Below are 144,179 nucleotides of genomic sequence, written 5' to 3' on the forward strand. Positions count from 1 at the left end.
AAAGAGACATAACAAAGCAATAAATGTATGAGAAGATTTTAACCTCAGTAGTCCTCAAGGAAATGCAAATTGAAGCCACAATGAGATACTGGTACACATTCACTAGAATGGCTAAAATGTTTTCAAGATTAACCACACCAAGAGTTGACAAGGATGAGAAACAATAGGAACTCTCATATAGTGCAGCTGAGAGTGTAAGTTGTACAACCACTTTGGAAACCAGTTTGGTATCATTACCTAGAACTGAACACGTATGTACCCTATGATGGATTGTGGTAGAGAAACAGAGAAGCCACTCCGATTCCCCTTCAAGGAAGGACATTCTGCACAGGTATGGCGAATGCATCAACAGATAGCCTCCAGCTGCCAGCTCCTTGAGGGTCGGCCTTAGCCGCAGAGAGATGCCTTACTCAAAGTCATGCTCTTCCTAAGGTGAATGAGTAAGGCAAGAGAGTAACTGAGTGAGGTTTGAAGCAGAACACACAGATGGGCACTACTTATTCCCAAGTTCCACACCAAGTCAGCTCAAGCTTTGTCAGACTTGTATCTCAGTTCATCTTCTTCCTCTGCTCAATCCTGCTTCCTTCACCTTTCTTCCACAAGTGTTAGTCCCTAATAAACATCTTGCACTCAATACTCCATCTCAGCTTTTGTTTCTGGAGAGCCCAAATTGCAACACCTTGACCTAGTAATTCCACCAGGATAATATATCCTAGAAAATAATCATATGTGCACCAAAACCCATATACAAGAGTGGCCATAGTAGGTTTTATTTATAATAGCCAAATGCTTGAAACCATTTCAATGTCCATCAACAGGAGAATGAATGAATTGTGATGTATTCATACAATGAAATATTATGCATCAAAGAAAATGACAGTTATATACAGCTACATGAGTGACATAATATTGAGTGAAATGAGCAAGATACAAAAGAGTGAATACTGTATGAGGTCATTCATAGAAAGTTGAAAAATAGGCAAAGGCATTTATGGCTGCATCTGTAATTGGCAAAACTATAAAGAAAAGCAACAAAATGGGTAACACAGAAGTCAAGATAGTGGTTATGTACAGGAATGATCTTCAAAAATTTTAACAGCTGTTATGACACAAACCTTGGCTAATCCAAATAGACAGAAGCTTTTATACCTCATCAGAGTATGCGAGCTCAGTACCAGCCCTGGTTTAGTTCTGGGTGGATGAAGAAGAGGTGGTCGAGAGAAAGGCGTCTGGTTTGGGGGTGTCTTCCAAACTGCTAACAACGTTTGCTTTCTTTTCTTTTTTCTTATTTAAGGTTTTATTTTTAAATAATCTCTACACCCAACATGGGACTCAAACTCATGACCCCGAGGTCAAGAGCCACATGCTCTATCAACTGAGCCAGCCACGCTCCGGAACGGTGTTTGATTTCTTGACCTGGATAGAAGTTACGTGGGCACTCACTTTATAATCATTTGTTAAACTGTACATATATATTTTATGTTCATTAAAAGAAGGAAAAATAGGGGCACCTGGGTGGCTCAGTCATTAAGTGTCTGCCTTTGGCTCAAGTCATGATCCCGGAGTCCTGGGATTGAGCCCCACATCGGGCTCCCTACTCAGTGGGGGACCTGCTTCTCTCTCTCTCCCTCTGCCTCTCCCCTAGCTTGTGCTCTCTGTCTCACCCTCTCTCTCAAATAAAAAAAATAAAAATCTTTTTAAAAATTTTTAAAAAGAAGGGAAATAAGCATACTATGGAAAATTGTAAAAAAAATGTTTTGTAAACATTTACTTAAAAAAGTATAACTGTAAAGTGCTGCAGAGGTGGCGGGGAAGTGAAGATAAGAATGATCAGAGCTCATCCTGTGCTTATTTGTTCTGTAACAATATGATACAAGGTAGACCTTGAGAGGTTCTATAAGAGATACACAGAGACGGTTGTTCAGGAGAGGGAGAATTCTTTTCCAGCTGAAGACTGAGAGAAGAAAAGCTTCAGAGGACCATCTGAGGTGAGCATTGAAGAATAGAGAGGATTTCAGCAGGTATAGTTGCAGGGAAAGTTATCATTAATAAGATGGAAGTAGTAGCATGTGATCAAGAAATTAAATAGTCAAATATTTAAAGCAGTATTTCACAACTTGTTTTGATGCTTAGCATTCTTAGGAAAATTCCAAATCGTGCATTATTTTCTGCAAGGGATGATTATATGTTCCACAGATACCTATCAAATAGCTGCGGTGCTAGGTGCGTAGCCATAGCAAGACAGACAAGGTTCTGGAGCTTACACGGCCTATATCTGGACTTACGTCTAAGTTACCATTCTTCCTGAGAGCAGAGAATAATCTAGCCTTGTCCACATGAACTCAGTCAATTCAATGGTTTGTGTGTGTGTGTGTGTGCGTGTGTGTGTGTGATATTTCATGTTAAACTCAGATTTCAGAGTTATCTCTTTCCTTCTTCATGCCCCTCATGTTGATTTGGAACTGTAGAGTTTCTGCAAGACTGAAATAGCAGTGATGGGGAGGAGGTGTCTACTTCTTGGGTTCTTAATATATTCTGCGCCAGCCTTCCTTAGGTTATACAGTCACCCTCTCCTCTGTCCCTACTGCCATTCATTAAGTGGGGGGGCAAGTCCCCAGCAAGCCTCTAATGACATAGTCCCTACTGTGTCCCTAATGGCTACCCAATGCTGCTTCCCCTCATCATGACCACAAGATCCCATCTTCTGGGTTTTTTTTAAGGTTTTATTTATTTATTTGTCAGAGAGAAAGAGAGAGCACAAGGTAAGGGAGGAGTAGAGGGAGAAACCGACTCCACTGAGCAAGGAGTCCAACCTGGACTCAATCCGAGGACCCTGGGATCATGACTGGAGCTGAAGGCAGATGCTTAACCCACTGAGACACCCAGGTGTCCCAAGATCCTATCTTCTAAGTTCCCTTTTCTACTTGCCTTCTTCTTCTCAGTTCTGAGGCTCTTATCTACTAGGATAGAGGGATGGGTTCAATAACCTACAAAGCAAGAATATGTTCTGCCCTTCTTTCATGACAACTGTGTTGGAGGCCAGCCTCATGTGGGACATGAGGGACCAGCCTCATGTGCCACTGCTTGCCTTGAGAAGGGTCACAGGATTGAGGATAGAAGGGAGCTTAGGTAATCTTCATAGATCATCCCACTAGATCTATCACAGTGTAGATTAAATGTCACAAATAGACAAAAACTCAGTTGAATTTAGCCATAACTCTACTTTCCCTTTTAGGGTTTTTGAAGTATGTACTAGAGAAATCTTTACGTGCCATGTAAGAATTTTGATCAGATAAATGCAGCTTATGGGTCTGATGGGTATCACCTTGAGAACTTGTAGAATTTTTATCATTTTTATGGTCTGTATTTCAACATCAGCATCTCTTTGATTTTTTATGGATATATATTTAACAGCTTATGACCATTAAAAAAATTGAACACTCCATAAAGGCCAAGACCAAGATAACATGTTAGCAGTATTCAGCTGAATGATCAGTGGAATACCTGAATCACAAGCATATCCGTCTGATTGCTACTAACTGCTGCATGTGTTCAGTTCTTAAGGAAAATGCTGGGTAGAAAATAAGGCTTGTAAACAGTGATCTTGGGAAGTAACTGGAAAGATATGTTCAGGGCAGAATCCTTGGAGCCTTAAATGCCAGGCTAACTCCATATTCTTTCGGTTCAGCATCTCCAATTTCTGAGGGGAGAAGGAAAGTAGGACTGGGTGCGCAATGCCAGAGCTGACTATGGGATTCTTGAAGCAGAAAAGAGAGTCTAACCGTAGAGAATGAAATAGAGGTGGAAGTCAAAGGAAATGAAGAAACCACCTAGGATAGGAATTAAGTAGCAAGTACCAAATTCTATAAGGAACAAAAAGTATAAATGGAAATATGTAAAAAAAAAAAGAACTCTTCTTTATGCTGCTTTTTATGGAAAGCAGTATCTGTATTGGATTTGTGTATATGAAAAGTGAGTCTTTTCAACTAGTGGTGACTTAAAAATCTGTGAGTCATTTATACCTCTGCCCAGCCTGCCTTTCAGCCTCTGGCTGCTGACTCACCGATGCGAAATCTTCCCGGGCCTCATCTGTGTTAGGCAGGCCTGTTTCTGCCTTCACAGGCCCTAAGCTTTCTCACTTGTGAAGGCTTCAGCCAGCCTCATATTAAACATATTAAAATGCATCCACATTCTGCATTAAATATTTATATTTTTGTTATAAATTTTTGAAAGGGCTTTTGTAATTTTGTTCTTGAAATTATTTGTCTGTGCATAACTAATTTAATTTATGATGGCTGTGATTTCTCCATAATCATTATGCATATTTGGACATTCTTGGGAAGTGAGAAGATCCAACCTAAAAGTTGTTTTCAAAGACTGAATTTTTTAATAAATAGAAAATTGAATAATTAATGAACTTGATATGTTATGTTTTGTAGCCTTTAATTAAATGATTATTTTTGAGTTTTCCCATTTTCTTTTAGTATTTTATACTCTCCTTAAGATCTCACTTTTTAATTTGTCTCTAAAAAGCCTTTAAGTTCTAAGCTCTTAGTTATAGTTGTCTAATAAAAAAATAAGCACTGCACACTGACGTGTGTGTGTGTGTGTGTTGTGTATTTGTGGTGGTGGTGGTGAAGGTGGTGAGACTCGTGTTTTCTTGAAGCTAGAATTTCGTTTATTTGAATTTTATTAAATGACCATTCAACTCTTTGCACTGCATGTTTCTTGTATGTAAATACAAGTATAGGGTATAAGACCTTTAGTTAGGCAAATGGTCATCTGATGATGATAGGTGAGAACAATCAGAGGTATACATTAAGGAATTTACTATAGAATTGAGAAAACTTGAGTTAGTAGGTACTGTAGATGAAGGTGAGCAAGTTCATCAATAAACCTGAAGCTTTAAACTGGGGTGACAAGTTAAACAGTGGTACCATTAACAACTGTAGCTAAGTCAGAAGGTGGTTGTGGATAAAATAATGATTTTAGCCAACTTACAAAAATTATTTAACACCTACATAAGCTCTTAAGTAAGCATAGTCCCTGAAGTGAGACTTCAAATATACAATAATTTGCTGCTGGGTCAGACCTAGGCATGATTACATTGGTCAAGCTTGCCTTCCTTCTGTCTGCTGACCCTAGGCTGAGGGGGTATATATTTTTACCTCATTTTGACTTCAGGATCAGCTACTCCAACATATCACAACTACCACTTCAGACTCCCTCACTTCATGACTTCTGCTTTGCCTGCTATACTAATTCTCAAGCTTAGTACACCTTTTCAGTATATTTTTTCTACTCTTGCTTTTGATCTGCCAAGTATTGACAAAGAAAATTACAGACCTTTGCTGATTTGGACAACCACGGAAATTCAGGTGCCTCCAACTGGGCTTGCTCTGTTGCTCTAAAACCCCTTATTTTAAAAAAAGAGATTTTATTTATTCATCTGAGAGACAGAGAGAGCGAAAGAGAGAGAGCGGCGCATGCGTGCATGACTGGGGAAGGAGCAGGGAGGGAAAAAAAAGCAGACTCCCCACTAGGTGGGTAGCTGAACTTTGGGCTTGATCTCAGGACCCCAAGATCATAACCTGAGCCAAAATCAGACACTTAACCAACTGAGCCACCCAGGCGCTCCTCTAAAACCCCTTAATTTTTCTGGATTCATTGTCATTCTCCAACGGTGCCTGTTCCCTTTTTCTCCACCTTGTTCAAGTTCCCAACCCCTCTCTCTCAACTTCAGTTTCATTAACTTAAATGTGATAATTCAGGTAGAGCAGTTACCATAAAGCCTGACACACAGAGGGTTCTCAGTGAAAACTTATTGTTAGTACTGTTAATACTGAATGAACAGCATATTGTGTTTGGTTAAAAAGTTCTGACTTTGGGGGCGCCTGGGTGGCTCAGTGGGTTGAGCCGCTGCCTTCATCTCAGGGTCCTGGGATCGAGTCCCGCATCGGGCTCTCTGCTCAGCAGGGAGCCTGCTTCCCTCTCTCTCTGCCTGCCTCTCCGTCTACTTGTGATTTCTCTCTGTCAAATAAATAAACGAAATCTTTTTAAAAAATGCAAACTATAAAAAAAAAGTTCTGACTTTGGAGTCAGACAAACATTAAGTTTGAATGTTAAATTTGACATTTACTAGTTAATGGGCAAGTTACTAAACTTCTCCAAGTCTCAGCTTTCTCACCTTTAAAATGGAAACAGTAATATTAGTATTTTATAAGGATTTAGTGAGGATTAAATGAAAGTGTGTATGTAAATCTATGCAGAATGTGTCTGTCACAAAACTATTGAACATCAGCCACCAGGATTTTTACTGGTATTAGTATTATAACACTCACTTACTACTTTTTTTTGGAGAAAGTCATCTCCCCTGTCAGGGACCGCAGTTTTTAGTGTCCTCATCTCAATATATTTCCGGTTTTTTCACAACCTCTTATTCTTTACAACAAATATTTGAGTACCCCACTATGTATCGGGCACTGTTGTAGATGCTGAGGATACTGTAGGTTTGGAGGAAGAAATATCTCTCTTCTTCCCTAAAGTTGATTCCTCCATCTGTACCTTGGATTCTCGTCTTTCCCAATCACCAGGAAAATTTTCTTTTTTTTTTTAAGATTTTATTTATTTCTTTGAGAGAGAGAGAGAGAGATTGAGCATGATATGAGGGCGGAGCTGAGGGAGAGGGAGAAGCAGGCTCCCCACTGTGCAGGGAGCGGGAAGCAAGACTGGATCCCAGGACGGAGAGATCATGACCTGAGCTGAAGGCAGATGCTTAACTGTCTGAGCCACCCAGGTGCCCTTGGAGGAATTTTCTTAGAAATTTTCTGTTTCCATTTTCTAATATCTTAAATGTATCCCTCTTTCCTAGCCCCTTCCCCTTTGCTTTAAAATGGCTTCAGGTTTTGCCAAGAATTTCTGACTCTGGGGTGCCTGGGTGGCTCAGTAGGTTAAAGCCTCTGCCTTCGGCTCAGGTCATGATCCCAGGGTCGTGGGATCGAGCCCAGTCCTGGAATTGAGCCCCGCGTCGTCGGGCTCTCTCTCTCTCTCTCTCTCTCTCTGCCTGCATCTCTGCCCACTTGTGATAAATAAATAAAATCTTTAAAAAAATAAAAGAATTTCTGACTCTTCTAATTAATTGAATTAAAATTGTATTTCACTCCTTTTTATTTTCAAGCCTCTTCAGTACACGGAATCTTGTTTCCATTCCTCACAATATAGTCCCTTCTCAATTCCCAATCGTCTTGTTCCCATCTTCACTACTTACTGAAGCCACTTACGTGGTGGTCTCCAGTGACTTCCTTGACACATCTAAAAAGTCTCTCCATCCTCATTTTTCCATGCAGCATTTGACACTGCTAACCTTCCCCTACATATTATTTCTTTGTTTTTCATTTTCATTGATTGCTAACAATTTCAAAAACAGGAATGTGCATAATATAATATAACCAATTTATGTACCTTCTACCCGGTTCTATTGAATCTTGCAACATTAACTTTCAGAATGGGTTTAAAGAAGTAAGTATTATAGATATAGTTGATATTCCCTGTACGCCTCTCCCCAGTCTCAATCCACTTGAATTTGGTGATGATTATGCCCTATCATGTTTTATATACTATTACTATTATATCTATGTAACCATAAGCAGCAGATAATATTTTCTAAATATTCTTTTTTTTAAGATTTTATTTATTTATTTGACAGAGAGAGATCACAAGTAGACAGAGGGGCAGGCAGAGAGAGAAGGAAGCAGGCTCCCTGCTGAGCAGAGAGCCCGATGTGGGACTTGATCCCAGGACCCTGAGATCATGACCCGAGCCGAAGGCAGCAGCTTAACCCACTGAGCCACCCAGGTGCCCCAGTATTTTCAGACTTTATATCAGTAGACTACTGCACATGTTCTGCTCTTTTTACTCAACATTATATTTTAAGATTTAATTCTGTTAATACATAGTTCAGATTATTTGAATTTCAAAATAGTATTTAACTGTATTCATGGTGATTTATTTGTCCATTCACCTGTTGATGGACATTTAATTTGCTTCCCTTTTTTTTTGAGAGAACATATAATGCTATAATGAGCATTCTCTTTAAAAACTTTATTTATGGGGGCGCCTGGGTGGCTCAGTGGGTTAAAGCCTCTGCCTTCGGCTCAGGTCATGATCCCAGGGCTGTGGGATTAAGCCCCACATCAGGCTCTCTGCTCAGCGGGGAGCCTGTTTTCTCCTCTCTCTCTGCCTCTCTGCCTACTTGTGATCTTTGTCTGTCAAATAGATGAATAAAACCTTTTTTAAAAAAAAAACTTTATTTATGTATTTATTTGAGAGAGAGAGAGTGCATGAGCACACATGCCTGCAAGTGGTGGGGGGAGGGAGAGAGGGAGAGAATCCCAAGTAGACTCTGCATTGAGCATGGAGCTTGATGTGGGGCTTGATCCCATATATGACCCTGAGATCCTGAGCCTGCGATCAGGATATAGCTGAAACCAAGAGCCTTTGCCCAACCGACTGAACCACGCAGGCACCCCTTCAATGAGCATTCTTTTTCATGTCTTCTTGTGCATAAAGATTAGAGTTTTGCCCGAGTCTATACCTGGAAATTGAATTTCTGGGTTGAATTGTATTACATATTCAACTTTATTAGGCCATGTCAAATTTCTCTTCCAGCAGTTCTACCAGCTTATGGTAGAACTTAAGGAGTTCTACCAACTTCTTCTAGCAATGGATCAGAGAGTTTCATCTGTTCTATATCCTCAACAACACTTGGTGATATCTGAATTTTTAAAGTTTGCCATACCAATGTTGTGAAAAACTACCTCATTGTTTTAGTTTTCAATTTCTCTGAATAGTAATGAAGCGAAACATCCTTTAATGTCTTTTTAAGAAATTTTTATTTAAGTAAACTCTACACCCACCATGGGGCTCATGGGGTTTAAACTCATGACCCTGAGATCAAGAGTCAACCTGCTCTTCTGACTGAGCCAGCCAGGCACCCCCGTCCTTTCATGTCTTTTTTGGCTATTTGGGTTTCTTTGAATATGAATTGCTTATTCATGTATTTTATCAATTTTCTTTCTTTTTCTCACTGATTTATAGGAGTCTTATACATTCTGAACACTAATTCATTCATTAATTTAATCAAAATTTCTCTAGTATATACTTTGTTCCAAGAATGGTTATATGTTCTGGGATTGTAGCTATGAACTAAACAGACAAAATTTCTGCCCTCATGGAACTTACATTCTTGTGGGGGAAGGAAGGTAAATAATAGACAACACCAATAAATAAAATAGATAAAATAATGGATAGTGATACATTTTTTTAAGATTTTATTATTTATTTATTTGACAGAGAGATCACAAGTAGGCAGAGAGGCAGGCAGAGAGAGAGGGAAGCAGACTCCCCGCTGGGCAGAGAGCCCGATGCGGGGCTCGATCCCAGGACCCTGAGATCATGACCCGAACCGAAGGCAGAGGCTTTAACCCACTGAGCCACCCAGGCGCCCAGATAGTGATACATTTTATGGGAAAAAATGAACATGGAGGATGAATGAAGAGGCATGTTTTTGTGAAAGTGGTTAAGAAGATTGTTGAATGGCAATTTTAAATAAAGTTGTCTAGGAATTCCTTACTGAGAAAGCAACATTTGAGCAAAGACCCGACGGAGGTGAAAGTGCAGGTAAACAGCAAGTGCAAAGGCCCTGGAGCAGGGGTGTGCCTAGAAAGTGTTCTAGGAATAACAAGGAGCAGTGTGATTGGGCAGAGTGAGTTGCAAAGAGTGGTGGGAGACAATTCTGTAAGGTGATGACAGGTAGAAATATAGAGCCTCATATTTTGTCCTTTGTCAGTTAAGTGTATCAAAAATATCTTCTCCCAGTCTTTGGCTTGTCTTTTAACTTGTTTATGTTGTCTTGAAGTACAGGCATTTTGAAAGTTAATGTAGTTAAATGCATCTATCAAGTCCTTTATTGTTTGTGCTGTTTGGTATCTTACGTAGTCATTCTTATTCCTTATTCGAAGCTCATAAAGATATCCTCCTATTTTCTTCTGAAAGTTGTGAAGTTTTGCTTTTTCACATTTGGATCTTGAATCCACTTGGAATTGAATTTCTCCTCTATGGTATGAGGTAGGGATCTAGTTTGATAATTTTCTATATGGATGATCAAGAGTGCCAGAACCATTTAGTGAATAATCCATTCTTTTTCCACTGATTCGAAATGCCACAATACGTTGCATATCAACTTTCCATATTTGTGTGTGGATCTGTTTGGGGCTCTGAATTCTGTTCTATGGGTCTGACCAGCTCTACATCGCATGCTCTTAATTACTACAGTTTTAAAACCAGTCTTGCTATCCACTCCACTATAGAGTCTTTTTCTTTTTAAAGATTTGTATTTATTCATTTGACAGACACAGCGAGAGAGGGAACACAAGCAGAGGGAGTGGGAGAGGAAGAAGCAGGCTTTCTGCTGAGTAGGAAGCCTGATGCAGGATTGAATCTCAGGACCCCAGGGATCTTGACCTGATCTGAAGGCAGATGCTTAATGACTGAGCCACCTAGGCTCCCCTGTAGATTCTTGAGCAAGTAAAAAATGCAAGTGAAACATTATTCCGGGAAGAATGTTCTTATGATTATCAACAGAGTAAAACGGTCAAAGGAGAGATCACAAAGGGGTACCAGTAAAATGATGGGGGTGCAAGTGGAGAGAAAACAAGGAATCTGAAAGTAATTCCAAAGAAAATATTAATAATGTTTGTTTGTTGAACAATTCGATACAGAGAAATTAGGAGTAAGGAGGAAAGCACATGGCTTAGAAATTTCAAGCCTGAGTGACTGTGTAAAATGATGAATTAGTTTTGTGGTCCAGTATTGCGTTAACCAGTGGGATATGTTGGCACGGGGTCTGGACCAACGAAGTGTATTTGGTCTTTGCCTGCTTAGAGATTACCTGGAGGGGGCGCAAAGGAAGAATAAAGGTCTGAGCTTTGGGGATCTTTCTAAAGATTTAGGTGGTGGAAGGAAGAGAGGGAATGGGAAAACATTTGAGGTAGGATAACCACCAAGTGCGTTATAACTGTAATAACGATTTTTTTTTTTTACTGAATGATGTAGGTCCTATCGGTCCATCACACTTGCGTTCTCTCATAGGTATAGCGGTGCTTTGTTTCTATGGCAACCTTTGATGCCCACAGAACAATTCTTGTGTCACCGGCATCATTTAAAACGCAGTCCTCCCTGGACGTGGTAGAGACGCCCCCGGTCCGTCGGGTCTCTTGCTGCAGTTCCGCTGGTTGGCCGCAGGGGGCGAAATCTGCGGCGGCCTGGAAAACTGGCGGGGGCGCGAGACGCCGCTCTCTCTCGGGTCAGGCTCTCGGCTCTCGGCTCGGCTCCCTGCTCCTGGCTCCCGGTTCCCGGTTCCCGGTTCCCGGTTCCCGGTTCCCGGCTCCCGGTTCCCGGCTCTCGTCTCCCGTCTCCCGGGTTCCGGCTCCCGGCTCCGGGTTCCCTGTTCCCTGCGCAGTGCTGTTCCTCAAACGACGCGCAGCCGAGGACTGTGGGTGAGGACGCGGGAGGCAGTGTCGTCTGATCCGCCCGCAGTCCGCAGCCCCACTGAGCCTGGAGGCCGCCGGGATGGAGCCGCGGCTCCCGATTGGAGCCCAGCCCCTTGCTGTATCCGCTTGAGGGAAGGGGGAGGGAAGGCCGGGCAGGGCGGGTGGGGGGTCGGAGGAACTGCGGAATGCGGTGGAGAGGTTGGGGTGCGGTCGGGCCGGGGCCGAGCCGACCGGGGGAAGGGGGCCGGCGCGGGAGGCGATGCCTTGGGCAGTGGGGAGGACGGGCGGAGGGATGGGAGCCTCTAACCCGCACCGCGCCACCCCTGCCTGGCCGCGCATTTAGAGGAGACCCTTGACTACTGCCTGCATACTATCGAGGGTATGGAGATGAAGGGTACTCTGCGGGAGCCCCGCGCCCTGACGCTAGCCCGGAGGAACGGGCAATATGAGTAAGTAACCACCTGATTCCCACGGAGAAGGGGAGCCTGCCATTACCTCCTAACCCCAAACCGCGACAAGCCACCCACTCTCCTCCCGCTGAGGCTGCGTGGGCAACAGGTTCAGGCCCAGGTGTGAAGTGCAAGTACTGTAGGCATGGGGTTTTGTCCCCAACTTCCAAGCCGCCAGATCGCTCCTAGCAGTGTGGTTCAGTGGAAGGACTCAACAGGCGGGCGCTGAAGCAGGAAGCCTGGGTTTTTAGTTCCTGCCTCTGCAACTGACATGTGTTGTGTAACCTTGGGCAAGTCAATAATGTTTTCTGGGCTTTGGTGTCCTCAACAGTTAAATAAAAACATTAACTGCCTTTACCTTATGGACTTTGAAGTTGTAACTGGAAGAATAATAAATGCTGAAATAGTTTGCAAAAAGTAAAAGTGTTATGGAAAGGCATGTTAGCCTTACAGAAGTGCCTTTTCTTAATCCCATTCAACTGGTTCCTCCAGTCTGCCCACCCCCTGTTCCACTTGCTTCAAGGCATAATCATAAATTCAGTAATGGTTTAGTGTACACCAGTAACTGCCTCACTTACTGACTTGACTGATAGAAAAAGTAATGAAATGTGTAGAAATATAAACATTTGGCAGTTTGTCAGTGTGTGTTAACCTTCCATTCTGCCTTGCATTTAGAAGCTCAGTAAACACTGTTGAATAAAAGATTATTTTGATAAGCTGTCACTATAGTTGCTGATCTCACTCCTTTCCACTAGTGCCACATCTTAAAAGTATCCATGGTGACCAGTACATATCATGGGCCCTATCCCTGTGTGCCCAAGCCACCTTCCTTGGTTGTTCATTGATTTCTTGACATCAGAATTTAAAAATCAATGATCACTCAAATCTTGTCTTCTCCTAACATTGAATTAGGCCTAAAACCAGTTTTTCTCAATCTCTGCTTTTAGATTGCTCAGACCTGTGTCTGGTGCTGTATAATTTACACAGAGGATATTCCCACTAACCTAGCCTTCTCTTTTCTGAGTCTCTTGGTGCCACTCTAACTGGACATTAGTTGGGCTTATGAAGTAGCTTTTCCCTAGATCCTGTTTGGTCAGCTCTGTTGGTGTGGTAAATTCATGTTGTCTTTCCCAGATTTCAGCAAACCCTGGAAGACCAGTTTCTTTTTTTTTTTAAAGATTTTATTTATTTATTTGACAGAGAGAAATCACAAGTAGTCGGAGAGGCAGGCAGAGAGAGAGAGAGAGGGAAGCAGGCTCCCTGCTGAGCAGAGAGCCTGATGCGCCCCTGGAAGACCAGTTTCATAGTAAATTCAATAGAAAAGTGAATTGAAGGGCGCCTGGGTGGTTCAGTGGGTTAAGCCACTGCCTTCGGCTCGGGTCATGATCTCAGGGTCCTGGGATCAAGTCCCGCATCGGGCTCTCTGCTCAGCAGGGAGCCTGCTTCCCTTCCTCTCTCTCTGCCTACTTGTGATCTCTCTCTGTCAAATAAATAAATAAAAATCTTAAAAAAAAAGTGAATTGAAGAATGGAATACCACTGCCACTTCCAAAGGCTAGAATGGGTGAAAAGATGTGACCCTTGGGTAAATCAGTAAATTTTTTGTACTTCTGTTTACTCTTCTGTAAAAACACAATTAGGAGGATAAATAAAAGAGCTACACTGTTGAAATGGCCACAGATAGGATGTGGTTCCTTGATTTGATAGGTTTAGAGCTCTAGTTAGCTAATACTGAAGTGACCAGCTGGCTTTGAGATAATTCCTCGTTTCATCTGGCCTCCTGTACTAGAAGAACGTTTAAACTTGGAGTGGGGGACACCTGGGTGGCTCTGTTGGTTAAGTGTCTGCCTTTGGCTCAGGTCATGATCCCAGGGTCTTGGGATTGAGTCCCATATTGAACTCCTTGCTCAGCGGGAAGCCTGCTTCTCCCTCTGCCTCTGCTGCTCCCCCTGCTTTGTGCGCTCTCTCTCTCTCTCTCTCTGACAAATAAATAAGTAAAATCTAAAAAAACAAAAAACAAATGGAGTGGCAGCTCTCCTGACTATTTGTGTCCTCTCCACAAAGAAATCAAAGTCTTCTGTTCCATTTCTGTTTAAGGTACAAGGGTATAGCAACAACTAAGACTTTATGGCTTGGTATATGCTGGGTACTCTTCTAAGTACTTTCCATGAATTAGTTCATTTAACCATCATGTGAGGTTTACTGTGAAATTATAATTAGTCTCATCATCATCCCCCATTTCTAGATAAAGAATCTGAGGCACAGAGAGATTAAGTCACTTGTTCACAGGAAGTACCATACCTGAGATGTGAACCTGTGTAGAATTTCAGAGTTAACGCTGTTTGAGAAGTTTCTTTTGGAATCGTTTGTTGGTACCTAATACTGTCATATAATCTATAATCCTCAGATTCTTGTCTCATGGGTACCTTCTCTGACTTGCATTCTTCCAAGTAATTTTCTTACTTTTGGGCTTTTTATCTTAGAACTTGAAGCCTATTATAACCTTTAGTTCTGTGGTTCCTGCTGTCAACCATTGGAGAAATTTAGTGGAGAGAGTAAAATTATAATAAAAATAAGAGGTTTTTTTTGAAATAGGGACTCAAACACTATTCATTTTTTTTTTCAAGGAAAATGGATTATGATGCAATGTGTTGTTTCATCTTTAACCTTCCTTGAACTAATCAAAGTATTTCTTAGTAATGTCGAGTTCATATTCACAATCTGTTACTTTTCTGTTTGGACAACTACCAAATTCTAATTTCCATTCTTTTTGCCGTATACCTATTACTTTTCATCTTCCTGTTCTGAAAGTAATGATTACATTTAAGAAGAATTTTTTTAAAGATTTTTATTTATTTATTTGACAGAGATCACAGGTAGGCAGAGAGGCAGGCAGAGAGAGAGAGGAGGAAACAGGCTCCCCGCGGAGCTGAGAGTCCGATGTGGGGCTCGATCCCAGGACCCTGGGATCATGACCTGAGCCGAAGGCAGAGGCTTTAACCCACTGAGCCACCCAGGCACCCGTAAGAAGAATTTTTTATACTTCTTTTTAGCCCTATTGCTACAGTTTATTTAGTGACTAACACATAGTAGATATTGGGGAATTGACTTAAATTCCAAGTTTATCTTTGTTTTGTGATGGATTTTGAGGAGGTTGCACTTTTTTTTTAAAAGATTTTACTTATTTATTTGACAGAGAGAGATCACAAGTAGGCAGAGAGGCAGGCAGAGAGAGAAGGAAGCAGGCTCCCTACTGAGCAGAGAGCCCGATGCAGGACTCGATCCCAGGACCCTGAGATCATGACCTGAGCCGGAGGCAGCGGCTTAACCCACTGAGCCACCCAGGCGCCCTAGGAGGTTGTACTTTTTAAATTGAGATATATTTGACATTATATGTTTCAGGTGTACAACACAATGATTCAGTATTTGTATATATTGTGAAATAGTCATAATCTAGCTAATATCCATTACCACACAGTGACAGATTTTTTTCTTATAAGAATTTTTAAGATCTACTCTCCTAGTATCTTTCTTTTTTTTTTAAATATTTTATTCATTTATTTGACAGACAGAGATCACAAGTAGGCAGAGAGGCAGGCAGAGAGAGAGGAGGAAGCAGGCTCCTGCTGAGCAGAGAGCCCGATGCGGGGCTCGATCCCAGGACCCTGGGATCATGACCTGAGCTGAAGGCAGAGGCTTTAACCCACTGAGCCACTCAGCCGCCCCATCTAGTATCTTTCAAATATACAATACAGTGTTATTGGCAGTAGTCAACATGCTATATATTACATACCCATGACTTTTTATTTTATAACTGGTAATCCATACCTTTTGACCCCCCTTGATCCATTTTACCCATACTGTACCCCTGACAACCACTGATCTGTTCTCTGTATCTGTGATTTCAGGGTTTTGTTTTGTTTTAAGATTCTACATATAAGTGCGATCATATGGTATTTGTCTTTCTCTGACTTACTTCATTTACAATAATTCCCTCAAGGTCCATTCATGTTGTTTGTTTCATGATGGCTTTTTTTTTTTTTGGAGATTTTTATTTATTCATTTATTTTTGAGAGAGAGAGAGAGAAAATGAGCCAGGAGAGGGGCAGAGGGAGCAGCAGATTCCCAGCTGAGCAGGGAGCCCAGTGCAGGACTCTATCCAGGGCCCTAGGATCATGACCTGAGTCAAAGGCAAACGCTTAACCAGCTGAGCCACCAGGTGCATCTTCATAATGGCTTTCACAGTACAATCCAGTCAAAGTTTTACTGCCAATGTCAAACACTCTATTTCTTTTTTTTTATTTTTATTTATTTATTTTTTAAAGATTTTATTTATTTGACAGACAGAGATCACAAGTAGGCAGAGAGGCAGGCAGAGAGAGAGAGAGAGAAGGAAGCAGGCTCCCTGCTGAGCAGAGAGCCCGATGCGGGACTCCATCCCAGGACCCTGAGATCACGACCTGAGCTGAAGGCAGCGGCTCAACCCACTGAGCCACCCAGGCGCCCCAATTTCTTTTTTTTTTTTTAAAGATATTTATTTATTTATTTATTTGACAGAGATCACAAGTAGGCAGAGAAGCAGGCAGAGAGAGAGGAGAGAAGCAGGCTTTCTGCTGAGCAGAGAGCCCGAGCCTGTGTCTTGATCCCAGGACCCTGAAATCATTACCTGAGCCGAAGGCAGAGGCTTTAACCCACTGAGCCACCCAGGCGCCCCTCAGTCTATTTCTCATCTTCATTTCTTTGAGATTATATTGGTTTGTGTTCATTTTCCCAAAAGTCAGCTCTTCTTCCTTCACTCTTGCGTTGTCAGTTTTTATCTAGTTTCTGATCTTCATTTGGCTTTACAGAACTTTCTGCTCAACTTACGAACTCTGCAGGCTGAAAGGAATCTGCCCAAGGGCACCTGGGTGGTGGCTTAGTTGGTTAAGCATCCAACTTTTGATTTTGGCTCAGGTCCTGATCTCATGGATTCTTAGATTGAGCCCCATGTCCAGCTCTGCGCTCAGTGGGGAGTCTGCTTGAGAGTCTCTCTCTCCCTCTCCCCCTGCCCCTCCCCACACTCATGCACACATGTTCTCTCTCTAAAACAAATAAATAGTTTTTTTAAAAAGGAGCATGCTCCATATTCCTCTAATCACCTTAAAATATGAACCTTTGCAAATTAGGTAAGCAGAATCAGAGCAGAAACATAGCATTAATATTTTTATTTCCACTTAGTTCTCTCTAGGCAATTCTTTTCCTCATGTTATCTCCTTTAAAGTTAACACATTTGACATAAAAATTCATAAAGCCAAAACAAGTCCTCCGAAAAGACAACAAACTAGAAATAAAACCCCTTAAAACAATGACATTTTTTAATGTCAGAGGCTGAACAAGTTATGCTTAGAAATTTATCTGTTTATACTTTAGTTAAACTGGTTCATTTATTCACCCAGTATTGAGCATCTATATTAGGCAGGAAGCAAAACTGAGTATGATAAGGTCTTTGTTTTCAAGGAGCTCAAATCAGTGAGGGAAATAAATATAACTGCAGTGGAGGGCGTTTGTGCTTTAACAAAGAGGTAAACAAAGAGGGGTAAACAGGATTAGGGTACCGGTTCTGCTTCGGACAGGAGAAGCTGCTAAGAGGAGGTGATATTTGAGCTAGGTTTCAGGAAGAAGAGTGTTTCTGGCAAAAAGTACCATCTGAGGACTGCTTGATTTGGGGGAAGCTAGGAGATATTCAGAATGGTTGCTTACAAATAGGTCATCCCTTGATTCTGGGCCACTAAGAATAAGTAGTAAATGAAAATTAATATTTCAGGAATACATAGAAATACATTTAGAAGTCTTTCATTTCATACTGGGGGCCCAAATTCAGTCCTGTTTACCTAGAAACACCAGCCTGAAGTTGGAAGCCAGAGTGAAAGCACAAGGAATGTAAAAGCCCTGGTTGTGAGATCTGCTACCCTGTTGGTCATGGGTTGTTTTAACTGATCCAGCTGGCTGGACACCTCTTCGTACTTCTCCATGAACCTATTTACTTGTTTGAAGAGACAGAACCATTGTTTGGAAAAAGCCATGAGAATATAATCTGAAGGCTAATCTATGAAATTTCTAATTCATTTATTCAACAAACTTGAGTGCTAAGTTCTAGGCACTATGCTAGGTACTAGAAATACCATGGTGAAAAGACAACCATAGTCTGCCTTCATGGAGTTCACACTTAGCTACTCTTTACTCTGCTATGCATACTCTAAATGTGTATGCACTATAATTCTTGTTTTTAAGATCATAAGCTGTGTTTAGGACATAGTCTATTATATATTCTTTATGGCAAAGGACAGTGTGGTATTCAGATATTGATCATCACTAATATCCTCTTAGATCTAGAGCAATTTCTAGCTGTCATGATGCTCAGATCCAGGGAATGAGATACAGTAAGTCTAATAAATATGGACTAGATTTGTGTAACTAGATTTGTTAAATGTTTGAATTTTTCAGTATTTATTCCTTGATGCACTCTTCTGTTTCCTAGGTTAATAATCCAGTTGCGCGAGAAGGAACAGCATGTTCAAGATATCATTCCTATAAATAGCCACTTCAGATGTGTTCAAGGTACTGGCTTTAATTGCCTAGCTAGTTTTACAGTGTTTTTCCCTGGTCATTATTGCATCGTGTAATACCATACATATTTAAATTTGTCACTGCACATAAATGAAATGTATTACTCTTTGCATAAAATGATAACATTAATAAGCTACTATTGAGAAGATGCTTTGTGCGTGCTGAAGGATTGTACTGAAATGCAATCACCTGCTTCCCTCGTTGGGAGTTAGAGGTGTATGTAGTCTGTTACCTATGATGGTAGTCTTTTATGCTTATGGACTTATGTTTGGATCTAAATGACATTCTTGGTTTTAACAAACACACTGCTCATTGTAAAGTATCAAGGTCACTTGGATTCACACACATTCAGCACTTTCTCCCCACACTATTCGAAATTAAAATATTTGGCAACAAGCCTTACCAGATTTTAATATCTTACACTCAATTGTGCTGATTCTCAGACCTTGACATTGGTGAATCATAAGAAAATTGACTCCCAAGGAGGAAATATTTGGCTTCTTGCCTGCAAATTTGGGGACAAAGAACAGAAAATCTGTTGTTTCATCTGCTATAATGAGACTCAAAATTTGGGAGATTTGTGTGGGAGCTGTTGCTTCTGTTATCTCACATTGCTCTAGAAGGGAAATTGATTACTAGAGAACAAATGCATTATGTTTCCAGTGGGTTCTTTGGTGTCATCAGAAAGAAGCATTCTGTATCAACTGTAGCTTTTTGAAAAACTTGAATCTTATCTTGCATAGATTTTTTTCCTTAAGTTTCATAGAATCTTATTTTTATCACAGAAGTAATGCATATACTGTAGAAAGTTTGAAAAGACAGAAAAAGTGTAAAGCAAATAAGTACATTCCTATCTTTCAGAGATAAACACCTAACATTTCCTTTTCTTCTACACATGTAACTTTTAGGGTGGGCAGAACTCATACTATATGCAGTTTTTTGTGTGTTCTTTATGCCGTCATATTCTGATTGCTTTTCCATGCTATTAATAGGTATAGATATGCCATTTTATGAATAGCCCATAATGTAGTTATTCCCATGTTTGACATTTGGGGTTTTTTTTTGCTAGTTTAAATAGTAATGTGATGAATATCTCTGTACATAAACCTCCTTGTATATCTCTTATTAGGATTTATTACTGTAAATAGAAATACTAAATGGGTCTGACTTTTTAAGAAAATATATATTAAGAATTAAAAATACCTGCAATGAATTGTATCCACATTGTATAGAAGAATGAAATCATAGCCATTTAGCTTGCACTGTGTGAGAGGGACATATTGAACAAGACATCTGCATGCCATAGTAAGTTGCTATGGTCATTTCACTTTTCAGGGTGTATACCATTTATTACATGCCTAGCCCTTTAAGGAGGTGAAAAGCCATGACCTCAGTAAGTTTTAGCATCCTATTAACTCTGTACCTTTTTGTACTATTTCTACAACCTCTTTTTACATTATTTCTCTTAGTATTCTTTTTAATAGGAAATGGTCGATTGTTAGATTGTAATCTAAGAAAATATGTGTGTACACACATCGTAGTTCCCCCGTAACGAAAGGAACAGTTACTTCCTTGTTTTTACACCCTTTCTGTTTCCCAACCTGTTGCATCTATTTTGATAAGTCTATAAATTCTTGGTTTTTATTTATTTTTTTTAAGCTTTTTAAAATTTATTTGAGAGAGAGAGGGAGAGAGAGAGTGAGAGAGCCACAAGCAGGGGGAGGGGCAGAAGGAGAGGGAGAAGCAGGCTTCGCACTGAGCAGGGATCTCGATGCTGGGCTCGATCCCAGGACCCCAGGACCATGGCTAAGCCAAAGGCAGATACCCAACCAGCTGAGCCATCCAGGCACCCCAATACTTGGTTTTAAATAATTAAAGTTACTGAAGAACAGTGAGAAATTTATAGTACTTATGTCTTGATACACTATTGTCCCTTGCTAGTCTCATGCTAATGAGAATATTGAGGCTATTTTTTAATATCAGACAACTACTTATAGTAGCTACTGTAATAGCTGAATAATGGGACCAAATATACAATCCAGGCTTGTGAGGGATCTAGAAAAGGCTGAGACTACTCCATCTGGCCAAGGTAGATCCAGGCTAATCCTAAGGAGTCAGTACCCAGAGTTCAGCTAGCCAGGAGGGTCTTACAAGTGCTGTTGGCCAGATCCAGGGGAGTCAGAGAAGAGATGGGTTGCATCTAGACACTGGAAGGAAGGAAGGAAGTCCAGGAGAGCCAGCTGGGAGAAAATAGAACTGAACTTGGAGACTGTGCTTTGCCCTGTTTTATACTTCCTTGTTGGGTGTGATAGGCCAGACCCCATGTATTAATTGTAGCCCGAAGGTCAAGAGCTTAAGGTATTCTCTGATCCTAAATGGGGCAGAGGCAGAAGAAATGAGATCACTGGGAAGTTTTCAGAGACAAAATCTGAGTTAAGAAAGTAATTCACCTTTGGACCTTTAGGATCACTTCCATGGCTTTTTTTTTAAGATTTTAAAAAATTTGTTCATTTTTAGAGAGTGGGGGGAGGGGCAGAGGTGGAGGGAGCCCCACACACAGAGCCCACAGAGCCCTATGAAGCCAGATGCAGATGCGGGGCTCTATCCCATGACTCTGAGATTATGACCTGAGCTGAAATCAAGAATTGGATGCTCAATCAACTGAAACACCCAGGTGCATCTTGGCTTTCTATAAGAATTATCTAGGGGCACCTGGCTGGCTCAGTTAGTAGAGCATATGACTGACTCTTGATCTTGGTGTTGAACTCCATGTTGGGTGTAAAAATCACATAAAAATGAAAACGTTTTTTAAAAAAGAGTTAACTAAGTGACACAGTTAGATTATATTAAATCAGTATGTTATAGTTGAGGGGAATTAAATTCATCTTTGCTTGAATTAATATGTTTATATTGCCTACTATTGCTGTTCCTTAATTTGGTTTGAGGTGTTCCATATGGTTAATTGTTCAGTTTAGTTTTCTTTTAGTTGAATTGCTTATAATCTTTAGAACCTAGTGCTTCCAAAATCCATTTTTAAAAATGCTAAACAAAAAAAGCAAAGGATTTTTAAAATGTTTTCTAAGACCCAGGAGTGGTGACTGAGAGAAACAATTATTTACTTAGGCATATACCTTTTTTAGTTGTAATGAATGGTTTTCTCTTCCCTGATCCTGTTCTTTGTTTTTTTCCCTCAGAAGCAGAAGAAACTCTTTTGATTGATATAGCTTCAAACAGTGAGTACCATTCTGAATGGAATTTACTTTCATTCAACATATATTTAATTGAATACCCACTAAGACCCCTTTTGGGGCACGTTTTGATTTTACCGTTTTATCCTGTATTCTTCATTTTCTTAAGGCAGCCATACAAATTAAGTTTGCCCCCTAAAAACTTTTAGTCTAAACATAAGAAAAAGCAGGTAGCTGGCAAGAATCTAAAAAGTTGAAGAGGTGATCTGCTTCTCTAATGCTGAACTTCTTTGAGCCATCAGTATTTTTGGCATCAGTGGTTTTGTTTTTTAACTGCTGTTATATTTAAAATTTTTCTCCTCATTCGCTGTTTATTTTTGCGTATTAAATCATAATGGTTTCCTTTAGTCGTTATATCATTTTGGGAGGCCATAGAATCCCCCTTGTACTGAGGGACTCAGTTTGATTGCTTGTCTCAGGCTACCTCTTTTTCCTTAAAATAATTTTGATCTTTCATTTAAGCTCCATTCCCTCAAGGCATCCCTTCATCAGAAAGAACACAGTCTTCCTTCTCACTGTTTCACTTTTCTCATTTTTATCTGTTTGAAGCAAATCATCATTGACTTTCTGTGCAAGCTGTTCTCTGTTTATCATCCAATTGTACTGTGTTATGGGGAGGATAAAATGGGCACTCGAATGCTACCTTGACTACTCAGTGGTTGCTATGGAAAGGAGTTTGTGACCACATGAATGTTAATCAAACTGGTTGCCTTATCTCTTGCTTGAGTCCTTGGATGAGTGGGGTTTAGCCCTTACCTTGAGGCTATGGGTTATACATAATTTTGTTTAGAAACAGTCCCTGTTCTGGCTACCATTACTTTGTATTGAATAGTTCAGTTAGACTTTTTCTGATTTGGGTTTTATTATTCTTTTCTTTGGTCATGGATTTTAGAAGTCTTAAGGGTTGGTTCTAAAAAGCTAAATAAACCCAGCTGCTGATTTCTACAGGTATTCAAGAGAGCAAATAACTTACTATCTGTGTCTTACTGTGTTTACAAAGGAGAAGACAGAAACAACACTAAAAGAATAAAATGTGAGCAAAGGCAGTTCAGTAGTGACTGACATTGCTGACGAAATAAGATGCCAAAATGTCCTGTTCCCGTAGAAATAGATACTTGAGCCAAAGCCGAAAAGTTAAACTGAGCTGTGCCTTTTCTCTTATAAACACCTATTTATAGCATTAGTTCTTTTGGCTTTTCCTACATAGAAATTAGCCATGTGTTGCTTTGTCCTGGGTTCAAGTTACTGGATCATAGCAGGATCAGTAACCACTTGAATAAAATCCTTCGTTATTTCTGCCCATTTAGTAATATTTTCAGGGAAACCAGATTCTGTCTTGATCTTTGCGCTTCATACATAAACCTTTAAAGCATATAGTATGTGCAGGAGGGAGGCCCTGGTTTGTTAGGCAGGCCTGATTTTAATGTAAATATGTTTTCCCATTGTCTGGATGTTGGTTTTAAACATTTTATATTTTTCTGATTATTGAGGTAATAAATATATCTTCATTATGTACAATTTGGAAAATTCAGAAAAGTTTGAAATATCAAATTGAAATTATGTTCCTGCAATCTAGAGATCACTGCTGTAGGTAACACTGTTACGTGTCACTTTCCAGTCTTTTATGTTTTTATATGATTGGAATCTTTATATGTAGTTTTTATGTTGCATTTTCATTAACTTTATATTGTGAGCTTTTTCCATGTCGTTTAAAATTATTTAAAAACGTGATTTTTAATGACTAATATTTCACCATAAGTATGTGCCAGATTTTACTAAATTAACTCCTTTTTAAAATCAAGACACTGTCAAGGAACATGGTGTATCACTGTACTAACTAACAGTTACCGGGTTTTAGATATTTATCTTTTATCCAATCACTTTATAGAAATATATTTAAAATTTTGGGGGTGCTGTTTATTTTGTTCGTTTTGATAGACAGCCTTAATCATCTGCAAATAATAATTTTGTCTCCTTTCTAGTACCTGTAACTATTAGTTTTGCTTCATGTCTCATTTCACCAATGAGAATTTTAAGACCAATATTAAATAATGATGATAATCCTTGTTTAGCTCCTATTTTCAGTAAGAATGCCTCAGGTGGTACTTCATTGTTGAGGACATGATTGCATATTGATTTAATAGGGTTTTTAAAAAACCATATTAAGAAACTGCATTTATTTCAAGTTTGTGTGGTTTTTAAAATCATAAATGTATATTGAATTTTATCAGATGTCTTTATACTATTTATAGAGATGATTATATTATTATTCCTTATTTGACCTCTTGATATCAGGAAATTATTATACTAATTTCCTGATATTAAATCCTCCTTTACTATTCATTATTTAACAAATACTTGTTGAGTGCCTTCTATTTGCCAGGCACTGTTCTAAATGCTGCAGAATCAGTGGAGAACAACATAGATAAGATTGCTGCACCTGCTTTTGTTCTTGCTTCTGTGCTTTTTGGTACTATATGCCTATAGTGAATTAATTCTTTCTATGAAATGTGAATACTCTTTATGTGCTAGGCACTGTGCTAGGCTCTAGGGATGTATCAGAAAGCAATATAGTCATGTTATACCATCAGTCAGTACAGAAAACAGACTTTGAACTGATAGATGTAGATACTTACACAGTTGCAGTTTTGATAAATGCTCTCAAGGAGAAATACAGAGTTTATAAGAGAGTTAACTAAATTAGGTGATGTGTTCAGGGAAGGCCTCTTTTTAAAAAAAAAAAAAAAGATTTTATTTATTTTATTTGACAGAGAGAGATCACAAATAGGCAGAGAGGCAGGCAGAGACAGAGGGGGAAGCAGGCTCCCCGCCAAGCAGAGAGCCCAATGCGGGGCTCGATCCCAGGACACTGAGATTATGACCTGAGCCGGAGGCAGCGGCTTAATCCACTGAGCCACCCAGGCGCCCCAGGGAAGGCCTCTTTAAGTGACATTTAAATTGAGACCAGAGGGGCTAAGTAAGAGAGAGGTAAAAATAGGGCAGAGAAAAGTAAATGGAACTATATGTGTAAAGGCACCCAAATTGGGGAAGTAGCTTGACACATTTTTTTAAAAGATTTTATTTATTCTTTTTTTTAAAGATTTTATTTATTTATTTGACACAGAGAGAGAGAGAGAGAGGGATCACAAGTAGGCAGAGGGGTAGGCAGAGAGAGAGGAGGAAGCAGGCTCCCCGCTGAGCAGAAAGCCCAATGTGGGGCTCGATCCCAGGACCCTGAGATCATGACCTGGGCGGGAGGCAGAGGCTTAACCCACTGAGCCACCCAGGCACCCCTTGACACATTCTTTGACGTGAAAGAAGGCCAGGGTGGTTGGAACAAGGCTTAGGCATCAAGTTAGGATGGGCTAAGGCCAGATCCAGTAAGATCTTATAAGCCATGTTAAGGAATCTGGATTTTTACATTTAAAAAATGGGAAGAATATGAAGGATTTTATGCCAGGGTGTCATCATTTGCATGGAACCCAGTTAGGAGGCTGTTTTAGGAGTTCAAGCTAGAGGAGCATCTGGTTGGCTCAGTCAGTTGGGCGTCAGACTCTTGATTTTGGCTCAGTTGGTGCTCTCAGTGTCATGGGATCTGGCTGAGTGGGCTTTGCGCTCTGCAGGGAGTCTATTGGAGATTTTCTCTCTCCCTCTCCCTCTGCCCCTCCTCCTCCTGTCCCCTGGCTTATGTACACACTCTCTCTAAAATAAATCTTAGGGTCCTTGGGTGGCTCAGTTGGTGAAGCATCTGCCTTCAGCCCAGGTCACGATCCTGGGTCCTGGGATGGAGCCACACATTGGGCCTCTTGCTCAGCAGGGAGCCTGCTTCTCCCTTTCCCTCTGCCTGCTGCTCCTCCTGTTTGTGTTCTCTCTCTGTCAAATAAATAAATAAAATCTTTTAAAAAAAAACTTAAAAAAAAGGATTTTAGGATCTAGAATATGAGCATGGTGGCAGTATAAGTGGAGAGAAGTGGACAGATTTGATAAATGTTTTTGGAGATTAAATCACCAGAGATTGGTTTGGGCATAGGGAGTGAGTTGAAGAGAAGTGTCAAGGATGAATCTTGGGTTACTGGCATGAATGTGGATGATGGTACCATTTGCAAAAATAAGAACATTGCGGAAGGATTAAGTTTTCCTTTGAGGGGGTTGTGAATTCAGTTTTAGTTATGTTTAGTTTGAGGTTTCTTTGGGACATTTGAGTGTAGGTGATAAATTGACAGTTGAATGTATGCATTCGAAGCTCAGACGAAAGGTTTGGGCCACTAGCACACAGATGGTCTTTGAAACCATGAGAGATGATGCGACTGGACATAGAGCTGTACTATCAAATATGGTAGTTACTAGTTACATGTGCCTGTTTAAATTAATTAGAAATAAAATGAGAAGTTCATTTCTTCAGTCACACTAGTAACATTTCAAGTACTCATTTGCCACATGTGATTATTGGTTACCGTATTGGACAATGCTGATAGAAAATGAGAAGAAAGGTTCTAGATTGAACTCTAAGGAACCTTGCTTTTAAAAGGTTAGATAGTGGAGGAAATACCTGAAAGGGTGCTAAAAAATTAGTGATCAGAGAGAGGCAAACTAGATGAGTATAGATAGTATCATAGAAGCCTTCCGAGAAGATTATTCAAGGACTGGTTAACTATCGATTTCTGCTGATAGGTCTAATAAGATGACTGAAGAGGATCTATTGGATTTAGCAATTTGGAGGTTATTGGTGACCTTAACAAAGATATTTTAAAAGGGTTGTGGGAGCCAGAGTCATATTGGAATGGATTAATGTGAGAAATAGGACGTGAGTAAGTAGTGACTGTGTTGTTGTTGTTGTTTTTTAAAGGCTTTGCTGTGAGGGATGCCGGGATGACTCAGTCGTTTAAGCATCTGTCGTTTAAGCATCTGTCTTTGGCTCAGGTTATGATCCTGGGGTCCTGGGATTGAGTCCCACATCAGGCTCCTTGCTCAGCAGGGAGCCTGCTTTCCCCTGCACCTGCTGCTCCCCCTGCTTGTTCTTTCTCTCTCTCTCTGACAAATAAATAAAATCTTAAAAAAAAAAAAAACCTCTGTTGTGGAGGGGAGTGTAGAGATAGACTAGAGTTGGAGGGAAATATGGGGTCTAGGAAGGTTTTTTGTTTTTAAAATAGTGTAGTGCATAAACAATGAATTCTGGAACACTGAAAAGAAATAAAATAAAATGAAATGAAAAAAATAATAAAATAGGATTTGGAATACAATTTAATGCTAATGGGAAGGGGCCTGTGAAAGAGGGAGGTTAAAGATCTTGGGGGGAGGTTTCTGGGAAATGATCGCGAGTGTAAGGTTCCTGAGAGAATTGGAGGGATTATAATTCAAAGAGGAGGTGGCCTTTGATAGGACTTCTCTTCCTTAGAATGGAAAGGAGAATTTGAGTACAAATACAGGTAGGTTTCCATGTGATGGCTTCCATTTTCTCTGAAGCATGAGGTAAGCAATCCACTTGGAATGAGAGGGTTTGAGAAGGGGGGATCCAAAAATTAAGGATAATTGAAGAGGTGTGAAGTGTTTGTCCCAGATAGTAGTGGGAGACTAGTTGACTGTGGAAACTTAGATGACTTCCTATCATAGAGGGCCCAGTTGAGGTTAGCAGTCAGTTTATAATGGGTGTGTGTGTGTGTGTGTGTGTGTGTGTGTGTGTGTGTGTTTACTCCCTCTGGAGAAAGACAGTTAGTTGGATTTCTGAGGGTTGAAAGTTAACCAGGTAGGAGGAACAGGATGGTGAGCAGTAGGTGCTGTGGAAGAACAGTGTGATAAGGCAGTTCTGGACTTTTGCAACAGAGTTTAATGATGACATCTGTTTGACAAAATAGAAAGTGAAAGCAGGAGTTAGCGCATGGATACTAAGAAAGTACAGAGGATCAGTCGGTTGGAGGTTCCCATATGAGCAAGTAAGCTGGAAGTAACAGGTCAGAATGGGATATTTCAATTAGAGATTTGTGAGGTGATCGTTTCTATGATTAAAAGGTTCAGAGTATATCTGAGGGAAATCCCCGTAGGGACTGAAGGAGCAGGTGGCTGAGATGGTGGGCCAAGGTCATCGGATGAGGAAGTTGAAGATGTTGACTGTGTTTTCTACACTAATTTGTAAGGAATCCAAATTTAAGGCAAGAGTGTGAGTGGCGAGAAAGTCTTAGGAGTTGGGTATTGAATCATAGATTCAGTTGTAGAGAGGATGGTACATGATCTCATAGAGGGAGGAGAGAAGGGAAGAAGTTGGTATAACCCAATGGGTGAACCTAAAAGGAAAAAGGATTTGTCCTGAGGGAGGAGAGGGAATGGTTTGGAGATGGCATTAGGACAAATAAGGACAGCAGTCTTAAATTCCATAGGGTGTGAGAGACCATAAACAGCATCCAGGGACCAGCCACTTCACAGGTGACTCTTTGATTTTCAATTTGGATACACGTTAGAATCACTTGGGGAGTGTTATAAAAACTACCAGTGCCTGAGCCTCACCCTCTGAGATTCTGCTTCATCGGGCTGGGGTGGGACCCAAATGTCCATTTTCTAAAAATGTCTCCGTAATTCTAACGCAGACATAGTTGAGAATTGCTGAGAGATTGAGAGATTGTTGAGAGAATTACTGAGAGAACAGGGAGTGTTCAGAGAAGTATGTTGATTATAGAGAGGCTAGGGGGTTTTGGAAGGAAAAATAGTAGAAGGTTGGGTCATGGGGTAATTTGTCTTCTTTCCTATGCAACATGGTGAGAGAGTATCCAGTGTTATTTGATAAGCAATTTCTGGAATTTTCTGTTAAATGAGTCAGTGTATTTTTTATATTTGCTAAAATATATCTTTCAAGGACTGTGGGAGAGAGATTATGTATTCTTGTTTAAGTTTATATCAGATAGAAACTTATTTTTTAATTTTCTTCTATTTTTTATATAAAGTATCCAAGAAAGGGAGGACTGTTTGTGCCCCAAAGGAGGTTTTTCCCTCTATCTTCAAGGCTGTGATAATTGACAGCCTTTATTCATGCCCTTTGTTTTTTCTTCTCCTTATGGTAACACCCTCACTAATGTTCTTATCTGTGGTTCGCTTTGGTGCCTTCTTTGTCACATTTTTCTTTTTTATCTCTTTTCTTCTAATCACTAAGTCTATGAAGATAGAAACAAAGAAATGCAAAGGAAAGAGAGATTCAGAAGTGGATTTCCAACATAAGAAACTAGGATTTTCATTTCATTTTCTCATCTCTTTAATTTACAAGTGTGAGGGAGTCTGGTTCAACAGTTGTCTATTAAATACCTTTTCTCTGTGAAGTCTGACAGCGTTGTCGCCAGTAATGTAACCAATCATCCTGGGTTGCCTGGGACTTTCCCAGTCTTAGCTTTGAAAGTCCTGAGTCCTGAGAAGCCCTTCAGTCCCAGACAACCCTAAGAGATCATCGTAAATGTTGTGTTGGATTTCCTGTATGTGCAGCCCCACTTCTTGCTCTCAAGGAACTTATGGTTTCCAGGGGCATGAGAAAACAATACATGTACTAAATCAGTTAAAATAAGAATATAAACAAGCACATAGGTTTCCTGGATTAGCATATCCAGAAGATTGATACATATGATAACTAGGGCATCAGAAAAAGGGAGACAGTATGTTATATACATAAGAAACTAATGTTCTAGATCACTTTGCTGCTAATTATTACTATTTTCCAATTGGCTATGCTTGAACCAGACCACTCCTGGTCATAGGTCATTATATTGCTGTCGTACATTCATTCAAAACATGCACCACTTTTTACTTTTTACTTTTTACTTCTTTTCATAATAATTCAAACCAACTCCACTATTCTTTTCTTTTAAAATTAGTTTGTAAATTCAATTGCCTAAGTACAGTCAATATCCAGGAGCAAACCATCTTGTTTTCTTTATTCCCTTTATGCTTCAGATACTCTTACTATATAATCTGGATTTGAAATGGTAGGAATTTCCAACTGGGAGATGGGAGGAGGGTGGGTGGGGAAGTGATCTTTTGTTAGAATTTGGTCCCTGCACTGACATTGGGGACCTATATCAGAACATAGGAAAACTGTTTTCAGTATGAATCATATCACTATAATTGGGCTGCTTATTGACACAGTTCATCAGCCCTTTAGATTTCCTCCTCTTATTGTTCCCCCACCCACCCACCCACCCAATCCCCTGATCCTATAGGCATGTTTCCTACATTAGAGGTCTTAGAATTTTTGTGATCTGGACCTTCTCCTGATCAACTGTTAAGTTGAGAGAATGACCCCAAGAAAGCATGTATTCCATAGTTATATGTGTGTGGATTTCACTTCTTTTTAGGTGGCTGCAAAATTCGGATTCAGGGAGATCGGACCAGAGAGCGGCGCTTTGAAATCCCTGATGAGGAACACTGTCTGAAGTTCCTCTCAGAGGTCCTTGCTGCTCAGGAAGGTAAGTCAAGACTCAGAAGTTTTCTTTCTGCTCTTTGAATGGCAGTGAAATTCTGACATGCTGATGCAGAGGCAAGCAGCCATTAGCAAAGTACCTTACCCCTTCAGTCTGCAGTGCTGATTTTTCTGCTTTCAGGAATGAACCGAGGGTTAGGTTAGGGAACAAGTCTATTCAGCTATAAGGACACTGAGCCCTTTTCCAGAGTCTTCAGTGTCACAGCATGTACAGCTTACTGAGGACTATCATCCTCCTTCTGCTCCCGGATGACCCCAGGGCTGCCCTCCCTCTCTTTGTCTCTTCCTTTACATTTAAGAGAGCTGCTGGGTCCTGCGTTTGAGGAGTGCTGAGTAAATGGCTTTTGATTATGATAAATTCCACTCAGTGAAGGGCTCCCGTTTCTGACCATGACTTTTATCTCTCTAGCTCAGTCACAACTTCTTGTCCCAGAGCAAAAGGACTCATCTAGCTGGTACCAGAAGTTAGACACTAAGGACAAACCTTCTGTTTTTTCAGGTACTGAAAAGATTCTCTTTTGCCTGGTTGCTATGATCATTGCAGAGTAAATAGGTTTCATCTGGACAGATAAGACAATGTCAATCTCAGACACTTTCTGCTATGAAGTGGTTTTACTGAGTCCATGCCCATTGACTGATGTTCATTCTTGATCCTTTCTGCGGCATATTATCTCCTCCGGAGCCTGCTTAGCAGTGTGGTAAAAATTGCAGGCTCCAGGGCCAAACTGCTTGGGTTTAAACCCCAATTTTGTGACTTGCTAGTTATGTATAACCTTGGTCAACTTACTCAACAATGCTGAGCTTCCATTTCTTTTTCTGTAACATGGGAAGATTTTTAATAGTACTGGCTTCATGGGTCTTTATGATAATTAAAGGAGATAATGATATAATCCCTTATATCAAAGAGGCATTATGCTAAGTCTTTAGTAAATGTTAGCTATTAATATTCAGATTCCAAATTAATGTAACTTGTTATTGTTCTAGTTAGTATGTCAAGTCTTTCAGAATTTCCCTATGGTACCTCTCTATTTGGTAATGCCATTGAGCAAATAGTGATCAAATTAATACCACTGATCAAAGAAAAGCTCTGTCTATCCTGGATAAATTGGATGTTATCTTTATTTTTTCCCCCTTTGACTCTGGGTTCTGTGTACTAGGGCTTCTTGGATTTGAGGATAATTTTTCATCTATGAATTTGGACAAGAAAATTAATTCACAAAATCATCCTACAGGGATTCATCGGGAACCCCCTCCACCGCCCCCTTCAGTGAATAGAATGTAAGTCCTGTGTCAAAACATGTTTCCCATTTAGGAGACTTTTTTTTATTATAGGCAGTTTCGCTTTTGAAATTCTCGTTATTTGCTAGGCTTCCACGTGACAAAGAAGCTTCTAACAAGGAACAGCCCAAAGTGACCAACACTATGCGGAAGCTCTTTGTACCAAACACCCAGGCTGGGCAGCGGGAGGGCCTCATCAAACATATCCTGGCAAAGCGAGAGAAAGAATATGTCAACATTCAGAATTTCAGGTTAGTCTCTCTTCTACTTACTGAGGTATGGCATACAAATGGCTATATGTTTTTTAAGGTATTATTTTAATTAATAATTATTATTTTTAATTTAATAAATTTTATTATTCTGGTGTGCAAAGTAGCAGCACCTCTCTTTGTTGTTTGTGAACAACACGTACCCTTAATAGTCCAAGATTCTGGTCCCATCTGCTATCCCAGTGTGCCTCATTTGTCCTAATTCAATTATAACTGTATCTCCTATGCTAAAACCTGTAGTTCCTCATATTCCCCATGATGCTTTGCTTATTTTTATGTGTAAACAGTTAAGACAGTTATATTCTGCTATCCCCCTTAATACTGTATCTGCCTCAACAGAATTTCCTACACAGATGTCCTTGTAATCCTTCGGGAAGTGAGTTTTTGGATTCAGTTACAGCTCCTTATGGAACAGTTATCCACATTAGATGTATTTACAGCCTGAAGATACCTTTTTCCCATCCACAAGCTCTCCAAGTATAAGTTTGGGTGGAGTTTAATTGACAGGAAATGTGGTAGAGCAATTAACTTTGCATTTTTAAAATAGAGACCTGGTTCCTTTCTGTGGGTTCACCTAATGTAAACTTCAGAGAATTAAGCCCACTGCCTTTGTGTTCTACATGTGAGAGCATTTCTTATATGTATAGCAGAACATTTTGAGAAATTATGTTGGTTTATTGTGAACATACCGTTGCATGAAAATGATGAGAGAACTTCAGTGGTTCATACTTAACCCTCGTTTTCAAATAATTTTTTGGTGTTGTGTATTAGATTTTTTGTTGGAACGTGGAACGTGAATGGCCAGTCTCCAGATAGTGAGTTGGAACCTTGGCTGAACTGTGATTCAAATCCTCCTGATATCTACTGTATTGGGTAAAGAACACATCTGGAATTTCATTTTGGCTATATATTTGATATTAGTTTCCGTGACATTTTGTCCTCCTTTTGCTTTTTTAACTGTTTGGTAAAAACTCACCTTAGACTATATGTGAGAATTAACTTGTGGGTCAAATTTATGAGATAAGAAAGGAATGATACCTGAAATGGTGAAAGGAAACATCTAGTCCTCTCAAAATGCAAAGAAAACTGCTTTCTTAATAGAAACAGACTTGAGGTCAAGTCCAGCAGTGACTATTCCTAGAATATATAAACAAAGCTCCACTGTTGTCCCTTGTGGAGATTTTTTGTTTTTTGTTTATGTTTTACATAGTCTTAGCGTATACTTTTTGGAGACAATACTATTTTAATTTTTCTATGGAAGACAATGTCAGATTTACAAAAGTAAAGATTAGTTTTTTTGACATTGATCTTTGGCAAGATTCTTATGGATATTTTTTAAATTTATTTTTTAAGTTTTTATTAACATATAATGTATTATTTGTTTCAGGGGTACAGGTCTGTGAATCATCAGTCTTACACAATTCACAGCATTCACCATAGCACATACCCTCCCCGATGTCCATCACCCAGCCACCCCATTCCTCGCACCCCCTATCAGCAACCCTCAGTTTGTTTCCTTTTTTTAAAAAAGATTTTATTTATTTATTTGACAGGCAGAGATGACAAGTAGGCAGAGGCCGGCAGAGAAGGCTCGGGGGGAGGCAGGCTCCCTGCCTAGGAGAGAGTGGGCTGCCAATGTGAGGCTCAGTTCCAGGACCCTGAGATCATGACCTGAGCTGAAGGCAGAGGCTTAACCCACTGAGCCACCCAGGCACCACTCTCAGTTTGTTTCCTGAGATTAAGAGTCTCTTATGGTTTGTCTCTCTCCCCGGTCCCCTCTTGTTTCATTTTTTCCTCCCTTCACCCCACGACCTCGCCGCATATACTTTTTTTAAAAAAATTTATTATGGGAGAGAGAGTGCATAAACCCGGGGAGGGGCAGGGAGAGGGAGAATCTTTGAGCAGCCTAGCCACTGAGCAGGGGTCCCAGGACCCTGAGATCATGAACTGAGCTGAAATCAAAAGTCAGCTGCTCAACCAATTGAACCACCCAGGTGCCCCCGCCCCCTTTTTAAGATTTATTTTGCATAGCCGGTGCATATACTTATAGAGGATCTTTTGAAAAAGAAAGCTGCTTGTCCTTACTGATCACCTGGGTCAATAGAGCAGTTCTATAAAAATTTGTCTCTTTCCCCATTCCCTTTTCACCTAATGTCTCAGAAAATGGGAAAGGAGGAAGACAGAGAGATTTATGGGAGATGTATAGATCTCATGCCTTCTTGTTTTTTTCAGATTCCAAGAGCTGGACTTGAGCACAGAAGCCTTTTTCTACTTTGAATCTGTGAAAGAACAAGAGTGGTCCATGGCTGTGGAGAGAGGTTTGCATTCCAAAGCCAAGTATAAAAAAGTAAGCTGCATTTCATTTTCTTTTTTAATATACAACTGAATAGAACTCCCTATAACTTATTCTGTTATCTATAATTTGTTCCAAAAGAATGGTTTAATTGACTTTTTCCCTGAGTGTAATACTGCAATGGGGCAGACTAATTCTTTACACCTATTTTTCTAGAAAAAAAATTTCCTGAGCTTTCTGATGCTATGTTTTCATTGTTTAGGGAGTTTTAAGAGAAAAGAAGAATTTTATTCTCAGAATGATAATTAGCTTACAATAATTACTTGTAAGGTAACAGTAAGAGTTTAAGATCAGAATTGTTCGCTGACATGGTCAGAACTGGATGCTCTATAGAGAAGTAGTTTGAAGCATGTGGGTGCATAGGGTATGCTGTGGAATCAGCAAGAAGTGTTGTAGAATTTAAATGAGTTCTAAAATTTGTTATAAATCAAAAGTAGAGTTGACTTTAGCAAGGTGGGCCAATTTGTTGGTCTTTAGAAAGCAAGTGGTAGAGGCTACCAGAAGAGTTATTTTAATTATATGGCTAAAATACAAACCCTTTAAAAGCAGTCATTTGAATATTTTTTATTTACTTCTTCTGACAGTTGATATAGGTAGTAAAAATGCTGAAGGTGTTAACTCCTCTCATATAGGTCACTGATTTAACACATATTTCAGACATATTTCTAGCTCTAGTTCTCAGACTAAAAATAATCAGAATAAAAAAGATTGCTCTTGGGGCGCCTGGGTGGCTCAGTGGGTTAAGCCGCTGCCTTCGGCTCAGGTCATGATGTCAGGGTCCTGGGATCGAGTCCCACAACGGGCTTTCTGCTCAGCAGGGAGCCTGCTTCCTCCTCTCTCTCTGCCTGCCTCTCTGCCTACTTGTGATCTCTCTCTGTCAAATAAATAAATAAAATCTTAAAAAAAAAAATTAAAAAAAAAAAAAAGATTGCTCTTGGGCACCTGGGTGGCTCAGTGGGTTAAAGCCTCTGCCTTCTTCTCAGGTCATGATCCCAGGGTCCTGGGATGGAGCCCCACATTGGGCTCTCTGCTCAGCGGGGAGCCTGCTTCCTCCCCGCCCCCCCGCCCTGCCTGCCTCTCTGCCTACTTGTGGTCTCTGTCAAATAAATAAATAAAATCTTTAAAAAATAAAAAAAAATTAAAAAAAGATTGCTCTTTTATAAGTTTTAATTTTTTAAGAAATTGGAAATGAGAAACTAAGAAGGAGAAGCAAAAGGAACAAGCTGGGATAGGGGGTTTTTATTTGATTTTTTTTAATGCTATCAACTCCTGGTAGGTTTATAAGTGTTTAAAATAATGAATCCTAGAGCTGAGTGTACTTGATGTCCCCAAAGACTTTTAACTCCTGCTGGTCAAAGTCAGATAAGAGCTTGCCCAGAGAAATTTTGTTTCCTTTTTATGGGGTTCACTGGGAAATTAGAGGATTTGGATTCATATTTGAGCATCATTAATATCTTCCTGGTGGAAAATCAGTTGTTGGGCAAGATGTGTGGCAAAGAGTGGTATTAACATGAACCTTTTCTAACTCCGTGGAACTCATAGGTTCAACTAGTCCGCCTTGTTGGGATGATGCTCCTCATATTTGCCAGAAAGGACCAGTGGCGATATATCCGTGATGTTGCTACAGAAACAGTTGGAACTGGAATCATGGGGAAAATGGCAAGTTCCTTTGGAAATGAGCTTGATTATTATTAATGTCCATTTAATGTTTAACTGCTAGTTGTGTCTTTGTACTAACTGTGAATAATTACTCTTGCTAACAGGGAAACAAAGGTGGGGTAGCTGTGAGATTTGTATTTCACAACACTACCTTTTGCATTGTCAACTCCCACCTGGCTGCCCACGTGGAGGACTTTGAGAGAAGGAATCAAGATTATAAGGACATCTGTGCACGTATGAGTTTTGTGGTCCCAAATCAGACCCTTCCACAGCTGAACATCATGAAACATGAGTGAGTGGTTCAGTCTCCTTTGCCTTTGAATAGTGGGGCTGAGAAGAGAATTTAATAAATGGATAGAAAACTGTGAAGAGTGCAGGATTACCATTTAGGGATTGGGGTCACAAAGAAGATAGGGTTTTTGAGGAATAGCAGATTCATCGAGGCAGAGAAATCGGATTTACTATCAGAGGTAAGATTAGTTCTATTAGTGGCCATATAAGAGTAATGCTGGAGGTGTCTGTCAGCTGGAGTCAGTTTTTATTGTTTTTTTATTATAAAATAGAAATGTCCATTGTAAATATAATAAAAGAAAATTAAAAGTAGAAATCACTCTGCTCTCCCAGCCAGTCTCTCAGAGGAAACTTATATTAACATTATGCTGCGTATCCTGGAACTATGCTGTCCATTGTGACAGCCAGCCATAAGTGGCTATTGGACAATTGAAAGTAGTTAGATCAAATTGAGATGTGCTGTAAACACAAACTGTACACTATACATGGATTTCAGAGACTTAGTGGGAAAAATGTAAAATACCTCAGTTTTTCAATATTGATTACATGTTGAAATGATAATCGATATATTGACTTAAAGTAAATTTATTGTTAAAGTTATTTTTACTTGTTTCTTTTACTTTTTAAATGCAGCTACTAAAAAATTTAAAATTACTTCTGTGACATGCATTTTATTTCCTGTGAATAGTGCTATTCTAGAGCTTTCTCTATATGCATACAAACACATGCACACTTATTATGTAGGACTATATCATCCCATTATTGTGGCTCTCTTTCCAAGGCAGTGTGTATGTGTGTGTGTGTCTGTGTATTACATTACCCATATTAATGTATATATTTTGTATATACTATGTATATGTATATGTATATTCTTATTAGTGGCTGCGAATCATCAAGAGTAGGGGCAATGGAGATTTAGACAACAGTGGATCAGTATGATAATATGGGAGAAAGGTTCATGGAGAATAGGACAAGGATAGAAGCAGAAATCAGTTGAGGGATGGATTGGGTGGTAGGAAATGAATAATTGTCAAGAAATTAACAATGGTAATTGAAATTCTGAGAGTGGTTTGAGATGGGAATTAGTAGGAAAACAAAAGATAATTTAGGATATTAGCATCAACAGAGTGGGGTAATTGAGGAAAGAATAGGGAAGGGTAGTGATATTAGCCTGTTTCCGTATTATCTTAACAATTAGGATCATATACAATTCTGTATCATGGCAGTAAAAAGTCAAGGCCTTGACATTAATAAACAGTTGCCCTGAAATTCCTTAAATTTGTTTCCTCAGAATTCCAGAAATTTCGTGTTGCATTTAAGATTGCCAAAGAGACCCGATTCAGGACTTGGGATAGCTCACAAGGAGAACCCCTTTTAGTGTAGTAATTTCAGGGTCTTCCCATGGGGGCTCTCAGCACATGTAAGGGCCTGTTGCTGTGATTGGGAGCTTAAGAATCCTGTGGCAAGCCAGTCTTCCTCCTGTCTGCGACTTGGACTGTGGATCTGGGACAGGGATAGGCAGGTTGGCTATAGTGGAGAGCTGTGGACCTACTTTTGCTAGGGTCCTGACTGGGAGAGCTGTCATTCAGACCATGCAGACCTTAGTGGAGAGCCTGCAGAATGTCAGGGCTCAGAGAGGCAGAAAATGTTCAGATTCTTTTCCCCTGGAGATTTGGCAGGCAGCCAGACAAAATTTTGGCACTAGTCCAGCAAATAAACTACATGCTTCTTTTAGGCAGTTAACTCCTTGGCTTCTGAATCCCACACATGACACTGTATTTCCCTATCTTTGTTCTTCATGTATGGAATACCTATCTTCCCACCTATTTGGTAATCCCTGGGCCTTCTCAGGTGTTGGTAGTACTTCCCTCTGAAGGATAAGTTGTAGCTTAAACCCTTTGTCTCAGGTAGTGATAAATGAATCCTTATCAATAATCTATCTAGTTTTTTTTCCTCTCCATTTTCTCTTTTTATGCTAATTATTGCTACTCCTATTTATGTATTTCTTGATCTTCAGTGTTGTCATCTGGTTGGGAGACTTGAACTATAGACTTTGTATGCCTGATGCCAATGAAGTGAAGAGTCTTATTAACAAGAATGACCTTCAGAGACTCTTGAAATTTGACCAGGTAAGTAAATTTTCATGTTATAGGCACTTTCCTAAATGGCAGACAGTATTGTTAGGTTTATAAGATATGTGGGTGGCAGGTGTGTCTTACTCTAGGAATAGATGGAAAGGTCTCATTGTCCTGAGAAAACGTATGACTAGTAATACACACAAGGTTTGTAGTGCTTTTATGAAGTGCTTGGATAGGAACAGGAGAGATAAAAAGTAAATACAACATTTGTTCATTGTCTTTATCAAGAAGAGATTTCAGAGATTTATATAAATAAGTTGGAGAATGGGTGGGGTTAATTGGAGAGTACTTCCTGGAGGAAGTGGGCCTTCAGCTATGCTGATGTGGTTTGGCAGATGGAACAGGGAAGGTTGCTGTGTGATTTCTTGGCAGGCTTAGCAGCAGTGTGGAGGTAAAAGAGGGAGGCCCTGTGAGGAGATTGGGAAGAACAGAAGAGAAGTTTGGGATAAATAACACAGACCGTGGTCTAATGGGAACTGATTGAGAAGTTGGGGCTATCTGGCTTATCAGTGTTAAAACCTGTAGGAAAAGCATTGATTCAGTAACATTTATATAAAACTGGATATTCAGGAACCTGGTTTTCTGTAAATTTGCCTTGGAACCTGGCACATGACTTGAATTTTTACTTCAGCTTCTGGATACTGGTTGCTAAAAGTGAATGCTTCGATTTGATTTTAATGTCTTTAAATCCTTATGTAAGCCTTTTTGACCTTCAGACATAGTAAAAATTTAGGAGTTCTGTAGTTGAATGGTTTTTTTATAGTGAGCCTTTTTTGGCTGTTTCTTTCTTCATATTGAGGTTGGCTGGTGGATTTTTTTGCATTTCTTCCTCTGTCATGCTTCCAAAGGAGGTACAGTTGGAATAAATTCTGAATCTTATGTAATTCTGGAAAAGTATTTGAGTGAGGATAACTTTCAGAATGATCCATAACGATTCACTGAATTTTGGCTTTTGGAGTTATCCATTCGTTTGTGTGTATGTGTCCAAATTCACTGAATTTGGCTTTTGGAGTTATCCACACATTTGTGTGTATGTGTGTTTTTAAGTTAAAATTTTGCTAGATGGTTCCTGTCCCATTTGGGAGAGCTTTAGATTATTCATATTTCATTTTTCCATTCTACCCGATGACTGTTAGCAATAAAAAATTAGCGATGTGTTCATAATGAGCATCCTATCTGTGGGTGAGTTTAGATGCTATGGGAATGGCAAGATTTTAATTCACAAGGTACAGAAATTTCATTTATATATCTGATAGTTGGAAAGGCTATGGAACTAGTCAGAAATGGATGATCAACCTGATTATCACTTGTATTAAGATGGTGTTACCCTGCTTATGTGATGCTTCTTTCCATCTCTAGCTAAATATTCAGCGCACACAGAAAAAAGCTTTTGCTGACTTCACCGAAGGTGAAATCAAGTTTATTCCCACTTATAAGTATGACTCTAAAACAGACCGATGGGATTCCAGGTAAAGTAATAAGACCCTCCTCCCAGAGTGGCTTCAGGCTTGCTTTTATTTCTGTCTGACTACGTTGGTGAAGGGCTAGGAGTTTTTTCTGTTATGCTAGAAGCAGATATAAAAACTTAATGGCTCAGTGCTATTACAGAAGAGTTTTTAATTCATGTGAACTTAAAGGTGAGCTTATCTGAAGAAAGTATTACTTCTTCTGTGTCAGAGCTGTTCAAGTTTTATGGGCTGCTTGCAGTGCCTTATTTCTGTCATCTAAACAGACTTAGATTTTTACCTTCCTGATTTCACCCTTATTTCCTTACAGATTATCCTGTTCTGAATGTTTTTTTTTTCCAAATTGTTTCTCAGCTCCTCAGCTCAGAACACCAGAAAGTGAACCATGATAGGTTCTTCCAGCACAGTGGTTCTCAGCCCTGACTATCCATCAGAATCTCTCGGGGGGACTTTTAAAAATACTGATGCCTGGGCCCAACCTCTGCAACTGCCAGAGAAAGCTAAGAACCACTGTCTGGTGGGAGAAGGGAGCTTTGATTTCCTAATTCCCCCCAGTAAAGCGCCCCTGTCAGTATGTTCCTGGTAACTGTCTTCTACCTGCTCTCTCTTCATTTCCTATCTGGCTGAGCCCAGAAGCTTGAGAGAGAAAATCCCTGGGCATATTCAGCTTCTGTAGACTCAGAGCAGTAGGGTATGGTGGAGAGGAGTCTGTATCCTTGTGCCCTGAGGGAGCTAGTCAGCAAGTGAAAAGTGACACTGGCAGAGCTTATGCACTTTACCTTGTTTCTCCCACTCACCTGATTTGAGAGTCAGTTGAAGAGCTACTGATAAGAACTTATTTGTGTCACTTCTGGATCAGGTGTACAAGGTGTTGCTTATTTTAATATAATGATGAATAGGTTTTGTCGCTAACCTTAGTAATCTATGGGCTGTTATATGTTCAGACTTGCATGCTTGGTTAGTTCATCTCTATCTGAAGAAGCTAGACTTTCATGAAAGTCTAGGTTTAAAGGAGAAATCTCTACTATTATTTATCTCCAGAAATTAAGCCCAGTCTTGGAATATAGGATTGGATTTTTAGATTTTTATTAGTTGTCTGTCTCTGTGAAATGTCATTGCAGTTCATCGAGCAAAGTGCTGAATATAGTCCTGACCTTCTGAGGATATTTTAAGAAGAGGCTATTATATTTTCCCCTGGGACAGTGTTGTTGAATGTGAATTTTGGGAGCACTGTTTATTCATTCATTAAACAACTATTCATTGAACACCTACTTTGCACAAGATAATGTGCTAGAGGTTGGGAATTCAGTGGCAAACAAGCAGACACAGACCCTTTATAGAGCTTGAATATAGGGAATATTATATAGGGAATATAGGGAATATTATAGTTGGGATCATTAAGAAAGAGAAGCATATAAAAAAGGACCTAACCCAGGTCTGAACCAGTGTGGTATGATCCCTTTAAATGTCTTTCTTTATTTGCAGTGGGAAATGTCGGGTTCCAGCCTGGTGTGACCGGATTCTTTGGAGAGGAACAAATGTTAATCAGCTTCATTACCGGAGTCATATGGAACTAAAAACCAGTGACCACAAGCCTGTTAGCGCCCTCTTCCATATTGGGGTAAAAACTTGTTTGTTCGTTTATTTGTGTGTGTGTGTGTGTGTGTGTTAGGTATTCTTAAAACATCGTTTAGACTCAAAAGAGTTCAGTAGTTCAGTGAGCCCTAAATGTTACCATAACCAGATAATCGTTTGCAACATTGAGAAATTAGTGCCCTCAATCCTCCTAAATGCTGTCCATATGCTTCTTAATGTGCTAGGCCTTTTAGTGACACAGATGTTTCTTATGCTGCATAATGGCTGGGTGGTAACCTTAGACTCCTACTGAAGTTGTTATACATAAGGAAGAACTGGAAGCTACGTTTTAAAGGATGAGTAGCCTCTCATCAGATAAATAAGAAGGGAAGCCCTGGGAGAGAGGTTCCAGGTGAAGGGGTGGGGACAGCAAGAGCAAAGGCGTCTGACTGGGTGGCGTACAAACACTTCTGTATCTTACCTTAAAAGGCATGTTGCCAGCCATACTGTTAGTGAAATTTGCTGTCCAGGAGCACAAGTTTTAAATTTTTTAAAAGAGTTATTTATTTATCTTAGAGAAAAAGAGAGCCTGAGCAGGAGGGGCAGAGAGAGAGAGAGAGAGAGAGAATCCCAAGCAGATCCCATGCCAAGTGTGTGGAGTCCGGTATGGGGCTCTATCCCAGGATCCCAAGATCATGACCTGAGCAGGAACCAAGAGTCAGACACTTAACCAACTGTACCACCCAGGCGCCCCCAGGAGCACAAGTTTTAAAATTTTTCTTTAACTGTTGCATCCTGGGCTGGCTTGATGGCCAGTTATTTAATTTTTTTGTCTCTGATGTGAGTAGTTTTTGTTTTCACTTGTATATTTTAGCTGCATGTTAATGGTATGTAGATTATGTCTTTGGATCTTACTGATTTATTACAGCTAGTACATTTAGACTATTTCTCGTAGATTTTCCAGACCTCCAGTCCTGTAATCTGTCAGAATCTATAAAGTGCAGTGCTTGATAGGGTGGACTTTAGAGATGGACTGCTTAGATTGGCATCCCAGTTCAACGACTTTCTAACTCTGTAACCCTGGAAAACATATGTAACAGCCCTGTGCCTCAGTTTCCTCCTCTATAAAATGGAGATAACAATGGTACTTACTTATGAGGATTGATGAGGTAAAAACATTTGAAGAACATAATAGATGTATATTTGATTCTTTTGGCTTTTCAGATTATCACCAACATGTCTTGTCCTACTCCTGTCTTAAAGGGTAATGACTTTGGGGTATTTCCTTTATTTATAGAATTAGTTCTTAGTCTCAGAAAAGAATCTAAATTTTATCGAGGCAGTTGTGACTTGAGTTTTGTCCATTTTGAAATTTTAAAATAATAATATTTCTTAAATAGTAGCTAGTATGTGCCAGGGACTATAATGAAAAATTTATACACATCTCATTTACTCCTCATAACAGTACTTTGAGTTAAATATTTCTCATTTAACAGATGAGCAAATGGAGAACTGATGAGATTAAATAACTTCTTTACATGCATTCAACTAGAAGGAGAGCTAAGATTCAAATCTTGTCTGTTTAACTCCCAAGCCTATAGGTGTTCTTTCCACTAACCCCATAATGCCTCTATAGTTCAAAGAACTTATTAACTAGATAAACCTTTAGATAACTACTTTTACCCCACCTAATTTCTTGTTTGTACTTGTGGTCTGCCCTGTTTTCTTCATTTTAATTCTCTTAAACCATTTTTAAAGATATTATTTATTTATTTACTTGACACAGAGAGACAACAAGAGAGGGAATAGGAGAGGGAGAAAGAGAAAGAAGCAGGCTCCCTGTGAGCAGGGAGCCCTATGTGAGCCTTGATCCCAGGACCCTGGGATCATGACCTGAGCCAAGAAGGCAGACGCTTAACTACTGAGGCACCCAGTTGCCCTCCCTCTTTTGATCCATTTTTAAAAGGATGTCTTTCCCCAGACACTAACCTTTTTGGTTTAATCAGCTATGCTTGGCTTTTTTGTTTGAATTTCTTTTAAGAACTTTGGAATATTTGTAATAGTCTACACATATTAATCCAGAGCTCCCAGCAGGATATTTAAAAATTTTCCATGCTTCTTGTGTATTTTTGTGTATCTTTAATAAAGGTCTACCTTTCTGCTTTTTAATACTACTTAAATTGCACAGGAATTCAAAGGTGCTTTTTCTTTAAAATAAAAAAATATATAAGCAAAATTTACAGATAAGTCTGGAGTTCTTCAGCCCCTGTTCTATCCTGCACTCCCACCTTTGCCCAAAAGCCCCACTTCCCAGCCAGGCCAACTGCCATTATGAATTTATATCTTTTTTTTAAAGCTTTTATTTATTAATTTGACAGAGAGAAATCACAAGTAGACGGAGAGGCAGCCAGAGAGAGAGAGAGAGAGATAGGGAAGCAGGCTCCCTGCTGAGCAGAGAGCCTGATGCGGGACTCGATCCCAGGACCCTGAGATCATGACCTGAGCCGAAGGCAGCGGCTTAACCCACTGAGCCACCCAGGTGCCCCATGAATTTATATCTTTATAGACCACAGTACTGTAGGTGTTTCTGTGATGATGGCAATGTTATAGATCTATACTGTCCAGTACAGTACTGTTAACTTTAGGTGGCTCTGGATCACTTGAAGCATGGCTAGTATGATTGAGAGAGCTGAATTTTCTGTTTTATTTAATTTGAAGTAATGTATATTTAAATGTCTGAATGTGGCTTTTGGCTATTATCTTGAACAACATAGTTCTAGACTTTTGCATATGTTTTTCTGTTGACCCATACACAATAGAGTATTTTTCTATGTGTTGGTGCAAATATTATAGATGGTCTCATACTGTATGTGTTAGTCTGCAACTTGCTTTTTAAAAAAAATTCAGTAGTGTGTCTTGGAGAGCTACCCATGTCACTATAGAAAGATCTCGCTCATTGATCATCTCGCTCATTCTTAATTCCTAATTTTGTTGGTAATTTCCTTTTCTAAAGTGGGTGTATCAGGTGGTGATTACATTCTATGTTTTCTTCCCCTTCATTATCCTTGATGTGCCATTAAGGGTTATGATCATGATAACCCACTGAGGAAAGATTTTAAATTTTATTTAGTAACCATCCCATATTTTGGTTTCTTGGGGATGCTATGATTAGAGGTTTTAAAAAACACATTATATATATATTTTTTATTTATTTATTTGACAGACAGAGATCTAAAGTAGGCAGAGAGGCAGGGAGAGAGAGAGAGGAGGAAGCAGGCTCCCCACTGAGCAGAGAGGCCGATGCGGGGCTCGATCCCAGGACCCTGGGATCATGACCCAAGCTGAAGGCAGAAGCTTTAACCCACTGAGCCACCCAGGCGCCCCAAAACACATTATATTTTTACCACCACTGTCATCAGTGACTGTTAACAAAGGAACAAAGTGCTCAATGGCCAGTTAACTTTAGAAGACTTGCTGTGGGCTGGCTGAGATTAGGCTGAGATTGGGTTTTCACCCTGGTACTTGGTAATGGGATCTGTTGCGTTAGTTCTGACTTTGGTGGACATAGAAATTGCATAGAGAGTTTTTAAAAACTGCAGTAGGCCAAGGCATCTGTATTTTTAAGACCTACCTGAATTAATCCTGTTGTGTAGCTGGTCTTTTGGAAAGGGTCTTGGCAGTAGAGGTCCCTATACAACTTCTGGTATTAACTGTGGCAGGGAGCAACTTAGTTGATCTTTTTGTATCTCGATCTATTCAACTGAGATCAGAAGAATAATACTTGCTTGGGTAGCTTTGCAGATTATTGTGAAAAGATGAGACATGTAAAATACCTTATAAAAAACAAGCTGCAAAATTTTATAAAAATATTTTAAAAGTAAAAAATTTCTCCTAACCTAACACTGTAGTGTGGACTCTGGTGACAGTAGTGATTGCCTGCTCCTCAGTTTTCTAAGTGTTATGGTTTAGATACATAAAACCTTCCCAGTCTTTGAGATATTTGGCTCAGCTTTGATGCTCTTATTTTCCACATTTGATTTATAACTTCTTCTACATGCATCAGTCCTTTTTTCTTTTTGATGTTGAATTTGTGAAGTTTCCTATTCTAAAAAGAAACTGGACTTCAATAAGTTAAAATGCTATGTTAATTATGTTCATTTTTGGCATTGATTTGTATGAAGTTTTAATAGTGGAAAAAAACACAACTATATCAGGAAGCCTGAATGTGCTGTGGGAGATGTTTTTTGATCTATTAGTTGAAATGATTTGTTTGTCCATTGTCATGCTTTTACTCTAATCTAGGGCATTTTGTATTGGCTATTTTCTAAAATGGCCACAGGATCTATTTACTGACATGCCTTTGTCATTATATAATCTGTGTGTTGACGTTATGATTCTTGGCATTGTGCATAGCAGCTAATATAATTAAATGGTTTAATCATTTTTTCTGCTGTTTTAATGCTTTGTGATCATTATTAGAAACAGTACTTAGGTATGTTTTTACACTTATTTTGTGCAATGCAAGAAATAATTTCTACCACAATTGTCACATTTCCTCCACCACCAAGTAACAGTGGAGCAAGAAAATGTTCTTCCCAAACATTACTGCCAAGCTTTTTAGTACAGAAGTTTGACTTTCCCAGGGTTAACCAATTAACCATACCTTTACCGTAAAGTGGGTATGCTATAATGCTTACTTTAATTTATATTTGTTTTAGTGACATTTTTTAAAAAGACTCATAGAGATTCAAGCTGAGAGCACACAAGACTAAAATAAGATCTGTTTTCTTTGAGGTAAAAGTTGTGGATGGAGCGATATCTCAGAAAGTGTTTGAGGATGTTGTTTGCACCACAGTTTATTTTAAATGATTGCTGTAACAACCCATTTTAAATTATTAGGTAATCTCAAGGGAAGATGAGCTAGGAGCATGTAAGACTGAAAAGAGGGTTTGTTTTCTTTCAGGTGAAGGTTGTGGATGAACGGAGGTATCGGAAAGTGTTTGAAGATATTGTACGGATTATGGACAGGATGGAAAATGACTTCCTTCCTTCCTTAGAACTCAGCAGGAGGGAGGTGAGCAAAAATACATGGCTTCCCTATCTGCTGCCCATTGTGGTTAGTCTGGGGGAAGCCATGTTTGGTAGAGGATGCAACACAGCAAAGTGGTGAAAACCATGTGTGCTAGAGTCAAACTGCCTCCAGTGATTCAAGCACTATCATTTAGAGGCACTTGTGTAACTCTCTGAGAGCCACAGTTTTCTTTTCTTGTTGAAGGGGTGGTTGTGAGGATTACACGAGTTAACATGTGTGAAGCTCTTAAAACGGCTCCTGGCATGAAGTACGCCCTCAGATGTTAGCTGCTCTTATTTAATATTTCAGAGTTGCTGGCAAATTCGTATGTCAGGAACCAGGGCTTACTTTGTCATGGGATGGATGTCCTGACCCCAGGTTGGGTTACCCTCTTAGGTTCTCAGGAACCATTAGAGTAGCCTAGAGAAGGAGCAAGAGCTGTGTCATTCCTCCTCTGCTGGTGTGAATACTACAGGAAATGAGAGGGCATCATGTCCAGCTGGCTCAGCTGGTGAATGCATACAGCAGTTGCACACCTGGTTAATAATTACTTTATTCTTTATTCATATTCTCTATGGAATAATCCAACTGACATACTCCCCCTACTAGTGATGCATGTTTGTGTCTGTCTGTTATTCCCCAGTTTGTGTTTGAGAATGTGAAGTTTCGGCAACTACAAAAGGAGAAGTTCCAGATCAGCAACAATGGACAGGTTCCCTGCCATTTTTCTTTCATCCCTAAACTTAATGACAGCCAGTACTGCAAGCCATGGCTTCGGGCTGAACCTTTTGAGGGCTACTTGGAGCCAAGTGAGTTGTCCCTTTCCCATTGTCTCTGCTTGCAATGTACCATCTCCCCATGACTCCCATGCCTCCCTTTGTTTAACTTCTTGTTTTCTAACCACATGTCTCTTACCTTCACTGTCATTATACTGGGGAGACCTCTTTTGTGTGTCCAGTGTCTCCTCCATCACTTGGTGATTTTTTTAGAGGACACTACTCCTGTTGGTTCTCATCTCCCTTTTGCTCTTCCATCAGAAGTTTCTGTTACCATGTGTCATTTCTTTAATTTCAGATGAGACAGTGGACATTTCCCTTGATGTGTATGTCAGCAAAGATTCTGTGACCATCCTGAACTCAGGGGAAGATAAGATTGAAGATATTCTAGTCCTGCACCTGGATCGAGGCAAAGATTACTTCTTGACGATTAGTGGAAATTACCTCCCAAGTTGTTTTGGTACATCCTTAGAGGCTTTGTGCCGAATGAAAAGACCAATCCGAGAAGTTCCCGTCACCAAACTCATAGACTTGGTAAGAAACATTCTAAGAGCGTGGAACCTCCTCTAGATGTAATTTTCATAATACTTAAAGGATATCCTCATTGTCTCTGTGCTTTCTCTTTGGTCGGGGTTGGGGGAATTGTCAGGTGATAAATAAGAGCACTTTACTCTGGCACTACTTGCATTAGATTAAGCCTCAAAGGAAAGCAAAGAGAGCAATCAGTAATTGGCTCTCGTCAGGAATATAATGTGTAATACTAAGTTCACTGAATTAGATTAAAGGCTCCCTTCTCAAAGATCTAATGCTTATTTGTTATGCTCTTCCTACTCTAAGTCACTCTTGTATACATTAGCATGTATGCAACATACAGTAATTGGGGGCAGCAGTATTATCCTCATTAAACACATGAGAAAGCCGAGGCACAAAGACAAGAACTTGCCCAAAGTGGAATAAGTTAGTGACAAGTCTGTCCCCCAGACTTTTTGATTCCTAGTCTAGTAACTCCTCACTGTATCATCATATCTAATCCCAAACTTGGCTGCGTGTTGCAGCCCAGACCTATAAGTGAACTTCAGAGTACCTGCCTCAGAATCCCGCAGGGGTCCTTGAACAAGTACACATTCTCTCCCCACCCCCACTCACCTCTGGCAATAGAATCACAGTCACAGGGCGCAGGGCTTAGGAACCTGCATTTTATCAGCATTCTGAATGATTATAATGTGCCCTGGAGTTTGCGGCGTGTTTATTGGAACACACTTAACAAAGGGAAGGAGTAGGATTTCCCCTCCCTGATTCCAAGCTCTAGTATCAGTTTCCTTATGGAAGAAACGCTTATCTTCAGTAACATAAACTGATTTAGTAACAGGTTCATCCTATTAAGAACTTTTCTTCTAAATGGAAATGTTCCTGCACCTGAAGAGTGCAGACCTCTTTGGGCTATAAAAGCATACTTTTGGTCTTTTACCGAAGGAAATGAGGTGATGTGGCAGCCATACTTTATCATTTCTATTAGTAATCATGTTGATCCTTTCAGCCTCGCCAGAGCAGTGATTTTATCATCTAGCAAGGAGGGCCAGACCGGCGGGCAGGCTGCTGGCTTGTCTGAGTGTGATCTCTTCTGTTGCCATAGAATTGTTTTAGCTATGACTCAGATGGTAGATTAAAACACTTGAGTCCAGTCCCAGCATTCTTTCTTGGAATTATACTTGTTTCCCTAGAGCCCTCATGACTGGGTGTATTAACTCTGTTTGAGAGAGAACCATTTTCTTCAGAAATTCACATCCTTACATTCTGTTATTTCTTACAATACTTGTTTTCTCTTTTACCACTATATTCTGTCTTTCAAATTTAGTATTTCACCATTTAGGATATATTCCAAATGAAGTTTCTCCTTTTTTCCCTGCCCCCTTCCCTCCATCCCAAACACCATTTCCCAGCTTTCTTTTTCCCAACTTTTAATTATGAAAGTGACAAATATGCAGAAAAATGGAAAGAACAATACAGTGAACACTCACGTTCCTTATAGATGTAGATCTGTATTTTTTCTGCTGTACCATTTGAAATGAAGTAGTGATGTGTCACTTAACTGGTGAACATGTTAGCCTGCCTCTTAAGAAAAAAAAGACAATTTCTTTATAAGCACAATACCATTATTATGCCTAAGAAAACTAGCCACTCCACATTTCAGTTTCTCCAGTTGTCTCAAGAATTTTTTGGTAGCTTTTGAAGCCAGAATCTCATCTGGGTTCATAATACCTTTGGTGACGTCTCTGCAGTCTCTTTTATTTATCTTTTTAAAGATTTGATTGATTTATTTGAGAGAGTGAGAGCATGCACAAGTGGGGTAGGCGGGGGCAGAGGGAGAAGCAGACTCCCAGCTAAGCAGGGAACCCGACAGAGGCCTCCATCCCAGGACCCCCAGATCATGACCTGAGCTGAAGGCAGATTTTTTTTTAAGATTTTATTTATTTATTTGACAGACAGAGATCACAAGTAGGCAGAGAGGCAGGCAGAGACAGAGAGAGGGGGAAGCAGGCTCCCCACTGAGCAGAGAGCCTGCTGCGGTCTTGATCCAGCAGCATGATCCCTGGGATCATGACCTGAGCCGAAGGCAGAGGCTTTAACCCACCCAGGCACCCCAGATTGTTTATTTGTTTTTTTTTAATATTTATTTATTTGACACAGAGAGAGTGAGACAGGAAAAAAGGGAACACAAGCAGTGGTGCTGGTGGTGGTGGGGAGCAGGTTTCCCACTGAGCAGGAAGCCCGACCTGGGAGCATGACCTGAGCCTAAGGCAGACACAACAGCTGAGCCACCCAGGTGCCCCTGCAATCTCTTTTAGAGTAAAATAGTTCTCCCCTTTTGTTTCTTTAATGACATTGACTTTTTTAGAGTCCAGGACAGTTGCCCAGTCAAGGATCCACCATTTCCTAAATTTGTCTGTTTCCTCTCGGTAACTGTTTAAATTTAATCCTTTCATACTCTCTCCTTTCACTTTATTTCCTATAATCCGGAAACTAGTTTTATTTTTGGTCCAAGTTGGCAGTGTCATTAGGATACCCTTTATTGTAATTGTCCTGTTTTAAACAGAATGACTGGAAGGAGACTCAACTGCGTGAAAATGTTTTATTTTGTTTAAAATGTTACCAGGTAATTCATTGTTTGACCGTGAATAAGAAGTAGCCAGAATCTTTAGTGGAGCTAATGGGTCTGTAGGAAGCCCTTTTCCTGCACAAATAATTCAAGGTTTAAAAAAATAGAACCCTGTTAATTTTTTCATTATGAAATTTTGAGTTCTTTTTTTTATTTATTTTTTATTTTTTTTAAAAGATTTTATTTATTTATTTGACAGACAGAGATCACAAGCAGGCAGAGAGGCAGGCAGAGAGAGAGGAGGAAGCAGGCTCCCCACTGAGCAGAGAGCCCAATGCGGGGCTTGATCCCAGGACCCTGGGATCATGACCCGAGCCGAAGGCAGAGGCATCAACCCACTGAGCCACCCAGGCGCCCCGAAATTTTGAGATCTTATTAAATTGTATGTGTGTGGTCCCTGTTTATTCTTTTAATTTTGTAGAATACAGGGTTCCTTTTTAAAAGCTATTTATTTATTTATTTATTTATTTATTTATTTATTTATTTGTGGCAGTGGGGGCACACAAAGGAGAGAGAGAGAAGCCAACTCCCTGCTGAGTAGAAACCCGATGTGGGACTTGATCCCAGGACCCTGGGATCATGCATGACCTGAGCTGAAGGCAGAATATAGGGTTCTGATTTCTTTCCACAGCCTGTCACATTTCAGTATTATTAAATTCCTATATCTCATTGATGATAAAGTTGTCCATATTAGTGTAGGGCAATAAACAAGAAATCTAAAATTATCTGTACCCCATTTGTAATATCTTCCCACTTTGTTTTGACTTGATTTTGACCTTCTGCAATGCTTTCTTATGTTTGTTCGTATTTGTCCCAAGACCCAGAATGATATTTCAGATCCTGTGAGATGATGCTATTAACAATGATACATATTATCCTCTATTATATTATTTACTTTAAAATTTTGGTGAAACCAGAAATGAGTTCAGTGCCTACATCGACTTTCCATGTACTATTTCAGAAAGATTATTGTGCCACACCCTCTTCCTGCCAAATGTGGAGTGAAATAACTGGCACAAGTCCTTTTCATTCTTCTTGCCCTTCTCAATGACAGTGACTTTGCCACTACTAGTATAGTTGGAATTAGCACAAATGGCAAACAGAGGAGAATTTATTTGTAATTTTCTTTATTCTTTTCCAGAATAAAGATAGATTTTTTTCTGATTTATTAACTAACATATTAACTAGCTTGGAGTAATCAATATTTATTCATTACACATTGAATACAAAGTATTATGGAGTTTATGCGGGGACTGTAATTTAGTGGTGATGAAAGTTTGCTTATGTATACAATATGGCTAAATTCTAAATCGAAGTTAATAGGGAATTTGGTTAAAGGTAATCTAAACATTAACTGCCTTTACTAGCTGATGTCCAGTGTGTTTGGTAAATCAGTATTTTGAAAAGGCATTTAGAATGAGAGTTGTGGAGCTTATAATTTGTATTAATAGATTCCTGTGCCTGGGGCGCCTGGGTGGCTCAGTGGATTAGAGCCTCTGCCTTCGGCTCAGGTCATGATCCCAGGGTCCCAGGATTGAGCCCTGCATCGGGCTCTCTGCTCGTCGAGGAGCCTGCTTCCTTCCCTTCCTCTCTCTCTGCCTCCTCTCTGCCTACTTGTGTCTACTACTACTGTCTGTCCAATGGATTTTTGTGCCGTTTACTCAAGCCTTATATGCTATAAAAGCTTATTGATTAACCAGCTAATTTCTATGAAGATCAATGTCAGAACCAGCGTATTTTGGCTTTTTGAAAATTTGATTTATGTAACATTAACATAACTAGAAACAAATTAAGCACATAGTATAAAGTGGACTAGAAAAGTGATTTGGGGCTCATCATAGATGTATTTTGAGTCAAGTCCAAGTACTAAAGAAATATGTATTAATGTATTGGGTGAGCAGGTTCTTCCAGGTATAAGGGACATGATGAATAAACGTTAGAAGGTGAAAACAAAAAGACCATATATGAAAAATAGTAAGATTTCCCTGGGAAGAGTGAGGATTAAAGAAAAGAATATGTGAGGCTATTAGGGTGGTTTGAGAGCAGGGGATAGAGTCTCAAAGTCAACAGATGAGTTTGTGCTGGAGCCACAGGGCATCTACAACTATCAGAAGCCTTTTATGAGTAGTATGAGGTAATAAGTTGACATATTTTGAGGAATTGTCTGGTGTTGCTTATAGATTGGACTAATGGAGAGACCAGGTTTGAACTTACCAGGTCTGGTTAAAGGTGTTGCTGGTAGATACAGAGATAAGAAAGGTTGAAGGATGGGTGGACAGACTATATTTGCTTGGGGACATGTTTATTTGGAGAACTGTATCAAAGTTTGAAATAACAAGAATAACATCTTGGTAATTAATTTGTCCCTAGTGATCTTTTCACTAGGTATTTATTTCATCTTACTGATCCAACCACTCATTTCTTATCCTGTTAGGTATATGGTTTGTGTTACTTCTCTTTATAGTTTATAGGAACTGATCCTTTCTAGAACTTTGATATCCATTCACTTTTCTGCTTTTTATTTTTAAATTTGAATCTTCCTCTAAGTGACTCTTTTACATTATTTTAACTGCATTTGCTACTGGCAAAATTCCTCTATGGGTGAATGTTGGAGTGAATAATGATTTGCAATGCATTTGTAGCATGCCATGGTTGCCCCACTAGGGAATCCTGAATTAGGTTCCTTTTTTAAATGTGAGCAACACACAGCCTTTTGCAGAGAGTGGGCAGGTGAGTTGAACCAAGTGATTATCAGCAACCTTAGGACTACCTTAGGAGTGCGCTGTTTATGAGTGGAGGCTAAGTGGTGTTTCTATTTTCAGAATCAAGCCTAGTGTTAAGATAAATGTTATTTACATCCACTATATGCCTATAGCCAGAGAAGTAAATTCTCAGTGTAAATGTGCTGCTTTTCCACCAGTATCTAATCAAAGTCCTTTTGATTCTTCTTTCAGAATTTTCTCTTTAATCCATTCATTTAAAAAATATATTATTTTCCCATTGTTAAAATGTTTATTTCTTTTTGACCTACCTTGATAGCCTTTTAAGAATTCCCTTTGCCTTGGGACATCCAGGTAGCTCTGTTGGTTGAGCGGCTGCCTTCATCTTGATGCCAGGGTCCTGGGATCTAGTCCTGCATTGGGCTCCTTGCTCAGCAGGAGCCTGCTTCTTCCTCTGCCTGCTGCTCCCCCTGCTTGTGTGTTCTCTCTCACTCTGTCTTTAAAAAATAACAACAAAACCAATTCCCTTTGCCTCTATCACTACCCTTTCATTTTTCCTATTCAGGGCTGTCAGACTGATCTTCCTGTAATACAGCTTTGGGGCCTAGGACTTCCTTAAAGGTAGTCAGCAGCTTGATTATGCCTGCTAAATATCCATATTGCTTTACCTGTCATTCAAGTTCCCCCAAAGTCTGACTTCAACATTGCTTTTCATATTTATTTCCCACTACTTTTCTGAGCATCCCCCCATGCTTCCTGCAGAACAGATGACCGACTTTTCCCTACTTTTACCTTGGGATTTACCTTCTCTAACCCTGTGTTTATCTTTGCCTCTTCCACTTGTAGTGTCCCAACCCCATCTGCACTCTTTAAAATCCTATGAATCTTTTAAGGGCTAGTTAGGTCCCATCTCCATTGTAAAAAGTCCCCTGATTGCCCCATCTGAAAGCCATCTCCTTCCTTTGAACCCCTGTTTTGTTTGTTTTTCCTATTAACCATTTATTGAGAACCCATATTTGTGAATTATAACAGTATCAGGCTATAAATTCTGGGACTTCTTACCCCAACTCAATTGCAAACCCAAGTCAGGGACCATATCATTTTCTTCTGTGTAGCCTCATTTTTCATCCAACCCCCCGCCCCCACCAACACTCCCCAAAGACATGCGTTGCACTAGTAGATGGTCACTGCTTGAAGAAAACCTCTTTGAGGGCCTGAATTAACAGGTTAGTATATGAAAACTGCCTAGTTCTACTCATCATGTCATGTGGCATGTATTCATGGGAGGAAAAATAGAGAAGTCTATTAGGCAGGTTTTACAATTTCTTAATAAATAGTCTTAAATTTTTTAAAAAGGTTGTTCTCCGAAATTGTGTTAAATTGGATATTTGGCACTCAGAATTTAACTTTTAAATTAAAAAATATTGTAATTACAATACTATAAATATATTTTATGAAGCAATATTACTCTGATTATTTTTATCTCATATGTGGTATTTAGAAGTATAGGTAAACCTCTAAGAGCCTGTTTTATTATTTTTTTTTTGCTTTTATGTGTCTAGGTTTTTTTTTCTTTATTCTTCCCATCTTTTAAAAAATTTTTTATTTTTTTATAAGCATATAATACATTTTTATCCCCCGGGGTACAGGTATGTGAATCACCAGGTTTACACACTTCACAGCACTCACCATACAAGAGCCTGTTTAATTCATAATGTATCTAATAATACTAAAATATCTACCCACCATATCTATAACAGTCATTTGGGGGAAATGCACTTAACATTGCTATTTGGAACAGGGAACACATACTCTGCCACCTCCAGCCTCCTGCACATCTTTCATAGTGAGACCAGGACTTCTCCTTTTACTGTCAGACCTGAGAAATGTGTTTTATACTCAGGTTCCTGGTGGCCTATGGCAGAATTGGGAGGATTCCAGTTGGCAGTGGCTGGGAAGTGCTCATACACTGCACTACCACTGCCTTACCATGCCTGATTTTAGGCTGCCTCCTTGACCCTACAAAGGAGATATTATTCTCTCTGCTTTGGAGATGAGGAAACTGAGGCTTTACAAAGTTGAGTAACTTGCCTAATGTCTCTACAAAATTAATTGGGGGCAGAACAAAGATTTGAACCCAGGACTGTCTACCTCCAGTGCCAGTGCTCTCTCCGCTAACCATGGGGCTTTGTTTCTCACTGTCTTTTTCACAGCTTTCCCCTGCCTCTCTGCCTAGGAAGCAGCCAAATTGTACTTTCTGAGTTGTGTAGGAGACCGTGGTGGTAATGATTATAGAGTCCATCAGACCTGAGTTCTAATCCTGATACTGCCACTTAATACCTAGTAGTATGACCTTGGGCAATAATTGAACCTCTCAGAGCCTCAGCCTACTCATCTATAAAATGGAAATAATACCTACTTTGCACACTGTGCAGACTAAATGACACTGTACACGAGCACGTTAGGCAGTGCCCACTAAATGGAGGCAGTAGTTATTGTTGTAGTGCTGGTTACTGGATTGTAATAAGAGCACAAAAAGACAGAGACCATTAAAAAGGTGTCTTCTTCCCTTTCCTTTGCTTCTTTTTCGTCTTATACATTATAAGAAAACATGATAGGGGTTAATGATGGGTCTTCTGGTCCACAAAGTCTGAAATGAAATAAATTTACAATTCAGATGGGCCTCCATATTTGGGGATTCTCGGGTCCTTTGAAGAGGGGAGTAGGTCCGGGGCTAGGGAAAAGAGTGTGGAATACTGCTTAGGGGACCAACGAAGGTGAGAGGAATGGCAGTAGATAGGAGAGAAGCCGATTGTGTCCCTCTGAATGGCCACTGTTGGACTCACAGTCGTCCTTCATGTGGCATTAGGATGAGGTAAGAAGCTGCACTGTGTAGCAGCAGGGCCTGGCTCCAAGCAGCATGTGGAAAGGAGCCACCACTGGGCATTTGGCCAGGTCAGCTGGAAGCTGCCAAGGGACACAAAAGTCTAGGACTGCACATGTATGTTTCTTGAGTGATAATCTCAATAAACTGCATGAAAATTTAATATGTATAATACAGAACTTTTACATATGAGAACATGTTCCATTTTCAACAATAATGATTTATTTGAAAAATTTACAGCTTATGTTTAAAGTGTATGTATCTAGTAAGCTAGTGAGTTCTAATAATACTGATCTGTTTCTAATTCTGTAAATTAATTCAAATAATTTTCTGTCTGTCAATGACTTTCTTTTCCTGCTCTGCTCTCAGGAAGAAGACAGCTTCCTAGAAAAGGTAATGCAATCCATTGGTGGTTATGTGTTTCCTGTGCTTGATTAACAGTTAACTGTTGTCCCTAGAATTTGCCCCTAGTCTTTCCCATTTCAGAGTCCTCTGGCTCCATGAGAATCCACCAAAGTCCTACCAGCTGTCTTTAAGTGCGTCTGAAGCATAGAAAAGACTTTTGTTGCACTAGTAACCATTGAGACCCAGTACATAAAAGTAATAAGACTCAAATTCCAGATTTGTATGTTTAAAATGAGAAGTAACTAAAGAGCTGCCTTGATATATCTGAAAGTTCATGAGGTGGAGGAGGGCACTGCTTAGCTGTCCTCCATTTCCAGTGATAGTAAAACCAGAATTGGATTTCTGTTGCGTTAAGAATGGTTTGGAGTTAGTGACAATAATGGTTAATTACTAAAAGAATCCATAGGTGTATGGTTAAGAAACAGCACAGAATCCTCAAGCTTCACGAGATCATAAGGGATCATTTGGTCTAGTGCTCTGCCTTCGGATGGGTAAGGTGTTCTCTCCATTCTAATAGACAAGACAACCAAGGTCCAGGAAGGTTGAAACACTCACTGAAGTCCTACTGTTCCTGACATCAGGGGCTTGTTCCTGACATGTGGGGCAGAGGGGACTGGAACCCAGGTCTCCTGAATACCTAGTGAAGGAAGCTAGTAAAGCAGTCGTACAGTGCTGGGCCACCTCCCTTGTTTAGGCTGGAGGGTGTCTGGCTCCATACGGCCTATCGGGTAGAGAAACATGGGCTTGAAAAAACATTCTTAAAGCGCTGTCACATAGTATCTAATGTGATATCCCCATTTGGTGGAGTTCAATGCATTTTGATAATGGGGATGGTGTACTGTTTTCTGCCTTAGTTTTTAGCACTATGGTTTCAAACTGGGCTTATCAGGCACCACATGTGTCTCATTGAAAGAAAACAAAGTGTGCCTGATTTCCCTTTAAAAATGAGAATTCAGGATAATTTGTGGACTTTTGAGAAAGTATTGTTTCTTGTGCATGATCTTTCTCTAGACTTTAGAGACACAAATATGACATTTTATATTATCACATGAGTTTGAAAATGCATAGTGAATGATGTATATAACCTACTGACATTTTATTAACCTTTTTAAATTGCTAAGGATTGAGGCCGTTCTGCTTTCCAGCCCTTCCTTGTTAATAGCAGGCCATAATGTCTTTTCATCTCAGACAGTGAGATGAAATTGCCTTGTATTGCCTTAATGCCTTAGTACAAGAAAAGCGTCAGTTGGATGTCGAATTTTTTAAAAAGTACATGAATCAGTGCTGAATAACTTATATGTGATAAGTTTGGAGGCATATGTTAAATCTATACATGTGTTACATTTGGTTCAGAAAATGAGCAGAGCGCATTATGGACAGTGCTTTGGTTCAGACACCATGTGTCTGCCTGGATTTAATACTAGCAACCGGAAAGAAGTTAGTGGATGAGCCGCTGGTAGAAATTCTGGCAGCTACATGGAACATGAATATCAAGTGATAGAATCCCAGGGAAAAAAAGAAAGGAAGCAAAATGAATTTGAAGAAATTAGATTTTAAACAGCAGTGGACTGTCATGCTCTTTTCTATTCCTCATTCTCTTAGAAAGGTACAGCAGCTTTAAAAGGTCACCAGTGCTTATTGAAGAACATAATGTTAAGCAGAGCCCTCAGCTCTGCTCTAGTATACACAGTCTCTGGAAGTAGTGAAACACTTCTTTTTTTTTTCCCATAAGGCAACGTGGTTGGGGGTTGGGGATAGAATGTACAGAGTTTCCTAAACTTGAAAGTACACAATATATAACCTTACCCCAGAGTTGGAGAAAGGGGGAGAAGATCCAAAAAAAAATGGTCACCATTTTCTCCACTAGGATTTTTCTGAAGGCTGCTTTCATATGACTTTTAATCTGTCACAGACACTTTTTAATGTAATTTCTATTTGACTATATAAACATAAGATAATTGAGTTTATTTCCCCAGCCATTTACAAGTTCAGATTTAGTTGTCACTTTCGGGTTTTTCTCTTAGATTCCTTCAGGAGAATCTAAGAAAGTAGAAGGATACGTGAAAAAGGTCACAGACCTGAGAAATCTCTGCTGAGTTTTTAATAAAAAGAATAACTTCTGGACTCAGACCCTGAACTGTTCACAGTATTTCTGGCTCTTGGTGTGCTGTATTTGGTTTACTATTTTTGGATCTTAAGGGTTATGAGTTTTAGTGCCTTAAGATTAGACCTTCCATTGAGCCTGAAATATTCATGAATGTAGGTGTAATGTGGAGAATTGTCTTTAATTTCTGAGGACCAGAGAGCCTCATTTAAATCAGCAATGAAAACTGTAATATTTGTGGTAAGACCTGAGAGAATCGTAGGTTAAAAGTCAACAAAAACTTGCCGTCTCTGAGGACTGTATAGGCTGCCATGCTGGAACGGTCCCTAGGTCTCGGGCAGCCTGCACACTCTGCTGTAGTGCTCGTTCTTTGTGTCACCCCTGAGAGGGTTTACAGTACACAGTGCACCCAGTGCCCATGTGATGAACATAATAAACCCAAATGGAATGCTTCACTGTTAAGCATCTAGAAGAGGAAGGAAATCCTTTAACGTGGGAATCTGTATCAAGTGCCTTCTGACCAGGGGTGTCCCCAGGAAGCAAAAAAATGAAAAATCTTAAGAAGATCACATTGTACCTACATAAGCAGAATATGAAGGAGATTAAGTTACACAAGTTTTTACTGAGACCTCTTTGAATCTCCTTTTTCATCTATTAGGAGAAATCCGTTCTGCAGATGGTTCCCTTGGATGAAGGTGCCAGCGAGAGACCCCTTCAGGTCCCCAAGGAGATCTGGCTTCTGGTAGATCACTTATTCAAATACGCCTGTCACCAGGTAAGTGACTATGGGCCTGCCCTGCAACTTTGGAAGGTGTGTGAATCTGGTAGGAAGTGATAATATCTCATGTCGGAATAGGGCTTGTAACTTTTCCAAGCTATATTCACAGAGCAGCGCTATTGGGTCATCTAGGCAGATGGAAGTATCCTTATTTACAGATATGAGACTTGAAGCCTGCAAACTAAGTGATTCAACTAAGACCACAGCTAAGTGTAATGGTGGAGCCAGGCCCAAACCAAGCACGCCTGTCTACTGGCTACACAAACTTTTCCCTGGACCACTGTGTACCTCAGTCTATAAGACCTGCTTCCGGTCTCACGTAGGCATTGCAGATTTTAAAGTCCAAAGCAAACTTCAAGCCCATTTCTTTAATTTGGTTTTCTTTTCTTAATCCTATCTAAAATGCTAGCTACCTCCAACCCAACCCCCCAGATAGAGAAATTTCTTGGGACTAAATTGAAGGAAAATGTTTTCTTACCTACCGAAGAGTAGTAGAACTCAAAGGCAAGGCTTGGTATGGGCATGCCATTTACCCCTGCCCTAGCATTCCTTAGTCTCAGTATCTGAATGTGGTTCAGCTCTTTGGACTCTGCCTTCTACTTGTCAGGAAGCTAGAAGTGGGGACACCTCATCTCACACTCTAGGCATCTAGTCCTCTTCCATCTCAAGTACAGCTAAAACCTTTGAAGATCATTTTCTCATTTGAAACAAAATTTCATGTGGATGATGCAGATGATAAGTGGAAAAGATGCCATTATCGCACCTCTGCTCCTAGTCAGGAGTATGCATATTACCCTTCCATCTGCATCCTGCCACTCTCTTGATCCCTGGGTGGTCTTCAGAAACTTAGGGCCGATTATCTTGCCTTGTTCCATTCATTGTGACCTCTCTGGTAGGAGGACCTGTTCCAAACCCCTGGAATGCAGGAGGAGTTACAGCAAATCATTGATTGTCTGGATACTAGCATTCCCGAGACAATCCGTATCCTTTTTGACAAAGGCTTAGGAAGCAGGATGAAGAATTTTTGACCAAACTCCCCTTCCCACCTGCATTTGAGCTTTGTGTTTCCATCTTTACTTTCTTTGTAACTGTCTTTTACTATAAGGTAATCATTGATTCTGCAGTTGTTTTTCAATTCCTTTCAGGAACTTTTGACTTCTCTCTTGTCTCAGACTCTTACTGAAAGGAATCAAGGGGTAGGTAACAATGATTTTTAATAAATATGGAACATAGGACCCACAGCACTGATACTGTTCTGCTTCAGGCCCTTGATCACTCCTGCCACCACATGTGTTGTCACTAGGACATGGAAGAGGATGGGAAACATTGGTGACTAGTTTCAAGGACTGATCCAGTGTGAATGTCATTCTGCATGCCATATTCCCCTGACTCAAGTTGAGCCAAACCTCCCACGAGTCTTTGGTCAATTCTGTAACAGCTCACCTGCAGCATACCTGGACCAATAAAATATCAAATCCCAATTAGGATCAGTGTGCCCTGAATAATAGGGAGGAAACGTCCCTGAGGGAGCTGGAGGAAGAAAGCAAATCGGGTCTCTGTGTGGACTTTTTCCTGGAGCCCCTTTCCCTTGACTTGAGTTCATCCAGCTGGCAGTAATCACTCCGTGGCTGAAGCACTGCTCATTTTCCTGGAAGCCCTGCCAGAGCCTGTCATCTGTTATGAGCTGTATCAGCGATGCCTTGACTCTGCTCAGGATCCCCAGAACTGCCGACAGGTGAGTTTTACTGCTCTGAGGATATATCTGGGGCAAGTGCCCCCACAGAGAAATCAATTTTTAGATATGGTAGGATGGGTTTGAATCTGTCACTCATGGTAGGACACCAACTTTGAGAGTTGGAACTCCTAAATTTTAGGTTGTGTTATTTCCCGTTATATTTGCCATACTTTTCTAGTTGGCTTATTGAGTGGGTCAGATACTTCTACTCTGGCATTGGATTGGTGAAGCTGATCATACATGGAATTCTGGCTGACGTTACCAGGAAGGATCTGTGACATTTGTGAGCCTTTCTCCTTTTTGTCTTCATGGTGTTGTTTTTTTTTTTTTTTTTAAGATTTTATTCATTTATTTGAGAGGGTACAAGCGAGGGGGCGGGGCAGAGGGAGAGAGAGAAGCAGACTCCCTGCTGAGTGGTAAGCCTGCCATGGGGCTTGATCCCAAGACCCTGAGATCTTGACCTGAGCTGAAGGCATACATGTAACCAGCTGAGCTACCCTGGAGCCCCCATGGTGGTTTTTTTTTCTTTTAAGATTCTGTTTTTAGGGACACCTAAAAGGCTCAGTTGGTTAAATGCCTGCCTTCAGCTCAGTCATGATCCCAGGGTCCTGGGATCAAGTCCTGTATCAGGCTCCCTGTTCAGCAGGGAGCCTGCTTCTCCCTCTGCCTGCTGCTCTCCCTGCTTGTGTTCCCTCTCTCTCTCTGACAAATACATGAATAAAATATTTTCTTTAAGATTTTTTAAAGTAATGTCTACATCCAGTGTGGGGCTCGAACCCACAACCCCAAGATCAAGAGTCGCATGCTCCACTGACTGAGCCAGCCAGGTGCCCCTTCTTGGTGTTTATTTTCAATCTTGAAATAATTTTCTAAAGATTTTTAAAAAAGATTTTATTCATTTATGTGACAGACAGAGACTACAAGTAGGCAGAGAGGCAGGCAGAGAGAGAGAGAGGAGGAAGCAGGCTCCCTGCTGAGCAGAGAGCCCAACACAGGGCTCAATCCCAGGACCCTGGGATTATGGCCCGAGCCGAAGACAGAGGCTTTAACCCACTGAGCCACCCAGGCGCCCCTTTTAAAAATATATTTATTTATTTATTTATTTGAGAGAGAGAGATTACAAGCAGGCAGAGAGGCAGGCAGGGTGGGTGGGGAAGCAGGCTCCCCGTTTAGCAGAGAGCCCAGTGCGGGGCTCAATCCCAGGACCCTGAAATCATGACCTGAGCCAAAGGCAGAGGGTTAACCCACTGAGCCATCCAGGTGCCCCTCAATCTTGAAATAATTTTGATGCACAGTGGCTGAGAATACCATTCAATCAGAACAGTGAATATTAAGAGGAGCTCCCATCCATGCTAAATGACATTACAGAGAAAACCACTGAGCTTGGCAGATGCTGTGGCTACTTGTCTGAGGAAAAGACCAGATTAATACTAACCTGCTTGTGAGATGGTGGATATGTGTGAATGTGTGATGACCATATCACACATGTGACTGTGGCCTGGTCATTAAGTGTACAGAGACCAAACAGTATGACCATTCTGACTTGGAAGTTTTCATTTGGCAGGTACTCTGGTAGTCATGAGGAAATAAAAGAGAGTTGTGACAAATGAATGGGATCCTGTATGGGCTGGATTATAAACTACTGTGGCAGCTAAAAGCTCTTCTTACTCCTTTCTTTCACTTGTTCTCCTCACTGTCCGCCCTCCTCTTTTTAAAAACAGGTGATTTCCCAGCTTCCAAGATGCCATAGAAATGTTTTCCATTACTTGATGGCATTCCTTCGAGAACTCTTAAAATTCTCTAAATACAACAACGTCAGCGAAAACATGATCGGTAAGAGTACTTCATGAGAATAGCAACACGAGCAGGAGGGTGGGCTGGTTGGGAAAGCTTTCACATCCAGGCACAGGGCCCACTGCCCTCATCCCCTGGTCCCCCAGTTCCCGTCCCTGAGGCTTTGCTTCGGTTGTGTCTAACAAAGATTTTTCCCCTTTCCTTTCTCTCACCCTCTAGCCACTCTCTTCACCAGTCTTCTCCTAAGGCCTCCACCCAATCTTATGGCAAGACAGACTCCAAGTGACCGTCAACGTGCTATCCAGTTCCTTCTGGGATTTCTTGAAAGCGATGAAGACTAATAAGCCTTTTCCTCTTAGTACTCTCTGAGATTCTAGAGGTGGAAGATTTGGGGCACCAAGTATTTCAGAATGATTTGAAAAGTCATGCCACAGGAAGGGTCTGTTGCAGAATTTTGAGCCTGTTGGCATGGAAAGGTTGTTTCTAGTGCAAGAGGAAGAGAGTTGCCTAATCGCTCCCTTACCATATCCTACACAGCAAAATACTTTTAGACTTATATTGCCAAGCCAAAGGTACCATATTTTGGTGTTTTTGTGTTCTCTCTTTATAAGGCAAAGAGATCTGTATTTACACTCCTTTACCTGGGGATGTGTTTGTTGCCCTCCTGCCCAGCTATCATGATTGTCCTTAGCACCCTAGGCCTAGATTCTGAGATGTTCCTGTTCTAGGTCTACAAGCACTACGTGCTGTAGCTCAGACTCGTTTGCAGTCCTTCGTCTAAAGCACTTTTGCCCGACCCCCTCCCATATCACCCCTATGCACTCCACTCCACTAGTTCTATTACGTCAAAGGAAGTCTGAGTGAAGCTAGTGACTCCTCGAATGTCCCCAACAGTGAATTAACCATCTACGTGTGGTTGTGACATGCATTTGTGCATTTCTACTACAGTGGCATCTATATGTCTATAACATTGGCCTTTTCATGGATCTGCACTGAGTGGAACCATATTCTCTTGTCCCAGACCACATTTCCTAGCAGAAGTTTAGGGACTACTAGAGATGACATCCCATTGATGTGAGAGAATCACAGAGTGGAAGCACTTTGAGCATTTCAGAAGTGAAAATATTCGTGTTTGACAGATCCTGCTTTCTACCATCCCTTTCTGTTCTTAATCAGATTTTACATGAGAACTAATACTGTTTGTCTGGGGGACCCATTCCTCACTTAGAAATCCACCTCCAGAGCAATGCTTGCATCACAGTCAAAAAGGCAGTCTGGACCTCAGGTGGGCCTCTCTGGCGATACTGCTCCTTCCCCCAGCAGGGTATAGTGAATAATCCTTAGAACCCATCTCTGGTTTCCTGAAATACCAGGGGTCAGCTGTTGCCCCCTCCCTCACCAGGGTTGGCTCTGGGCTCTATGACCAGCTCCCTATGGCTATGGCTCCTTATCCAGTGTTACATAAAAGAGACTGTGCAGTGAGCCCAACGAAGCCCCTTTCTTTCCCACCCAAGACAACCCTCTGAGCTTTTCGTTTACTCAAGCTCTGTGGGGCAGCATTTTTTCTTAAATTATTCTGCGATGATTGGCAAACCAGCTACCAGCCACTGACTGCAGAACTGCCTGATGCAGTTGGCTTCTTCCTGGATGTCTTTCATTAAAACCACCCTGAATCAGCTCATTCTTGACTGTTAACATTAAAGCCAAGGAGCCTAATGTACGGGCTCTGTGTCTGGTCTTGGGCATTGACTCTTGACTCTTTTAGCACACTGAAGGAGAGAGCCAGGGGAAACACCACTGCTGAATGCTTCTTCAGTTCCCCCCATCTCTCGTAAGTTGAGTTCTGTAGGGGAAGAAAAGGTATGTATCCTGTGATATACTGGTTAAACCCTTTCCTGATTTGGAGTTAGGAAACTAGGAGTCAAGTTCCTGGTGCCAAATAACTGCAGATCTGATAGGTCAGAATTTCATGAATGGAAGATTGTGAGCAGAATGCTTTTCTCATCTCCACTAGGCCAGAAAGTGATCATAGGAGAGGCAGATTGGAGAAGCTGGGGCAAGGTCGTAACACAAAGACAGGGAAATGCCTGTCCTGGGCACATTGTCTAGTATATTGCCAACCTCGGATCTTTGGGTCATCAAGGATATGGATGGTGGGGACCGTTTGCAGCATCCTAGCTCTTTGTTCATGAGGCAAACACACTAAATTTGTTTACCGCCTCTGTGTTTTTCCAGCTCTGGCCCTGGGATGTATACAGCATTAAGGGTTTGAGACAATCTCTAGGCAGGGGAGACAGAAATAGAGTAGGTGTAAGAAATCTGCTCCCCTACTGTGCCTACTCCAGCAGCCAACCTCTAATTCCTAAGTAACTCTAATGCGCTATTTATTTCATAGCTCCTCTGAAGTAAGGAGTTCAGATCCAGCTGGTAGAGAAGAACTCTGCATCTGTATTGTCTTAGGGAAGAAATGGTTCGAACCCACATGGTGACATTGCATTAGTTTCCCTTTCACTGTTTTCTGATTCTTACTCTGTAATTCTTATATTTCCCAGAAATGTCTTGGTCACTAAGCAAAGCTGCTAGTGGTATTCTGTATTTTGTGTCATCTTTTTTTATTATAATTTATTGCAGATTTTTTTTTTCTGAATAAATATATGTTGTGTGAAAAATCAGTGTGATCTTGGTAAGAAGAACTGAGGAGGGAGGCTTAGGTCACTGGGTCCCACTTGACTGTGGTCCTCACAGCTATGACTCTTCTGTCATTTCCTTACAGGGAAATACAAGAAATCTCAGTATATTTGACCTTGGATGGGAGAAGCAGCCACGTATTTTCAGAGGCTAAGAAAGAAGTCACAGTGCTTCCAGAGGCCAGCCCAGGATCTGATCTTAACCCTGGGGATTCAGGCAACAAAATAACACTGTTAGGAAAAAAAGATGTTGATTCTTTATGCATGTAAATGTCACCCTGGGTCAGATTCATGATCATCCCACCCCCAGAAATCCAACAAACCCGAACATACATATTTTGGGAGAACCCAATGTCCTTGCCAATATAGCGTCAGCAGTTTAGACATTCCCTACAAAGAGCCTGTTTTCACAGGATTCATTTTGCAACTTTAAAAATCAGTTTTGAACCTTTATTACCTCTTGGGGGGACAAAGTCCATAAATTTAGTTCTTTGGGGGGGGGGCTCTAATCTGAACATTTAAGAGGAAACCCCTATTTTGAGCATGGTGCCTTTTATTCCCCTGCCGATCTCCATTCTCGTTCTCTTCCCTTTCAGGCCAAATAGGCCTCAGCTGGAGCTTGCTTTGCAACCAGGGCCCTCTTCCAGTTCCGTCTGACTATGTGATGAATGTGCTGATTCAGTGTTGTCATAAACAGTTTTTTTAGCCCCACCCGAAGCCTTGGCAGGGGAAGGTGTTTCCTTTTGAGAGAGATTTCTCCCCAGCGGACAGAGACGACGGACATCCAGCAGTTTTTACACAGCAGCTGGCAATGTGGGCAGAGCAGCCTCAGTGACGACCTTTCCAGAGGTGACCAACTGCAATCCTGGCTCCTGTTACAGGAGAACCACTGGGTCTTTCAGACCACCGGGCACGTGGATGACCTGGCTCTTGGTGTAGCCTAATAATTAACAGCTACACACAGCCAGAGTGGGATCACCAAGCGTTAGGGAGAGAACCTTAGTGATCTAACTCAATCTCATTGTTCCCACAGGCAGACTCAGGCTTAGAAGGGACAATGAGGGACTCAAGGTCACTTAGGTTAGTGACAGCATGCCAGAGTGGGAAAGAAGAGTTTAAATTTTGGTGTTAGACCTAATTCTTTCTTCCATCTTTTTATTACAAAATCTTTCAAACATACAGAAAAGTCAAAAGGATACAGTGAACACTCTATACCCTTAACTCACCACCTGTTAACATTTTGCCACCATTCATATCAGAGAGGTTTGATCTTCGCTCTGGATTCTGCCATTTCCTCCCTGTGTGTGACCCTAGACTGGCTAGCCTGTAGTTTCCTGGCCTATAAAATGGAACAGGCCTAGCACTTGTTTTTTTTTTTTTTTAATTTTTACTTTTTTTAAAATTTAATTTATTTATTTGACAGAGAGAGAGATCACAAGTAGACAGGCAGGCAGAGGGAAGGGAGAAGCCGGTCCCCTGCTGAGCAGAGAGCCCGATGCGGGTCTCCATCCCAGGACCCTGGGATCATGACCTGAGCTGAAGGCAGAGGCTTAATCCACTGAGCCACCCAGGTGCCCCCCTAGCACTTGTTTTGATGACGTAACTACATCTCCTCACTTCCCTCTTCAAAACTCCTTAGTGAGTTCCCAGTGCATTTAGAAGAAACTCCAAACTTCCCATGGCCTACCAGGCCCTGCATTATTAAGTGAAAAAGAAATGACGTGGCAGGCCCAGTATGCAGTGGGTGCTGTGTAGCTCTTAGCCTCTGCCCTGCGCCCCTTAGCTCTCCCCTGTATTTCACTGATTGTCTCGCAACTGCCAAAGGCTTTCTGTCTTTTCATTTGACATTAATCCTGTCAACTAGATAACAGACCCCATGCTCAGCCTACTCCACTGCCCTCCCCCTCCACCACAGACACATCACAGTGCCACGGTCTATACTCCCATATTTCAGCCTTCTCCTGCACGTTTGGGAAGTAGGGCTGAGGTGTAAATTAAAGGACACATACCGAGCGGCCATCACTAGTATGTGACACCTGGCTGTTGTTGAGCCTCAGGAACCACACCTGCAGTCTGCCCATCCACCCAGGCACCTCCTTTTGCTTTTTCCTATCCTGTTCCGCCCTGCCCTGGGTGCCTGGTTCCTGGCCCTTCTTTCTCTGCTTTGTAGATAAATGCCCCCTCCAGTTTCCACTTTTGCTGCTCCTACCGGAATTGATTCTTACCCAGCCAATGCTACTTAACTTCTCCCTTGTCTGTCCTGTGGGAGCTACTCCCAACCCCCAGCCCCCCAGGTAGACAAGAGGGGCTTGCCTTTTCTTCAATCACACTTTGAAGCCATGGTTTTGTGCCTTTCACTTCCCCATCTTCAGTATAGATGAGCGGTTCTCAACCCTGGCTACTCACTAGAGTCATCTAGAGCATGTTTCTCCAAGTGTGGGCCCCAAATGAGTATTACGTGGAAACTGGTCTAAATCAGTGGTTCTTAACCCTGGGCACATAACCCAGGGTTTTAAAAAATACCAGTGCCTACACCCTATCTTAGAATGTTTGAATGCTCACCAGTAACGTTCCCATGCCCCCAACACTATACTCTGACACTGTCCTTTCACTCCTCCCAGTTAGCTAAGCTCTTTGCCATCTCAGGGCCTTTGCATGTGCTGCTTTCCTCTATCCAGAAACCACCTTTCTTGTGCACTTAAGAATAGCTAAGCTTCTCTGCTCAGCGGGGAGCCTGCTTCCTCCTCTCTCTCTGCCTGCCTCTCTGCCTAACTTGTGATCTCTGTCTATCAAATAAATAAAAAAAAAAAAATCTAAAAAAAAAAAAAAAAAAGAATAGCTAAGCTTCCTTGGGACACATGGGTGGCTCAGTCGGTGAAGCATCTGGCTTCGACTCAGGTCATGATCCCAGGGTCCTGGGATTGAGCCCCGCATTGGGCTCCTTGCTCAGCGTGAAGCCTTCTCTCTCTGCCACTCTGCCTGCTTGTGCGCGCAATCTCTCTCTATTTGACAAATAAAGAAATAAAGAAATAAATAAAATAGGTTTTTTAGGGAAAAAAAAAAAGGGCTCATGCTTACCGAAGACTGACTTGACCTGAGCCCAAGAACCCCCCCCCCCAAAAAAAAAAAACAAAAAACAGAGTAGCTCGGCTTCCAACTTCGTCAAGCCTAACAAAGTCATCACCACCCCCAGCACTTCCATTTCTGGGCTTCCTGGCATAGCTGTAGGCCTACATATATCATTCGTTCCACAGTCTTCCTCTTCCTCTCTTTTTTTTTTTTTAAAGATTTTATTTATTTATTTGTCAGAGAGAGAGCGAGCGCGAGCAAGCACAGGCAGACAGAGTGGCAGGTAGAGTCAGAGGGAGAAGCAGGCTCCCTGCGGAGCAAGGAGCCTGATGTGGGACTCGATCCCATGACGCTGGGATCATGACCTGAGCTGAAGGCAGCTGCTTAACCAACTGAGCCACCCAGGCGTCCCTCCTCTTCCTCTCTTGAGGACCCTTCATAGACTTGCGCCTCAGGGACTGAGAGACAGGAAATTGCTGTGGTTCTTTGCATAGGCTCCAACAATCAGATTGCCTGGGTTCAAATCCTAGCTGTGCCACTTCTAGGTGTCCAAAGTTGCGCAAAAGTATATTGACCTCTCTAGGCCTCAGTTACCACATTTTGTTTGTTTATTTATTTATTTATTTATTTAAGCAGGAGTTGGGGGAAAGGACAGAGGGAGAGAGAGAATCCCAAGCAGACCCTGTGCTGAGCGTGGAGCCCAGCGGAGGGTTTGATCTCACAAGCCTGAGATCACAACCTGAGCTGAAATCAAGAGTCAGATGCTCAACCAACTGAGCCACCCAGGCGCCCCAGTTACCCCATCTTAAAGTAATAATAGTACCTTTCCTCACTGGATCATCATGAGATGGTATCAGCTAGTACATTTCAAGGGCCGGGAACAGTGCCTGCTGCGCAAGTGCTAAATAAATAGCAGCTAGTATAATTACTCCAAAACTTCCACTGGCCTCAAGGCCCAGACCTCTTCCTCAGCCCTTCCGCTCTCAGTAGGTGGCCACACCCTTTACTTTGTGAAAATGTCAAAGTGGTTAGCCAAAGCAACCCTCAAAGTCTTGCTCTGCAAATCAAAATGTCACAGCTTTACCTCATCCTTTCACCTTCCCACCCATGTCAGAAGTAAGTGGTCTTCCTTCTTGCCTAGGCTAACTCTGTCACTGTGCTTTGAGTCCATCTCTTTCCACTCTCACTGGACTTGTTCCCATCATTCACCACCGCCACCCCACCCCGCCCCCTGCCTTGCATCTTCAATATCAGCCATTCATTAAGTATGTATTGAGGCCTCATATGTGCCAGGTGCTGTTCAAGGTGCTGATGGTATAGCCACCATGGGGCAGGATGGGGTAAAGCAGATGGAAATAACGCACAAGGTAACTGGAGAGTAGGACAAACGCTCTGGAAAGAATAAGGCAGGGTGACGTGCCAGAGGGCACAGCAAGCAGACTTGGTCAGGGAAGGTTGCCTTGAGGAGATGATGGTTGCCAAGACCTAATCTCAGGAGACCAACGGGTCCCATATTTTGATTTGAAGGATGATTGCACAGTATATAAGGCACCTGCCCCCCTAAAAAGCCAGCTATACAAGATCTGGCAAAGAACATTCCAAGCAAAGGAAAGAGCAAATGCAAAGCAGCTTGCTGTGTTCAGGAGACAGACAGACAGAACACAGCAGGGTGGGGGTAGGGGTGTTTGTTGAGAGGTGGGCAGAGCCTGCGGAACCTGGGAAGGAGGCTGCCTTTTATTCTACAGGCAACAGGAAGCCATGGATGACTTCACTCTAGAACTTCATGATTTATGCTTCTTCTTAATAACAGTAATAGTCGCAAACAATTACAGCTATCATTTACTCCAGATGCGGTACTAATACATTTAACCTCACTTTCAGCCTTGACAACGACTTTATTACGGACTACTTTATCCCCCTTCCAGAGTTGGGTAAAACAGGCTCAGAAGCACTACTTAGCTTGGTACTTGGCTAGTGGCAGACCAGAATATGACCCCAGACCAAAATTTGGGCTTTTACATATAGCCAGTATCTGCCCAGCTGGAGTGGGATGAAAGTGGGGATGCTCCTTGAAATCTCTCTTCAAGCTACATCCCAAGATTTCACATCAGCCAGGTGACCTGCCGGTAGGACAAATTAACCTGACTCTGACCCTGACCAACTTCTACTGGCATTTCCTCTCTCCCGGCATTTCCTCTCTCCCATCAGCCAGACTGGAACCTTTGATTATTTTTGGTCCCTGGCCCACTTCTAATCAGTCACCAGGTGCAATTCAACAAATATTTACGGAGCACCTGTAAGGGTAGGCCACTATGCAAGGTTCTGAAGGAAACCAAAATAAGTTGAACTGGTCATCCTAAGTCATACATAATATTTTTTTATAAAGACAGAGGAAAAAAAGAGGGAAGGAAAAGGAGGAGGGAAGGAAGGAGGGGAGGGGGAAAGGGTGTCACGGGACATTCTCATGGGGCCAGATTCAGGTTGTTCCTAGTCTCGTCCATCTGACCTTCTTTCCTCCTTTCCACTGCCTACTTCCCAGGCCCACCACCAAATTCAAACACTCATTACCTCAGGCCTGGCATGTCCTGCTTAATGCCTTTCTGACTAATTTTTCAGCTCCCTTTCAGTTTATTCTACACACATCACTGCCAGACTAATCCTCCCAATGTAATGCTTTGATGTCATTCCCCTCATCAAAACCCCTCAGAGTCCTGAGCCTCCACTTAACCACAGAAGTTCCAGTTCTTCAGCCTGTGATTAAAGCTCTCCTTAGTTTCTTCCGCCCACCTCTCTGGCCAAAACTCCCAGTCTTGACCTTATCATGCCCTTATCTTCCCTAAACTCCTCTTGGGCTCAGTCTGTGTCAGTCGCTTGGAACTCTAGCCCCCACCACTCCACCTGCCCAAACACTGTCAAGCCCAAATGTCACCTCCTCCAGGAAGTCTATTCCCACAACTCCTGCTTCCTCTGAACTCTTAGAACATTCCATTTGTACCACTGTTTTAACGCACCACACAGAAAAGGTGTTGTTGCCCATCTGGGACAAGAAGCATCATGAGAGTAGGAACCAAGCTGGGCATATTTTGGATTTCCCCACAATGCCTGAGAATATCGTCTGTGCTCAACGATATTTTGTTAATAAATAAGGACTGTCCTTCAAAGCACTTAAAGACACAAGTCTGTATACAATAGGTGTTTCTGAAATATGAATACATTTAGTTATTCATACTGAGCTCTATTAACTTGAGGGAAGTTCACTTGTGGGTGTGTACAGGGTACTTGGTAAATTATATTAGTGTCGTCCAAAAAGTTAACAGCTTTTAACAGCCAACCAGTTCTATTTTCTTTTGTTCTGTAACCAACAAAATCAGTCTTGCTGAATTAGCTTTTTAAAAGTGATACTCGGGGCGCCTGGGTGGCTCAGTGGGTTAAGCCGCTGCTTTCGGCTCAGGTCATGATCTCAGAGTCCTGGGATCGAGCCCCGCATCGGGCTCTCTGCTCAGCGGGGGGCCTGCTTCCTCCTCTCTCTCTGCCTGCCTCTCTGCCTGCTTGTGATCTCTGTCAAATAAATAAATAAAATCTTTAAAAAAAAAAAAATAAAAAAAAATAAAAGTGATACTCAAGTTTCCTCAAAAAGTTAGAACTACAATATGATCCATCAATCATACTTCTGGGTATAAGATCCAAAAGAATTGGAAACAGGGATTTGAACAGATGATTTGCACACCCACTTTGATATCAGTATTATTCACAATAACAAATGTGTCCATTTGTTCAAGTGTCCATTGACGGATGAATGGGGAAACAAAATGTGGTATCTGCATGCAGTGGAATATTATTCAGCCTTAAAAATGAAGGAAACTCTGACTCATTATAGCATGGAAGAGCCTTGAGGACATTATACTCAGTGAAATAAGCCAGTCATAAAAAGTCAAGTACTGTATGAGCCCACTTGTATGAGGTACCTAGCACTGTCAAATTTGTAGACAGCGAGTAGATGGTAACCACCAGAGGCTAGGGGAAGGGAGAAATGGGAAGTTGTTGTTTAATGGGTATAGAGTTTCAATTTTGCAAGTTGGAAACATTTTGGGGCTTTGTTGCACAACAATATGAATATATTTCACAGCACTGAATCATACACTTAAAAATGCTACAGTGGTAAATTTCATTACTTCGCCACAATTTTAAGAATTAAAAACAATTTGTAAGTGAGTCTCCAAAGGTAAATTTAATCACATCACCCCTCTGTTTAAAGCCATTTAATGACTTCCCAGAATTGGGACCCACAAGGCCCTGCAGGTCTGAGTGCTACTGATTTCCAGCCTCCTAACCCTAACCTCTCTCTGCTTCAGCTACAAGGACTTGTTCCTTGACTGCTCTCAGCCCCCTCTCACCTCAGAGCCAACTCCTCCCATGCTACAGTCTCCGCCAGAGCATCATCACAGTGTGATTTACACATTCATTATTGGATCAGGCCGCTCTCCCACTGGGTCAGTGACTGTGGAGGCAGAGACCATGGTTTATTTCCCTTACCGTGGTATCCCCAGCACCTAGTCTAAAGTCCAGCATCCAATAATCCGTGTCATCTACAACTCCAGTGTTGGCAGAGGTGAGGGCGAACATGCGTGTCTGCTGCTTGTCAAAGGGTAAATGAGTATCACCTTCCTAGAAGCAATGTGGTCATGTATTAAGAGCCTAGAAACATTCATAGTAGCAATTTTGCTTCTAGGAAATGACCCTAGAGGAGCACAAAGGGTTAAGTCCACACAGGGTCATCCTAGCATTATTCATTAGAGCAAAATCTGGCAACGATCTACGTACCCTTCAGAACCAGAAGATGGGTAAACACGTTATATATTTTATGGATAAAATATGCAGCCTTTACAAATAATGCTGCTGAGGAATGGGGACAGGGAAAATGCTAAGAGGTAACACTGAGCAGAAAAGCAGGCTTCTGAGTAGATATGTACCAAATGTCCCTAAATTTAAGAAATCAGATATAAAGATAATACATAAAAATTAAACATGTGATGTAGAGCATGGTAAATAATTAAAAAATGGTAAAATAGTAAAAAATCAAAAATAGCATATATTTGTATATATTCTGTAGCATATATCTGAAAGTTGCTACAAGAGTAGATGCTTTTTTTTTTTTTTTACCAAGGTTCTATTTAAATTTAAATTAGTTAACATATGGTGTAATATTGGTTTCAGGAGTAGAATTTAGTGATTCATCACTTAGTATAACACCCAGTGCTCAGCATAACAAGTGCCCCTCTTAATGCCCATCACCCGTTTATTTAGCCCATCCCCCCCTCAGCTCCCCCTCCCGCAACCCTCAGCTTGTTCTCTATTGTTAAGAGTCTTTTATGGTTTGCCTCACTAAGAGTAGATCTTAAAAGTTCCCCTCACAAGAAAAAAATGTGCAATTCTGTCGTAATGGATGTTAACTAGACTTACTGTTATCGTTTCACAATATACGCAAATTCACCTGAAACTAATATAATGTTATATATCAATTATATCTCAATAAAAAGTAAAATTTAAAAAATAACCCATAGGCACAAAAATAGTGGAAGTCGATGCTCCATTCTATACCCCTGGATGGTGGGATTTGGGGCTGCGGTGGCTCCGGAATGTCTATAAAGGAAGGTTTAGAAGCCATTCAGAAAGAGGCTAGTGACTTTGTCTTGAAACTGGAAGCTGTCTTTGCATAGCAAGCAGAGTTTTTCCTTAAACTGCATGTATATTTGGAGAGACTTTGGGGGTGCTGTTGGAGATTATGGTAAAGTCCCCCAAGCCACCCTCCAATGCCAACCTAAATTATTTTTTTACCTTCATATTTGGTTCTCTAAATGTTTTACAATGAGCATGCATTACTTTTTTATATCAGAAAAAGATTAAAGAAAACATTATTTCATAAAAGAAAGAAACGTCTGTGTGTTGGAATGAACAGACACAGTGTCCTTCTCGGGCTTGTAGGCGGCTGGAGAGGGCCTCTCGGGCACAGAGCCTAGCCCACTCCATACCACTCCCTCACATCCCCGGCCTGCTCTGTCCCCAGCATCTGCAAGCTGCTTCTAGCTTCTGGCATCTGCAAGCTACTTCTAGCTTCTGGCGCGTCAGACCAGCACTCCATCAGGCAGCCGAGGGGCCCTCCAGCCAGCCTCACAGCTCCCTGGGGCATGAGGCTGTAAACCACATCCTGACACAAAGCACACTTGCAAGGGCCATTTGGTGACCACGGGCCACCGCTCTACCTCTAACGGGGACCCTCGTTCCCAGGAGCAAGGATCATTTACTGATTGTAGTTGTGGCCAGTAGATGGCAGAGGAGAGTGTTCCCAGTTGGAAAACGGTATTTGAAACTGCAGTTACTTTTCTGGTTTCATGATAATTTCTTTCTATTTTGAGGAACTTTATTGACTGTTCTCCTTACAATCTCTTACTTACGGGCTCAAAAGTCAGCAAAGACAAAAACAGTCTCTCAGAAATTATCTAAAGGCCATGGAGCTTTCGGCCCCATCTTGCTGAAAACAGGCAGAATTAAATATCACTTTCCTCTCTTTCTTCCTTCACCACCCCTCAGTGTTACAAGTTATTTAGCAAGTTTCCACAAGGGCGGGAAGTCTTCTTGCAGAAAGTTGATGAGTCAGGTCTTCAGAGAGGGCTAAGCAGGGAAGGAGGGATGGAAGCCATAAGCAGCTAGAAGAGGGGAAGGCACAGATGTGAATGGGAAGGCACAGAATATTCTCTGGCCAGACAACTGGAGAGGAAGTGGAAAGAATGAGACCAAAAGGCTTGTTATAGGTTGAATTGTGCCCCCCCCCATTCGTGTGTTAGAATCCTAACCTCCTACCTGTCATTTTGACCTTATTTGCAGATGTAATCTGTCAAGTAAAAAAACAAAGTTGTTTTGGAGGAGGGTGGGCCCTAATCCTGTATTACTGATGACCTTATAAAAAGGGGAAATTTCGACACAGAGACACACAGGGAGAAGGTCATGTGAGGATGAAGGTAGAGATCTGGGTGCTGCATCTACAAGCCAAGGGACACCAAAGACATCCAGCAAATGGCCAGAAGCTCTGGGAGAAGCCTGGATCAGAGTGTCCCTGGCAACCCTATGAAGGAACCAACCCTGCCAACCTTGATATGGAACTTCTGGCTTCTAGGACTGTGAGAGAATAAATATTTGTTGCTTAAGCCACCCAGTCTGTGGTACTTCATTATGGCAGCCCTCAAAAACTACACTCTTTGGGGCAAGGTTCTAGGAAAAATGAGATGATGGCAGAAAATGGAGGTATTGCCTTTGCTTCTCCCCAGGACTGCATGTTCCCGCTCTAGCAATCTGTCGCCAACAGCCACACTTAAAAGAGTTGTCTCCACTTACTGTCCCCACTTCTTCACCTCCACTCACCCCTTACCCTTTCTGGCCCTTCCCTCTGATACCACTCTCATCAAGGTCACCAGTAACCACCATGTATCCAAAGCCAAAGGTCATTTCTTAGCCCTCACCTTCTCTAACTTCTCAGTAGCACTTCCCTACTTCTGGAACACTCCCTCCATCAGATTGTCTGGACCAAAACTCCTGGTTTCTCTCCCACTTCACCCACCATTCTGTCGTAGGCTCATCTCCCTCCCTGGTCCTGTTGGTAAATGACAGCACATCCTAGGTCGTAGGCCTTGGACTTGGGCCACTTCTTTTCCTATTCTATAATCTTGCTCTGAAAACCGCACTCACTCCTCTGTCTGCTGTTGCCACCTGTCCACTAGTGAATCTCAAAATTCTGAAACAGTGTCCTTCCCCGCTACCTTCTGCTTCAGACACATTTACAGTGGCATCACATCCCATTCAGCGTACTCTTCAATTACTTCGGGAAAAATGGAATATAACCAGAAAAATTCTTTAAATATCCCAAAGTGAAATAATGGTCCCAGGAAGCAACACACACACACACACACACACACACACACACACACACACACCCCATACAAGAACAGCTTTATTTTTTTATAAAGATTTTATTTTTAAGTGATCTCTCCATCCAATATGGTACTCGAACTTACAACCCCAAGATCAAGAATCTCATGCTCTACCCACCCAGCCAGGCACCCCACGATCAAGAATCTCATGCTCTACCCACCCAGCCAGGCACCCCACGATCAAGAATCTCATGCTCTACCCACCCAGCCAGGCACCCCATGATCAAGAATCTCATGCTCTACCCACCCAGCCAGGCACCCCACGATCAAGAATCTCATGCTCTACCCAACCAGCCAGGCATCTCACAATCAAGAATCTCATGCTCTACCCAACCAGCCAGGCACCCCACAACAGCAGCTTTAAATGCATGACCTATATCCGCCCAGACAGATGGTCATACCATGATAGCCATGGAAGACCTGGGACTCACTGAAGGAGCGGCAGACCTACTTCTTTGTCTCACATTCTTTCCAGAGTCCAGGCTCAGTTGCAGGTGGAATCACTAGAATACTTTCCACCATCATCTTTTCTTTCTTTGGCAGCATGAGTAGACTTGAATTCAGATAAATCAAAAGCTTATATGCTTAAACTCAACACATCACAAACCAAACTCACTGTACCCCCATAAACCTCCTTCTCTTCCTGTGTTTTCAGTGAATGTCAGCTCCATCTATCCTGGCAGTCCTCATGTCCTTTCTCTCCTTAGACAGGCAGGGCAAGGGGTGGCCCAGGGTTGGCTGGTGGTGTGCTTGGCATCAGCCAGTGAGCTAACACAAATGGCTTGGTGCAGGCAAGAGACCAATACCTATGTGAAGCGGCCCTGGCTGAGATTTAGACTTAATCTAGTGATAATCTAGGAGACCTAGAATGCCAGGATGGCTTGCTCTGTGAAGGCAGGCACAGGACATACTATTGAGGAACGTAAGCCAGAAGCCCTGCCCACCTACCCGGCCAGAAAGGCTCCATTTAAGATGTCCATGAAGACTCTCGATGACCCTATGTTTGATATAGCACTCTCCTGTGTGACTCTTGTATAATTTGCCTCGGACAGGTCTTGTAGAACTATATCTCAGTTACTCTTGGGCGTTGGCAAACTATGGCCCTCCATCTGGTTTTGTAAATAAATTTTATTGGAACATAGCCATGCTTTTTTCTTTACATGTTGTCGATGGCTGTTTTTGCATGGTAAAAGCAGCATTGAATGGTTGCAACAGAGACCCTGTGGATTGCAAAGTCTAATATATTTACTGTCTGGTCCTTTACAGAAAGGGTTTGCTGACTCCTGCTTTAGACTGTGGTGGTATGAGACCCCCCCCAACACTGGAGGCTGGGGCTTCTTAACAGAACACCCACAAACCTGGAGGTTGGCCTTGATAGTAAGTACATATCATGTAGCTGTAGTGTTTAACTTCTAGGAATTTATGTATATATGCTCAGAACAAAAAGAGAGATTTTAAAAAATGACTAAGTGCAGGGATTTCAGTCTCCTACCACTCAGCGAGCACATACCTAAACAGAGCATGAACTACACAGGGATTGTGAATCTGCTGTTCCCTCAGTCTCTGTCCCTGGGCTTCTCAAATGTGTATCTCTCAGAGCCAGCCAGGAACTGGGGCTAAAGCAGCCAGTAGGATGGAGCAGGCCAGCGGCTCACATAAGGTGAAGCCTCAGGAGCATATCTCGTTGGCCTAAGCAGACCACAGCCCATCAGGCCAGGAGGTAAGGCCAGCTGTTTTCGTTAGTTACTGAAAGATTGCTGGGGAGCTGCATGACTTAATGACCATGATGATGGGCTCCCCAGTCGCCTGACCTGTCCTGATCCACAGAACCTCCAGAGGTCCTCATTTGGGAAGACTCAAAGCCCCTGCAAAAGATGAAGCAATTCCTGTTTCAAGTCAACAACCGGAGTCTCTAAGGGGAAGAGAAAGGGAGAAAGTTGGAGGCACTTTGGACCCCAGTTTGTGTTAGTTTCCTGGCAGGGGCCCAAGCTCAGACCCTGAGAAGTAGTAATTACAACAAACAATGAAGCACTTTATGTATATTAACTCATGTAGCCTGGGTGACCCCCCTATGAGGTGAGTATTATTATTATTCTCATTTTACAGATGAGCTCCATGATAAATTATAGATTTCTCCAAAGTCATAGGCCTAGGAAAATAAGGTCCAGGCTTCCCAGGGGCCATGACAAAGGCTGATGACTGAAACGTGCTAAGAGAGGATGCCATTCTTTGGGGATGGCCCACCATTCTAGTCAGATGTTGTGCGAGATGCAAGCAGTGGGTTAGTGATCATCTCAGCCTCAGTGACACAGCCTGGTGTGTCCCCGGGCCCTCCTGACAAGTTCCTGGAGTCAGAGGGCAAGGGAGGGAGCTGCATTTCCTGAGCCAGTCTCCTTAGAAGACCTTTCCAATTACTCCAGACCAGCCTTGTGCTACAGCCCACAGGGTCGTCTGAGGCCTGCTGTCTCTCAGCTCCCCAGCTAGAGGGCATAGAATGCTGGCTCTGGCCATGCACTCACAGACTCTGGTGTGGAGGAAAGAGGGGCACTTGGTAGTTCTTTCTGACTGGCTGTAACCCCAGAGAGGGTGGTGGCATGCTGGAAAGTGGCCGGGCCCACTGTTTGGCTAGCAACTTGCCCACCATGGGGAACCCAATTGTGGGACCCACTCTGCCCCTCTAGTTTTCCGGGTGGGAATGTCCACAAGCAGGTGTGGGAGGGACTGCAAACACAGCTACTTTTAGATAGATGCCAGGTTTGCATCTACCAAACATGGAAGGCTTGGAAATTTGAAGACTATGACCAGTTCAACCTGGAGCCCAATTTCCTGAGTCTAGCCACGGAGAGAGACCTCAAGGCCTAGTTGTTCAGTTCCTTGGATGCCATCTTGGGCCACCTCTGTACCAGCAGGTCCACCAAACGGATGTGTTGCTCGGATTCGTAAGAGCTGAGGATTATCTGGGTTCGATAACCGCCAGCAGAAGCAGGACCCATGTGCCCTGCCAGTGGGGAGAGAGGCATGTGAAGCTCTCCTTAGTGGTCTGCAAAGCGGTCTTCCATCTCACCTTGGATTGCAGTGTGCTGTGGGACCACTAGGTGGCAATGTTGGGTCACAAGAGGCTCTGAGAAAGCAGGCCACCTTCAAGCCCCAGCCCTAGAGGGTGAGAAAGCCTCTCGGGAAATCTGTGGTCTGGGAATGTTTGGGATTTCCCTCCCTGGCAGGAAGAATCTGTTCTAGTCAGTCATGGAGGCCTGGCCTGGGCACCTCATGCTAGCTGTTGCAAAGAGAGGTGCACAGAGGCAAAGAACAGAGGCCTAAAGCAGCCCTTGCTTGATTCCAGGCACCAGACCCTGGGCAATTAGCTGGACCAAGCAAGAGTTAAGACCAAAATGCAGAATCAAGCAGGTGTGGAACCAAAATGATCCAGGCAGGAGGCCAGCCAGAGAAGGAGAGGACAGGGCTTTGGAGGCTGTCTTGGCTCCTGGATTCGGTGGTTCTCTGGGATATTTTAGGAAGGAACTTTGACCTCAGGGTATGTGTTAATTGGGGTGAGGTGCGATTAGAGGACCCAACACAGAGCAAACAGCCCAATCAGGAGATTGGGTGTTATGTTTGACACCTCCCTCTCACTTTTCCTCAACCATGTCATCCCCAAGTTCTTGCATTTCTATCTCCTGAATACCCCTTGAATTTTTTCAACTTCTATCCAACCTTACTACCTTTGCCCTAGTCCAAACCTCCATCATCTCTCCTTGGTGGCTCTAAGATCAGGTTACCAGATAAGATATGGGATGCCCCATTAAATTTGAATTTTGAATGCATAAAGAATAAATTTTAGCATATCCCAGACAATATTTGGGATAGAATTTTACCAAAACTTGTTGTCTATCTGAAATGCCAATTTCAGTGGGCATCCTGTTTTCTTTTCTTTTGTTTATTCATCTGGCAACCCTCCCAAGAGCCTCCCCAGCCTTACACTTCTACAACCCATTCTCTACAAAGTGGCCGGAATAAACTCACAATAATTCAAATCTAACAATGTCACTACCCTGCTCAAAGCCTTTCAAGGATTCCTGATCACCTAGGGATCAGGTCGAAGCCTTCCATGTGGCACGCAATGCCCTTCAAGCCCTGACCACCAGCCAGTTCTTAACTTCATCTGCCCCTGTCCCTCCAAATGCACACTATGGCTGCAGCAAATGGAACATTCTATAGTCCTTACATGTGACCCCATGCCTTCATATATACCCATCTCTATCTATTCCCTCAGCCACCTAAAGAACTCAGTCAATCAGCAAACTCAACCCCCACCTCTTCTTGCCAAGCTTTCCTGCCATGTCCCCTGCCTCCCCTAAGCCAAGCAGTCCCCCTTTGTGCCACATAATCTTGAACATAGCACTTATTTAAATGCCCTGGGATGATCTCTTGGTGTGTCTATCTGCCCCACTGGACTACAGCACCCTGCAAGGAGGGGTTTCTGTACTATTCGTCTTTGTACCCACAGTGTATGGCACAGCGCTTAGCCTAGAGTGGGGCACTCGATAAGTGTGTGAGGCACCAACGAATAGTTGAATGAATGAATGTAAGTGATGCTAAATGTCCTGAAACTTAGATGGGCCACTGGCCGTGACTGCAGTGACAGAAGAGGACACCAGGGGGCAGAATGACCTCAGTTTTGTTTGGCTTGTTAGGGCGTGGTACAGAAAGCTGCCTCCTTGGTGCTTGCCCCCAACACACTTTTCCCCTCTGGGAAAGCCTGTCTGTTCTCGGCCTGCCCGTCCCAGTCGAAGTTGGCTGCCCTGCTAGCTCCAGATCCCTAGCGTCTCAGCACCCAAGCCTAGAATATCTTCATGGACCTGAAAGGTTCTGTGAACCCCAGGGAACCCAGCCCAGGCCTCGTGGCAGCTACAAAGAGGACTAGGATGGAGGTGAGGCAGGTGAGGTGCCTAGGGCACAGAATTTAGGGAGGCGCTCACCCACTGCAGGGCTGGGCAAGGGCAGGGTAAGCACGTGACAGTGAGAGCCTCATCTGACTCTCCCTGGCCCTGGCCCTGGGCACAGCGCTGAGAACTGAGACCTTGTTCTCCATCTGGCTGCCAGGCCAGTCTGACCCCAGAGGGGCCACAAGGAGGCAAGGGGCTGCAGGAGCTCTTTTTTTTTTTAAGATTTATTTATTTGACACACAGAGAGAGAGATCACAAGTAGGCAGAGAGGCAGGCAGAGAGAGAGGGGGAAGCAGGCTCCCCAGTTGAGCAGAGAGCCTGATGCGGGACCCGATCCCAGGACCCTGAGACCATGACCTGAGCTTAAGGCAGAGGCTCAACCCACCGAGCCACCCAGGCACCCCTGCAGGAGCTCTTTGAAGAGAGTTCAAATTGATGGCAGGAGCTCAGGGATAGTGTTCCACGCTGTCTTCAGTCACTATCCCCAACTTGGGAGGTGTCTGGAGGCCACCCCACTTCAGAGTTTCCTGATATGGGAGAAACTAGTCAGCCACCACTTCTTCCAACCAAGCCCCCTGCCCTCATGCCCATACTTACACACCCCGGCTGCCGGCAGTATCCCCAAAGGCCGTTGCTCTCAGGGTCCCCTTGCCCAGTGGCCAGTCCTCTTGGATAGGATAAGGTAAAACAGCTCAAACTTCACTACCTTCTGAGGCGGCCACTTGATCCGAGGAAAGTGGCACAAGTCTGCCATGCAAGCAGATGTCCCACCAGGAATGAGGTGCCATTGTCCTCTCCTCACAGACCCCCCAATCTTGATGGCTTTCTCTTGGAACCCCCTTACCTGGCTTGGGGTCTGGGGGAGAAAGAAGCTACAGCACAAGTCCCAAATTTCCTGGTCCCAATGATGTCCCCCCTTTCTGCTTACACAGAAGGGGCAGGAGGGGATTGGGAGCAGTTGGGTGGTGGTTCCCCACTGCTGGAAGTCCCTTAGCAGTTCTCATCTGACATTGGACCTCAGCTTTAGGCCCTAGTAACCAGTTCTAGGCCTACAGGAGAAATCCCACTGACATCCTGTTGGCTGGCAACTGCACAACTCTGCTCCAAATCCCAAGGATCAGAAATAAAACGAGTACCTTTATGGAGCCCAGCTAGTCTCAACTGGACAGAAATGAGACTTAGAACACCATAATGCCAGGAGAGGAGGAAGGGCTTAGCTGGTGCCCAATTCGTAAGCGAGTGGCACCTTGGGCCAGCAAAAAGAGCAGCTTTCATTGGATGCGTGTCTTGTGCAACTCATGGACCTGTCTGAGCCTCTGTCTCCTCATTTGTTAGCTGAGGGTAACACAGATGTCTCAGGAATGTAGTAAAGATCAGATGACACCAGGTATGTAGAAGCCCTATATGAACTGTAAAGTTCTGGTCAAAAGAGAAAGGCTAATTATTAACCAGTTAGAAAAAACTGTCCCTACCCTCAAAGAGCTTATGGGGATTGGGGAGCAATTCAAAACATATAATAATGGAGGCTGAGCTGTTGGGAGCAGGAGAGAGTAGTGTTTATAGTAGGGATCTTAGAATCTGATAGGCCTGGGTTCCAGCTTTGCCCTCTATGAACTGTGGGACTTTGGGTAGGTCACTTCCCCTCTTTGAACCTCGGTTTCCCTGGGTGTAAAGTAGGGATGATAATACCTCCCTTGGGATGTAGGAGGATCAGATGAGATACAATATAAGAAATATGAGCTACTAGAGAGCTTAGTACGTCGTGGTATACGATAAGTGTTGGTTATAGTTACTATTAAAAGATCAGCAGACATGACAGTAGGAAGGGGAAGTCAGGGAAGGTTTTATAGGAGAGGTCAAGGCTTGAACTTGGCTTTGATAAAGGAGAATTTGGGAGGTCAGATGGGAGGAGATGCTTGTAGGTAAGTCTTTCAAGCATTAAAAACAAATAAACAACAAAAAAAGAAAATCCAAGTCCCCAAATTTCGTTTCCATCCTCTCTCATGGACGGTTTATAGCGATGGTCACACAGGCAGCCCAGAGCAAGAGGGGCATACCAGTGAGAAGTCATCACAGGGAACCTGGAGGAGTGAAATGACACTCCTGCTCCCAGTGAAATTCAAATCCCTCACAGGCAAGGGAGGCATCGCTTTGGTCCAAGTTGTGTAGTCTGCCTCTAATTTGTGACCCAGCATGGCCCTGAGACCTCGGGCCCATCCTGTTCCCTGAGAAATCAGTCCTTAAGAAATGCCTCCTCGGGACACCTGGGTGGCTCAGTCAGTTAAGCATCTGCCTTCTGCTCAGGTCATGATTACAGGGTCCTGGGATAGAGTCCTGCATCTGCCTCCTTGCTCGGCAGAGAGCCTGCTTCTCTCTCTCCCTCTGCCTGCTGCTTTGCCTGCTGCTCTGCCTGCTTGTGCTCTCTCAAATCAATAAAATCTTAAAAAATAAAAAAGAAAACAAAATGCCTCCTCCTTTCTTCACGAAGATGGTGCCAAAGGAAAAGAAGGAAGTCCCAGCCCCACCCGAAGCTGAAGCCAAAGCAAAGGCATTGAAGGCCAAGAAAGTGGTGCTGAAAAGTGTCCACAGTCACACAAAAAAAGAAGATCCATGCATCACCTACCTTCCAACGGCCCAAGACACTGTGTCTCTGAAGGCAGCCCAATATCCTCAAAAGAGAGCCCCCACAAGAAATAAGCCTGACCACTGTGCCATCATCAAGTTCCCCCAATTACCAAGTCAGCCATGAAGAAAACAGAAGACCGCAAGCACCAGATCAAACAGGCTGGGAAGAAGCTCTATGACACTGACATGGCCAAAGTCAACATGCCAATCAGGCCCGATGGAGAGAAGGGATGTGTTTGGCTCTTGACTGTGATGCTTTGGATGTGGCCAACAGAATTGGGATCATCTAAGCGGAGTCCGGCTGGCTAAATCTAAATATAAATTTTTTTTTTACCACAAAAAAAGGGGCGCCTGGGTGGCTCAGTGGGTTAAAGCCTCTGCCTTTGGCTCAGGTCATGATCTCAGGGTCCTGGAATCGAGCCCCGCATCAGGGTCTCTACTTGGCAGGGAGTCTGCTTCCCCTCTCTCTCTCTGTCTGCCTCTCTGCCTACTTGTGATCTCTCTCTCTGTCAAATAAATAAAAAATGTTCTTTTAAAAAGTGCCTGCTGGTTGTCACAGGATAAATGCTTGAGCCCTTGAAGGGAACTGGTATGCATTTCAGTGGGGGCTTCTGGGAGACAATGTTTAGCAGCTGGAGCTCTTGCTTTCTTATGTGAAACCTCAATGGATTCCTTGAGCCCTTGACATCTTCATCGTGGGCTGAATCCCAGGACCCAGGAAGAATAGCTTGCATCTGTGTGAATACCCAGGCCTCACTGGTGCTGGTGCACTCATCTGCTTTGGTCCTAAGGTGTCTGGACTAACATGGTATATATATCATGTCCTTTTCTCTGCCACCGGGCATTGGGCAGGATGGGCTAGGTTATGCCGTAGTAACGCAGAAACCCTGAAATCTCAGTGGCTTAACACAGGAAAGTCTACTTGTTCACAGAACAAGCTGAGCTATCTGGAACATGTGATCTTAGCAGGGAGGAGAGAGATGAAGAAGCATGTGTCTAAGTCAGGTTGCGCTGCGATGACAAAATGCCACAGATGCGGTGGCTTAAACAACAGAAATGTATTTTCTCGTAGTTCTGGATGCCAGGAAGACCAAGATCAAGGTGCTGGGCGTTTCAGTTCCGGTGAGACTCTCTTCTTGGCTAACAGACTGCTACCTTCTCACAGGCATCCTCACATGGAAGGGAGAGAGGGCGAGGGAGGAGAAACAGAGACAAAAACAGAGACAGAGACATCACTTTCATCATCCCGTTTGATCTCGATCTTAATTACTTCCTTAACACAAATACAGCCACACCGGACGACAGGAGGTTAGGGCCTCGACATAGGAACTTGGGAGAGAGGATGCAGTTTGGTCATAGTACGTACCACCTGTTAACTTTCTCGGCCCAGAAATGCTGCCCACTACTTCTGATGACTCCCCACTGGTCAGAGTTAGTCACGTGTTTCAAACTTAACTAGAAGGGAGGCTGGGAAACGTAGGGGAGCAAATGTGTGTTTGTTGAGCGCGATCTTTGCCATGTACTCTCTTCTGGGCTGGGCTTTGCTGGAAAAGAAAAGTCTTGAAGGTCACAAGAACAGCTGTAAGATGTAAGGATGAAAAAGACACGGCCTGGACTATCTACCAGGTATGTTCCAAGAACGAAGACCTAGAAGCTGATTCTGAACAAAATTTCCAGGGCTGAGCAGGGGAGGATAGGAAGCCCGTCCTTGTGTTTGGTATATTTTGAGTTTACTATGTCCTGCCCAGGATGTAAACAAAATGTTTCATCACAGATATACCAACAGATGCTCAGGAAGTTCCAGTGAATTGCGCAGAGACCAAGATTTGATTCAATTTTTTAAAAATTGATATATTGAATATTCCTCTGTTGTTTTTTTTTTTAAATCATTTTGGGGACCCCTAGGTGGCTCAGTTGGTTAATCAACTGACTCTTGATCTCAGTTCAGGTCTTGATCTCAGGGTTGTGAGTTCAAACCTCACGCTGGGCTCCACGCCCAGCATGGAGCCTACATAAATTTTTTAAAAAATCATTTTCCACTAATGTCAATATGAAAAAGGCTAATAATATGCAGCCAAGTCAGAGTCTTCAGCAACCTACTTTAATGGCTAGATAGGACTGCTCTGTGAGCTGCACAGCCGTGGTTGATTTCTAACTTGCTGGAGAGTCTGTTCTTTTCAACAGATAAGGTCTGCTTTTATCTGGTGGCATTTGGGAGGCAGTAGAGCAAACCCACCACATCATAGCCTGGCCTCTGTGTGGACTCGTTCAACGTTGGAATTGGTGAAGTCCAGAATAGACAGGCTTTGCTGTTCGGAAATGTCCATAACCATCATGGGAAAATGCGTGACTGGGTGCCACTCTTTCCTTTTTTCCAATAGACTGTGGGTGATTGCGCAATATGTTTTGAGGGTTGTTTTAGGGAAGGCTCTGGGTCATCTGGGCTTGTTCTCCACTGGCTTCTCTTACTATGGCTTACATCCGCACCTGCCTCTGCAGCCTCAGCCTTCTGCTTAACAACCCAGGCATGCTGGCCCACACTGTATTCCAATAAACCCCAAACACTTTGGTGCCTCAGGGCTTTTGTGCTTGCTGTTTCCGCTGCCCAGAATGTTCTCCCAGATTTTTGCAGTCTGCTTCCTTTCCATCTTTCAGGTCTCTGCTCAAATGCCACCACCTCATAGCAGTCTTTAGTCGTTTAAAGTCAAAGTCTGCCCCCTTCTCCCCCAGCCACCCACATACACATATACTCTTTATCATCACCCAATTTATTTCTTTGCTAACAATGGTCACAGTCTGCACCTATCTGTTTCAATTACTTGCTCATTAATGACTTGGAAGTGATTTCTGAGGGCTGGATGTACTAGACCGTGAATTTCCTCAGGGAAAATAGGGACTGAGGTCTCTATATCCTTTGTTCCCTCCCCCTAGGAGGGAGGGGCACTGCTGACTCATATTTAGGAATATTTGAGTCCTAAAGTAGCAGAAGAGTTAGCAAAGCCCTGTGTGAAGGTCGTATGAGAGTCAACTGAATACCTACTGTGTATAAGTTTAGGAGTTTCTATGTTCTAGGGCTCTAGGAAGTCGTGGTCCATGCCTGACTTCATGGAGCTCACAGTTCTTAAGAAAGACAGAGAAATCAAGTAATTAATACCAGACCTACTCCTAATCATCATCGTGATCATCCTGAGAACAGTAGTAACAACTAACAAAATGTGATTACATATTTTGTTCTGGACATGGGGGGAAGGGGCATATAGATCCTCTCCTAGAAATACTCACTATCCAGAAATGACAATACAAATAACACGTGACACTTACAGCATGCTCAACACGTACCATGCATTAGATCCAAGTACCTTACATCTAGTAACTCATTTAAACTTCGCAGTGGCCCATGCAACAGGCACCATAATTATCCCATTTTTACAAACAAGGACACTGAGGCTCAGAGAGGTCAAGTAAGTTGCTCCAGGTCACACAGCCTTTGAGTGTGAAATGAGCTATTATTAGTCAGTAACGGGGGAATTCCCCTGTTTCTATTGTGGTTGTTGTTGACCCAGGTTGCTTAGGAAGTGCTACATCAACCCCGACTGCAGTTTAGATCCTGCCTGCTGATAGTCATGGTAAACAAAGAATGCTGTAGGGGACCTGCATGTGTGCCCAGAGCACTTCTGAATTGTCTCATTGATTTTGTATGCAACTGAATAGCTTTGAACCTCAGTCACCGAGGCCCTTTCTCAAGAGTGACCATTGCAGTAACTGATCTTGGCAGGGAAGTCATGTTTATAAGAGTTTTTCTTTGTTCTAAGTTAGGATCTCCCACTGGCCAGTTTAATGGCTGAGCTCCCAAATGCCATGCCTTCCCCTCAGGGGTGGCTGGGGATGCCTGACAATGGGAATATCATCGTGTTTTGTGTAGTGCTCAAAAAGAATTGAAATCAGTGAATTCATTCCTTCAACAAATTCTTCTCAAGGACTATTCTTGGTACCGGTGCCCAGCAGCCGGCAAACCAACCCACCCCTTCCCCTCTCCACCCCGCTGGCCCCTGCCTCTGTGGTCCATACCATGTAACAGACAGCAAAGAAAATGGATAAGTAAAAAATGTCATTTGGTGATAAATGCTACTGGAGAAAAAGAAAGCATAAAGGGGTATGGGTACAATTCTAAATAGGGTGGCTGAGGGAGTCCTTACTGAGAAAGTGACGAGTGAGCTAAGACGGAGAGAAGCGGGCAATTCCTGTTTCCTGGAGACTAGCCCGAGGCCCTGGGCATCATGGCAGCTTGCCAAGGCCTCAGAGGTGGATCTTCTCTTTTTTTAAAAACATGTATTTATTTCTGAGAAAAAGAGAGAGTACAGTGGGTAGAGGCAGAAGGAGAGAGAGAACCTCAAGCAGACTCCACAATGAGCAGGTGCCTGACACAGGGCTCGATCCCAAGACCCTGAGATTGTGACTTTAGGTGAAATCATGAGTCAGATGCTTAACCAACTCAACCACCCAGGCATTCCTGGATCTCCTCTTTCCAAGTCAGTTCCTGTGATCTGCAGGTGTTGGGAGGTGCTTGGCATAAGCAGCTCAGACCAAGGGCCTCCCCCCCCACCCCGCCCACCCTGCTGGGGCTTCAGAAGTTGCTGTGCTGAAATAACCCTACCCTCTTGCCCCTCCTGCCACTGAAGGGGCAGCAGGAGCCAAGAGGCTCCCCAAGGTCTCAAAGGGGCAGCCCCATTCCCTAGCGTTTTATTGGTTCCCTGCTGAGGACATCAGCTGCAGTCTGTCCTTTTGACTTTGTACTTCCAGTGTGAAGCCAGTCCTGGGTTAGGCCCTCCCTCCCCCTCCCCCAAACCCTCAGCAGCCTGTGCTTCACAGAATTACTTCCCTGCTGGGGGTTGTAACATTTGCACAAAAAAGATGTTCTCAAAGCCTGCTATGTGTGTGCATGTGTGGGTGCGTGTCTGCATCGCAAAGGGGTGATGAATCTCAGAACCCTCACATTTCATCAATTCATGTCTTTTGCTTCAGCATAGGACTAATGAGGTTAGAGTTGTGGATTCTGGTTTCTTTCATTCGTCAGTATAACAGAGTTATGAGCCTGAGTCTAGTATCAGATAGACTTAAACTTGAGTACTAGTCCAACCATGAACTTGTCCTGTGACCTCAGACAAGTCATTTTTAACCTCACCGAGCATGCATTTTTCTCATTTGTAAGATGGGGCTAAAAATGCAACACCTTCCTCATAGGACTGTCAAGACGAAATGAGATCATCTTTGTAAGGTGCCTAGCACAGTGCCTGGCATATAGCAGGTGTTCTGTGATTACTGTGATTAGCCAGGCCTTGCTGAGCATGCACTGTGTGTTAGGCACTGCACTAGGTACAGGAGAATATGAAGGAAGAATGCAGAAATAAGTCAGACATGGATCAGCTTGGCTCTGTTCCTCACACAGCCTCCAATCCAGCTGCCTCATGCATGAGACCTTGAAGCTGGATGTGTGAGCACCTGCTGTGGGTCCCACAGGGTCCAGACCAGAGAGTGTCGCTGGCTCAGTGCACCAATCACACCTGCAAATCCTATGCCCACACCTGCGCTAGAGGCACAACTGAGTGCAAGTTCAAGGCCACCAGCAGAGCAAGGCAGGAGTTTCCAGCTGTGCATAAGACAGGACTTGGGGTGTCAGCGCTGTGGACCCATAACTGGGTCACCAATTTTCTGTTTCCCCTCCTCAGCTTTTTGGCCATTAGCAATGTGTCATGACTCTTCCCCTTTTCTTGAGAAATAGTTTCCCCTCCTTGTCAGAGACTCTGTCTATTTCTGTCCTCTTCTTTTCACCACCTGCCCACTCTCCAGTTCCTGTCCTCAGTCACTACTGGCTTCAGTGGTCAGTGTATCCCTCATGTCAATGGGGAGGCTCATTGGATCCCACCAATATGTCTTACCAGCCCACAGGACAGGGCCCGTTGTTGGGTGCTTTGGGGAAGAGGAGGGGGAGGGGGGGGAGATGAGTCCTTGGTTTCTGCCCTAGCTGAAGGAGAGTTGTCATCTCCTGCAGGAGGGAAGGAGGAAGCCCAGGGGGTGCTGCTACATAGCCTAGTGTGAAACTATGCAAGCCATGTTTTATGCCATCAAAGAAGGGAAGAACAGTGAGGACCACAGCAGAAGAGATGGGATTAGGGCTTGAAGAAGAGGAAGGATTTTCTGCAGAACTCCCCCTACTCTCTCTCCCTTCTCTCTGAGTCAGGGCCCTCCTCCCTTCTCCCGAGTCTTAGTTCTTTCATCTGCAAAATAAAGGTGAGCATATCCGAAGCTTGTGGTATCACCTCTCCTGCTTTCTGTTCTGAAAACTGGTTAGTAAGATCCGCTTCCTTAGGGCTATTCCCCAAGGCCTGAGCCCTGCAGGCTCCTGGGGATGTCCCCCCAGGGGGAGGAGGTGTGAGGGCCCAGGCTTGGGGGGGGTCTCTGCTCCTGATTGTTGGGGTTTGGGGTACAAGCCTATTTCACTTTTCACCCAGGCTGGAGACAGGCAAGGATGCCAAGTCTAGAAACTGCTTTTCTTCCAGAGTCAAATGACTTCCGCTCAGCACCAGTCCCTTTAAGATGAGAGGGACACCAAAAGAGGAGGTCTTTGATGCTGTTCAATGGAGAAATCCATTAGGTGGAAGCTAGCGCCCGGAAATGCCTGAGCAAAGGGCTCTGTGGCTGTTGCATTGGTAGGGGCGCTGCCTGGACTTTGTTTTTTTGATAGCAAACATTCCCTGACATAAACACAGGAATAACAACATTCAGTCCCCAAACAAACAAAACAGGAATGGAACCTGCCTCCCAAGGGGGGTGGCTCTTGATGCAGTGGTATTTCCTGTGGTAAACATGATGAAGTTTCCATTCTTGTCCCTGAATGAACACTCACCTCAAAGCTTAGCGGCTGCTGCTGGGGCTTAGCAAGGCCTCCTGGAAATGGGCAATACTGGCTCAGCGGGGCCTGGATTCAGAGGGGCATGCCTCCCTTCTGGAGTCAGGCCTGGGGTAATGGCCACTACTACACCCCTCAAAGCTCCCTAAGACACATTACCCTCAGGTGCCTGAAAACCCAGCTTGAAACCACCTTCCTTTTCTACCTCATCTTTGCCCACTCCCATTGATACACCAAACACTCTGGCCCTGACAGACTCACCTCTGCTTTCCATGAGGGGGCCATGTTTCCTCACATCCCTGACTCTGCTCATTCTATTGCTTGGACCCCTGGGCCTACCCTGTTTCAGCTTATACAAGAGGCAGTGGTATGAGCATGACTCTATCTCGGTTTGATTCTGGGCTCCATCATCTACTATCTGTGTGGCCTTGGGCAAGTCACTTATTCTTTCTGTGCCTCCACCTCCGTAATGTTAAATGGGGGTGGCAATGATACTTACTTCATGGGATTGTGGTTTTCCCAAATGAGTTACTATTTTTAGTGCACTTGGAAGACTATCTGGTACTCAGTAAGCCCTGTATAAAGTGTTAGGAATTGATATCCAAATCCTATCCCCTCTCCAAGTTCAGTTCAAATGTCACCTCCTCTATGAAGTCATCCTGACAACCCAAGTCGAAATGCTCTCTCTCTCTTCCAACTTCCCATAGCTTTTTAGCTGGATCTGCCCTGGGAACACCTAGCCACTTTGCCTTGTAACAATGTATGCACAGGTACCAGCTACTTGAGGGCTGGGATCCATTCTGTAACTTCCACAGGGCCTTACACACGCTAGGTGCTCAGTGGATGCTTAGGGAACAATTGTATGGAACTGAAAAGGATCCAAAGGGACAGTGCAGCCACTCTTCAGCCTTGGCTGCTTCTCCAGGGGAAGGCGAGGGATGCCTCACCAGCTAGTCATGTGTGTGACCGTGGTGCTGGCTCCTGCAGATCCATCTCTACCCTCTCATCAGGTCTTCCTTGTGAGCATCGGCAAGGCTGGGACACGGTTAGCAGGACACAGTGAAGGGATGCACCAAGCTGCCCCCACCATGTCATCCTCTGAGAGTAGCCATAAGGCACAATGGACTGGATCTGGACACCTTTATGCCCACTCGGATCCTGGGATTCTCTGTCTACAGTACAGTCAGATCAATCCAGAACTCAGAGCAAATGTCACACATTTCCTTCCCCCAAAATGCAGCTCACTGGTCCTTTTTCCATTATTGACCCAGTTCCTGCTGATCTTGGGCCTCCTGGTCCATTTTCTTTCCGTCCTGGTCAGGGATTATGGACACATCCAGCACCTCCTTGAGCCAGGCCCATATCGAATGAAGTTAGACTTGGGTCCTACCAGGGTACTGAGCTGTTTCATTGGTAGCCCTAAGCACCCTTCTATACTTTTAACTACTCTACTCTCTTGACTTTGTTCTTTGCTTATCCATCTCTTGCTGAAATGACTTCTCTGTGGGCTTCAAGTGACCATATATTTCTTGTATATTTCACAGCACCTAACATGGTGGGGCTGGTGGTTGGCCTTGAACGTAGTAGAGGCATCCTCTGGTTCAGTTGCTGAATTAAAGGGTTAAATTAAAGCAATTTCAGTTGCTGAATGAGGGAAATAAAGCAACAATCACTATGATCATATTCTTAGCTCTTAAAATTCTGATCATGCTAGTGGGTCCATGAATTACCAGAGTCTTTCATGACCCTTGAGATCTAAACAACATTATAATGATCTGCCCTTCACCTCTGTGCCATGATTTGTGCAAGTCAAGAGCCCTGTCCCAGGTATTGGTGAATTTCTTGGGGGTGGAGGAATAGAAAAGATTTATATTCTTTTTTTTAAGTAAGCTTTACACCCAACATTGGGTTTGAACTCATGACCCTGAGCTCGAGTTGCATGCTCTACCAGGTGAGTCAGCCAGGAGCCCCATAAGATTTATATGCTTGCGGCCTCCTCTGCCACCCAGGTTTCTGTGGCTCAGGGCATGGTCCCTACTTTCACTGCACTGACCAAGGCATGAAACCTTGACCCTTCCTCAGTTCCCACCAAGTAAAGGAGAGCAGAATTTACTGAAGGTCTTTGGGGGATGGAATCTTGGGGAAGGGGTCACATCACACATGGAGTTTCTTCATTTCTTTGGCTCCTCTGTCCCCCTTCCCCTTTGTTCCTTACCCTTTCCCTTCAAGGTTTCTGAGTTTACGACAAATTCACCCACTTCTGAAACCTTGGTACCTATTAACTGTATGAAGGTCAGGGGTAGGTAAGTTGTTTTTTGTTGTTGTTGTTGTTGTTTTTAACCAACATAGGCAATTCTTGCCCTGTGGATTCTTGCCATTGAGTAATGAAATCTTCCCCACCTCATTACATGAGCAAGCTCCTTCCCATCACTGGACCTCAGTTTCATGGTCTGTAAAATGAACTATAACCACTAAATCAGTCCCGTCCAATAAAAATACAATGCAAGCAACACACGTAAGTATAAATTTTCTGGAGTGGCTGAGTGGCACAGTCGGTTAAGCATCCAACTCTTGGTTTTGACTCAGGTCATGATCTTAGGGTTGTGGATCAAGCCCTACACTGGGCTCTACGCTCTGGGGGGAGTCCACTTGAGGTTTCGTTTCTTCTCCCTGTGCCCCCCACACCCCAATCTCTCTCTCTGTCTCTCAAATAAGTAAGTAAATAAAATCTTTACAAATAAATAAATTTTCTAAGAACCACACCAAAAATCAACAGGTGAAATTAGTTCTTTTTTTATCCTCTTGGGTAGCAATGGGGGACCTACTTAGAATTTTTTAACAGCATTATTGAGGTATAATTGACATGACTGCAACATATTTAAGGTGTGCAGTTAAAGTTTTGACATATATATACATCTGTGAAACCCTCCCCACAATCAAGATTAGTGTCTTTTGTAATTATATGTTTAATGATATATTTTATTTAACTCAACATATCAAAAATATTGCCATTTATATCTAAATTCAACTTGAAAATTATTAATGAGATATTTGCCATTCTTTTTTTATATTACGTTTTCAAACTACGATGTGTTTTACACTGACAGCATGCCTTCCTTTGCAGAGGCTCCATTTCAAGGGCTCCAAAGTCACATGGGGCTGTTGACGACCATTTTGGACAGCGGAGATCTACAGGATCTCTCAGCACCCTTTCCTCTCTCTCACTGAAGGACTCCCTGTGTCTGACTATCTCCTGCGCGTTTTTTTTTTTTAAGATTTTATTTATTTATTTGTCAGAGAGAGAGAGGGAGAGAGAGTGAGCACAGGCAGACAGAATGGCAGGCAGAGGCAGAGGGAGAAGCAGGCTTCCTGCTGAGCAAGGAGCCCGATGATGCGGGACTCGATCCCAGGACGCTGGGATCATGACCTGAGCTGAAGGCAGCTGCTTAACCAACTGAGCCACCCAGGCGTCCCTCCCGCGCGTTTTCTGAAGTGTGTTGTCTTCTTCGGTCTTCAGGCTCTGCGGAGCTTCTGTCCCTGGATCATTGAGCTGGTCCGGCATGCATGGGGTTATAGCTTCGTGCTGGGATTGCACACACCCCCATCCCCGTCTTCTCTAGGCATAACCCTGGAGTCACCATGAAGCATCACTAATATGTGCAGCCATGCTTACTACCATCTGGGTTGGGGAGGTAGTTGTCACCACAATCTGAGTATGTCAGTGTGTCGTGGTGCCAAGAAGATTGAAAAGTTTGGGAACACTGTACCGAGGTGGGATAGGGCACCTACCCAGAGGAGCTGCCTGCCTCCCTCGGGGACCGGAGAGGGAAGCTGGGGTGGGGCTGCCTGGGGCCCGAGCTCCCAATGTGTAGGACAGCCACTTGGGGCCAGAGGGAAGCTGAGTCTTTTGCTTTTGCAGCTGCAGCGGCAGTGAAGAAAGCGGGAGGGCATCCTGAGGCGGGAAATGCCTCTCAGTGTCATCCCCAGCTGCTTCCGGCTTCCTCCTTCATGGATTCCGTGGCTCCTCTGTATCCCCGCTAGCCCCTGTCCCATGCCCCAGGTTCTGGCAGGCAGCTGTGCACTCCTCTCGGGGTCCGCACGTCACAGGTCCACTGAGAGGCTGTCAGCTCCCCATTGTTCTCAGGACTTCTCCAGCATTCCTTTGGCTCAGGAGGGGAAATGCCTGAAGCTTCCCCCCACCTCCTCAGAGATGCTTGTCCAAAGAGTCACCACCATTCTTGGCTCCTCAAGGGACACTGAGCCACAAGTACACCTGCTGGAGGTCAAAGATGGAATCTGAGGGGCTTGGGCTCACCCTAAAGAGCCCCAGGAATTTATCTTTCCCCTCTCCCTCCTGAGCATACACACAGTTACTCCACACAGTAACACAGTTACTCCACAGTTAACACACACACACACACACACACACACACGTAATTGCACACACACATACTCCCTACTCCCAATCCTACCCACCTCCACATAGCTTCACGCATGCTCTCACACATATGCCTGCACCCAGTCCATTTTTTGTGTGCTTTGCTTTCACTGTGAGAAAGCAGAAGTGCTGTGGGTGTGGACTGAGACTCTTCCAGAAAGCCTCCCTTCATGATAGGTAAAACTTTCTGGATGAAAACTGGCCCCACCTCCCCTACGACGTACCAGGCTTATATGCGCTGTGAATACAGTAGAGAATACACCAGGGAAAACCGCTGCCTTCCTTACATTCTAGTGCGGGGAGAGGAAAACAAAAAACAAGTGCTGATATTCAGGAGAACATTCTGGGATAAGGAATAGCAAGTGCAAAGGTCCTGATGTCAGCTATGCTCAGCTCCTGGCCATGTGGAATGCACCACAGGGCAGCTCACAAGGCAACCAGCTTCCTCAGTCCAAGCGAGAGATGCTGAGAGAGTGTGAGAAAGACAGGAGTCAAAGTCTTATAATCAGACCTTGGAAATGACAACCCATCACCTTTGCCATATTTTCTTTGTGAGAAGCAAGTCACTAGGTCTGTCCACACCCCCCAGGGAGGGGTTGGATGAGGGTGGGGACACCAGGAAGGGGGGATTGTGGGGACCCTCGTACAGGCTGCCTACCACAGAAACCAGAGGACTTAGGTGGGCACAGGATCAGTGGGATCACATGTCCACAGAGACACCCAGGAGGATGAAGGGGGAGGTGGCGGGGGGGGAGGTATGTAAACCAGAGAGCAGGAGTAAGAGGATGGGCTACAGAGAGAGAAGATAAAGGCAGCTGGCAGAGACCATTTGTCTCAGAACTTTGCTGGTGTATGTCAGTGGACAGACGGAAGCTGTGAGCACATTTGAAGACCAAGGGGAAGGCGAGGAGCCAGCGGGGAGGTGAGCATTACAGGTGGCGGAGGGAAAGGGAAAGCGTGGAGCCAGACTCCTAGAAGAGGCAGGGCATCTTGTCATCTGCTACTGAGTATTTATATAGCACACAGTTGGTTAAAAGAGAGATGGCACTTTTACATGCACTTTCTGATTTGATTCCCACACCAACCGAGTGAGGTTGGCAGAGTGGGTTCTCGCATCATCCCCATTGTATGGAGGAGGGAACATGGACGGAGAGGGGAAGTGGCTTTCCCGAGGTCATCGAGCCAGTAAGAGTCTGAGTCAGGACTAGAAGTCGGGTATTCGTCGGTGTTTCCAGTCCCGGGCTGGCTCCTCACTAGGCCGCAGCGCTTTCAGCGTGCTCTTCCATTGCTCAAGCAAGAAGCGACCTCGGCTCCCTTGTGCCTGCAAAGTTGAGGAACCTCTTCTCACCCCCAGGGGACTAAGAGGGACTGCAGTTTCAGCGAAAGCAAAGCACACTACAGGTGGAACAGAGTGAGAATTCTTTGACTGTCAAGGGGCTGTAACTCAAACTGGGGGGCTGCTGTGTGAGGGGGAGCCTCTGTGCAGCAGGGTCCACAGAACTCTGATTAGGCCCAGTGAGGAAGCGTGGGCAGAGAGTTGCTGAGTCTATGTGGGCCAAGCAAGGCCCCTTTGGGGGAGGCTTGTGGCTTAGAAAGCCAGTCCTCACTGTGGAGGAGCTGTCCCCATGATTTCCTCTCCTCGCCACTCAGTGCTGCTGGCTCTCCAGCCAGCTGTCGAGCCCAGTGAGCCGCTGCTTTGTTCCAGCCTCGCCAAGGCCTGTGTTCCCCTTTCAGCTGGAGGCCAGCCAGCTTTGGGCAACATTTGGAAACTCACTGGAGAGATGGCAGTCTCCCTCTGGGAATCCCTGTCTCGGGCCACACCCCTGCTCCCAGCATGGTCTTAGCCCCTCCCCAGGGGAACTGGCTCACCCTGAGACCTGGGGCTGTGTCTCTCCCACCAGGCAGGGAACCCAAGCCCTGCCCTTTGTGAGCTCCACCCAGGACACACACAACTCACCCTGACCCTGGGACAAGGAACTAATGACAACCGGTCATCTGGAACCACCTGAGCTCGGTTCTCAGAGACCTTCTAGAGCCTCGGGTTTTTTTTTTTTTTTCTATAAGGAAATTAAGGTACAAAATAAGGAGGGGTTTGGTCCAAGGTCACAGAGCAACTGAGTGGTTGAGGGGAAGGGCCACTGTTTGAAGGAGACCCGAAGCTCAGAAAGAAAGGGCTCCTGGGCAGCTAAGGCAGCAGTTTTTCTAAGGAACTGATCCAAGCTGTGCTTGGGAAGGCATGGGAGTGGCATGTAGTAGGTGCTTAACAAACGCGTCATAACTAAAGGAAAGTGATTGGTCCTGCAGAGGTGGGGGAAAGGACCATGCCACAGGGGGAGAAAACTGCCCAGCACGGGGTCTTGTTGAGTCCAAATCAATGAGACTGGAACAGCCAGGGTGAGCTTTCTTCTCCTGGGACCCAACTCTGACAAGACACCAGGGCCGGGAGGCAGTGGGGGGGTTGGTGGCGGCCATGAGAGGGTGTTAGAGGGAAACCCCACCGTTACTTAGGATGAAGACCGCCCCCTTACTTTCCCCTTCAATTCTTATTCAGTGCTTCCTCAGTGCCAAGCAATATAACACACACATACACACACACACAGCACTGACATACAAGGTCCCTGTGAGGCAGAGGCCATCAGCACCTCTCTTTTACAGATCAGCTTGGAGCAGAGCTGCTGCCCCTGCTAGTCAAAGGCCAGCTCGCTCGAAGCTACCCCGGCTTGGTGGCAGCCTCGCAGGGCCCAGTTTGGGGTTGCCAATGTCCCGCGTGCTTCCACACAGCCTCTGTGTTGTGAGGCCCGAGGTGCTGGAACGAAAGGCCTATTAAGCCATTAGCCCCAATGAAGGCTTTGACATGAATCTCTCAGGCCTCTGCAGGGGTCTGAGGGGTCCTAAGGAGACTGAACCAGGGAGGGAAGGTCAGGAAAGAAAAGGAGAAGCGCCAGAGCCGGCAGCTTGCCACCATCTCGATTCCTTTAACACTTGTGAGCCACCTACTCTGTGACTGTGCAGGGCGGCCAGGGTGGCCTTGTCCCCGACTCACACAGCCCACAGTCCAAGGAACGAGAACAACTAGCAAACAGCTACTCTGTGGCACGATGGCGGGGGGGAGCGAGAGGGGTGTGGAGGCCCTAAGAGGGGCCAAACCGAAACAGGTCTAGGGGGCCAGGGAAAGTCTCCCCAAGGACTTGACTCTTTCAGCAGAGGTCTTGTTTGATTCCCGCCCCAGCCCAGTGTACAGAGAAGACAACCGAGGCCCAGTGAAGTGAGTGAGTCCCAGAGCTAGGACCCAGAGTCAGCCCTTGGACTCCCTGTCCGGTGCACATCCCAGTCACAGCAGCGGAGCACGTGAAGAAGACCAAGAATCTCCGAAGAAGGCAGGAGGATGTGCAATGGAGGAGAGGTGTGCGGCCAGCAGGCGGAGAAGGAAAGTGTTGTGCGACCTGACAGAGCAGTGCCCCTTGAGGCCCAGTCAAGTCCTGGAAAGCCTCTCCCCAGAGCCCACGCACTTGGGCTGGTCCTGGGGACAGCCAAAAGGGGGCCATATCCTCCAGGCCCACCAAGTGGGGCCGTAGCTCTGTATAGTGCAGCCCCAGAACTTCCACATGACAGATGTGGCATTTCTGACACCTTCCCCTGAGTTTCCATGGCAACTGGGAGTCATCCCCCCCCCCTTCCAACTCAAGATGTTCTGCCTGTTGTGGCCAGCAGCTGTGTGAGCCATGAGGAAATAACACGTCTGGCCTTCAAGACTGAATGTGCCCTTCAGTCGTTCCTGACGGGGCAGAGTTAGACGTGAGATTAGTGGGGGTGGGGCAGGTGATCAGGGGTCTTTAATGCTTTGAATGCATCCACCTGATTCAGCTCAGTGTCTCCAGAGATAGGTTATGGGTCAGCATTCTTCCCAGAATCCCCTGCTGTAGCTAGTAAGGCGGCCTCCCCGTGAAGAGATGCTCAATATTTAATCGACCCAAGCTTCGGTTAACCCCCAAAGCTTCCATTTTCACATCTGCTAAATGAAGGTAATTATGCCTGTCTAACTAGCTTGTTACGGAGGAAGAAATACGACAATGCCTAGCACAGAATGCATGTTCTGACAAAATGTCTAGCACATAGTAGGTGCTCAAAAATGTCAATCCGGAAGGTCCATTCTAAGCATTTTTGCCTGTCCCCACAATATAATTCTCTCTTCTCCAGATCCTTATTATAAACTTCCCATGAAGTTTATAATTCCCAAGTGGTCTTGGGAATTCGAAAAGCCCAAATTAGAGATCACCTGGAAGTTCATAACTTCCTGGTTTATTGCTAGTGGCCCTACCAGCATGAGAGTCCTGGATTGTAGTGCTGGCTATACTGATGACTGGCTGTGAGGCATTGGGCGTCCCCTGTCCCCTCTGGTCCTCGATTAGCCTCTCCATCCTGACTGTGAGGGACTGGCCTAGACCAGAGGCTTTTCAGATTGTGTTATGCAGGAGGCTAGGTGTTTCAGGGGACACTGGTGGGGGAGAGGGATACGACTGAATGGGTGAGGCTCTGGACCTCCAGATCCTGCTTTGATGGAATTCATATGTGCCACAGCTTTACAAGTAGTCTGACAACTCTGGCTCCATGCTTCTGGCTTTGCTAGGAGGAGATGGCCCCTGGCTGCTTCCTCAACTCCAGAGAGCATGAGCCCTGTGGCCTGGGACCAGCCATACCAAGAGATGCTCCTCCCCCTAAAGGTGCCCCAAAGTTCCATTTTCTTCCATGCCAAACAGCCTGAGCCCTCTTCTTGCCTCAGCCCTTCTCCCTGACAGTCTGAACTGCCCAACCCCAGACTGCTTCAGCCAAACACCCTGAAGAACAGTATGGCGAGGGGGTCTGGGGTCAAGAGGGAGCCTCAGAGGGGGAATAAGCCCCGGCTAGAGCTTCGTCTTGGGAGGGAACAGCAGGGTACTGGGCCAGTGGCCTGCCTCCCAGGGTGTCCTTACTGAGTGTGGAAGGTGGGGGTTTAATCTGCATTTGGGACAAAGCCTACCCGGTGCTGGAGTGTTGTTGTCATGGAGACTCAGAACGGTGTTATTAGCCTCTTTTCAACTCGATGGCCCTGTGTGGTCCAGTCCTGGTGCAATCTTAGCAGTAGCTGCACCATCACCCTGGCAACCCATTAGCTTAGTGTTGTTACCATGGAAACCCCGGCAAGGTCTATCAGCCGGGAACTTCCCGGAGGAGATGTGTGCTGGGGGATGCACTCATGGCTGGGCACACTCCACAGGTCTCCCAATTGACAGTGACCCGTTCTACGGACACCGAAGGTAATTTAGGATCTTTTCTGGAGCAAGTTCAGAGTCAGTGAGAGAGGAAAAAATTTGGCCCTGAAAAGTGGCAGGCTTTGTTACCATGGTAAAGCTGCTTCTAAGGATCTCAAAGTACAATGTAAAAGTAACTCTTCCAGGAGATTGAGACTGGCAGGAAAGGAGGCTGTGAGTCTGTCCTTCCTTCGCTTGTCCATTTATTCATTCAGCGTTTATTGACCACTTGTTAATACAATGAGCGCTGTATATGCTCTGGGCTCTAACTATAGGAATACCTGCTCACTCACTCTCCTCAACAGAAGACGAATAGTGAGGTGGGGAACCATCCTACTTCCTGCTTCAATCTCCATAAGAGGAGAAGGTGTGGGCATGCCAAAGGAAATGGGGTCAGAGGGTCTGGCTGTGTGTGTTGGGGGGGCAGGGTCCAGGGAAAATATTTGCTTTCTGTAGTCTCCGTTTTTAGCCTACCCCATGCTTGAGTCTTCAGGGAATTGGGATCTTTTTGTGGTCTGGATCACGAAAGGCTTGCAAGAAGATTCTAGCAACTATAGCTAGAATAGGCTACTTTGAGAAGTGAGGAGCTCCCCATCACTGGAGGTATGCAAGCAGAGGCAAAACAACTGTCCAGTGAAGACCGTGTAGAAATCATAGAGCACAATGATTAAGAGCACAGATTCTGGAACCAAATTTCCAGGCCTCAAATCTTGTCCCAACTGACTAGCTATGGTCACATTGAGCCTCGGTTTCCTCATCTGTAAAATGGGGATAATAAGAGTTTCTACCTCATGGGATTGTTGTGGGAATTCAGTGAGGAAAATACACGTAAAGAACTCAGAACAGTACCTAGCATAAAATAAGCGCTCAACAAATACTAACTTGTTTGATCTAATGATGGCTGAACAGAGGTTTCTGCCAACACTGGGATTATGTATGATTGTTGTTAACAAATGTACCTGAGCACCCCAGATATAAAAACAGGGATTCTAGCAAGAGTGAGACTGCCCAACTGGGGAGCTGGCTGGGGGGAGCACCTTAAAGTGCTTTAGGATTCAGTGTCTTCATTGAGCCTCAAGACAGTTCAAGAGGTACAATTATCACCCCTTGGTAAGGGCAAGTCATGGGGCCGGCAGAGGAAGGGCTCTACCCAGCAGTCACCTGCGGGAACACAGCTCCCACAGTTTGCATTTCTCTCAGGAAGAGCTGACACCAAAGCCCAGGGAGCGGAAGAAGCTGTTTCCTAGAAATGCTGAGGGTGTGGCTGGTGGGCCTCACCCACGGACAGAGGACAAGGCTAGGCCTGCTTTGGAGCATTCACTTGAACCTGAACTTGAATCCTCCAGAGCTCCCTTACCTCTGAGCTTATTCAGAAAGCTGGGCCTTTGGGCAAAGTCCAAGGGAGTCATTAGACTCTGATCTGATACTTCAGAACCCAACCTAGTGACTCCAGTGTTTAACTGACGGCTGATGGGCTCACCAAGGAATTTTGCCTGCTGAGACTAGTAAGATGGACGAATGTTTTCATGCCATGTTGAAGGGGCAATTAAAAAAAAAAAAAAAACCCAACCACACAACCTTCCTTTCAGGCTTGAGAACTAAGTCATGGTCTCCTGAAGCTCCAGGTTAAAATATATATATATTCCTCGGGAGTATGGGAAGGGGACAGGGGTAACATTAAAATTCCGTAATAACCAGCATAACATGATCAGCACTGACTGATCAGAATGTTTGCAGGTCAGAAACACCCAGAAAGCCTACACTAGTACACAGAGGAAAAGAGCAGAGAGGTCTTACACTGGGGCTTGGCTGGGGCAGGGTCCTCCCTTAGGGTTCTCCCATGAGCACATGCAGAAATCAGATTTGCTTATTGCCTCCAGAGGCTACGAGATTTCCCCTAGGAGCTGTGAGGGTGCAGGTGTGTACCCGCTAGCAGGGCGTTCTGGCAGGGACAAAGAAATATTCCTTGGGACAGCCTGAGAGCCAGACAGCCTAGGACCATCCAGTACGGATGCAAACAGGGCCTGGGTTGGACTTAGAGGGCCAGCTGTTGCCTTTTGAAACCACAGACTGGATAACTTTACCCCTGGTGCCCTTGGCTAGCAACTTCTCTTCCTTCCCCACCCATACCCCATGCACAAGCATGGTTAGCGTTGTACAGTACACATCTTGGATCAGATATACACACCTGCCCCAGGCAGTGTTCACACACACACGCACACACACACACAGCCCACCTACACTCATGACTCATAGATACACCCTTGCACCCTCACATTCTCTTACATCATGGGACATACATTCACACCCACAGAATCATTCACAGGCTTAGAATCCTGCAGCAGAGGCAACCGAGTGTCAGCTTTGATTAACTTCGATCAGCTTCCCCCCACACCCACCTTGGTCTGCTCTCCCTCACACCTCGTGCTGAACAGCGGACAAGGGGACCTCAAGAGCTACCTTCAATGGTCTGGGCCAAGGCCTGGCTCAGGCAGTAAGAAGTCCCTGCAGTCCCCAGGATCAGCCAGCAGGGGGCAACCTCTCATGTCACAGTGAATTTCACCCAGAGACTAAGGGACCTGGAAGAGAAAGGGTGGCAGAGCAAAAGGAAAGTGGAACATCTAAGAAGTTTTCAGAGCGCCTCTCCAGCCTGCAAGCTGGCCCAGGTACACCCAGAGCCCCACGCTGATGGGTGGGAGTCTCAGTCCCCCCCCCCACACCCCACAGCTGGTAAAAATGATAGAGTATTGGCCAAGTTATGGGAAGAGGATGCCTTAGGTACCATTTCAGGCCCCTGCTCTAGCTCTGCCCAGCGAAGAGCCTGGATGAGAATCAGCCAGCACACAGGAGTTAAGTGGAACTTTTCATTCTGCAAGTCACAGCCCCTCTCAGGGCCCGCTCCCAGTCTGTGAAATGGGTTTAAGAGTAAATCATGCCTGCTTGGACTCAAGCAGATGCTCCCTCCGCCAGGAATTAATTCCCTTTCTCCTGCTTAACCTCTACTCACCCCGAGGTCTCAGCTTCCCACTTCTCCTCAAGGAAGCATCTCCAAACCCCTTCCCCAATGAGACTTTGAGTTCTCTCTGTGATAAGCTTCTCAGAGTCTTGTGCTTTCCCCCAGAGCCTTTACCACAGTCACTGTCAGACATTCCTTGTGATTTTTGAATGACATCGGACCTCCCTCACCAGGTTGTAAGGAATGTGGCACATAGTAGGCGCTCAAGCACGTGTTGAGTGTTGGGAAATGAATTTCTATAGCACTTTGCAGATGACAAAGCACTTGGCCAGGCAAGCTGGAAAGTAGGCATTTTTCACACAAGCATAGCGCTGTCTACTGTACCAAGCATTTAACTTTAAAAACATTTTAACTTCATTTTCACTTCACTTGAGCCTTACTACAAGCCTGTGAGGAAGCTATGGATTGTTATTTCTATTGTAGATACAATAAAACTGAGGCCTGGAAGGGTGGAGTGACCCAGGCTTAGTACTTAGAGGAGCCAAGGTTTTTTCCAGATCCCACGCTGGGAGGCACAATCTTATATTCCCTGGTCATCATCACTATAGGCATCATCACCTCCACTGCGGGTATAGCCATGCTCAGTCTGGTAAGAAAGTGTATGGTTGGCAAGCACACAGGCTTAGGAGGGAGACAAACCTAGGTTCCCATCCGGGCATCACCTGCTGTGACCTTCAGAGTAGAGGAGCATCCTGTAAGATTTCCTGGGGGAGGCTGACTTGGTTGGCCCTTGAAGAATGGAGAGAATCTGGAGAGGCAGAGAGCCAAGGAAGGGAAACCTGGGTAGACTAGAAAAGTACTGGGAAGAGGGTGGGGTGGGGGACTTCGGCTGATGCCTTCGCAGCTTCTGCTTCCCGAGAGCTGTGTGTGCAGCTCCCTCCTGTACAGCTCCTGCTGGGGCCAGGGGAGCAGCCAGGGGTACAGAGCGCCCTGTGGAAGCCACAGGCAACAAGGGCTGTCCCACCCTCCCCGCACACCTTTCCCTTCAGCTTCCCAGAGGTGAGGCAAGAGCAAGTCTTCTTCACTGCCCCTCCTCCACTGTGGCTCACACACACTCAGGGTAGGGGCAGGCCAAAAGGGGTTTTTTATGCTTGGGTTCTGAAAATGTTGGTGCAGCTTGAGGGGAAACTTGCACAAGACATGGGACCTAAAGCTTAACAAGCAGTTTGGGAGAGGGGATGGGGTAAAGAGGGCTGCGGAGCTGAGCTGGGAGCTGGTCCATAGTTGTGTGGGAAGGAGGGAAATCAGACTGCAACTCCTGGCCAAACCTGTGTCTGAGATCTCTGAGTGAGGAAGGCGAAGGGGCTGCGTGCTGAGCCTTCCCTCACGAGACCCCTCCTCCAGCCCCTCTCTACCCCCTGTGTGATCCTTTCCTCTGCTTCACAAATCTTTCCATATCTTTCCACCTTGCCCACACCTGAGGAGCTGGGAGTTCTCCGAAGGAGGTGAGAGAACTCTAGGCTCTGAGAAAGGTTGGGACCCCACACACAGGGGGATGAAACCTCATAGCTACGCCCCAGTCACTGGGCCCTCTCCCCACACCTGCTGGGGAGAGAACCAGAGACTGATTTTCTGGAAACCTGGGCTTCCGCGGCGGGTGAGGGGGCGAAACTCCCCCTGGTTCCGCAGACACAGTGCTTCTGCAGTCCCAGGACAGAGGTGACAGCTGCCATTGACTGAATGCTTTGTGTTTCAACACTGTCTTCGCCTTCCTTTAAAGTGCCTTCTCTTTCATTTTTACACATCACAGAGGATCCTCAGATGGACTGAGCCTCTCCATGCCTCCGGTTCCTCAGCTAGAGGATGGGCCTGCGATGGAGACAAGTCAGGACAGGTGAAGTGCCAACAGTGCGAGGCCCATAGGAAGGGCTCCTGGAATGTTTGCTAACACCATCTAGCTGTGCCCCTCAAAGTGGGCCACTTTCCTTTACTGAGTCCCACTTTCTTCACCGAAAATCAAAGGAGTTCAGGGGACTGAATGACCTCCTGCTGGCTTTGCTCTTCTGTGATTCTATATGTCTGAGGTGGGGAGGGCAGCAATTCCTGACCTATGATGACAGGTGAGGAGAAGGTACTGGAAGGCCCCCAAAAGATGAACTAACTTGAAGGTCACACAGCCAGTTACTGGCCAAGCTGAGGTTAGGCTCCAGAGTGCCAGACCTTTAGTTTCAGGCCACTGCGCTAGCTAGGCTACAGCCTGCCCATTCCTTAGCACCCAGGGGGAATCAAAGCATTTTGTCTGAACAAGGAGGGAAATATGAAATGGAGGTTATGGCAGCCTCTGGGACCAAGGGAAGCTTGTGCAGACCCCCCCAACCCAGTGGTAACCTTTCTCGCTGGCCAAGGTTCCCATTTCCTGCTATGCGCCCATTTCTTCTCCCGGAGCTCCTCCCTACACGTGCTTGTGGCCCTCACAGGATTCCTCACAGGATTGTCTCACTGTTTGCTGGGACCCCCAATAAGACCTTATTCACAATGGGTGATTCTCACTCACCCACACCTTCAAGGAGGCCTGGGCAGGTAAGGAGGCAGAGGCCCAGAAAGGACCAAGGAGAGATTTTGCCAAGCTACCCAGCAAGTGCTCGGCAGAAGCAGATTCAGGACTAGATCTCAGGTTTCTGGGCCGTTGGCCTCATATAGAGAGAAACTCAAGGGACAGGCAAGTCTCCTAGAGCATGAGCCTGGCTTGGACATCCTAGCTCAGGAGCTTTCCCACCTAATGCTGCTACAGGGGAAAATGCTGAGGGTCTGATCTGTCCCTGGGGAGGCCCTTCCCGCGTCCAGTGTCCGGAATACTGAAAGTTTCTAGGGGCCGAGACGCAATCATGATGGCGAAGCAGACCCCTAGCGAAGGCACAGCAGGTGACCCCAGCTGAAGACAGAACCAGATGGCTCTGTGAATTTGAGCAAGCGACTTGACTTCCCTGAGCCTGTTTCCCCATCTATAAATGGGGGATAATGATGGCTTCCCTGTCCACTTCTCAAGGGTAAGGTTTAGCAGAGATAACATGAACTCCCACTAGTAAGCTTGTACCACAGGCTGGGCACGGTGCCCAACACTTTCCTTGGCGTCATTTCATTCAAACTTGACCACTGCGCTGAAAAGTCGGCAGAGCATCCCGCCAGATTTGGAAACACGGCTCACTGAGATCAAGACGCTGCCTTTAAATTCTCACAGATAAGTGAATAGTAGTGCTGGGATTTGAACCCTGCTCTGACCCACACTTCCCCTTCCACTGAAAGCTCTTTGTCAGTATGATTATTATCAGATTAGCATGGCACAGAGGCCAGCTCATAATCAGTTTATTAAATTCCCTTCATTCTAGACCGCGCTGTAGAATGTCAGTCTTCTCTTCAGGCCCCAAGCAGGGGTTCAAGGGCTGAGTTGAGACAGGGTTCGGCAAACTGTGACCTGCCACCTGTTTTTATAATATAGAAAGTTTGGTTGAAACACAGCCACACCCATTCATTTACACCTTGTGGCTGCTTTTATAGCGGCTGACTGGGGGAGTCGAGACAGACATGGACTGGCCCTGCAAAGTCTGAAATACTATCTGGCCCTTTATAGAAAAAGTGTTCTGACCCCTGATTTCAAACTTTCAAGGAAATACTCTGGATGCAGCTCCGGCCTTTGGCTGAAGTCCACAGCAACAATGAGGGAGCCCCTTGCCAGTTACATCAGGAACACGGGTTTTCAAAGGCTCTCTGGAGGGGCCTCCCATTTGAGGGTTCCAGAAAAGGGCTGGCTGAGTCTGCAGCCCCTTCTGGAGCCGGGAGCAGAAGATAGTTAAGTCTTCTCTTCTAGTCCCTTTCACAGTTAGCTGGCCTGAGCTCACTCTGGTCAGAAAGAAACTGTGAATTGAGAAATTTCAGCTGAATAACCTAACCTTTAGGCCTGAGAAAGAAAGTTATATAAGCACTTTTGAATGGCTGCTCGGGCCAGGCCCCATAGTTCCCACCGCAATGGAGGAGCCCAGCCCCAGCTGGTGCTACCAAGTCAGCCAGGGGCTGTGGGAGAGTCTGAGATGTTAGGCTCCAGAGGGTTAGTGCTCATTTTACACACACCTGCGAGCCTAAGAAGCCATGAGTCTGGACCTGGGTCTGTTTAGCCTCCCTAATCTCTGTCATTTCAGAAGCTGCCTAAAGTTTTCCAGGTGGATTTGAAGTACTGTTGTTGTTGGGGTTTTTTTAAAAAAGATTATTTATCTATTTATTCATGAGAGACATGGAGAGAGAGAGAGAGAGAGAGAGGCAGAGGGAGAAGCAGGCTCCCCGTGGAGCAGGGAACCCGATGCAGGACTCGATGCCAGGACCCTGGGATCATGATCTGAGCCAAAGGCAGCCGCTTAACCCACTGAGCCACCCAGGTGCCCAGTACTGTTGTTTTCCAAGTGCTCTGTCCCTGAACCCCACCCTTCAACCTCTTGGTCTAGGACTTACGGGCCAGAAACAGTTAAGTGAACCCCTTTTCCTTCTCACCTCTGCATTTTCAAAACTACCCCCTACCCTGATCCTACTGTATTTATCTGGCCAAGATATTGCCAAAGGGGACAACCCATATGTCCTACCTTCTTTTGGTTTGGTGTCTAATTACCTAATTATCTTTCCCTCATTCTCTGTCCCAGGGTCAGACTCGCAGTCACCCACTAGCATCCAGTTGGTACATTCGACCGGGGGACCCTGGTGGCTGCTCCCCTTCCTGCCCCACCTCCACTGCCCACCATCTTCCTGCCAACTTGACCAGATGTGATCGGGCCTCGGAAGCTGGTGTGAGTGATCCCACCAGTCCACAGCATGCCGTCTATATCTTTGGCATTTACTGAGAATACCAAACACACTTTGTACTTAAGTCTTCCCTCTACGGGATCTTCTATAGGACCATAGAAAGCATTTGCATTCTAGAATTTGAAGTCCAGATTCTAGATTCACTTACTGGCTTCACTTCTCTGAGCTCGTTTTCTCATTTCTCACTCGTAAAACGGGGCTCAGGGACTGTGCCACCCAGTCGTTAGGATGATAAAAAGAGTTATTTTTAAAAAGAGTTCTGGAAGCTGCACACTTCTGGGTGGGTATTAAGTTCCCGAGCCCTGCCACCACCCCCTTCTCCTTGGTTCATGTAAAATTAGAGCTTTGGGGGTGATGAGGGAGGTAACAGACCAATCAGCATAAAGCCAGCCCACCTAAACCCCTCTGCCTAACCAGTTACTCTGACGACCAGTTTGCCTAAAAGTCAAAGTAGTAATTTTGAAAGAAGGCATTTTGTACCAATTTTCCTAAGAGGCAATTCCAGCATAATGTCATATTTTTAAATCACTATGTCACAATCTGCAGCATTTTGTCAATGATGAGATTATTTTATATGCGTGTGTGTGGCTTTTTCTATTTTATCTCCTATTGAACAGTTTTTTTTAACAAGCTTTTTAACAAGTTTGTTTGCAGACTCTTTCTTAAAATTCTGTATTTCTAACACCAAATACCTGCCAAGTCTGTAGAATATTCCACAATATTTATCGAATGCACCTTTCTGATCACACCCGTCTTCTTCTCGCTAGGTGGTACTCTGCATTGTGTATGCCTGTGTGCACCTAATGAGTTGATTAACCAAATTAGTGTGTACCCATGCTCCTTTCTGTTCTGCAAGATATTGGCGTTTCGACAGCAAGCATGAAGTGAGACAGATGGGGCAGAATTGTATTGAACTCCTTGCATTTTATTTTTCAGGCTTTCTCATTTATCAAGCAGCTCTATTTTGTGAAACATAAAATGATACATAACAAAGTCATTACCAAGTGTACTTATTGCGGGAAACATAACCATTTTCAGGAAAGGCAACCTGACTAAAAAGTCCCGAAAGTGTTCAAAAGTAGATAAAATTAGAAGACACCCACCAAGGATATAAAACAGCTTTGAGTAGGAATCCCACCTTTAACCAGAATGTCTTTATACCAATTGCTTTGTAAAAAGCTTTAAATGGCACCAAAGGAAGAAAAAAAAGGACACCCAAAAGATGCCCAAACACTTAAAAGTGGACATTATGAACATTATGGGAACCGGTCATTAAGCACAGAGGTTCCTTTCATGAGTTTGTGGCCAAGTGGTTCGAGGCCGTTTGACCTGGAATCGATCTGGGATGCAGGCACTTCCCTCCGTGCAAGGGCAGTATATGGGCACGGGGACAACTGTGGACCTCGGGGGACAGGAATGCCCCTCCTGAACATGATCTTCAAGAGTAAGGGTGAATTGTGAGCTTTTAACTCTTTATTATAAAGACATATTTACACAGAACAATCTTTACAAACACAGTGAACACAATTATGGGAAGGAGACAATTTCTTAAAGAAAAGGGCCTTAATATCTTTGTATAAATTAGTAGAAGAATCATAAACAATCATTTTAAATAAGACAGGACCCCAGCCACCTACTACTCTCTTCTGCCCTGTGTCTCTGGACTTGACCAACTTTCCCCCCTATCCCACGGGGCTGGCTGGACAGCTGCTGAGGCAGGAGACGCAGAAAGGAGGAGGGGAAAGAAGACCCAAGCCCGGGTGGGGGCACCAGTGGCAGACGAGGCCTTCTGGACCCTGGCCAGTCCCCACTGCCAGCCTGAGGGCTGTGGGGGAAGCGGGTGCTCAGCCCAGCTCCTCAGGGTGGGCCTTGAAGCAGCAGCGGCGGCAGCAGCATTAGCAGCAGCGGAAGTGAGGGGGAGAGGTGGTTAGGCGATGTCGGGGTTACCATGGGACTCGGAGGGCCCTGACCCCCCCTGTCCCCACACATACATAGATGGGCCATCAGACTCTGGTTTCCCATTTCCTCCCTCCTGGGAGGCCTCTGAGAAGGAAGCCTGCTCAGACCTGTATTTCCTCCCAGCTTTCCTTCCTTCCTTCCTTCTCTCCTTCCTGCTTCTCCCCCTTGCCCCTCCCTTAAGGAAAGGCCACTGGGAAAGAAGGTCCAGTCAACGTGAAGGGAAGGCGACCGAGTCCAATGACTTAAGGCTACATCCTGGCTAGCGAAGACCAGTATTGGGGCTGGCGTGGGAGACTCAGTACCTGAGCTGTCCCTGGGAGAACACACGGGCTTTGGTAGCGCTGCGGGAAGGGGGCAGCTGGCCAGGGACCTTCTCAGCCCAGGCCGGGGAATGGACCAGCAGGGGCAGCCCAGGGAGGCAGGAGCAGCTGGGTCCCCATACCGCCATGGGGCAGTTCATGGCTGGCCTGCCCCTCCCTTCCCAGACACCCCCAGCCCCAACCACGGGAAAGGCACTCAATGTGTTTTGAAAAAATATCATCAAGAGGGAAGAGGACATCATCAAGTGGGAGTGGGGAGACCTGGGTCCTCATTCTGGCTGTGCGGTGACCCCGAATAAGAATAGGTTGCTGTCCCTCTCCAGGCCTGGTTTTACATGAGTTTGCATAAGGAGGCAGAGCTAAGTGATCACCAAGGTTCATTTTGGCTCTGACATTCTTTGATTCTTGGCAAAAAAACACTCGTCCTGTTTGGCTTTTGCTCCTGGGAGGATATAGAACCATCTCCTGAGTGAGAGCTTGAACTAGCGGGCAAGGGAGGGAGGGAGTTGGGGGGTGAGGTGGGGGGCAGTGTTAGGAGACACAGAGAGGTGACAAAGTACTTCATGGCCCCTCTCCTTCACCTCTTCCTGAAGCCAAACATGGCATGTGGAAAAGGCCACAGCAGCTAGTCCTCCTCTTCTCCAATGCTTTCCCACTCCCCTTTGCCAGAGGACGAAGCCCCATTCCAATGCCCCCCAAGGCACCTTGTGCGCATCCCAATCAATGCCCCCAGCCCCTCTAACCAGCACCTCCTTGAAGGGTGAAGGGTCCATTTGAAGGGACCTGCTGGAGCCCCCTGAAGAAGGGAATGTTCCCCACCCAGCCCCGGTGAGGGAAGGAAGGGCTGGGCGGAGCTTGGGCTGTTGGGCAGGGAGAGGTGGGGGCTAGGGGAAGGCGAGGGCCGGAGAGAAGGCCGGCCTTCCAGTGCTGGGTCTCCAAAGTCAGTCCAGGGGAGGGCCAGGAAGAGGAGCTGGACGGATCCGTGGAAAGAAAGGGAACCATCCAAACTAGGGGCAGGTCCACGCCATTCGGGGCAGCTGGTGGGTGAGAAGAGTCGGGACCATCAGCAGTGAGGACAGGTGTGAGGAGAGAGGCGAATGGAAGTGAGGGCTCCAGAGAAGCAGACCAATCTATGGGGTAGCCAGATTCGCAGGGGGCGGGCACTCCGGGGCCTCTTCAGTCCTAAAGAGACAGAAATGACCAGAGAAGAAGTCACCGACGTGTCCTAGGTCAAAGGAACGAGCCGGGAAAGGAAAGGAGACAGCCTTCGATTCCCTCTTCCCACAACCCTGAATCTAAAGCCCAAGGTCCCTGAGTTGGTGCCACTTTGTTGGGGGTCTAGGGGTGAGAGAGCAGGCCAGGCCTCAGGGGCAAGCTCAGGCCTTGCTTTCTCTGCTACTGCCTTGGATTTTTCTTTCTTTCCCATGGCTCTGGGCAGCTCTTCTTCTCTGCCTGCTGTCCCCCAAGGCACTCTGCTTCCCTCCCCCACTCTGGTGAAGATCCACCCTGCACACCAGTAGGATACCCTGAGGCACTCTTCTCTGGCTCAACAAGGTCCCCCCAGGACTTCTAGAACGCTCCAACTGGGCCAGCCTGCCCAACCCCAGGCAGCAGAGTGGAGGGGAGCTGGCACCCCATTCCTGGGGAGTCAGGAGTTCAGCCCCAGGTGTCAAGCCCCTCTCTGGGCCTTGGTCTCCAAGTCCATAAAACAAAGGGGTAAGATGGGTGCTCTGTAAGCCCCAATGTTGCGTGCGGGCCTGGAAGGGCTTGGTGTGGGTGTCTGGCCTGCGAGACGCAGCAGAGTCACCGGCCTTCCAGGCTGTCCCTCCCCTGCTCCTTCGCTGCCCACTGACCAAAGGCTCAAGTACCTGCTTCAGAAAGGCATGGGGCCCTTGTGGGAGAGGCGTGGCCGCTGGCGGCGAAATTTCCTCCGACCGCCCTGCCAGGGCCCTGGTCCATTCCTCGAGCCTCTGGGCTGCACCAGGTGGCGGACGCTGCCCTCCTCCAGCCCCTTGCCATCAGCAGGCTGCGGCAGGGGCCCTGCGGGAAGAGGAAAGCCTGTTAGCCAAGAGGGCTGATGCGAATGGGCAGAGGTAGTCCTCATCAAGGCTTCTCTTTGCTTTGACCTTCCATCTTGGTGAACAGTTTGCCATTTTTACACTGGCCTGGGCCAAAACCTACTACTCACATCTTGCAATGTATGGAGCTGACTTTACGCCCCTTTGGCAGTTCTACCATGTTTCTGGCAGGCACAAACATGTTCTTCATTTAGAACATGTGGGTAGAGGATGGGGCATATGTCTGCCCTTGGTGAGGGCGCAGCCAGCAGAAACTCCTCATTGTACCCTGGCAACGGATATACTAAAAACATTTCACACATACAATGAAATGAATCCCCCGCCACCATGTCCCCATCACCCAGATTCAACAGTTATCCAGGTGGTTTCACAGAGGCTTTCGTTATCCCTTTTGTTTTTTTCCTTTGTGGAAGTATTCTACAGCAAACCCAGAACGTCATGTCATTGTCCTCTGACATCCTTCAATCTGCAGGTGACCCACCTTTGAGGACTTGAGACCCCATCCCTCACCCCTGGGCATCTCATCAGTTTTTTGGCATCCCCGAGGCTCCCTTGCTGATCACAGGGAGATCCCTGTAATCTCCCTGTGGGCATGGCTGGAGTGTGTGTGGGGGTTGTCTCTGACCCTGTGTCTCTGTGTATCTTAAGCTGGGTGCTAGTCATATATTCTTAGAGGCCCAGAAATATTATCTGAATGGATGAGTGAACCAATGAGTGAATGGTCACTTGAGGCAGCGAGTCTGGTCGTCAGGAGCAGTGTGAACTCCTGCAGCTGGCACCTTCGCCTACCGAGTGCCTTATCTTGCATCCCCACATCACACCCGACCCCGTGTCTGATGTAATTCCTGCCATTTCGATTCCTGGTGGCTTCTCTCCAGCTTCCTGGCGCTCTGCTCTACATCTGCCCACACCTGGCTTGGAGGAGAAGGCTCCCGATGCCAGGCCAAGCCCTGACAATGGAACCCGAGTGGTGCTGGGTGTTCTTGGGTGCAGTGACGGAGAAGTCACCTGGGCCGGCTCTCGCAAACGCTGCAGCACAGCCAGGGAAGGCGAGCTTGCGCTCCGGAAACAAGCCTGGGCTCTGGGAGCAGGCCGAACAGGGAGGTGAGATGGTGCTGGGCAGAAGGCGGACTGCAGGGAACCTGTGCAATGCCCAGTCCAGGGCTGGCCTACAGAAATATGGCTTCTGAGGTCAGTGATCACAAATCCCATGCTCTCTCCTCCCACACCACTGGATTCGCCTTCAGCTATATCCCGGCCCCCGAAGCCCCATTTCCACCCATCCGGGCATCTCCACAACTAGCTCACAGTTTCCATATCACCACCCGTTGGCTCTAGTGATTTCTCCTCCGTTTGCACACAATTTCCAGGCAGTTATCCTCCTCTTGGGCCAAAAGCAGGCGAGGTTTGTCCTTTGGGCCCTCCCCACCCAGGCTCCGGGGGCCTGCTGCTGTCTCAGACACGCAAGCCCACTGTGCACATGCACACATTCTAGTCCCCCACTTCGCGTTCTCCAAGAAAAGTCACGGACCTGTTAGGACCCTACAGTTTACCAGCCACATTTCTGTGCTTCTGGTTGGGGTGGGTTAATGCATCAGCTCCTACCCCAGTGAGAATTAAAACCTACCCACGTAACAAGAATGAAAACATAATTATGTTCACATTTTGGGGCAGTGGGGCAGGAGGCCACTTTTGTCTATCATAAAGCCATTTGCAAAAGGGCTGGGCCAGGGAAGCAGAGAGGAGGGAAGGACCTTCACTAAGCACGCCCACCCCTGACTTCAGCTGCTGCAGCTTCTGCCCTATGTTTTGGGGTCCCCTCAAGGCCCTCCCTGACCACTGAGGGGGGTAGGAATGATGTTGATGAGGAGTCCCATACCAAAGGCACACTCAGGGCAGGAAGGACTGTGCTGAGGGTGTGGCCAGGTGCAGGGAACGACCCTAGGGGCCTTGATCGTGTGAGGCCTTGGTTCTTGAGTCTGTGACCCTGACTGCTAGGGGCAGAGTGGGTGTGGGCCGATGACGCAGATTACGGCTGCAGCGGTAGGGTGGGCATGGAGAGTGCCCAGATGGGTAGGCTATCACCTCCAAATATTCAGCACCCAGGACTGTGAATGCTGATGGCAGTAAGGGAAGGAGGGCTGGAGGAAAAGGCCCTAAGTGGGGGGAGGCCAAAACCAGGATGGGAGGGTGGCTCAGACTCTGGCCAGGGAAACATCTAGACTCCAAGCCAGCAGAGAGGAACTACCTTGAACTGACTGAGCACTCAGCCAAGCTCTAGAGTGTGGCCACTCAGAAGGCCCCGGCACCTTGTACCTCCTAGGCGGGGGGCTCACTGTCCTCTTTGTAGCCAGAGGTCTGCAGCTCCTCCCACACCCTGATCCCATCACGCACTTGTTTCCTTCTGCTTTTGATTCTGCATCTGGCTTCCCCTACGATAAGTTGACACCTGAAATATGGGCTTTCTCCTGTCCGTTTTAGAGGCTGTAGATTCGCATCAGTGTGGAGGTCTTGGCTGCACAACAGAACCACCCTTCAGAAATGGGGGCCTTCCTCAGCGCACTTAAATATTTTCTTCTAACTCATGTGCTGCTTCGAGGGAGGCTGGGGGCAAGGCCCCAAGGAATCTGAAGCCTAGAGGGACTGGAGCCCCTGCTCTCTGAAGCACCAGCAGAATGAGGCCTCGGCCTCTCCATACTGAGAGCTGCATGTAGGGCTGAACAGGGATTGGTTTTCTCGAGGCCTGAACTCCAGCCCTGCTGGCGCACAAAGAGGTGCGTGTGACTTTTCAGGAACATGCCAGCCTCACCAGGAACGACACGCTGCTTCTCCTCTCGCCATCTAGTCTATCTGGTGACTGCTTTAAAAGCCCTCACGAGTGCTTGGTGGGGGGACCCTGCTGGGAATGCCCAATCCTGGCTCAGCAGGTCTCTCCCTGCTGAGGCATCTGTCCTTGGACTGCTCAGCCCTCCACCCCAGTGCCCTGAGCTATCTTCCCATGCCAGCTTCGCTGACCTTGGACGTGTCACGCCCTGGCAGCCTGGCCCTCCACTTCACTTGCGTTAGTCTTCTGCCCCAGAGGCCGGACTCAGGTTACAAGAGCGCTTAGCACTTAGGAACTGGGATGGAGTCGAGAGGGTGAGGTACACTAGGCTGTCCTCACACTAGCACTGTGACTGCAGGCTTTGAGCTAGGGCCGAGGAGGGGAGGAGGAGAAGGAGGGAGAGGGGCAGAGGGGTGCTCAGATAAGAGCAAGAGTCACTTTTCCCTGGCCCAGCAGCTCTCAGACTCAGAAGAGCAAGGTGTATCTCAGGTCAGGAAGCAGTGGAGGAGTTTGTGTGTGTTTGGTGAGGGGGGAGGCGCAGACATTCCGAGTCAGGACAGAGTGCATTGGGGAGGAAGCAAGATTTTCAGGCCTGGGAATTTTTTTTCCATGATTTATTAGAGAGGGGAGGTGTAAGCAAGAGTGTGAGGGGCAGAGGGAGACGGAGAGAGACTCTCAAGCAGACTCCTCTCTGAGCATGGAGCCTGATGTGGGGGGTGGGGAGCTCCATCTCAGGACCCTGAGATCATGACCTGAGGTGAAACCAAGAGTCAGCCACTCAACCGACTGTGCCATCCAGGCACCCCCTGGGCCTCTGAGACTTTGACTGGAGACTCTGGCTGGGGAGAGCATGCAAGCCTGGGCCAAGGGCAAGGTGGTTCTGGGCTCCCTGTTTCTGACCGAGGACGGGAGGCAGGAGGAGCAGGACATGAGTACCTGGATCCTTGGCTGGTGGCCACCTACACAAAAGTGTCCCTCCTTGGCTCCTAGAGATGTCATGAGGGGGAGAACGTTGTGAGAGCCCAGTGTCCAGTGCTAGGCTTAAGCAAAAGGTGAGGGCAATAAATTTACTGAATAAGGGCACAAAGGTAGAGGACTTAATAAAGAAGGGTGAATTAAAGCAAAAGGTGACAGGGTTTGCACCAAACACAGTGTTCCCTTCCCCTGAAACTAGCTGTCCCCTTTACCGGCTGGACCCCTAAAGTGTCCTAGTAGTGGTCAGTTCCCCAAGGGTCTCCCCATAACCTCTGGGGGAGGGCCAAGTAGGCAGATCAGGAAGCCCCAGCTTCCTCCAGGACACCCTCTCTGTATCCACGCTTTCTTCCCTGACGGTACCACTTAGGACTGTTTGCTGGTGGTGGTGTCCTGTGGGTGTCTCGTCTTGCCAACTGCACTGGATGGAAGGCACCTGAAGGGCAAGCCCACACGGTGTTCTTCATTCCTATCTTCTGCTCTCTGTTCACCTGCCTGACAGGAGTTTCTGAGGAAAAGGCTGCTCCCTTCTTACCAAGGAAGAGGCTCCCGCAGCACTTGGGCGCTAAAGAAGACCACTGGACAGCTAGCTGAAGGCAGGGGGTGCCAGAGCTAACCTATGCACCTTCCTGAGAAGCCAGGCTGTGCTCCCAGGGTGAAGGCCCTTCCGAAAGGCAAGAGCAGAGAGGGAGGTGGAGACTCGCCAGGCCCCTCCACGGCTCCTGGGCTGCAGGCCATCCTCCTGCTCTGGGGAGTCTGAACTAAGTAGGGCCCCATGCCCTTCATCTAGGAAACTGCACCGCCCTCTCCTCCCCTCTGCTCCCACCTCTCTGTGACTCCAGCCCTGGCACTGGCATTGGTCCACCGGGTCTTGGCCTTCCCCTTGTGTGGGGCCAGGCAGGCAGCAGTGACAGCCAGATCACAGAACTGTGGCAGCTGGAGGTAGGAGCTGACAGCCCCAGGAGACACTGACACACAGGGGAAAGGCAGCCTGGGCTGGGGCTGCCAGGACATCGCTGGGACCAGGTCTGGGGAGGGCAAGGGAGCACCAGTGCCAAGTATGCCAGGTGAGGGGGGTGTGGTGCAGGTGGGGGAGAATGGTCTTCCCCTCACAGAATTGCAAGGAGGTGTCAAGTCAGGCGTTATGTTTCCTCGTGTGGTGCCTGGAGACAGGGGACCTAAGGTGAAGCGTGCCTGTGCCAGAGCTGAGTAAAAGGCTAGAGCCAGGATATCCAAGGAGGAGGGCCCGGGGAAGCGCGGAGTCTGTGGGGGAGGACCTCCTGTTCAGGAGCAGGAGAGCAGACCAGATAAGACCTTGGGGCAAGGGAAGAGAAGACCAGCCTGGCCGGGCCCTGCCAGTTCGGCCTGGGGAAGGCTGCCTCTGCTCCCATGCGGGCTGAAAGGAGCAACAGCTGGGCTCCACGCCGCCGCCCCCGCCGCGCGCTCCTGCCTATGCAACAAGTGTCACGTCTGCATCTTGGCACATCATCCCGAGTGGCCCGCGCCCCGCGACCGGAGCGCGGCCCCTAAACTCCAGGGGCCGGACAAGTTTCAACTCGGGAGGCCAGACCCCAGGCTCAGGTCAGGCTCCCTCCACTGATCCGCGGGGAGCGGGACATGCTCCCCCCAGGCACATACCCTCCACCACGTGGGGTGCATGGCGCGGGACCCTGGGCGCACGCCCGCGGCCCCGAGCTCCTCGGACTTCAAGGAGTCGCCCGGAGGGGCAAGGCGCCAGGCGGGTGATGCCCGAGACCGAGCCAAGCCCCCTCTCGGAGACAGCCATCGCCCCGGCCGGCCCGGTCCCCGGCCCGGGGCGCCCTGTCAGTGAGTCCGCGGCCCCGCGCAGCCGGCGCGTGGCTGCTCCTGCTCTGCTAGCGCCCGGGTCCCGGGAGGCTGAGAGCGCGCGAGTCGGGGGCGGAGGGAAGGGAGCGCGTGGGCGGCGGTCCAGGGGGGCGGCGAGGGGCGCGCGGGCGAGCCGGGGGGCCACGCACTCACCTCCACACGCCGCAGTCAGGGAGAGCCAGAGCAGCAGGAGCGCCTGCACGCAGCGCCGCAGATTCATGCTGCTCCTCGGCCGCGCCGCCGCAGCCCGGGCCAGGGGGCGGGGAGGCCGGGCGCCCCGAGGCTGGGAAAGGCGCGAGCCGCGGACCGTGCGTGCGTGCGTCGGAGCGCGGAGCTCGCGTGGCTCTCCGGCTGCGCCGCGGGCTGGCCGCCTGCCGCGCCCGCTCGCCGCTGCCTCTGCTGCAGCCTCCCTCTCCTGCGGCCGGGCAGCGCGGCCAAGCGGGCCTCCGCGAGCGGCTCCGGGGACCGCGGCAAGCTCTTTCCAAGAGGCTGGCTGCTCGGCCGAGGCTCCAGCTGCCCGTGGCCCAGACTGCCAGCGAGAATGCTCCCCGCTCACTCCAGGGGCTGCATTTTGTAGCTTGTGGCTTGGCCGCGAGCCCACTTGGTCATGTGGTCATCGGGAGGCCTGGAGGGGGGGGCAGGAAGAGGGAGAGGGAGCGAGCCTCCTGCGCCGCCCCCCTCCCAGCACGCCTTCTGCAGCCCCAGGCTGGGCGCGAGAGGGAACCTCGAGGTGGCCCCACAACAAAGGCGGCACGGCCGCTCTGACAACCCACAACCGCTCCCAGGACAATGCCCGCCTGGCCGGGGGCCAGAGGGTTTCGGAGACCTGAAGGATTTCAAACACAGGAAGCATTTGGGGCGGTGGAGGGGCACACTTAACCCTTTCTCACCTCGCTTCCTTAAGGGCTGTCAAGGAACCTGGGCGCTCCAGGGAGGACCTGGCCCAGGCTGCCCCCACTCATCCCCTCCACCTCTGACGGGCTCCTTGCTGCTGCCACTCCCCAGCCAAGACCCCCCCCCTTCCCACTGGCCCTCCTTTTTCCTCTGCATCTTCTTCATACCCATCTTTGCTGGATTTGTATTGGGGGTGACTGTTTAGGCTTGTGCCCAAGACTGCTTAATTGCCAGGGGCCCCCAGGAGGCACCCTCTACCTGGAATGCCCACCCCACCCCATCCTGCCTCCCAGCTCTTCCTTCTTGCAATAGCACCTCAAATCTCATCTCATCCAGAAGACTTGCCTGGGTGACAGTAATCCACGAAGTGTTGCCTCCCCCCTCTCCCCGCCCTGCCCAGGGCTCCTCCTGGCTGTTGGGACAAGCAACAACTTCTAGGGTGTTCCATTTCATGTTCCCCATCATCATGAGGTGGACAGTTTGCCCAACTCTGAACAGTCCAGACTGGATTCATTTTGCCCCTATTTGGGATTCCCCCTTTGTAACTGGGTCCTGAAGTTGTTGCTTTCCTAAGCTAGACTGTCAGCTCTTACAGGCTGGGAGCTCCTAAGGGAAGGGAATGCCTGTATCAGCAGGCTGGGAAGCCCCGAAGACAAGACCTTGTCTTCTCATTCTTCGACATCTTTCCAAAGTCCCTAGTATCGGACTGCACATAGGTGGCACTCAACACATGTTAAAAGACTACATCAAAAGGTGTTTCTGCATTTCAGCTAGTCAGGCAGATTCTAGAAGTGGAGGTCCAGCTTTACACACAAAAGTACATTGGACAGTGTGTATGTGTGCCACAGACGATGTGAGAGGCCCTGGTATATTTAAAATATTTTTGAAATGTTGAAACCATCCAATATGTACACAGTTTATTTATTGTCAGTCTCCCCCCACCAAAACTGTCAGAGAGAGGGAGAGTTTTTTCTGCTTTGTTCATAGCCGCAGCCCCAGAACCAGAACACCAACTGGGACAGGGCTGGTGCTCAGTACATAATTATGAATATATAAGTGAACTTTTCAAAACATTCTTATTGCCTTAATCAAGGCAGTGGGAAGGGAATAAAATAGAGTTCCTGTTAATTGTCGATGGCCCCATAAGCCACAGCCCAGTAGGAAAAAGGCAGACATGAGACACAGAGCACCTCTCATCATCCATAAGGCCCAGGCTGTGAGCAGTGGGCATTTGTAATATGATATCATTTCCCCTGGTGCTGTCCTGCTGGAAAGAGTCTTCCAACCAGGAGGAAAATCACCTGGCCTCTGGTCTCCACTCTTATGAGGTGTAGGACCTTGCCAGTGTCATCTAATAACTGGATTTCATGAGGATGATCATCTCCACCCTTCCCTCTTCAGGGTTTTTAGGGAATTAAATGAGATAGCATACCTGAAGGCACGTGCAAATGGGGAATAAACCCTTGTAGGTTCGTTTTTAGGAACTGTGACCCTCCATCCCCTGATTGATCAAGCCCATGCAACCCCAAACGTGGCTTGCCCCCAACACTAGGTTAATAGAAGTGTTTCTATTTAATCTCACCTTTACTAGGGTGTGTATGGGTTATTTGCCAAGTGGCTAGAGATTCACTTTTCAATATGGTAGATATGAATAACATTTGAAATAAATCGAAAAAGTCATTTCCTCCATGGCACTGGCCTCATTTCAATTGCTTAGTAGCAACGTTTGGCCAGTGGCTACTGAATTGGACAGCACAGAATAGAAGATTCCAATCGTTGCTGAAAGTGTTATCGACAGTGCTGGGTTAAGCACCTTCTTCCTTTTTCTATAATCCTTTTCCCCACTTGACCTAATCTTCAAAATACACAAGGGAAAAAAATAGGAAAACACACCAGTAGTATTTAAGGCAAGTAGCACTCAGTAAATATAAGGCATGCATTTAAAAGCAAGATTTAAAGAGCTGAACACATGGGAGAATCATGTTTTAATCTAACCCTTCTCTCCATTTAACCAAATTGCATCCATTTTTCCAGTCCTGGATCCAAGATCTCATCTTCCTCCTTTCTTGGGCCACTCTTGCCTGCAAAGGCTTCGCCCTCTTCATAACAGCTATGGTTGTGCCTTTCATTGGCAGTCTTTCCTGAGATGAGTTGGGAACACTTTTGTATTTGCATGCCATGCTTTATGGGGCTGTGAAGAAGGTCCACCACCAGCATACCTTCTAGAATTGAGGCACATAAGACAAGGAATGCAACTCTGATTGCTCAGTCTGAAACCCCCATGGGATCCCATGTTTCTTAATGTCATATTCAAGGGACCGGTTTTCATATCTGTCTCCACTCACCAGACTTCAAGGTCACGGGAATGATTGTACCTAAGACAGTGCCTAGCACATACTTGGCATTTGGAAACTTCTTGCTGAAGAAATAACTGTTGACATAACTCTGTGGTGCCTTTGTTCACTTGTTCAAGAAAATGAGACTATTGAGTTAATATCAGCAAATAAATGTTTTAAGGTGTTTCTTCAGGGTGAGGAGGAGGTGAAACCACCCTCACTCTCCTGCCCTGAGGCAGCAAGCAGCTGTGAAGTGCACTGTTGCTCATGAGGATTGGGTCAGGGGCAAGACTCAGTCTCCGATCAAAGTCAGGGGCAATCCTGGGGGCAGGGGTTGGACTCAGTAGATTACTGAGATAACCGACCTGCATGAAGCCATTCTGTGACTTGTCACCCTCATCACTGCTGTGTACAAGCTATTCAACATTGCTTAGTGTCCTGTCACCATCACCACCACTGGTTGCTGCTGTTCTGTGGACTCACCCAGCTCTCTGTCCTTTGGGTTTGAGCGAGCACTGTGCTCTCTTAGAAAGAGGTCAGCTTTTGGAATTTCAAATAACCGAATTCAAATTCTACCTCCCCAATCTCATTCATTAACTGTGTAACCTTGGGAATGTTATTTAACCTCTCTAAAACTTTTTCCAGCTGTTAAATGAGGGTAGTAATAGTACCCACCTTATTATGCTTGTGAGATTAAATGAGATAATGCAAAGAAAGAACTTAGCAGCATGGTCCTGGGTAATTGCTCATTCAATGTTAGTTTTTTCTTCTTCCTGACATACCCCTCCCATTTAGGGCTCTGGCCTCTGGCCTCTTGAAACTGATCAAGAAGGAAAGTCTCTGTCTTTGCTTGGCTCCATCCACACCTGTCTTTTTAGTAGCCATCACAGCTGCTCACTGTCTTATTCCCCAAAGGCACCAATCTCTGCCGGTGCTAGTTTGATGAATACCGTTGACTCAGAGAGTTAATGTGTGATAGTGGTTTGAGATTTTGCCTCCTAGGTATGGTATACATTTTAATGGGGGCCTTTGGGAGATAATGTCCTACCCTAGGGTAATATCAAGTTTCACCCTTTTCTAAAAAAGATTTTATTTATGTATTTGAGAGAGAAAAAAGCACAACTGTGGTGGAGGGTTGCGGAACAGAGGGAGGGGGAGAAGCAGACTACCTGCTAAGCAGGGATCCCTATGCGATGCGGGGCTTGATGCAGGGCTTGATTCCAGGACCCTGAGATCATGACCTGAGCCAAAGGCAGATGCTTAACTGACTGAGCCACCCAGGCAGCCCAAGTTTCATTCTTTTGAACAAGGGGACACTTTAGTGACTTTCGTTTAGCTGCTCTAAATAGAGCTCATCCTGCTTCAGAGTCAACACAAAAAGGGATTACCTTTGGCAACTTACAACCTTACTTTTAACCTGTATCCAGCCCGTGAAACCAGAGTGCAATGCCATTGCAGCCCATTCCTCTTCGCTGGTCCCAAAAGATGATGATGATAATGCTGATATAGCTAAAATTTATTGACCATGCACCATGTGTCAAGCACTGTTCTGAATGCTTCAAGTGTGCTAATTCATTTAAATGAATGAATCACACCTATGAAGTAGCCCTATTCCTTATCATCCCCATTTTACAGATGAGGTTACTGAAGATTACAGAGGTTAAGCAATTTTCCCAGACCTGTCTAACCTCAAAGCCCTCACTGAAGGCTCTTCCTTCACTGAGATTTAAGAAGCAAATTCTCACATCTCTAGCCCTATATAGCAATTAATTTGTACTTTAAAAAGATATTACAAGTAAAAATGTATTGACCTTGAGAAACAGTGCTGGTATATTTAACACTGCTTCTAATTTATCATAAGAATTACTTCCGAAAGATGTTAATCACAGCTGGATTGAAAGAGTATTTGGAGATGTGGTACTGGTGTTTACATAAGTACATCACATTATAAATCTACTGGATTTACATTATAAATCTACTGGATCCAAAGGGATTTGCCTTTGTGGAATTTGAAACAAAAGAACAAGCAGCAAAAGCTACTAAGGTAGGTCCAGAATCTTTGAAAAGAAAGTTTTTCTTGACCTTCCTGAATTGTACTCTCCAAGTGTCCTGTTCTCATCTTGGAGGCTCAATTTACTTGCACTTATAACACTGAACTCATACAGTCTTGAATCAAGTAAGCAGTGAAGCATAAGGCTTAAGCATATGGGTTCTGGAATAAGGCAGCTCTGTCACTTATAGACTTGGGGCAAATTATTTGCTGTTTCTGAGTCTTAGGGTCCTCATCTGGAAAAAGGGCCATTACCTAGCTCCCTGAGTTACTGGAAGGATTAAATGAATCTATACCTATAAAATACTTGATACAGTGCTTGGGTCTCCTAGTAGGGCAAACAGCATATAAATGTTATATATTCTCATAGGTATTTGTATCTATGTCTTAAAAATACTATGAGATAGTTATACTATGTCTCACCCAAAGCAAATACTCAATAATTGTTCATTGAATGAAGAGACTGTATAATCATATTAATATTCACTCTGGGTTTCTTTTTTTAAAATTGTGTTACGTTAGTCACCATATGGTATATCATTAGTTTTTGAGGTAGTGTTCCATGATTCGCTGTTTGCATATATCACCCAGTGCTCCATGCAATACATGCCCTCCTTAATACCCATCACCAAGCTCAACCATCCCATCCCTTCTAAAACTCTCCTTTTGTTTCTCCGGGTCTATATTCTCTCATGGTTTGTCTCCCACTCCAGTTTCTCCCCCTTCATTTTTCCTTTCTCCAAATGTCCTCCATACTATTCCTTATGGTACCCAAATAAGTAAAACCATATAGTAACTGACTTTCTCTGACTTATTTCACTCAGCATAATCTCCTCCAGTCCCATCCAAGTTGATGCAAAAGTTGGGTATTCATCCTTTCTGATGGCTGAGTAATATTGTGTTGTGTAGATGGACCACGTCTTCTTTATCCATCCATCTGTTGATATATATCATGTCCTGATTTGGATACTTTTATATGGGCAAAATCATCACGACTTGTCCAGTGGGTTCTTAGATGGCTCCATACCAACAGTTAGCAGCAATAACAAAAAGATGTGAATGTCCCCCACCCCCAGTTGTGTAGTGGTTGTTAATACTGGAGTACTGTAAAAACTACAGTGGGGGGAAAAAGTACAATGAGAGAGGACATCTGGAGAATGATGAGTCTGGCCAGTAATCAATCAGAGAAATCTCATAACAGAAAAAGCCCCAACCCCCTCATTATGCAGATGGAGAAATTGAGGCCCACAGGGGAATAGTGACTTGCCCCAGGTTATCAGAAAGCTGATGGCCAAGTCAGGATGAGGATCTAGATCCAAGTAACTCCCATCTCCTGCTTTTCCCTGCATGCCTTCCCAGCAGAGAGCTCCCACTCCCTGATTAAGCAGAGCCCTGGCTGGCTGTGAAGGCACTCGGAACTCTGTGGTTAGGCACACAACCCTCATTCCACAACCCTGCCCTTCTGGAGTACTCATCATGCTGTGTCTTTTCAATATCACTGATCCAGTTTGGTCCCTAAGACATAAGCTAAATTAATGAGCAAAGAAATTCAGTAGCAGCAACATTACTTAAGTATTTAAGAAGAGCCTCTAAAGCATCTTAACAGGAACCTGAAAAACAGCAGAAAAGGCTAGCTGCTACTTGATGCCCCACTAACCAGCTCCATGACAATTGATCTTTGCTTGGTTAAGCACCAGCAGAGAACATGAATGTTCACCATCTTGTTATTAAGTATCCGTCTTTGGAATTCTATTGGCCAGAGTTGAGCTTTCTAACTCTTCTCTATCCACTAGAGCCACAAGAACAGTTCTTGCCATAGAGTAGATGCTTAAGACATCTTCAGTGATTAACTTACCTGTTGTGGGGGTGGGACGGTTTTAATCAGAGAGCATGGTGTTAATTATGCAGAAACTAGCCTGGAACCTAGTCTATGAATCAAAAGACTTTCATGACCATTTGGAGGACAAAACAACAACAACAACAACAACAACAACAACAAAAACCTGGTTGTTGGGATTTGTTGGACTTGGCTATGATTTCTTCTGCATCTAGCTGTGTGATTCTCCTCTTACCTTGGTGTCCGAATCCTCCTAATCCTGATCATCACTGGATCCTAACTCTGCCCATAGGTGGAGAGCTTGTCTTTAACACTGGCCCTTTCCCCAAGTGCACAGGGTCAAATACCAACCATTATAAGTTATCACTTTTGGAAAAATGAGAAAAGTAGCCATGTTGCAACATAACCGCCCAACCCGTGTTTACACCCCCAGTATTTGTCACTGCACTTGAGCCCTACTGCATGCTAAACCCTTCCACAGGATACCTGGCAGCCACTTCCAGAGGGGCTTCAAATGTCCCAGGGACACTTATTCCACTTACAGGTATCTTCCAACTTCTTTGCAAACTATATACATTCTCCAGTTCTCTTAAGAAACAACAGAAGGTCCCTCACAGACGAAGCTCATTCGACACAATAATCACTTTCCAGAAAAATATTACGGCCACAGAATTCAGATAAGCAGCCATGTCTTTCAAATGTCTTCAAAAGGATTGTTGTTTACTAATGAAATAGGTCCTAATAGAGATCCTCCAAGAAGGTAAAGAGCTATGGCTCTGCTCTGGCTGCCGTTCCAGCCCCATAGAGTTGCCCCATTTTCCTTGCCTCCTGCCCAATTCCCTCTGATCCTTTGGACTGTCTCAGAGCCACTCAGGTCCCTGTTCCTCCTGTTGGTTGTTCAGAGCAATTTCATTTCCTCTGCACATCCTCTATGACGTCTCCCAGGAGCCTCCATCCTGCCTCCCCTCCGGGGTCTATAAATACTCTCGTCTCCCAGGGGAAGCATCCAAATTCCTTCCTCAGGCAGTAAGGCCCTTGTGAGTGGCCCTAGGATAGCCACTCCTGAACGAGCAGGTTTATCTCCAAGGCCCAGTGGGCCATTGAACCCTTCTTCCTCTTACTTTGCCAGCTATCTTATTAAATCTTAAATCTTATCTTAAATCAGCTGGGATGTTATCTGATCTCAAATTTGGTACCTTTGTGTACTGAGCCAGAATAGAGACTGCTGGGGACTAGGTGTTGAGCCTCTACTGGTTTGGTTATGGGTTTAGAGCTCTGAAATAATGAGATTAAAGTCAGAGGGATAATCTGGGTCAGTTTTGCTCCATCCCAAATCCAAGTTTGTACCCCCAAAATGATCAGAGATTGGTACCAATCATCACATGTGTGATGATTGGTACCAAATCTAGTCACAGACTGAGATTTTCTTGGTTTCTCTCTTCTTTGTCTTTCATACATTTCCTGAACACATAAAGAGAAGATACAATAGTGTACCAACCTTTAACACATCAGGAGGGGAAAAAGGAAGAAAAAGAAGAGTAGCCATTTTACAGAAAAATCCCATGTATTATTTTCCCAACACGACTGTAACAAATTTCCAAAAATCTGGATGCCCTGAAACAACAGAAATTTGCTCTCTCTCAGTCTCGGAGGCCAGTAGTCTGAAATCAAGAAGCCTCTGGGGGAGAATGTTTCCTTGCCTCTTTCAGCTTCCAATGGCTCCAGGCTTCCCTTGTTGGGGCTGTACCACCATCCCATAATCTTCTCCTCCTCTGGCTGTGTGATCTGCTTCACTCTTAAAAGAACACTTACAATTAAATTTAGGGCCCACCTGGATAATTCAGGGTGCTCTCCTTTAGAGATCCTTGACTTAGTTACATCTGCAAAGACCTTTTATCCAAATAAGAGGCCATTCACAGGTTCCAAGGTTTATTATGTGGACCTACTTTTGGGGGGACCACCACTCAACTCATTATGCCCCACTACCTCTATTCACATCCCTGGAGTGTTGGAAATCAAAAGAACATGAATTTTCTGTCAATTTTACCCCTAAATCTCTCTCGAGTCTGTATACTAATGTAGGTTGCTGCTGCTCCATCCTCATTCAGTCTTCGTCATTTCTCACATGTCATTGTCCACAGCAACTGGAATGGTCATGCTAGCCTCATGCTTCTTGAAAACCTTCTGTAGACCCCCATGGCTCTGAGGATCAAGGTCCAATTCTCTGCCAAGGTCTGCAAGTCCCAGCATAATCTAGCCCCTGCCCACCTTGCCAGACTCCCCTCTTACCTCTCACCCTCTTTCTGTCTGCAATGCCATATCCCTTCCTGTCACAGTGCCTTCCCAGTACTCTCCTCTCCTCTTAAAAAATGCTCTACCCCACCCCATCATCTCCTGGCTAACACCCGTCATCCATCAGCTCAACTCTAAGGTCAAATAACTCTTTCTCAAGAGATGCTTTCTCTGGCCTCCAACGGGTTGAGAATCCCCCATGATAGTATCTCTCATAGTTTGCAATTAGCTTTGTGTTGCATTAATGTCTCTCTACCCTCTCCCCAGCTTAACTAAACTGAGCCCCACAAGGGCAAGGACTGTGGCTATCTGGTCCCATCACTATGTCTTCAGCATGTAATCAGTTGTCTGATGCATGGTAGGTGTTCCGTCATGATTTGAATGAATATATGAATGGGTGAGTGAATGGATGAGTCTGAACATCTGTGTTCTGATCCCTCAAGTTCCTGTCCTAAAAAATGAGAGAAACCATGCCTATGTCATGGGGTTGAATAAGAATCAAAATGAAATAACAGAGAAGGGGCTTTATAAACCTTGAGATGCCTTACTAATTTAAGGAATTGTTATGCTATTGGCTGATATAACCAGTTTTGGCAGGGGGGTGGGGAGGTACACTGCACAGGGTGTAGGCACAGTGGGAGAAATGAGGGTGGAGATGAGGTATGATACTTGAAGTCTACAATTCCTCCGAATGGGAGGGGTTTCTGTGGCTTTGCTGTATAGGATGAAATTACAAGAACACTCAATTTCCCTGCTCCAGACTTAAGGCTCATGACATATCACCCTCTGGGATCAAAAGAAAATGCCACCCTCCTTAGGTGTAAATGTTGCCTGGAGTCACCCTGGGTCTTTGGAGTTTTGATTGTCTTCCTTTCCAGCATCTCCTCCAGGTGCAATCCGAGAATAGGGCAACAGAGCCTCCTGGGCTGAGTCTATCTTCACCGGTGCTTCCCACGAGGTGACCTGTCAGCCTTAGCACTGGCTTAGGGAGCTGCCAGCTGACAAATGACTTTGAAGTGTGCCCCTTGGCTTTTCATTCTTTTCCTTCCTTGCCTTCTTGGCTTTCACTGCTAATCAGAAGGAGGAGGGACGGGGGAGAATATCACCCCCTTCCTTCTGTTTCTCTTGCACGTCCATCTAAAAGGCATCTCTGGAGGCTTGACATTCCAGGTCTTTAGTTTCTTACATTTGATTTCCCCAGACCCCATCAAGTCATAATCTCCTTTCCTGCAGGGAAGGGACACTTCCACCTCTTCCTCCATATCCTCTTAGCTCCTTGCATTTGGGTCAAGAGACCTAAAAAGGCCATTTCTCATTTCCATCTTGTCTTCCATTGTTTTCTCCCCTGGGATGTCTACGCATTCAAGGACCTAAGGTACCTCACTGGTCTGGAATGTCCATGGCGAGCCGATCCTCTGAATCATAAACTTAAAGAAATTGGAAAGAGTGGAGCTCATTAGGCTGTCATTTCCCCAGTTTCCTCTTCTGACCTGGATGTCTTCCCAATGGCTTGCCGGTGCGCTTCCCTGCTCTGTTGTTCCACTGGGCTCTAAGGATCTGTCTACAGTGTCCCAGAAAGGTGAAAAACAAAGGCATGTCTCTGAATAATGCAAGCAAAATCCCCAGTTTGGTCTCAATGCTTTGGGTATTCTAGTACGAAGCCCTATTTTGATACAGAGCTTCAAGAATATTCCCTCTAATGGGTGCCACAGAACTGGAGCTGGAAAGGATCTTGCAGCTTATCTGTTCAAAGACCTGCTCCTTTTTTGCTTATAGTTTTATTGAGGTATAATTGGCATATAGTAACCTGCACGCTTTGCATGCCATGTACAGAGTGTATAATTTGCTAAGTTTTGACATATTCATACCTCTGTGAAGCCATCACCACCATCGAGTTTTCATCATTCCCTATAATTTCCTTTTGACTCTTTGTAATCCATCTCTTCATCTGCTCCCCAGTCCCCCATCCCCAGGCAACCACTGATGGGCTTTCTGTTACTATACAACTTGCATTTTCTAGAATTTTATATAAATGGAATAACACAATGGGCTTTTTTCTTCTTTGCTGGCTTCTTTCACTTGGTAAAATTATTTTGAGAATCATTCACATTGTTGTATGCATTAATAGTGTTGTATCCATCAGTAGGATATTTCTAATCTTTGGCCATTGCAAAATAAAATGCTGCTATGAACAATCATGTACGAATTTTTGGAGATGTATATATATATATATATATATATATATATATATATATATATATATATATATATATATATATCTGTCTTCAGTTTTCTTGGGGATATGCCTACAAGTATTTACCTGAGTCCTATGGTCTTTCTGTTTAACCACCTTGTTAAAAATATTTATTTATTTATTTGAGAGAGGCGGTGAGGGGGAAGGACAGAGGGAGAGGGAGGAGAGAATCTTAAGCAGATTCTGCATTGACTATGGAGCCCAGTGTGGGGCTCCACGCAGGGCTCAAGCTCATGACCATGAGATTACCACCTGAGCAGAAACCAAGAGTCCAATGCTTAAATGACCACACCACCCAGGCACCCCTATGTTTAACCTTTTGAGGAACACCAAACTATTGTCCAAATCAGATGTACCATTTAATAATCCCACCAGCAACATATGAGGTTCCTATTTTTCCACATCTTACCAAAACTTATTGTCTGTCTTTTTAATTTTAGACATCCTAGAGATGTGAAGTGATATTGTGGTTTTGATTTGTATTTTCCTAATGACTTCTGATATCGAGCATCTTTTAATGTGTTTATTGGCCTTTTCTACGTCTTCTTTGCAGAAATAACCATTCAAAGCCTTTGCCCATTTTAAAAATTGAGATATAATTCATATAGCATAAAATTCACCATTTTAGAGGTACCTGTCTAGCTCAGTCAGTAGAGCATGGAACCCTTGATCTTGGGGTCATGAGTTCGAGCCCCATATTGGGCATAGAGATTATATACTTAAAAATTCACCATTTTAATGTGTACAACTCAATGGCTATTAGTATATTCACTAAATTGTGCAACCATCACCACTATCTTATTCTTGAACACTTCCATCACCCCCAAAAGAAGCTCCATATCTATAAGCAGTCAGTTCCATTTCACCCCTTCTTCCATCCCCTGGAAACCACTAATCTACTTTATATCTCTATGGATTTGCCTTTTCCATGCATTTTATATAAATGGAATCCTATAATATGAATGGTTTCTTTTACTTAGCATAATGTTTCAAAGTTCATCTGTGCAGCGGCATGTTCCAGCATGTTCCAGTATTTTGCTCGTTTTTACAGCTGAATAATACTCCATTGTGTGGATGTACTACATTTGTTCATCCATGCATCTGTTGATGGACATTTGAGTTGCTACCATATTTGGACTGTTACAAATAATGCTGCTATGAGCTTTATGTACAAATTTTCTTTGTGTGTGAAAGTGTTTTCAGTTCTCCTGGGATGTATATCCTGAGGAATGGAACTGTTAGGTCATATGGTAAGTCTATGATTAACCTTGGGAGGAACCACTGGAGTGTTTTTTACAGGAGCTGTACCATTTTACATTCCCACCAGGAATATAAGAGGGTTCTAATCTCTCCACATCCTCCCCCAAACGCTTCTTTTCCATTTTTTTATTATGCCCCATTGTAATAGGTGTGAAGTGTTATCTCATTGTGGTTTTGATTTGCATTTCCCTAATGACTAATCATGTTTCATGTACTGTTTGGCCATTTGTATATTTTCTTTGGAGAAATGTCTATTCAAGTCCTTTGCCCATTTTTTACTTGAGGTATTTTTCTTTTTATTGTTAAGTTGTAAAAATTCTTTATATATTGTGGGATAGTAGAATCTTATCAGACAATAGATTTGCAAATATTTTCTTCCATTCTGTGCATTGTCTTTTCACTGTCTTGGTAGCGTCCTTTGACTCACAAAAGTTTTTAATTTTGATGAAGTCCAAATTTATCTATTTTGGGGGGTTGCTTTTTTTTTAAGATTTTATTTATTTATTTGACAGACAGAGATCACAAGTAGGCAGAGAGGCAGGCAGAGAGAGGAGGAAGCAGGCTCCATGCTGAGCAGAGAACCCAACGTGAGGCTCCATCCCAGGAGGCTCGATCCCAGGACCCTGGGATTATGACCTGAGCTGAAGGCAGAGGCTTTAACCCACTGAGCCACCCAGGTGCCCCATGGGTTGCTTTTACTTTTGGTGTCATAGCTAAGAAACAACTGTCTAATCCAAGGGCACACAGATTCACACCTGTTTCTCTCTAAGAATTTTGTAGTATTACTTCTTACATTTAGGTCTATGATCTATTTTGAGTTAATTTTATATATGCCATAAGAAAGAAGACCAACATCATTCTTTTGCATGTGGCTATTCATTTGTCCCAACACCATTTGTTGAAAATACTATTCCCTTTTCCATTGAACTATAAATAGTATTGTTTTAAAAGTTCAGTTTCCAATTGTTTGTTCCTAGTACGTAGAAATAAAATTGATTTGCACATATTGATCTTGTATTCCGAAACCTTCCTAAAGTCACTTATTTGTTCTAGTAGATTTCTCATTAGATTTTCCACATAGATGATCATGTTATCTGCAAATAAAGTTGGTTTTACTTCTTCCTTTCCTATCTAGATGCATTTTGTTTCATTTTCTTGACTTTTTACACTGGTTAGAACTTCTAGTAAAATGTTGAATAAGGGCAGACATCTTTGTCTTACTCCTAATCATAGGGGTCATAATTGACGGTTAAATGTTATGTTACCTGTAGGCTTCTCATAATACCCTTCATCAAGGTGAGGAAGTTTTCTTCTATTTCTAGCTTGATGAGAGTTTTCCTTAGGAATGGATGCTGGATTTTATCAAATCCTTTTTCTGAATCTATTGAAATAAACATATGGGGTTTTTCTTTTCTAAAAAATTTATTATTATGGTGAATTACTTTGCTTGATTTTCTAATGGTAAATCAACCCTGTCTTCCTGGGATAAACCTCACTTGATCATGGATGTATTCTCCTTTTAATATATTGTTAGATTTTATTTATTAATTTTTTTTATCCATGAGAGACATTAATCTGTAGTTTTCTTGTTATGAGTTTTTCTGGTTTTGTTATCTGGGTAATGATGATAAGAAACATAGAATTAATGGAGAAGTATTCCATCCTTCTCAAGCTTCTGGAAGATTTTGTATAGAATCAGCATTACTTCTTTAAGTGTTTCATAGAATTCACCATTGAAGTCATCCAGCCTTGAAGTTATCTTTGTAGTAAGGTGGTTAACTATAAATCCAATTTCCTTAATGGAGGGCTATTCACAGTACCTATTTCTTCTTGAGTGAGTTTTTGTATTTTATGTCTTTCAAGAAGTCTGTCCATTTCATCTAGGTTGTCAAATTTAGTGTCAGAAAGTTGTTCATAATATTCCCTTAGTATCCTTTTAATATCTGTAAAATCTGTAGTTCTATCACCTCTGTCATTCCTCATATAGTAATTTGTGTCTTCTTTCTTATCCTGATGTTCCCTGGCTAGAAATTTATCAATTTTATTGATCTTCTCCAAGAACCAGCTTTTGGCTTCATTTATTTTCTCTATTTATTTCTTGTCTGGTTCCTTGATTTCTGCTCTGATCTTTATTATTTATTTTCTTCTACTTACTTTGGGCCTAATTTGTTCATCTTTCTCTCTAGCCTCCTATGGTGGAAGCCGAAAATCAATGATTTAAGACCTTTCCTCTTTTCTAATACAGGCATTTAGTGATGTCCCACAAATTCTGTTATATTGTCTTTTAATTTTCATCCATTTCAAAATACTTTCTAAATTTCCTTTTGATTTTTTCTTTTCTCCATGGATTTTTTAAGAAGCTTATTATTTAGTTCCCAGATATTTGGGAAATTTCCAGAGATCTTTCCCTTACTGGTTTCCAAATTACATTCATTGTAGTCAGAGAATATACTTTGTGTGACTTGGACTTTTTAAAAATTTTTGAGACTTGTTTTATGTCTCAGAATATAGCCTGTCAGTCTTAGTAAATATGCTTTACACTCTTCAAAAGAATGTATATTCTGCTCTCATTGAGTGGAGTGTCCTATAAATGTCACTTAGGTCAATTTGGTTGATAGTGTTCATATCTTATGTATCCTTGCTGATTTTCTGCCTACTTATTCTATCAGTTTTTGAGTGTTGAAATCGCTAATTACAATTGTTGACGTTTCTCTTTCTGCTTGAGGTTCTGTTAGGTTTTGCTTCATTTATTTTGAAGCTCTGTTATTAGGGGCATACACATTTAGGATTGTTATATCCTCTTGTTGAATCGAAACCCTTTTCCCTATGAAAGAACCTTCTTTATCTCTGGTAATGATTTTGCTTTAAAATATACTTCATCTCATATTAATATAGCTGTTCTATATTTCTTTTGATTAGTGTTAACATGGCATTTTCCCCCATACTTTTACTTTATTAAAGTATTTTAAAAGATTTTATTTATTTATTTGAAAGAAAAAGAGAGAGAGAGAGAGCATGATGGGGGCAGGCAGAGGGAGGGAGTCTTTTTTTAAAATATTTTATTTATTTATTTGACAGAGATCACAAGAGGCAGAGAGGCAGAGAGAGAGGAAGGAAGCAGGCTCCCTGCTGAGCAGAGAGCCCGATGTGGAGCTTGATCCCAGAACCCTGGGATCATGACCTGAGCGGAAGGCAGAGGCTTTAACTCACTGAGCCACCCAGGCGCCCCTGAGGGAGAGAGTCTTAAGCAGACTCCCTGATGATCATGGAGCCAGACCCAGGGCTCGATCTCATGACCCGGAGATCATGACTTGAGCTGAAACCGAGAGTAAGACGCTTAACCAACTGTGCCACCCAGGCGCCCCTACTTCTTTTTTAACATATTTTAAATGTTATAGCTAAAATACTTTACTTCTAGGTAGCATATACTTGGTTCTTGCTTTCATATCCAGTCTGACACAGTTAGGTTTAAATCTATCATTTTGTTATTTGTTTCTATTTACCCCATCTGTTCTTTGTTTTCTTTTTTCTTTTCTGTCTTCTTTGTGACTAACTGAAATTTTTTATTCCATTTTGTCCCACTTTTTGGTTTATCACTGTAACTCTTTGTTTTGTTATTCTAGTGGTTACTTACAGGTTTACAATAAACATCTTTAACTTAATCAATCTTCAAGTGATATATCAGATCACATATACTATAAAGACTTCACAATAGTGTATGCCTTTTCCCCTTCCCAACATTTGTGCTATTATCATCATATGTTTTATATTAACATATTTATAGACTGTACACATTTTTTCACTTAAACAACCATTATCAAAGATATTTAAATAATTTTTAAAAAGTCTTATGTATTTACCCATGTAGTCGTGATTTTTAGTGTTCTTCCTTCCTTTGTATAAATCCGTTTTCATCTGTTACCATCTTCCTTCCATTTCTTCTAGTGCGGGTCCGCTTGTGATAAATTCTGTCAGCTTTTGTATGACTATGAAATGTCTTTATTTGGGTTTTTTTTTTAAACAGACTCCATGCCCAGTGCAGAGCCCAGTGTGGGGCCCAGTGTAGGGCTTGAACTCATGATGCTGAGATCAAGACCTGAGTTGAGATCAAGAGTCAGATGCTTAACAGACTGAGCCACCCCAGTACCCCTGGCCTTCCTTTTTGAAAGATATATTTGCCTGAGGATAGAATCCCTTGTTGACAGTTCTTTTCTTTCAGTACTTTAAACATTTTGTTCCACAGTCTTCTCACTTGTATTATTTACAATGAGAAATATTATCTTTGTTTTTCTGTACCTAACATGTCTTTTTTTTCTGGCTGCTGTTAAAAATATTCTCCTTAATGCTGGTTTTGAGCAATTTGATTATGATGTGCCTTGATGTAGTTTTCTCCATGTTTCTGGCACTTGGACTTGGCTGAGTTCCTTGGATCTCTGGGTTTCTAATTTGCATCAGATTTGAAAATGTGGGGCGTATCATTTCTTCAAACATTTCCTTCCACTTGTCTCTTTTTCAGGGACTCCAATTATATTTATATTAGGCCACTTGAATTTTTCCTACAGCTCGATGATGCTGTGTTCATTTCTTTTCATTCTCTTTTCTGTGTGTGTTTCATTTTGAATTGTTTCTGTTGCCACATATTCAAGTTCACTAGTGGTTTTTTCTGCATTATCAAATCAGTCATTAATCCCACTGAAGGTAATTTCCACCCCACATGTTGGAGTTTTCACCTTTACTAATTTGATTCAGACATTTCAAAAAATTATCTTCCGTTGTCTCCATTTAATTTTGAACATATGGGATACAGTTCTAATAACTTTCAATATCCTTGTTTACTAATTCTACCATCAGGGCCAGTTCTGGTTTAGACTTCAATTAATTAATTTATCTGCTCCTTATGGGTCATAGTTAACTGCTATGTCCATGCCAAATAATTTTTTTGAATGTCAGATATTATGAATTCTACCTTGTTGGGTTCTTTATATGCTTGTATTGCTTTATCAGTGCAAGTTTGTTTGTCTGGAAACATTCTTGGTTGTTACGACTGGAGGATGCTATGGGTATTCCATGTGTAGAGGCCAGGCATGATGGCAAACATCATACAATGTTCAGGACAGTCCCTGCAACAATTATTGTCAGGTTAAAAATGTCAGTTATTCTGAGGTTGAGAAACCTTGCTATAAATATTCTTGAACTTTGTTCTGGGACTCAATTAAGTTTCTTAGAAATTGTTTGATCCCTTTGGGTGTTGCTGTTAAGCTGTGTTAGATGAAACCAGAGTGGTGCTCGGCCTGGAGCTAATTATTCCCCAATACCGAGACAAGACCCTTCTGTGTACTCTACCCAATACCCCAGTTTCAGCTGATTGGGAACTGGCACTATCCTCAGCCCTGTGTGAATTCTGAACACAGTTCACTCTAATAATTTCATATACTTCTCTCCCCAGTATTAGACAGTGTCCTCACACATGTTCCTGAACCTACACAGAGTTTGTCCCATCCCTTTTCCACCCCCAGCGCCCACCCCCAGCGCCCAGCTGATCTCCTCTGGATGTCCTAGAGACACTCACATTCGCTCTTTCTGCTCCTACTCCCACCTCGGATCTATTCGTCCTTTTATAGGTGCCAGTGAATGGTGCCAGTCCCCTAAGCTTGAAATCCAAGAGTCACCCTCCACTCCTGCCTCGTCATCACCCCACCATGTAATTAATTCGGTTTTGCCAATGTCTCCTGCATTCTCTTCTATCTTTCCACTTCCACCTTCTCTGCCCTAGCTTGGGCCATTATTATCATAGGAAGCAGGCCCTTTCACAGCTCTGTGCTTTTGTACATGCTATTCTGTTTGCCTGAAATATAGTTCCTCTCTTCTTTGGCCAGAAAACTTCTCATTCTTCAAGAGCCAGCTCAAAAGGCACCTATTTCTGTCGAGACCCCCTTGAGTCATTTCTTCACTCTTGCTCCTCTGTTCTGTTTTCCTACTTTGTTCTGTTCACGCTTTGGCCACAATGCTGATCCCATCTGTTTACACTGCAGTCTCTCTCTCCCACTGGAGTCCCCCTAGGAATCTAGTAATCCCTGCAGGTGTTTGCAAAGGGTAGAATTTTGTCCCTCCCCCAAATTCGTATGATGAATCTCTAACCCCCAGTGTGACAGTATCTGGAGATAGGGTCTTTGAAAGGTAATTAAGGTTAAAGGATATGATAAGGGTAGGCCCTAAACCCTTAGGACTCTGCCCTACTAAAAGGAAAAGATATGTGAGGACACAGTGGGAAAGTGGCTGTCTGCAGGCCAGGAGGAGACACTCACCAGAATCTGACCATACTGGCAGCCTGATCTTGGACTTGCAGCAATTCAGACTGTGATAAAATACATTTCTGTTGTTTAAGTCACCCAGACCATGGTATTTTGTTGTGGTGGCCACTCAGGCTACTACACTGCTTAATACCTGATCAGTGCATTTTTGAATGAATGAGAAAGAAGGCAACAGAAGAGAGAGGGATAGAATGAATGGGAAGCGAAGATGAAGTAAGAAAGCTAGAGACAACAAAAGAAGAAGAAAAACTTAAGGAAGCAGGAGAAAGAAGGCAGAGAGGATGGACGTGAGCTCATGAGGGATCCAGTTTTTTTCTGTGAAGACCATGCCCATGCCCTGGGAGCCACTGCCAAGATGGAGGTGGATGGTTACGGACCCCAGGGCCAGGGCTGAGCATCCAGGCACAAGGTTTTACATACATGTATATGTACGTGTATATATACATAACAGTTTCCCCCTGGAAGGGCCAGCTTGTGCTTCACTCAGAAGCTGTGTGTCCTTTAGGAAAGGACCTGGCGCCTGGGGCTTTCGGAGGGCGGCAGTTTGGCTCTTTGGCTGGGCAACAGCTGGGTGCCCTTGCTTCCCCAGTCAAAGGTGGCTGCGGTCCACACCCAGCTGCAGGAGCGAGGGCAGTGTTTACCCAATGGCCCCAGTGTCCTCAGAGGACTCGGCTCTCAGTTACACAGCAAACAGCTGGCTCCAGAGGGGCAGTGTCCTGGGCGCTGCTAACTGGCAGCTCCAGGGATGTGTCAGTCTCGCCCACGAAAATGCTTCCTTCAACCCCCAGCCCTCCGCCCCTCCGCGGGGTGTGCTCACTCGCGAGCTGGGATCCGACAGGTGGCTTTTTCCAAAAACGCTCGTTCAGAGAGAACATCCCCCCAAGATGAACACAAAGTTTTCTGTCGCCCGGGGCTCGTCGAAATGGTTTCAGACTCGGCCACCCGCTACAGCCGACAGTGGCTGGCTTTCCAGTAAGAAGACATTTCCTGGCGGGGAAGCCGGACAGACAGGCGGCAGCGGTGGCGCAGGGCCGTGCCAGCCGCCCGGGAAGCCACGGCCCCCGTCCGCCCCAGGGGGGCAGTGCAGCGCCCGCACGCGCGCCTGGCCCCGCAGCCGCCCCTCGGTGCCCGCGCCGCGCGATCCGCCCTCCTCGCGGGGCACCCATTCCCACCCCCTGCCCGGCAGGGACCCGGCACCGTGCGTCCAGCCGCGCTCTCCCGCGCTTGGGGTGGAGGGGGTCCCGGCCCAGCCCCAAGTATGAGGGCTCCTGGTCAAAACACGGTCTACCTTTCGAAACCAAAGCAGTAATAGAATTGGAACACATTTGAACGCTCTTTTCTGCCGGGGCGGAGGACCTAGACTGATTTTGTGGTGGGGGCGGGGGAAGGGGGTTGTGCTGGTGCAGAGACTTGCAGGGAGGCACGCATTTGCGAGCGGTTCCTCCGTGCCAGCTCAGTGCTTGCAATGCCAGCGATCATCGCTAGGCCCAGCCCTGCCGTTCGTTGGGTGCAGGGACGTGACAGGACCGCGCAGGCTGGTTCTTTATTCTATTGTTCCCACTCGTCAGAAAGGGCTCCCAGCAAACACGTCCTGCTAGTCCCAGCTTTCCCGCCGACATGGAGACCTCTGCTTTGGTGTCGGTCTTCAGGATGGCATTTTTTTTTTTTTTTTTTTTTTGCCTATGCTAACACCTTATTTACGGTATCTACCAGACTGGCAAAGCGCTGAGCCAGCCCTTAGGTTGGGACGTGTGGAAGAGAGGAGGGATGGAGATTTGCTCGTAGCACCCAAGCAGCCGCACACTTCGCTGGAAGCTGGAAGCACCACCGAAATCCGCACTCTCCTTCCTGACTCCTTGGCAGTGTTTTACAAACACTGTTACTTGGGCAAGTCCCTTGGGGTCCTTGTTCAAATACAGATTCTGATTTAGAAGATTTTGGTAGGGCCTGACATTCTGCATTCTTCAGGAGCTCCCCAGGGACAGAGCTGTTGCCTGGACCACACTCGGAGGAGCAAGGGGTAGATCATTGCTCTTCACTGCAGCTGCATATTAAAATCACCTGGGGAACTTGAAACACTTGAATTTCACTAAGAGCATAAATCTTACATGTTCCCACTACAAAAAAAAAAAAAAAGCTGCCTGTGTGGGGTGATGGGTATGTTAACTCAATTGTTATCATTTCGCAGCATATACCTATATCAAACCATCACAGTGTATCCCTTTAAAAACACCATGTTGTAAAACGTAAATATACACCATTTTTATTTGCCAATGGTCCTGCAATAAAGATGGGGAAAATTAATTAGGCTGGCTCCCCTACATCCAGATATTTTTATTTAATTTTTCTGGGGGTAAGCCTGTGCTTTTTTTTTTTTTTTTAATTTTTAAGTAAGCTTTTTCAGGTGATTTTTATGGGCTGCCAGGATTGAGAACCACTCACCCATGCAGCTGAGAGGAGGGGCATAGGCTGTAGCCAGGGGCATTGATTCAATACTGTAGGGTTGTGACCAAGATTGAGAATTCAGTTTGTGATCAGTGAACATATTTGGTCCATATGGTTTCAAATACTTCGTTTTGCCTCACACTCATTCAATCATCAAATATTTATGGAGGCATTATGTTGTACTGGGCACTGTGCTAGCTGGTAAGGATGCAGCAGAGAGTAAGACTGATGTGGCGCTGACAGTCTAGTGGTGTAGGTGACAGTAATCAAATAATGGCCAAGAGAGATGCAGATGCACAACGGAGGGATTTAACGTGCACGTGGGAGAGTAGGACAGTAAAATGGCAATGAATTACCTGCGACCGGAAGGACGAGTCGTCACTAATAGGTGAAAGGGGTTGGGTTCTAGGCAGCGAGACTGGCAGTATGCAGCCAGGGTGGTCGCTGGGCAAGATGGAGTTTGAGAAGTAGAGAGGTAGCTATATAGCTCACAGGTTTCCAGAAAGTTAAACCCCCCAAGGAACTTTAAAAAACATGCCCGTGCTTGGTTTCCAACCCTGAGGTTCAGTTTTACTGACCTGGGATAAGAGTGTGCACCCAACAGATCGTGGGGAGGAGGGGTCAAGGCTGAGCTCTTCTGCGAGTATGCAAAGGGTAGGTTTCTGTGCTGCGGGCTCAAATTCAGATCTGGGTGCTCTGGGTACCAAGACTGGTAACACAGGTAGAGGAGCTGGGATTTTGTTTTCAGGACGGACACGCGTGCCTTTCATAGTGCCTGAACAGAAGGCCACTGCCCGCCTCCAGCCAATTAATTGCTTGGGAGCAGAGCCAATACACTGCTTCAAGAAACAGCTGTGGATCTGCTCAAGTGTTTGAGCAAGTATGCAGATGAACTTCCAGAATAATAGGTCTTGGAGTGTGAAAACATGACATTAGGCTGGACAATTGGAATATCTGATGTTAGAGTAGCTCGACCTTGGGGCTGGGGCTGGAGCTGAACCAGCATTCTAGCCGGAAGGAATGGCAGAGGCGAGGTACCGGCAGGAAGGTGGGATGCGCGTAGCACTCCCAGGGGACCGTGAGCCATCTAGTCTGGCTTATAGGGTGTTCCAGGAGGAGTTTGAGACCCCACTGCCTGCTCTGGTCCCACTGGTCTTACTGCTCATTTGACAAGCCAATTAATAAACACATCACAGTGTCAGAAGGTGACACTGTTGGGGAGGTGGCGCACCGCCATCCACCAGTGACTAGAAAGAGTCCACTCTGTCAGACTTAGGCTCAAACTTGCAAATGTGTAGGCTCCCCTTGGAAGGGGTCCCCTAGGGGGGCTGGCACCCATTGCAACCTGACTGTGTGTACTGCAACCCCGGGGCTTGTGGCCTCGTTTTGTGGGCCACGGACCCCTTAGCCGTCTGGTGATGCCTACTGGCGCCTTCTCAGAATAATGCTTTTAAATGCATAAAATAAGACATAATCATAATGGAAACCAATTATACTGAAATACAGCTATCAACATATTTTTTAAATGTGTAGTAAAGGTGACTAATTATTAGCACAAGAAATAGCAACAACTAGCAGTGGGGGGCCTGGCTGGCTCAGTCAGAAGAGCCCATCACTCTGGATCTCAGGGCTGTGAGTCCGAGCCTTATGTTGGGTGTAGAGATTGATTAAATACACACAACTTAAAGAGAGAGAGAGAGAGAGAGATATCTAGGGGTGCCTGGGTGGCTCAGTTGTTAAGCATCTGCCTTTGGCTCAGGTCATGATCCCAGGACCCTGGGATCAAGCAATGCATCAGGCTCCCTGCTTTGCAGGAAACCTACTTCTTCCTCACCCACTCCCCCTGCTTGTGTTCCCTCTTGCTGTGTCTCTCTCTGTCAAATAAATAAATAAAATCTTTTAAAAAGAGAGAGAGAGAGATCTAGCACTAAGTTTTAGACCCATTTCAAAATAGTGATGAACATATTGATATTTGAAGAAGAGATCTACTTCCAAATGTGTGTGATTTCTGTTGGGGGCTGAGTTACATACAGGTCCTCAGGTCTTCTGGTGAATTCTTGCCTGCCTTCATGACTGAAGAAGTGCTAAAATGTAGTCACTACGAGAGCAGATGTAAACAGGCAGTGTTCCCCAGCCAAGTTCACGAACCCTTTGAATTCTAGCCACAGACCCCTTGGAAGACTGGGGACTCGTGTTAAGGACCCACGTAGCCTTCCTGATGTCCGTGTGGGAATTGTCCTTTGCTTCAAATGCCGTCCCTGGAGCTCTCATAGCTGAGGGGCAGGGATGGAACTGCCGTCCTGCCTTCTCTCCCTGACACTCAGAGCCTGTGTCACGTGGAGTTTTTTTGCAGCAGGTAGAGGACTTTCCATCTCCAGTAGGGTTCCTCTTTCCACACGTGTCGACTGCATATCTGTTGAGCACAGGGTTCTGTGCTATACCTCTGCCACTGGAACAGGGGCCAGAGACAGTGTGTGTGTTATTAGTAATAACACCTACTACTCACTAAACCTTTTTATAGGTCAGGTCCTGTGACAGTACCTGATCCAGTAAAGATTTACCAGGTGCCTGCTCTGTGTCAGGCACTGTTCTAGGGGCTCTGGGGCGGCAGTGAATGAGACAGCTGAACTCCCAGCCCTCACAAAGCTTACACTCTAGTGGGGAGGACAAATGGCTCTAGAGAGTAACCAGGTAAATGATGCAGCATGCCAGCGTGTGGAAGTGCTTTGGGGAAAAGCAAAGCAGAGAAGGGGAGAGGGAGTGTACCTCTCGGGAAAGGTGGGTGCCGTGTCAAATGGGGTCACCAGGGAAGGTCTCAGTGAGGAGCTGGGCATTTGAGACCAGACCCAAAGCAAGTGAGAGGTGAGCCTTCGCAGGCATTTGGAGGAAGAGCATTCTGGACAGAGAGAACAGCTTTGCCACGATCCAGGGACCAGAATGCAGAGAAGGCCTGTGGGGCGGAGGAGAGAAGTGAGCAAGGGAGTAGTAATTAGCAGATGAGGGCAGGGAAGTGGGAGGATCTGAACGGAGCCCCCCACCCCAGCAACGCTGCTAGGTGATAGTAGCTTTATTTCCATTTTCAAATGGGGCATATGGCTCAGGAAATCTAAGTGCCTTGACTGGTGAGTGACAGTGGAAACTCGGAAGCCTCACACCCTCTCCTCCTCCTGTGGCCTCAGGCTCAGAGAAGGGTCAGCATGTTCTTTACTTCCTTGTGCCGCTTCCAGACTATTGTTCCTTTGTCATTTCCCAAGGACCGTGCATCCCTCTGTGTACCCTCCCCCCCTTGCTGCCCACCAACTTTATCCACCAACGCCACTTTGTTGAGCCCCTGCTATGTGCCAGGCACTATATTAGAGGCTGAGAAGAAAATGACGAATAAGAGAAGTCAGCCCCTCCGGCTTGCTGCGGAGAAATGGTTGTTGAGCTGTGCTGGGTTCAGGTCCCCGGCTCGCTGGTGACTCCTGTGGTCTGCTTCTCCCCACTGAAGTGCTGCCTGGTGGAGAGCAAGTCATGGCACTCCGGGTCACCAGGAACACAGAAGTTAATGCTGGAAATGAGGCGAAGATCAGCATGGGAGGCGCAAAGCGCGTGCCTTTGACCATGACTACAGCCTCCAGGCCTGGGCTGCGGCCGAGAACAGACCTCAGCGACGTTGGTAACAAAGTCAGTGAACAACCACAGGCCAAACTGCCTCTGAAAAAGGAAGCAAAAACTTTGGTTCCTGGAAAAGTTATTGCTAAAAAAATACCTAAACCTCTGGAGAAGTCACCCAAGCCTGTGTCAGAACCTGAGCCCGTTAAAGAAGAAAAACTTTTGCCTGAGCCTATTTTGGTTGCTACTCCCTCTCCAAGCTGAATGGAAACATCTGGATGTGCCCTGAAGAAGAATACCCGTGTCAGGCGTTCTCTGATGTAATTCTTGCAGTGAATGGTGTGGATGCCGAAGATGGAGCTGATCCAAACCTTTGTAGTGAATATGTGAAAGATATTTATGCTTATCTGAG

At 44.6% G+C, this 144,179-nt stretch overlaps 2 protein-coding genes and 1 pseudogene across 5 annotated transcripts; 2 read left to right on the plus strand and 1 right to left on the minus strand.

Annotated features, from left to right (window-relative positions):
* The first annotated feature begins 1,918 nt into the window (after positions 1-1,918).
* Positions 1,919-64,826, plus strand: OCRL (OCRL inositol polyphosphate-5-phosphatase). Of its 4 annotated transcripts, none has more exons than XM_032330526.1 (24): positions 11,335-11,667; positions 11,919-11,998; positions 18,515-18,594; positions 21,798-21,836; positions 30,179-30,289; positions 30,713-30,802; positions 31,461-31,581; positions 31,671-31,832; positions 32,622-32,723; positions 34,083-34,197; positions 35,746-35,862; positions 35,967-36,154; positions 38,171-38,282; positions 39,651-39,760; positions 41,243-41,378; positions 46,296-46,406; positions 47,047-47,212; positions 47,478-47,713; positions 56,310-56,333; positions 59,108-59,224; positions 60,124-60,208; positions 60,835-60,962; positions 62,684-62,795; positions 62,976-64,826. In XM_032330526.1, exons 1-24 carry the CDS (start codon positions 11,629-11,631, stop codon positions 63,095-63,097), a joined length of 2,703 nt encoding a protein of 900 aa, XP_032186417.1. In that variant the 5' UTR covers positions 11,335-11,628; the 3' UTR covers positions 63,098-64,826. The 4 variants fall into 4 exon arrangements, with proteins under 4 accessions (XP_032186418.1, XP_032186417.1, XP_032186416.1 ...); XM_032330525.1 differs by having other exon boundaries at positions 11,431-11,667; positions 31,536-31,581; XM_032330527.1 differs by lacking the exons at positions 11,335-11,667; positions 11,919-11,998 and adding an exon at positions 1,919-1,988.
* Positions 64,827-109,400: 44,574 nt separating this feature from the next.
* Positions 109,401-119,058, minus strand: APLN (apelin). Its single transcript, XM_032331072.1, has 3 exons — positions 118,648-119,058; positions 112,644-112,815; positions 109,401-111,957 (listed from the first exon to the last, which is right to left on the minus strand). Exons 1-2 carry the CDS (start codon positions 118,712-118,714, stop codon positions 112,649-112,651), a joined length of 234 nt encoding a protein of 77 aa, XP_032186963.1. The 5' UTR covers positions 118,715-119,058; the 3' UTR covers positions 109,401-111,957; positions 112,644-112,648.
* A 24,628-nt stretch (positions 119,059-143,686) lies between these two features.
* The window catches only part of LOC116582355, an 11,964-nt pseudogene continuing 11,471 nt past the window's right edge, over positions 143,687-144,179 (plus strand).

The sequence above is a fragment of the Mustela erminea genome, chromosome X (assembly GCF_009829155.1).
Source record: "Mustela erminea isolate mMusErm1 chromosome X, mMusErm1.Pri, whole genome shotgun sequence".
Lineage (NCBI taxonomy): Eukaryota > Metazoa > Chordata > Mammalia > Carnivora > Mustelidae > Mustela > Mustela erminea.

Coding starts and splice junctions, on each gene's coding strand:
- APLN (XM_032331072.1), bottom strand. CDS start 118,714: ATGAATCTGCGGCGCTGCGTGCAGGCGCTCCTGCTGCTCTGGCTCTCC. Junction 112,816..118,647: donor CCTGACTGCGGCGTGTGGAG/GTGAGTGCGTGG, acceptor CTCTTCCCGCAG/GGCCCCTGCCGCAGCCTGCT.
- OCRL (XM_032330526.1), top strand. CDS start 11,629: ATGGAGCCGCGGCTCCCGATTGGAGCCCAGCCCCTTGCT. Junction 36,155..38,170: donor CTGAACATCATGAAACATGA/GTGAGTGGTTCA, acceptor CTTGATCTTCAG/TGTTGTCATCTGGTTGGGAG. Junction 41,379..46,295: donor GCGCCCTCTTCCATATTGGG/GTAAAAACTTGT, acceptor GTTTTCTTTCAG/GTGAAGGTTGTGGATGAACG.